Here is a 144179-nt window from a genome sequence, read left to right as displayed (position 1 = left end):
GCATCTATACAAAAAAATATCTCAAGCAATGTGACTTTGTAAAAAGGCTAGAAAGAAAAAAAACAAATAACATCCTGATACTGATAATTACCATTACACTACTTGTACATGCAATACAGATGAAATTGGGGCAGAATTAATTGAAATGATTTTTTTTTTATTCAAACATTATTTGTAATTTTCTCTCTATAAAGATAATTTATGAGGCTAGAGCCATTGAACAGTAGAACATGTAACACTGCAACAAGAGAGATAACTGTGGTTGGACAACCAGCTTAGGTTTTATAAGTTAGTAGTATGTTTTACTGATATTTAATTAATTTGATACATGAATTGTTACATACACATTTTATGCTTTGTGTAAACATGAAATATTTCTGATCCCTAAGTTACCAGGTACCTAAATTCTAATACTGTAAATTCCTTATAGATAAGTACTTAATTCCGTGATCCTGCTGGTTTATATCAAATTGCGAGAATATAAAATCGCAAATGTGGAACTCTTCTCCTTATTTCTTATAGTTTTCAGCTCTCAGAAAGTAATGGCGAGATTTTAAAATCTGCGAAGGATGCTTCTCGCGATTTTACACGGATATTAATTCCTCGCGTTTGATTAGAAATTTACAGTACTCAGAATTTCTCATTCTCTTATGGAGAATATTATAGGTCTAATTGGACACAGAAATCAGTCTCCATTCAAGAATGACAGGGTGTTCTGAAGGTTTGAACACTGTCATATTTTGATGACCTTCATACGAGAAAGCAATACACAAAATCATAAAACCAGTATTACTCGTTGTGCTTGTTGACATGCCCAGCTCATTGAACTCCTTCACAGCACGTAGCACGCCACAGAATAACAATGAACAATAAACATCGTTATTTTGGTGCAGTTTACCTGTGAAAAACAACTGTTTTCTTTATTACAAAGCATTTGTGGCGACCTTGATTTATTTTAATCTCTTTCTTATATGTGGAATTTGTACAAAGGTCGAGTTAGAGTTAGATGGTTTTTTAATGATACTGGTACTTGGAAAATACAGACGACAATATGCAAAGTCTGAATTAGAATGGAGACATGTCTGTAACTGTTTGATTATTGCCCCCAGGGACCCAAGCAAACCAGGGCTGACCCTATAGGATTGACCGCCCAGCGTCCAAATGTTAATCAATTGCAATAATTAATATATGCACGAGCCTGACAGATAACATTACTGCGATTTCAACTTGTCACAAAAATAAGATGTCAACCACATTTTGACAGCCCGAACAGGTGAATTATGAGGTGGCTTCCACACAGTTATATTTCCACGCTGTGACAGTATTTTTATTGGAAAATAATGTACAGCTGACTATGGGGGCCCGTGTCAGATTTTTCAAGACAGTGAATCCTGCATCAGCCATTGATAGGTTCAAATAAGTTTAATATATTATTAATATTAATATGATGCACTTTTCGTGTAGCATTTTTAAAACAAAAATTCTTTTTTAATTCATATTTTTAAAATTTTTTATTGCAATGATTTAATGCACCATCTCAATATTTTCCATAATTGTAAGTTGATTTGCTGAATATTTAACACATAAAGTGAAGTACCAGGTTCACACATACTCGAACAAGTTAAAAACTTAAACAAACTATCATAATAAAGGTTATATTTGTTTTACTGTCCTCATTCCCATGAGAACAATGGCTGACTTCTCTGTATCTCTTTTAAGGGAAATTAAGAAATCTAGTTGCTGGGAATAAATATTCTTTTTCAAACTCTGAAGTTTGTAAAATGTTGTAAAACTGAAGCAGCTAGATTGCACAAGCCACTTTTTGAACACATAGCTTATACGAGCTAGATTTTATTCTCCTTAATTACCTTAGAACCTGTGAATAGAACAACATACTCAGGCCAACTAAAATTAAAATGTGTACCCCATGTAAAATCTGCAACTTTCATCAAACTGAGATGCCACATGTAAACTAAGTCAAGGTCATGGTCACAGAAGGGGCTTCAGGTGCTTAATGTATACCTGTGTATATTGTATGATTGTGAACAAAATCCATGTATCTATTTTTGAAAAATCTCTTTTTAATAAAACGAACCAGGTGTTAAGGACTAATTTTAATTGGAAATACTAAATCAGCAAATGGAATTTGAATTAATAAATTTTCATGAAGGTACATTAAATCAAGTCTCTGTCAATTTTATCTACATATTTTAAAAGATGTGATTTGTATGCTCTTATTATAATCTTGTACATATATTAGTTTAGTGTTCTGGTCATAATATAGAGACATGCATAGATTAAGGTTTTAGAAATTGATGTCAACATTGCCTTACATGTACCTGTCATTAATTTGCTGCAGAAATGTAACATTTAGCTCCTCAGAAATAATAAATAAATTGCAGTTTGACCTGTTTTTTGTTGTTGAGAGCTTCAAACACTGCATGAAGTCATCAAAATTAAGGGATGAAAAAAAAATTCATGGCTTTTCAGATGAGATATTAATTTGTGTTGTTATGGTTTTTGAACAGGACAAGAATGCTGAGAAGTCTGAGGGCCCAGCAGGAGGGGGATGTCCGGAGTCTGGAGGAGTCCCGGAATCGTGTCCGGAACATGGCAGAGAGTCTTGCCACAAAGTACAGCGACTGTCAAGACAAACAGGAGGAGATACTCCAGAGGTATGTAGTCGGGGGAGGGGGTTGTCATCAATATCAGTGTCCACTTGATGATTTTCACAAAGTACTCTAGCTGATAAGCCAACACATTTTTTGGAAAATCTGTTTCCATTCCCTAATTGACTTGTTTGTGGGTGGGGTTTTTTTTCTGTATATGGCAAAAATGAGACTATTATTTTTATAATTATACATACTGCATATAACTTTCATGCAAAACCTTCATTTTTTGCTTCGGAGTGTTTCTAAATTATCTTTGTTCTGCTTAATTTTCTTTTAAATTCCTATTATTACATTCCAGCTTTATAAATATATTTATACGGTAGAAAATAGAATAGAAAAATTCACCTATGTAAAAACAATAACAGCAAGCTTGAGGATTTGCTATATTTAATGTTTTTATTTAATTTATATAAAGAATTGAAGAGGTAATGAGAAGATTACAAGAAAAGATGCCAATGATGTCAGAAGCTGAGAGAGGAATGAAGCGAGAGCTAGAAACTATGGAGGAGCAGCTGGAAATATACAAAAGATCTCTAGATCAGGTAAAATCAGAACACCTGTAGAACAGGTAAAATCAGAACATCTCTAGTAAATTTGAAATCTGAACATCTGTAGAACAGGTAAAATCAGAACACCTATAGAACAGGTAAAATCAGAACATCTCTAGTAAATGTGAAATCTGAACATCTGTAGAACAGGTAAAATCAGTACATCTTTAGAAAAGATAATATCAGAACATCTGTAGAACACCTAAAATCTGAACATCTGTAGAACAGGTAAAATTTAAAGGAACTCTAGAACATGTAAATCTTAAAAGATATTTAGAACAGATAAAAAGATCTCTAAAACAGCTAACACCGAAAGGTCTCTATAAAAGGAAAAAATCAAAAGATATCTTAGAACAGGTAAAAATCAGTCAGTAATCAATGCAAGGGTTAGTATAGAGGTTTACAAGTGTTAAACCCCCCCCCCCACCCCCCGAATACTGCCAACCACAAACTAAACATGCATGTATTATTGGTTAAGTTTACAGTGCTCTTCTACAAATTTTGCAGTATTTGTTTTTGTTCATAATTAATTTGAAATTGAAAACTTAATGATATAGTCATACTTGTAATAAAAGATATTGACTCTTTTTTCTGTAGTTGAAGATCAAACAGGATTATCAGAGGAGGCAGATATCACAGACTCCTAACAGACAACTCTCAAGTCCAAGTCTTAAGTCAGGTCAACTCAAGCAGCTACGGGAGGTTCTCCAACAAGAGTAAGTTGGTTTTATTTCAAGTCATAATTGTTGAACTTGACATCTAATGAAACAAGTCAAATTTTACATTTCTGTTCGTTTTTTAAAAGTTTTAGGCTCAAATTAGAATTTGTAAAGTCTCTTACCGCATTCAGACTGTTTCATATGGAATTTCATTTTCATTTCAGGGGAGATGATTTAGGCAATTTATTGAAAAGAGTCAACTCATTAAAACTGGAGGCTGGAGTTTGATAACTAAACATGTACCATTGCAGCAATAGACATTGTGAAAATTGTTGACTTGGAGTTGCTTCCCATGCACTGCAGTTTGGCAGGACCAGAAAATAAAGACAACTCAGAAATCTAGTGCATATGTATATGTATTTGTTATATGTGATTTTGTTGTTAAATAAATAAACAATACTTAAAAAATATTTATTTTGGTCTAAATTGTAGAGTTCGTACAACAAGTTATTACAACATGCATAGAAATGCATATTATGAAAGGACATGGATTTACAGTAATATTCTAAAATTTGGTCTACTGAGTATTTTTAATTTGAAATGTTAGCCATGATTTCACAGCCTCCTGGATTTCATCCTCAGATAGAAGATTGAAGTGTTGTAAACCAATGAGCAGCTCTTGTCTTGCATTTCCTGCAAAGCCGTTAGAAAGGAATGCTGGGAGTCCTCTGTACCCATCACCCATTGTAAACAGTGGAGGGCGTATCACCCCTAGTGTCTGTTCATGAAAATGAAAAAAATTATTTTGGATCATTTTGCAGGACATCAAATTTGTATTTGTGGACAATTACTTGATCTAGCAAAAATCATGGAATGTTTAAAAGAAATGAAAAATATAAGTTAAAGTTTCTAAAAACGTTCTATTCATTAAATGGTCAAACTTGTTTTTACCTCTGATCCATAATCTGGAGCCTTCAGATTTCCTAGTTCGATTTCTTGAAACTGACTCAAAGTGATTTCTTTCCCATAAAAATGTAAAACAAGATTTTTGTCTTTGTTCACAAATGAAACCACATGGTCACTGTCTGACAATTTCAATATGTTTAAATCCAGACCAATTTCTTCCACCATTTCCCTATTGGCAGATTCTAGAGGGTGTTCACCTGGATCGACCAATCCTCCTGGGAATCCCAGCAAACCATCAAACCGCATCTGCATCTAAGTAAATGTATTAAGGCACTCTGATAGTTTTTTTTATACAATTAGTTTGTATGTCAAAGCACTTAAGATATTTTAAATGTAGACAAACATGGTTTCATGATGTTGTTATATAAGAGCTCAGGCACATGGCAATTTTTATTTATAGTAAGTTAATTTCCTGTTCTAATTATCTTACTATATTTAAATAAGAAATGTTTCAACATCAGAAGCCTTTGGTTAAGAATTACAAATCACAAATTCTGCCAAGCAATGAACACTTAATAGACATGTACATGTATAGATTTTGCAAACCAAACTTAGTATCTTTGAAATTTCTTTTCTTCATATTCATGATAAATAACTGACAATTTTATAATTATTTCATTTATCAACTACAGAAAGATAATAATAACCCATAATGATGGGTAAAAATATTACCAACACTGTCCCCCGTGTGTTGTACAAATCCCATAGAATAGCATCATTTCTGGCAAACAACATGGAATGTGAAGCATGTTTGGATGAAGAATACTTGTCTGATAAAGCTTCTTCATATGATATAATATTGAAATCCTCCTTTTTGTCCCCAGCTCGTCCATATGCCTCGTAGGCTTGCAACTGTCCCCATCCAATGTCAGCCATTTGAAATTATGACAATTTTGATATCTGAAAGAAGATTGATATTTATTTATCAGTGCTAACTAATCTTTTGAATTTTGTTAGATAAATTAGTAGACAGGAGATTGTGAATTTTCCATTATGTTTACAAACTGTTTTAAAAGTTGTAAACACTCTGAGACCACCAAAGAATGTGGCATGTAAATGTGTAAAGTAATTCATGATTAAATAAATATAATCAGCATTCCAATATTTGGGATACCCATTAAAAACCACTGGGGCATTAAACTATTTGGGGTGCTCATGCATGGGGCAATATAATTTTGAGGCAAAGTGACCAGCACCTGATTCTCAATCAGGGACTTCAATCCAGAGCCTCTGGTGCATTGTGCCAGCACTCTATAACCCAATTTAGACTCGATATGTTGAATGACAGTCACACTGCACCTGTCAAACTAGTGGTATCAAATATACCCTTTTAAATGAATCCAAACCGTAATACATAACATTTTTACGACATCATTTACTTTATAAGCCATTAAAATCGCCCTTTATCGTTGTTTTAAAAAATGTGTATCATATCTACTTTTTTTTATATACATACGATACACATTTTTTAAAACGACGATAGAGGGCGATTTTAACGGCTGATTTTATTTCGATACCATAGAACATATATTGAATGACCATTTATGTATAGTTTTTTATTCGGGAAAAAATTGTTATAAATTTCGGTGTCTGACAACCGAGCCCCTGTGCTAGTGATTACAGTTGCAGTGCACATGGGCTCGTGTAGAAAAAAACATCGTTAAAAAAGTGGGTAACTCTGAGTAAAAAGAGTTTTCTTCCGTCGGAGGTAAAAGCTGGTAAACATTCGATGGGGGTTTTTTTAACACAAAGCCCTTGTGGTTTGTAAACATGTATGTACCATAACCAATTTCAAAAGCTGATATCAAGTTGGTTAAGGAAATCCTGAAAATACTGTTCGATAAATAAATGGGAAAACAAACCGTTCAATACTTGTTGTGAAGTGACAGGTTGTCGTTTCAACACAGGAAACAGCTGATATGTATATAACTTTAAAAATCGAAATGGATACTTGTAGCCAAAATAATTCCGAATAGTAATAAACTGAACGATATAAAAAGCAAAAACAAAAAAAAAAAATATTTTTCCGATGGGGGGGGGGGTGTTAAATCATCTGCATGTGTTGACTGTAGAGCGCAGAGACCATAGCGACATTAATATTTTTTGATAGTATTGGACAATTCCCCAGCAACCAATATTGAATTAACAAACGTGCATTGTACCTATAAACACAACTTTATATTTGAGGATGTATGATCGTTTTCTGGAGGGTTTTCAATAGAGTATTGTTTAAATATTTTAATAAAAAAGAAAACGCTCTCTTTGACTCAAACACCAGCTTCTGCAGGCCTATCAATCAAACCGAGCTACGTTGACACAGTATAAAAACTGAATAATTCTAACATTTTTAAACTTATTAATAAAGTGACCGCTTTTGTGGAAACCACTTTAATAAATCAATTATAAAAAATGAATGAAAATTCATCCTTAAATAAAAGAGTCTATATAGACCCATTTATACCAGGGACGTATATACTAAGTGTATACGTCCTTGATTTATACCTAATATTTGCAATTTAGAACAGTAAATATTCGATATTTTGTCATAAAAAAACTGTGCAGCAAAATTTGGAAACCTATATCTGTTGTGTTTACACAATAAAAGCAGAATATTGACTTGCATTCTGAAATATGTACGATAAACGATGTGAACACGCCAAAAAATAATATTTATTTTTTGATACACTTGAAACTATAATAGAACCTTTTTAACAAGAGTTTCGACTTTGGGTAGTTCTGTCAAACAGCAATGTGACGTAGGCCTGTCTATTTCATTGTCAGCCACTCAGCCATGGCTCTCTGAAATCAACAAGATTTGTCTGGCTTTTGAGTCATTTTTAACTTGTTTTGAGGCAAGAATTAGATAGCTACGTCCTACTGAAAGTCCAAGGTCTTGTTAAAATGGTTCTAGTTCGTTTTCATTGCTCCAAGAGCGGGGTATCTAACGCCTTGTGCGCCCCTGTCCAAATTTGAATGAACCAAACTTTAAAAAAATGACCCATTTAATAAATTAATGCACTTAAACATTACATTTATTTTTTTAATACTTTATCATCATTGAAATTGGTTTATAATCACTTGGTAAAAGATTTGCTAAAACGTCAACAGCAAACATAAATAATTTGGTGATTCTATTCACCTTGAAAATATGAACATGGAAAACGCCTTATCATTCTGTTTCTCAAAATCTTAACTGTTAAAATGCTGTTTTCTTAAAGTAATGCAATAGTTGACAAAATCAAAACATTATTTTAAGTCATTTATAATGAATTCATATGAAATCTCTCTCTTACTGTTATCTAGATATCCTCTAGATTAATTATAGGTGCCTGTTACAGCCATTGTTACATATCCATAAAACACCATTATAAAAAAAATTCTTCGGTACATAGGCCTATAGAATTTTTTTTAAGTACCGTAGGCGTATATATAACGTTACATGTGTATACATGTATTGTGAAATGAACACATTCCTAGCTTATGTAAATAAACGCTTTTAACATGCCCGAAATGGTCGTTAGGTAACATTACAATTCTTTCTTTTTTTTCATGGACACTATCGCAATCTCAGAATGAAGAATCGGTTTACAAATAAAAAGTGTTCATAAACTAGACATAACAACATTGTGCATGTGCTGTACCTATTGTTATTTAATGCGTAAAATAAATGTTATTCCGGATAAGCGCTGTGATATTAATTAACAATTTGGAATTTTAATACATAATTAAAGTCATACTTTGACGCATTACATTTCAAAGTAAATGGAATAAAGGATAGTAATCACCAGAAAGTAAAGAATATATCTAAAGTTAGTCTTTTTATGCCACCAACCAATGTGTACATATCTCCGACAAGTTAATGTTGTTAATTTGTTAATGTCCATGGGGTCAACACAGTCTGGTCCAAAGCTACTTAGCTAAACAACCCGAGGATTACAAGTGATAACGGTCAATAATTGCGTTCTCGTGGACTCAGCTAGCCACACAGGGGAGCTGTGTCAGTCAGTTCTGCGCAATGCAGGTACCCGTGTTGCTGCTTTGTGGCTTCGTCCAAGGTTTGTGTCGTCTTTATTTCCCCAAATATTTGACAATCAAGTATACCAAACACTTCCAGTTCAGTGTCGTCAATTTGTTAATACAGCGATGTCCAGTTGTATTGGCAGTATTGTCCCACTGCCTTGAACTTTCTCTGCACGTGGATAACTTTGCGTTTTGTTAATTTCAAGTCTACTTCTTAAAGTGGCATGGTCACGATGTTGGTCAAATTTTATTTTGTTGTTTTTTTTTTATTATTTACAATGCTTTAGGAATGCGTTTTTTAAAGATTGAATGAAATTTGAGAATCAGTCGTAGAAATATAAGCAAGATACAGAGCTTGCAATTCTTTGTCATACAAACAAGGCTCGTGCCCTGTTTTTGTTTACATAGGCTCAATATACCTGTAAAAAAAATTCAAACTGATTTGCCTATCTTTTTATTCATTTTAAGCATAAATAAGTAGTTCCTTACGTTAAACACATTCAGTTAGGTCTAAAATTAGAATTTTCACTTCAACATCCAAAATGTAAAGAAAAGCTATGTTTACATAGCAAAGCTTTTCATATTGTAAGCTCTATATAACTTGCTTATACATCATCGAATGACACTCAAATTTTGGTTGCCTATTAAAATGCCTTACTGAAGCATTGTAAACATTAAAATCGGAAATATAATTTTTGACCAAACCGTGACCATGCCCCTTTAAATGTGCAACCTTTTTCTCAACAAATGGTTGTAGACTGGACATCAATGACCCCTCTTTCATATTTTTTTTTTTAATTTTCTGTTTAAATCTGCATCTGCGCAGTTCTAAGTGATTAAAAAAAAGCATTGTTCTGTACTCTTGTGAGCATTTGCATTCAAACAATATGTAAAACCTCATATTTATTGTTTTGAATCTTTTGACAACAGTTTGGGTCAGTTTTTGGCATAAATAGGTCAGTTCAAGAAATGTTTACATTTTTGGTCCTCATATGTACAAGGTGGTCGGATACCCCTTTAAAGAAATTAAATGAAAAAGTAAGAAAATAACTAATACTGACGACCACAAGGTGTATCCAAACATTGACAAATGATTAGAAGGGATTGCACGTATGTCGTTTGAGGACAAAGGTCGCGAAGATGATGAATACAGGGAGGATTTGATTTATTTTCATTTGGGTGGGGGCTTAAACATCATTTCATGTATAAATGATGAATATCTAACGTTTTTCCTAGCTTTTTTTTTTAACCGATTTTGATATTTTACTTGCCAGGAAAACGTCAGATATATCAGTAGATTATTAGCAGTTATATATTGCAGCTATCCCTATTGTTTATTACTGTTCTATAAAGGTGTTTATTTCTATTCTATAAAGGCGTGTTCAGCGGACTATGGAGTAATACTAACTGTCCGCGGGGTAAGGCGACTATTGTCCATCTGTTTGAGTGGAAGTGGAAGGATGTGGCAATAGAATGTGAGCAGACCCTGGATCCCGCTGGCTTCTGTGGGGTACAGGTTAGTTAATTCACATGGACAATTATTTCATATACATGTACATGTATACTGAAAAAATACCTGTACTGTGGAGAGGGACCCCAGGGTTATACATGTAACTTGAAATCCAGATAGTATACATGAAACTAAGGTTATGTTAATGTTCCCGTGTTCACGTTCCTGACAACGGATTCATGCGAGAGAGAGAGAGAGAGAGAGAGAGAGAGAGAGAGAGAGAGAGAGAGAGAGACTGGTGTAAAAGCAATCAATTGTAATTTGTAAAAAACCTCTTATGAGATGAAATAAATCTTGATCAGTCCTCTTCAATTACAGTGGTACAGTGTAGTAAAGATTTGATAAAACGGGCTTCTTGGATCGAAAGTTATTAACAAAAATGAACCATAACACCATTTTTTTTTTCACAAAGGACGATTGTTGCTCATTGAATGTAGAACTGAATTTAAAATTCTGACGAAATGATCCAATTATTAACTGCATTTCAACGTTTAGCATGCAGTACCGGACCACATGTACTCTTATTGCAACACTAAAGGATTAAGGGATTCATCTTGACAATAACTAGAGTCAGGTAATTTAACAAATTTAATAAGGAGCTATACAAACCTCCCCCTCATTGCATGTTTGTCTTTCAGATTTCCCCACCCCATGAGAACAGAATCGTCAGTCTCCCTCCCCGCCCGTGGTTTGAGCGCTACCAACCCGTCTCTTACAAACTGGTGACTAGAAGCGGTGGCGAGGGAGAGTTCAGAGATATGGTGGAACGCTGCAATAGGGCAGGCGTCAGGTACTTGTAAATGTAGGGCAATACCGCGAGTATTGTGATGAAACAGAAATAATATTATACGTTGTCGATATTCAATTCAAGACATTTTAAAATATATGCAATTTCTGTGCATAGTCAGCTTTAAAAAACCCCTTTTATTCAATGGAAAGCAAAGTTTGTTTTATATGATGAATTCTTTACTTTAGAGTGTACGCTGATGTGACTTTGAACCACATGGCGGAGGTTGGGTCCAGCGGTCTGGGGACGGGCGGTTCGTTCTATGTGGACCCTCAGTACCCGATGGTCCAGTTATCTTACAGTGATTTCAACGACGCTAGAAACTGTTCCACCAAAGACCTGACAGCCCACAACTACAAGAACAAGACAGAAGTACGCAACTGTCGTCTGCAGGCTCTGAACGACTTGAAAATATTTACTGAACGCGTTCGAAAGGTCCAGTTAGACTTCTTGAACAAGCTAATAGACATCGGTGTTGCTGGTTTTCGAATAGACGCCGCTAAACACATGTGGCCATCGGAACTAGAACAATTGTACCTTCAGTTACATCATTTAAACAATAGGTATTTTCCTTTTGATACACGGCCCTTTATTCTTCACGAGGATCTGGTTATTGACACGGTTGGGCTGCCGTCTGATGTAGCAGAGTATACCAAGAACGCCAAGGTCACCAGTTATGAATATGGGTATCTCATTGCAAAAATATTTCAGTAAGTGCAAATTCGGGACATCAATATTATTTAACAACTATGCGTACTGAATTCTATAAATTTCTTCTGTGTCTACCTACTATTGATGACTATACAATGCAAAAACCGGACTGGATAATCTTAACAAAGATGGATGATTTTAAAATAAATTTGTTTTTAAATTCGAGAAGTAAACTTTATTTCCTCACTTTTTAACATTATAGAGGCAACAACGCAAATCTAAGGATATTGAATGGTTTAGAAAGAACACGCGGATGGCCAGCATCAGCGGATACCATGGTTTTCATTGACGATAGCGCTAGTCAGCGGGGGTATGGGCCAGGTACATGTGCATCCCACGCTGTATACGTCATAAAAACTATTTATTATCAGCCAATTACTTCTTTATGAATAAATACCGGACACGTTTTTTTAACTGTAACGGGCCTCGCACTCTCTGATTAATTTTCATACGTCCATCATTTGCCATTTTTTCTGTAGAGAAGGTACTGTCTAGTTTTAACGATCCCCGTCTGTATAAAATGGCTACCGTGTTTATGATGGCGTACCCGTACGGCACTACACGACTGATGAGCAGCTACTACTGGCCGAAGAAGATGGTTAACGGGACCGACGTCAACTCCTGGATGGGACCCCCGACGTCTGTAGACATGTCCACGCTCAGTGTGTTTGAGGGCGACAGTTCAGAATGCAAGAATGGATGGGCAAGTACAGAGCTTATATTGCATGCAATTGTATATGATAATTATGTCAAATTTTTAATTGGTAAATGAGACGTAGGTATTTGTACTTATCAATCTTTAACTACTTTGAATAATTTGTCAAAAGAACAATTTTAACTAGTAGACTGATTGTTCTCGAACAATTAGAGGTCTTTCCACCTTAATATTTTTGATAACTCGCTAGATTGCTAAAAAAAATATACAAAAAATTCTTATACCTATAATATATATTGTACTTTAAAATGGGAAAACCACAAACCCATCAGTGATTTTTAAAGATTTTTTTTTATTTCAAGTCATTTAAGAATTCCATGTTGTTTTTTGTAAACATCTCTGAATTTTTTTGCATTTACTCTGTACAAAACCGAACCTAGTGAATATTCTTTACACAAGCACATAAACAGAAATCCTAATAATAGAAGAGTGTGTTCTAGAGGCTAGCTATCTTTGAATTGAATCCAATATGAATTGGTTTTTACACTCTTCTATTGTTAGGTTTTCTGCTTATATGCATGTGTAAAGAAGTCTCTATGATAAGTAATAAAAAAAAGTTGGAAGTGGTTTTACCAAAGTTTCAATACTTTCAGGGAGAATAACTGCTAGAAGGGGAGCTCAGATCCTTTCGTAGCATAGATTGAAAAACCCTCTAATTGCACTTAAGACATTGGTAAAAGTTCCAAGTCTCTATCTCTTATGGTTTCAGAAGAGTAGCGATAACAAGCATTTCCTTCTCAAAGGGCAATAATTCTGGGAGTTTTTTGACACAGGGTCAATTGGTACCATAACTTTTAATGAGCAATGACATAAAGTTTAAATTGTTAGGATAACCCTAAAAACAAAAAAGTGACTCCGAGGTAAATAGAAAAAGAAGAAGAAGAAAAAAAAACATAAAGAAAACAAGAGGTCTTTCACCTGAAAGGTGGAAAGACCTAAATATTAACAATACATTGTTTTCCTTCATGATTCATGAATGTGGATGATGAAGGTAGCGATCATTGTAGAAAAATATTCTGCAATGGTCGTTACCTTCATAACCTGCAGAAATCATCAAAGAAAGCAGTTTATTGTTTAAGTAAAAATTAATGTGTTCTTTATTTATAGGTCTGCGAGCATCGTTGGAGGCCAATGAAAAACATGGTAGGATTCCGAAATAATGTCGGTGAAGCCAATTTAACGAACTGGTGGAGCAATGACCAAAGACAATTTGCTTTTGCAAGACAAGGAAAAGGTTTTGTCGTGATAAATGCAGGAAAATCACAACTTTCCTTGGTGATATCGACAAGTTTGCCGAAAGGCACATATTGCGACGTTATTTCCGGGGACTATATGAACGGTGTTTGTACTGGAAAGACTGTCTATGTAAATGATATTGGACAAGCTAATTTTAGAATAAATTCTCAACAGCAAGAGCCGATGATTGCGATACACGTGGGTAAGAAAACATTTCAAGAACAAGTATTTAATACTTTCAAAATTTTATGTATTGAAAGATTATTGAAATATGAATATTTTTATTCAATATGGTTTTATCATATTACAGGTGCTATGCTGAAGAGGTCTGATGAACAAATCTCGAAACAACAATTATCAAACGTTTTCCCCGGAATAATAGGAAGAAGATAAAACGAAGTTTTTGTTTCAAATAAATCATCTTAGTTATTGTTGCATTTCATTACTTTCAATTTGAGGAAAGAAAATTATGCGAGTGGCAAAGTTGCAATGTGTGTGTCAGGTAGTCCAAAATATCTAACGTTTTCTTGGTCCTTTTAATGATTTGATATTTTACTTAGGGTGTTACGTAATAAACAGGACAAACATTAAAAAAAAATATTAAATTTATTTCATTATGTATTTGAACTGACGGGGATGAATTTTTTGAGTGGATTGAAGAATATAAACATTAAATATGAATACATGTACTTGTTCATGTTCTTGATTGGGCGAGTAACCATTTCCAGATTATAGATCGATTTGAAAACCCTTATGGAACCACATTAAACATCTCTTATGTCTACATCCACAAATCACTATTTTTTTGGAAGATTTTCTATCTATGCAAATCGGAGGTAATATCTATTACTTTGAACATAAAAGTGGTTAAATAATATCTGGACAATGGTCGGTGATATTGACATTTGACATAATTTAGAAACAGCACCTAAAAATGGGTGCAATACAGCAAAACATGCTTACCATCTTGAAGAAAGAGACAGACAGACAGAGAAGAAAGTAAAAGTATGTTTATTATCAAAAGTTTTATGACTGACCTTTTCAAAGATAATCCGGACAGATCTAGACGCTTGAGAGCTCTCGATTTGTTTTCAAATTTCCAGTCTCTGACATTCACCCACGTCACTTGAATTTTACCGCTGTTCGAAATTTGGCTCACATTTCTCAAAATTATATGTCTTTCGATTTCTTGTCGACACATGGAGGTATCTGATCCGAGAATTTGTTGGTTTCTTGCTGTGATGCTATCTTTAGCAGACGACAGTTGGTTTCTTGTTGTCCTGCATCTTTAGCAGACGAAAGTTGGTTTCTTGCTGTGTTGCCATCTTTAGCAGACGACAAAGGTCCCAAAGAGCGTACACTTCTTTGTTAAGTACCTGCAACAAACACCTTAATAAATTATGTACAATATTTCCTTCCGTAGAAAACATTCAGAAACTTGATAATTTATGTTTCAAATTGTCGTAAGAATTCATGTAAATGATACATAAATGCCAAGAAAGATCACAATTCTTTAAACTGTTTTAACTTCTTTAAATTCTTTAAACTTCTTTAAAATCCTTACTCATAAAGAGTAAGGAATAAGGTCTAACAATATTGAGTTATTCTTGTAATACATGTGTAAACATTTTTGTGTGGACAGTACCTTATTATAAGTAATTTGTAAACCCTGATTTGATAAACGGCTACCTATCCATAGAAATGGGGTATTTCATATGCAATATTTTGCACACCAAAAAAAAAAATGACTAATAAGTTCAACAGCTGGTATTTTTCGTAAAAATTACCAAAAATCAAAATCCAACAATTATGCTCATCTCTGGTATATGTACAATAACAATTGATCTGTAAATCGAAAAACATTTATCTTGAAAAGTGTAGGAGTTTTCCGTAAAATAGGAGTAACTAATATGCAATACTATGCAAAATAATGATCAAGTTCAACAGATAGTATTTTTGCATAAATTATCGAAATTCAAAATGCAAGATTTAGTATTACGCATATCTCTGATCAGACCCAACCTAACTTTAGTAGACCCCAACTAAACCTTTGGTTTACTTTCGGCGTCGCTCGGACTTTACTCTTGGTTTGCTAGAGCAGACTCAGAGTTACAAATGTAGCCCCGAGTAAACCATGCATGTATGTACAATTTCTCTGCAAAAAAACCTCCTATCTTGAAAACTGTAGGAATAGTTATCCGTTCAATAGGAATACTTTTTTGGCAGCCGCCGCCTGTCATTTTTACCATTTCAATAACCAGATTTATTCTTTGGAAAAAATCTGTTTATTGAAATGATAAAAATGGTTAACAATCAAAATATAATATTTTAACATTCCAAATTCGAGGACAGAATTCGACAACTATAACGCCAAGCAGTTTCATTTACATAACTCTCGCACCCCACAAACCCCCAAAAATAAAACAACACACACAAAGAGCTCACATATCTTGATACAACTACCAACCTTCAAAAGAAATATAAAAGTACATGTACCTTAACTGTAACTATTGATAAAAACAAGCCATCCCGTCTCTGTTGCTTTATCAAACTGATTGAGAACGTCCTAGATAGGAATTGAACGTTACAAAAACATGTCGATATCTAATAATACGTTACACATTTTACTTTTATTAGGACGTCCTTATTTTATCTTTGATGGTCAGAGAGTAGCCAATTTCCAGGATTTGTCGACCAGAGTGATGCAATATCTAGATACATATGAGGACGTGTACACTGACTTTTGTTCAGATGGGAACATAATCCTCATAAATTTTAGTAATTTCGTGATTTGCAATAATTCTTAATCATGCACAATGATACAGAAAAAATCTACTATAATTAAACTACTAATTATAATACTGACCTCTACAAACATGTTGATTATTGAGAGTCAAAATGTGTACATGACAATCAGAGAATCTAAATTTTTGTAAAGGACAATGCTTTTTTATTTACATCATACATGTACCTATAAACAAAACATTTTAACATTTGCCTTTGGCTTATAGAATTAAAATGAAATGTACTTTACAATTCCAAAAATGGCATATCTTTACAAAACGGAAAAAGAGAGAATTCGGACAATTTTACTCCAAGCAATCAATATACCTGGTAGAAGTCAATTCTAAATCCAAATATATTTATGCAACCCTTCTTCTAAATTATTTAATATAAATTCAATATCTCAAAATAAAAATAATATTCAGTCACACCAAAAATATCCCAAGATATCCCCTCCTCTATTTTGTCGGATTAGAAACACGACTTACTATAAAAAGACACAAGAGTACTTTGATAATTGTGCTGAAATATTATTATAAATATAAATATATAAAGTTTTCCAAAATTACCAAAAAAGCCGTTAACAATCATCAAAAAGGTGGAATACCCTTGGACAGAGCATGAACCACAATGCATGAAACCACCCCCCCCCCCCCCCAAAAAAAAAGTATTTATCAACTTTCAAAGAAGTGAAGATACCTTTGTTCAAAACAAGCTATCCTGTTTCTGACGATATATCAAACCGAGCGTCCTAGATAGCAATTGAACGTTACAGGGAACATGTCAATATTGTAACGCTCGGAACGCTTGCCTTGTGTTGAGAACAAAACGATGTAAAGTTTATAATTTATTCAACCATAAATAACATGACACAAATACATGTAACAACGCCGTACAAAAAAGAAAATCAGACAAGTCTCAACCCTTGGGACGATGGCAAAATCGGTACATTTACCGACACAATATTATATTTTATACGTAAAATCCCCCGACCAAAATAAAACTTAAAGGCTCTCGATAAAATACGAATAAATATCTCCGCTACTAGTGACAACTACTAGTATACAGCGAAAATATTCCCTAACTCTCTATAAATCGAAATAACTAGTACTGAACTAGTAAATATGAATTAAACTAGCACTATCACTAGTAATAATAATTAATTAAACCCTATTACTATAAATGTACTTCAGTCACTTAGATACTGAAATAGTACGCACCTTATAATATGCTGCAAAATTTGTGTGTCCTTCCTGACACACAACAAAAAGGAGAGAGCACCCGTTTTTCAGTGTTCCGGGTATTTATAGAGTGCTAAAAGCAGACGACAAATTACAACCAATAAGATAAGTTAATCCCATCCCGTTAAAAAGATTATCCAATCATAGTTAATCCCCATCCCGTAAGAGAATCTCGGTCTCGTATCAATTAACGTGAAAATATTACAGTACAGTAAATAAGTAAAACAATTTAAAGTTAATTATTAAACATAAAAATAATAACTTTAAGTATTTTATAAATGATATAAACAAGTAAATTAAATTTATCCGCCAAAAGGTACTTCGTTACAAAAATAGAAAACGGAACTATGGGTAATTCCGAGAAAGATGAATAAGAAAAATGGCGGCAACGTAAACAACCAAGGCATGTGTGAGAAAAACAAAGAACCACAGGACGTGCACTGCCGGTAGTTACCAACTACTTTAAGCTGGAAATGACCCCCGATTGGCAAAGGTACTAATAAGAAAGATTATTTATTTATATGAAAATATTGAGGCCCTAAATAACAAATGCAAAATACACAGGTCAAGTGCTACGTCACACTCGTCACCGGAATCATACCGATACACAAGCAAAACACTAAGACATCGAAAGCATTCACACAGAATTAAAATAAACGGAATCAGGGCACCATAATGTTACATTTTGCCCCTCTCTCAGAGTCCAAGTCCCTTTGGACTCAAAAATACACAAAGAAAAGAATAATAACATTGTAGACTGACAATCAACATGTCTACCATATCAAATATACAAGTACCTTTTTCACACACAGTAAAGAAATATATATACTGTACTTAAAATAATTATTCCAACTCATATACGGCATTGTTATAACAAAATACACTTGTCATTTATCAATCAAACAGAATCAGACAATGAAAAATATCATAGATAACCATCTACAATAATGCCAGCACAAAGAAAAGAAAAAGAAGACTTCCAGCAAAGATCAATTATTAAACTATTCAATACTCTTAATACATATTTCTTAACAATGGTTAATATTAATTATTCATACATCAATTAACAATTCTCAATCAAATATACAAGAATGCCACCAATTACACAATCAATCCCCAGCATTTACTTTTATAATGTATTAATAAGTAAAAGATTACAATATTTATCCAAGCTGTATAGTACATAAAAAAAATTTAAGAATGAAAAATACTGGCTCAAAATTAACATAAACAAATACCTACTTAACTTATCATTATATTCAATTACATATCTAATACCTAATGTCTCTTGTTAGATCTATGGAATGGGCGGTCAGGCTGGAACAAGTCATCCAATGGTGATCTATGTCAGGGACGCTGCTGGGGCTTGGGGCGAATCGTTCTGGGTACCACGCGCACCACCGACTGAAGTTTCCGAGGAGACCTCCTGAGAGGAGCCGATGACCTCTGCGGACGCGGATTGTAGGGTTCACCCTCTCCAGGACCATCATGGAATGTCTTGGGTGCCTCATCCTTACCTCTCTTCAAAGCCGAAATAGTAGCCTTGTGTTCCGCAATAACTCGTCGTTGCCTCTCCATCTCTCTCTCCAGGCTCTCCGTCTTCTGATTCTTCTTCCTGGCCAGAACCAGAGGTGAGGTACACGGGGAGGTAGAATACTGAATAATGCCCCTCTCTCTAAGGTTGAGTATAGCATCTCTTTCTTCATCTGCTAAGGCTATTGGAACTTTGCGTGGTGGCTGTTTTATTGGCTTACTATCCCCAGTGTCTATTTCATGCTCCATTAAATCTGTTTGACCCAAATCCCAATCGTCCTTAGAGAAAGTCTCTTGATATTGTCTTAAAAATTTTGTGAAGGTTTCCTTTTCAGTCTCACTCAGTAACTGTGAGGAAGCCTCATAAAGCGACATCAAATGTTTTGGAACAACATCTGACCTGGAATCCCTATCACCAGATAACTCACTGGAACACCTCCGTGTCTCCGTCAGATTGTCGACCTGCTCAACCCGACGCAACACACCAAAGAACTCATCCACAGTACCCACAACTGTATCTGGATGAAGTACCCTAGTCTCGTCAAATGGATTGAGGATGCGAAGGGGAACAGTCATCTTCTCTCTGACATTCACTATAGACGGTGCCATCAATAACGATGTTCTTTCCATTAAATCTTCACTAGGCTCAAACAGTAGGTCGTCACATATATCCTCCTCATGTGCCCTCTGTATAAAGATAGGTATGATTACTTCCGTGTTGCCTGGTATCTCAGACCTCTCCACACACCTGAGAGTAATACCTGCTTGCATACCTCGCTGTATGCACGGAATTTCATGACCTTGAAAGCGTATCACTCCTTTACTGAGTATTATATCAGCTTTTTCTTCGCCTAGGTTCTGTAAAATGTCAACACCAAGTAACATTTCATCCTGGATGTCAGCTACTACAATTTCTTTCTCCAAAGACAAAGTACCAAGCTGTAGACCAAACATTCCTTTCCCATGGACATGAATTGAGGATCCACCAGCTCCCTGCAAACTTGAGTTTCCTTTAAGTTTAGGCCTGTTAGTCTCAGCCAGGTTTTTATAAACATTATAAGACAGGATAGTGTGAGATGCACCAGTATCAGCTGTTATGTGAACATCCAGCCCATTTATTTTTCCCTCAATATAAACTCCATCAGCATGTGGTAAACGATTTGAAACAAAATAAGAACATTCTTGATGATTTGTTGTTGGGTCTAAACTGTTCGTCTGTCGGTCAGTTTTCTGGATAACCGGCTCTTGACCCTCAGAGACGGCTAATTCCGGTTTAAAGGTTTAGTAGTGGATTTCTGCAGCTCCTGAATCCTAAGGGGACACTCCCTTATAAAGTGGTCTCCACCTGTACAGTAGTAACAACTTCGCTGCATAGGACCATTTGGTACTGTGGTTTGATTGTGGGTCACACCAGTTGAAGGAGTAGAGCTACTAATAACACTTGGCACGGCCGGCTGATTGTTATAGTCCTTGTTTTTGACTAGGGCATCTAGACATTTCTGAATCTCCCCCATTTGTCGCTGTAAGGCCTGTATTGTGTCTTTGGATCTGTGAAAGTTATCTCCCTTGTGAAAAGTGGTATTTCTAGCTTTAGGCTTTGCTTTTGATTTCTGAGTTGCCTGTTGGTCATCCGAGCCTGTATCAGTATCAGCTTTAGATTTTGTCTCTCTAGCACATCTCTTTGGGGATGGGTGTCGACCAGCCTCCTCATAATTTGTAACTTGTAACACAGCTTCGTGAATGTCACGAGGATCCTTGACGTACTCAACATGAAACTGAGCATCTCTATCTGCTAAACCATCTAAAAATTTTCTGAGGAGATCCTCATCTCGAGTCTTGGAGTCCCTCTCTGGATGTGCCTTTGTATACAGTCTTTTCAAGTCTGCAGCAAAATCCTCCACCCGCTCACCAGGCTTTTGAACTCGTTTGTTGAATTTAGCAAGGTAGGTTCGTCGTGTTTCAACAGCACGAAATCGATTGGTCAGTTCTTTAGTTAGTTTCTTGTAGCTGCTTCTTGTATCCTTGGAAAGCTGACCAAATACAAAGTCTGCTGCATCATCATGTAACCGAGGGAGCAGTTGATCGAGCTTCTCATCAGTGGACCATTTGTATCTATCTCCTACTTCTTCAAATCTGCAAAACCAGACAGTCCAGTCCTCTTTTCCAGTGTAAGGGGGTATTTTAACTTGGGTGCGATTGCTAGGACGCCTCCGCAGGAGCTCACGTCTCGACGTGTCGCTGTCGCTACTAACGTTCAGGGGTAAGGGGGCGCTGTCAGAGCTTGCTTGACTCTTTGAACTTTTGTCGTTTTCTGCCAGTCGCTCCACAGAGGTTTGTAATTGCCGTACTATATCTATGAGTGCATTCAGTGCAGGATGATCTGTCACTCCAACGGATCCGGAAGTAGTTTTAATTGGTACTGGTATTTGTCTCGTATAGTCCTGGCTTGCCATTACAGGTTCAGAACCTGCAAGATGGGTTGTAGGAAAACCAACATAGTCGGGACGTTGTGCAAACTCTGTCATTGAAGCACAAGCTAAATTACTCGCATAACCTGCACATGAACTCACAGGCACTGAACCTGTAAATGAGCCCACAGGTAAATGGTTATTTTGACATCTGATATGGGACCACGTTGTTGTAACAGCGCTGCTGGTAACTGTACTCAGGCGAGAAGCAGAATTATAACTTATGGGGGCGAAGCTTTGGTCAGACCACAGGGGTTGGTTTGAGGAGGCAGGCACAAAAACTGAACTCTGAGTTAGACCTGAAGTGTACGTATTGGTAGGTAACCTAAGCATAGGACCAGTTGACTGCATCACGGAAGGAAGTGCAGGTGTCATATATGGAGATGAGTTTATTTCTGGGTATGATCCAGTCTGCATGACTCTCGTGTCTGTTAACATTATCTCAGGACGACCTGTACATGAACTCACTGTAAGTGGAACAGTATATGAGCTCACAGGTAAAACTGTTGTGTGATGAGCTGGTCTACGTACGCTTATGTGATCACGCTCTGACATAATTGTGCAGGCTTCGGTATCTGGCTGATTAACTGTGCTCACAGCCACTGAGACTGTACTTGAGACGGCATTTGTACATGAAATTGACCCATCGCCCGTAGTATAGGCAGATTTACTCAGAAGTACATTACTTGCGTTTGAGTTATCTGGTATACATGTAGGTGCTGACTTTCTTACGTTGAATGATGTTTCCAAATTGTATCCTTGGCTCTCTTGATCGATAGTTTTACATACAGTATCTATTTCTGTTGCAGAATCAACGGGTGAACGAGAAATTCGTGACGCAGATCTGGACTCCTGTAAAGCACGTCTGTTTCGTTTGCTCTTCCGACCAGCCATTTGGATGATTTTAGATTTCTTTGTTTTAACGAATTATTAAATTTATTGTTTCTCAAACACCAAGACAGAGCGTTGTTATGATTCGATCACAGGATCCGTAAACTTTAAACGGATCCCGCCGTGGATGCCAAAATTGTAACGCTCGGAACGCTTGCCTTGTGTTGAGAACAAAACGATGTAAAGTTTATAATTTATTCAACCATAAATAACATGACACAAATACATGTAACAACGCCGTACAAAAAAGAAAATCAGACAAGTCTCAACCCTTGGGACGATGGCAAAATCGGTACATTTACCGACACAATATTATATTTTATACGTAAAATCCCCCGACCAAAATAAAACTTAAAGGCTCTCGATAAAATACGAATAAATATCTCCGCTACTAGTGACAACTACTAGTATACAGCGAAAATATTCCCTAACTCTCTATAAATCGAAATAACTAGTACTGAACTAGTAAATATGAATTAAACTAGCACTATCACTAGTAATAATAATTAATTAAACCCTATTACTATAAATGTACTTCAGTCACTTAGATACTGAAATAGCACGCACCTTATAATATGCTGCAAAATTTGTGTGTCCTTCCTGACACACAACAAAAAGGAGAGAGCACCCGTTTTTCAGTGTTCCGGGTATTTATAGAGTGCTAAAAGCAGACGACAAATTACAACCAATAAGATAAGTTAATCCCATCCCGTTAAAAAGATTATCCAATCATAGTTAATCCCCATCCCGTAAGAGAATCTCGGTCTCGTATCAATTAACGTGAAAATATTACAGTACAGTAAATAAGTAAAACAATTTAAAGTTAATTATTAAACATAAAAATAATAACTTTAAGTATTTTATAAATGATATAAACAAGTAAATTAAATTTATCCGCCAAAAGGTACTTCGTTACAAAAATAGAAAACGGAACTATGGGTAATTCCGAGAAAGATGAATAAGAAAAATGGCGGCAACGTAAACAACCAAGGCATGTGTGAGAAAAACAAAGAACCACAGGACGTGCACTGCCGGTAGTTACCAACTACTTTAAGCTGGAAATGACTCCCGATTGGCAAAGGTACTAATAAGAAAGATTATTTATTTATATGAAAATATTGAGGCCCTAAATAACAAATGCAAAATACACAGGTCAAGTGCTACGTCACACTCGTCACCGGAATCATACCGATACACAAGCAAAACACTAAGACATCGAAAGCATTCACACAGAATTAAAATAAACGGAATCAGGGCACCATAATGTTACATTATCTACATTTATCTTGGTTATTAGGACGTCCTAATTTTATTTTTGGCTATCAAAGAAATGTAGTTCCCTCAGGAACGTTAGCATCGTTTCTGAAAGTGGGATGCCACCTCCATGATACTTCAAATTTAAGAAAAATGTCTGCTACGAAAATAGGAATTGCTACGTGCTTGTTTCTCATATGTCGGTCAAACAACATTTAACTTTGAAAACAATTATAAGAGGACACCCACTCGCAACAGATTGGATCTTAATGAACTATGATTTATCTCTTTGATTTCTTAAAAATCTTAAACTGACAGCGTTAGCGTTTCGTTTGATATAATTGTGCAGGTATTTATTTGTTGTGTATGAACAAGGTACATGTATACGGTGTCTGTCAAAATGAAAGGTAATATTTAATGAGTACAAAATACAAAATGCATGCATTGATTCATTAAAACCTATATTGAAACGTTGGATATGATAATAATTATTATCAGTATGTATTGTTACTTGAATTGGTGTATTATTTCACACTTTTAATTAAAATGTTGCATATCATATTGTGTGATTCAATCAAAATTGAGCTTTGCTAAAGGCAAGGACTTCATGGAGCCAATCTAGCAGGGGAAAAAAATTGTCGGAAAAGCCGGATAAATCTCGATTTCACGAGTTCATCCATACTTATATGAATACCTGAATATAATCAGTTATTTATCTATTCATGCAAGAATTTGCCGTTCCTTCTTTGCAATTAACTTATTACATGGTACATGACAAAAGTACTCGAAGTGTCCAGTGGTATAAAAATTATACATAACCTACGTACATGTAATCCATTTTATATCCACCAAGCATAGCCAGGAAACATTTACCCGACTATGAATTATATATATATATATATTACAATCATATACGATTACCATGGAGAAAGTAAAGTTTTTTTATCTACCAGGTGTAAATCTTAAGCATAACAAATATAAAAATACTTATATTAATTATCTAAGAGCATCGATTACAGCATCATAAAATGTAATTGTTATTCTGGCAAATTTCGTGATTGTTGATCGCTCATCAGGTATATACATGTACGTATACAGATTAAACCCTTTCTTTCTTTCTTTTTTCCTTTTTTGCGTTTTTACAAACACCTGCTTAAGGGGAAACCAATGAACCCCCTTCATATTCAGATTTTTAAATCTTCAAAATAAGTCTGTAGCTGCGCAGTTCGACAGCTGTTCTGAGTGATTAAAAAGGCATTGTCCTGTTCTTGTATGCATACTTTTCAATGACATGTAGAACTTCTTATTTATTGCTTTTATATCTTTTGGTAACATTTTTGGGCAGTTTCGGGCAGAAACAAGCCAGTTCAAGAAATGTTTACATTCTTATTCTAAAATGTAGAAGATGGCCGCACATCCCCCTTAAAGATACATAAGCATGCAAGTGAAATAAAATTAAAATCAAAATCTGGCAAAAAATTAACGAGTTTTTGTTTTGGTCATTCTACGGAATGAATGTAGTTTGGGCACAGAGGTATTTATGATAATCGAAAATAAACGCTGAAACTTTAGACAAAGTATAGCACAAAATTTAAAAATAAATGACTCAGTAAGTTATGATTTGAATTAATTCATATTTTGTTTGTAAAACACGAACATTTACAAAAACTTTAAAGGTTGCTCTGAGTTAGCATTATGTGTGTTCCTTCTTTAAATCATATTTTTCAATTAAAATAAAATCATAATTAACGAAATAAAATATCAAAATCACCAGCATAATTACGTTGTTAACAAACATAATGGGTCAACATCGGACAGATAAGGAGGTGAAAGGGCTATATATTCACTGACCGTTCTGTCGTAGCTTAAACATAACATTAGAACCATGATTCTCCAAGTCGCCACCCTCTTAGGTCTCTTGGTCTCACCGAGCCTCGCTCTGATCGGCAAGTGTTCCCAGCCTGCATCAGACAGAACGTCCATCTATGATTTTACTCTACCCAACATTTTCAAAACTGGCTCCATCAATTTCGCGGATCTTCGCGGCAAGGTGGTTCTGGTGGTGAACGTAGCCACCTACTGTGATCATACCCCACAGTTCCTGGGACTGAACGCCCTCCAGAAGGAGTTTGGTGCTGATCTCCAGATTATTGGGGTTCCCACCGACCAGTTCCACTATGTAAGTACATGTATATTGTATTTGTATCAAGTACACATTCCGAAGAGAGAAATAAGGTACTTGTTTACATACATACGTCTACAAAACGGTCTCCTTTTTCATAAATGCGCTGCCATGTGTTCTTTTTGGATCGCAAATATAAAGCAATTAATTTTTTCTAATTTTTAATGCATAAGATATGCCATTTTAGGAAGAACCAGGCGCAAACGGAACTGAAATTATGAATGGACTAAAATATGTCAGACCTGGAAATGGATTTGTCCCAGCATTCCCACTTTCGGACAAAACGGAAGTAAATGGTCTTCACGAACACAAACTGTTTACCTATTTGAAAGTAAGAACCATTTATGTAGATGTATTGCGATAACTAAACAGTAAATTCAAATAACCGTCAAAACAATATTTAGCTCAGGTATCAATTTGTGCATACTCAGACAGAAGAGCTCTGATATTTAGATTTAACTTGTTAAATGTACAATTTTAATTTTGATAAAATGTAACACCTTTCTTTTATTTACTAAAATATTTGTATTATAACTTGATTGGTGTAACACTGTTGTTTTTATACATCAAGAATCTGACTTCACATATTTATATGTCTGAACTCTATTTGTTTATTCGTTTGGTCTCTAAACAAATTTAAGAGAAGTCGGGTTTTTTTTTAATAGAAATACTGTGAACCAACTGATGAACTCTTTTACCCGGGTCTGACATATCAAGGCAACAAGGTTCACGACATCCGCTGGAACTTCGAGAAAATTCTGGTCGACAAGACCGGAAAAGCTGTTAAGAGGTACAATGTATACGTACTTCCGGCAGATCTCCGAGACGACATCCGGGCAGAAATCCAGAAGAGTGACGTAAAACAAGGATTTCCAGTTCTGGGGTCTTTTTTGGGTTAATTGATATTGTTATTGGTATGATCAATACTTTAATTGTCTGGTGAATATATGTGTTACAATACGAAATAAAATATCTGAATGTGAGATGTATAATATCAATTCAGTTGTCTCTCTATTCTGATGAATTTTAAATTATAATTATTTCACAGTAAAAACGATAATGACACGTGACTTGAAATCGACTTTTTATATAACGTCGTTAGATTGCATTCTACAGAGCAGTGTATATACATGTACTTAGTCTCCACTAGATTAAAAAATTATGTGTCAAATGGCGTACAGTGTTAGGACACAGGTGGGGGTTTCACTTACAGACAATGAAAATAATGTACATGAATCATATCGCTAATGAAAAAGTAATGAAAATATAAACCAAATTATGAATCATTGTTTTTATGGGGATATCAATACGAGTCGGTCTAGTCATCCTATCTTTATGGCATTATGGTATGGGGATTTGATCACGTATATAAGATATCCCCAAAAGCCAAAGGATGATTTCTAATTCCTAGATATCAATGCTTAGACAACTTCAAAGAAGGTAAAACACCATTTGATGATGCAAATAATTTATTAGAAGTCTGAAGAACCTGAACTTAAGTTTTCATTTAATCAATTTTAATTAATTTCACACTGCTCTGAGTAAACGGGTTTTTAGGCTGTTCTAAACTATTGAGACTGGATATATCAGCTTCATCTTGTAAACAACTTTATAAACTCAACTCGATTTCTGAAAAAAAAGTAACATAAAAATTTAATATATATATTTTGAAACTTTATAGTTGATGTTTATGTATGCCTTTGAGTGTACCGTAACAAATGCATTTATTTATCAAGTCTAGTCTTTTTACTTTTGATTTTAATTCACAATATATAACTATTTCTTTATGGCTTCATAAATTACATTTATACTACTATATTAAAATAATTATAGACTCGAATTTTTTGGCTTTAATACCGAGAAATCGGAAGTGTACTGTCTTTTGTTTTATACATTATAAACATCATTGGTACTTGAAGATAACCAATTTGTTTTTATTTTTTTTCAATCAAGCTTCGAAAATTAATAATTAACGAAAATTCTTTTGAAAAATCCGGAAATCATCTGGATTTTTTGGATTTTACATTACATTCACGCTAAATCACGGGAGGCTTTTTAGTTTATGTTTCCACAATATCACATTTGCATGGATAAACTCAGTAACGATATCACAAATATACATGTAATTTGCTTTATATTCTGTTCATCAAAGGAAACACGGGAGATAACTGTAACTCAGTACATTTAATATGAAAAATCTCTAGAGTTTCGAATGTCAATATGGTGTGTAAAAGCAAGTAAAACACATTGGTGAAAAAGTGTTGAATCAGGGACGGAACGATTCTGCAATTTTTTGCTACATTATTGGTATATGGGAGGTATTTTAACTGGGGCGATGGCCTGTCCCGAGACACAGTTAGATTATTCTAACTAAGTAGAGTGTAGTGAAATTAATAGCATTAGCTTGGTTTATATGCAAATGTCAACAATACGGTGTGTTGATGTATCTATTTCGTAAATGCAATGTCAACCCGTGCACGCACGGGTCAAAGTCTAGTTTTTTTTTAAAAGAGTTGTCTGAACTCCTGACAATAACCAGTACGGCCCCTCAGATACAGAAATGTAATATTAAATAAGCATTTGATTCATATCCCCCTGTGTTCTAATTAATCTTGGCTGACATTTTTGTGAACAGATATACAGTATACATGCAGGGATTTAAAGACCACGTGGTGTCAGCATGGTGACCCCATTATCACAATGGACACGATTTTGCTTTCACTGGTTGTTGGATTGTTGATTCTATTTTGCCTATATTTTCGGAAGAATCGAAATCTACCACCAGGCCCATATCCCATTCCTTTTATAGGCAATCTAATTCTGTTCAAGAAAGATCAACGCGGTTACAAAGCTTACACAAAGCTTTCGGAAAAATACGGGAACATCTACACTCTTCATTGCGGATCTACTCTTATTATAATTCTAAATGGATATGATGCAATTAACGAAGCTTTCGTGAAAAAAGCCGATGTTTTTACTGACAGACCTCAGCTGTTTGTACCTCTTATTGGTGTGTCCAAGGGAACAGGTATATTTAATTTATTACAATTTAAGACTGAATGTCAGTGGCCATTTTTTAGATCAAACAAATCTATTTAAAATGAAGAGCTTTGTATAATGATATAGAAAAATAAATTTTCAGATTCTAAAGTTTTGATATTTAGACATTGTTCTATATTAAATTATAATTGATGACTAAATGAGTCGTCTTAATTAAAAAAAAAATAGAAAGATCCGATGGGTAATTCGATTTCCATCCAGCCTTCTTAATAATATTTTTGTTATACTTGAACACTATTAGATCCTTTTAAAACCTACACGCAGGAACTGCTCTTCAATGTATGTTATACTGCATTTAAAAATATGTTTTTTCTACGAATAAAACTCCCTAGTATTTATTTGTTTTATAAGGATTGACATACAATAGTGACAGGCCATGGAAAATTCTCAGACGATTCGCGCTACAGGCTCTCAGAGATTTTGGGGTAGGGAAGAAGTCGCTGGAGGAAAAGGTTCAAGAGGAAGTCAACGTTGTCATGGAAACACTAACCAACAGCAAAGGACAACCAATCCGTGTCAAACCGCTTCTATTATCGGCGGCCACGAACATCATATGCAACGTCATGTTTGGGGCAAGGTTCATAGAATTTTAATTTATCGTATATAACAAACGTTAAAACATTGTGCAGTTCTCAGTTTGTAAATGATTACGTTGTTCCAGGTTTCAGTACACTGACGACCGTTTCAATGAGTTGACCGACGTTCTTGAATCCATTTTCCGGCTGAACGCTCCCTTTGCAAAAGAAAATTTCTTTCCTTTCACAAGGAACCTATCTGGAGGAAAAGAGGTAAATTAAAAAAAAATTCCCACAAAATATTTCTCATGTTGTCGTTCATAGATTTTTTGTAAAACTCTTTCATAATGCTTTTAAAAAAAGACGTTTTTCTTGATAAAACTGATAACTTATTTTACCCCCAGTCTCAGAGTGATCAAATACATCGAAGGTTAAAAGTAACACTGTGTTTTAATTCTGTAGCTTATCAGCAAAAGAAGTGCCGCCATAGAAAAAGTCAAGAAATATTTAGCCGTAACAATAAAAGAACATGAGGAGAGTTTCGATCCCGATAACATAAGAGATTTCATAGACTTGTACATCAAAGCATCACGTGATCAAACGGACCCTGAGATATTTACTGGTACAGTCCGTACAATATTTTCATGAAAAATATTGAAATATTTGTCACGTTCATTGAACACATTTCCAGTTTTCCTTAAGCTTTATTGAAAATGTTGCAGAGGCCAACGTTTACAAGGTTATCGTGGACCTATTTCTGGCAGGAGGAGAGACCACTGGAACTAGTTTAGACTGGTCCCTACTCTACATGATAACGTATCCAGAGATACAATCCAAGTGTCAAGATGAAATTGATCACGTATGTTGCAAACACAAAAAGAACATCATATAATTATTTATTGGTAGATAAGGGTGTCTGATGATATTACTGGAACCTACAATATTTACCTAATGATAGATTTCACTGTTTAATTTTCTTTATCAGGTTGTTGGGAAAAACAGACCTGTTGGTTTAGAGGACAAAGGAAACATGCCATATCTAGAGGCCACACTTTTGGAAATCCAAAGAATGGCAAATACCTGTTAGAAATGTTTTGAATATCCTTTAGTCGCCATAATTTCAACAAGTATAGGTCTATATGTTCTTTTCCCATTCTGTTGTATTGTTCCATTTTCAGTAACGTTTTCCTTACCACATGTTGCGAAAAAAGACACTAAGCTCCAAGGCTTTGACATACCTAAAGACGCTATAATCATCGCCAATCTGTACTCGGCGCACATTGACGAAAAGTATTGGAAAGATCCCGAGAAGTTCATACCCGAGCGATTTCTAAACGAAGATGGTTCTCTCAGACGAAGGGATGCTTTCATTCCATTTTCAGCAGGTATTTTTTCCTTTGACTTCTGAAGATTTGCCTATCCAAACATTTTTACTGAAAGACCCTATCTTTCATTAAATAACAGTTTTTAGCTTATAAAATCATGTTTTGAAATTTTAGGTAGTTCTGATGGCTAATTTGTTGACCATCCAGACTCCTTAACCAACTAAACATCTTATGTTTTACAATAAGGAAATTCAAGCTTGTTTATTCTCTCTTTAGGTCCCCGTTTTTGTATTGGAGAACCTCTCGCAAGGATGGAGTTATTTTTGTTTTTTACCAACCTGCTGCAAAGATTTCGGTTTTCAATGGAAGATAAAGAGAATCCACCGTCATTGGATGGAGTCCAGGCCCTTACATTAACGCCACTTCCATACCGTTTGGTGGCGCTGTCGCGTTAGACATTGCATAATCAAGTATACATCAATGTGAATTATTGTAAATTCAAGCATCTGGACACAAACTTTATCAATTTATTATTTTGCTAGTGTGTTGATATGATTCTACGATGTAAATACCAAAATATAATCACACTGTATCCATTTATTATCTTTTGTCATTTTGAAAAATATTCAGAACATATCTTCCATCCATTTTATGAATGGTTGTTTAAAAGTAATAAACTAAAAAAATGCACGTGTGTTTTTTTTTAATTCTAATCGTTGAATTAAAGTCGTGCATTTCATTGTATAGTTGAACTTTGAAAACTAGTGTACTCTAAAGTTTGGCCCCTTCTTTATAATCTTACTAAAACAAGGGTCCCATGGACTTACCTGGCAACAGTTTTTGTATCTTTCTATAACAAAGTTTTTAAAAGAGAAACTCTTTATAGAAATATTGTAAAACTCTTGCATATTCAAGGATTCGACAATACATTAAACATTGCATAAAGTGAAGCTTTCTCTTTTGGACATCATTTTCTAAGATTTAAACTAAAGTTACATCTACTGACCAATATTACAAATGTACTATCCTAGGCCTCGACGTAATTAAGGTAACACAGTTTTAAAATGAATTATAAAAATTATAAAAAGTGAACAAATCCGTATATAACATAAATATATTTTATTTTTTTCTTCATTTTTCTACAAAGACTTTTGAATGTTTTCCAGCATCACATCAATTTCTCGAGATATCTCATTGTCAATATCTGCCTCATCTGAAAAACAAAGCATGTTTTATTTCACATGCACGATGTGTCAATATTTCATTCAAGGTTTAGTTTTTGTCAAAGTTATGCTGTCAAATTTTATAACCCATTTTAAAACGCATATAAGAGTTATTCTTTATCAGTATATTTACCATTCTTCCTCCACCATTTATAGGTCTCGAATATAACCATCACAAAGATGGTTAAAACGATCATGTTGATATCTATAAAAAAACCAATTTGTACTTTACATGTAAAAATTGTCATGAACAGAAAGGCCAAAACATATAGACGAATAGGTATTTAAGAGCAAATGTCAGTCAAGAAAACATTTGTAATTTTAGCTAAAACTACTCACACAATCTGCTGGGCTATGTGGTAAAATACTGAGCTTGTTGATCTACGAATGCAAAATTCCGGCGATGGAATATACGGTACACAGCGGATTTCTCGTTGGAAGCAAACATACATCTGAGAAGGTATTATGACGGAGTAAATATTGTGACGTCACATCATTAAAGACGAATCTTGATCCTGTAGGATGTGACCTTACGATGTAACATGTTTCACGTCTTAGCTAGTCATGGGTCTAAATATGAATATGGAGAAATGGTGATGTCTCAGTAAAATAAGTAAATGTAGCATTTGTTTTTCTTGATTTTTAAATTTTTCTACATTTTTCATGTTGAATTTTGAATCCATCTTGGGGCCCCAGTGTTGGTCCAGGAAATCAGTTTCAACAAATAATTTAGGAATCAATATTTATTATTTTCGTAATAGGTAACTTCAAATTCTAAATAATATCAACTATAAACAAACTAAAAAGCAACTTTATTAAAGTACGATATTCGTGAAATAAATTGAGGTGGTGGAGTGTTAAAGTTTTAAGGCGTAAAAATGTATTTATATCTAAATAGAACCATTTTAACAAGACCTTGGACTTTCGGTAGGATTTAACTATTTATTTCTTGCGTCAAAACAAGTTAAAAATGACGCTGGTTTCAAGTGAAATATACACAGATTGCGTAGTCTTAGCTCAAAGCCAGACAAATTTTGTTGACTTCAAAGAGCCTTAGCTGAGTGGCCAGCAAAGAAATAGACAGGCATACTTCACACCGTTATTTGACACAACTACCCAAAGTCCAAGCTACTGTTAAAATGGTTCTATTTACATTTTCCAGTGTCTTTGCCTGTGATAACACTACTAATCGATTTTGAATGGTGTTCCGATGGGGCCACTTCGACCTTCGCACTTTCGCCTTCAGGTAGAAGATGCGAGAGTGCGAAGGCGAAAGTGCGAGAGTGCGACGGCGAAGGAGCGAAAGTGCGAAGATGCGACGGCGAAGCGCGAAGATGCGATGGTGAAAGTGCGAAGGCGAAGGAGCGATACTACTATCGCCCCTTCCAATCGCAACTTCGCACTCTCGCCATCGCAATTTCGCACTTTCGCCTTCGCCTTGTTTGAGAGCATTGAGAAAGTCTCGGTCGGTTACCTAGAATTTGATGCAGGCACCGTATTCGCCAAGATTTTCAGATTAATCCATGATATTATTGGTACCCATGCGCTAGGCCATTGTGCTTACTATGAATGTTTATAAATATGTGACATATATGTTTACCAGTGCTGGCCTAATCATTATATACTCCACATAAAATGCAATGTCCGCCATAATGTATACATATGCACTTCCAGACTCCTGTCATTTACCAGCTGTCTGTCTACCGTGGATCAAACACAGTAACATTCTAATTTCATTATGCGACACTCCTTGCTCATGTATGGATCTAGAGGGGGAGAGGGGGTCCGCCCCCCCCCGGAAAATTTAATATTAATAACTTCACACATGCAGTAAAGGGGGAGAGAGGGTCCGGATCCCATCCCCCCCGGAAAATTTAATTATACTAATTATGTATATAATAAAATCTCCAAAATATGTCTCGGAACCCCCCCCCCCCCCCACACACACAAATATATTAATCCATCGACCCCCTCCCCCTAGAAAAAGTTATGAATCTGCGGAGGCTGTTGAAATAAATTCTAAAAACTTCATCGTCTGCCTCATATGTCCTTTTATAAACCCAAATTGTCTGTAAACGATAGAGAGCTCCACAATTATAAAAAGGCGAAGGCGAAAGTGCGAAGATGCGAAGGCGAGAGTGCGAAGTTGCGATGGCGAAAGAGCGATAGTAGTATCGCTTCTTCGCCTTCGCAACTTCTCACTTTCGCCTTCGCATCTTCGCGCTTCGCCGTCGCATCTTCGCACTTTCGCTCCTTCGCCGTCGCACCTTCGCACTTTCGCCTTCGCAACTTCGCACTCTCGCACCTCGACCTAAAGGCGAAAGTGCGAAGGTCGAAGTGGCCCCATCGGAACACCATAATTTTGTACTATATAACCAATAACTTAAAATGACGCCAAAGTGAGGCGCAAGCGGGGTTTGCTTATTTATATTTAAAAATTTAATCGTACGATGGAATGAAATTACATAAATATAAGTAATAAGGAATCATTCTTTGAATATTACGAGGGGATAATTTTGGTCGGGGCGTGATCAAAGCTACCAAGAAGCCATTCGGGCTTTTTTGGATTTGATCACGCCCCGACCGAAATTATCACCTCATAATACTATATCATTATACGGTAGAGCATTTTACAACCGCCCCTGTTATAACATGTACAAACTCAAAAATGATATCGATGCCGCTTGTCAATCGTGTATGAATTAATTGACCAATCCGCCCTTTTCGGGATCAACCTAGATTAAAAGAAAAAAAGAACGACATTCCCCCTTCTTTTTGCTACCGAGTATTTTTGCTTGTATATACGTGTATTATAGATATGATGACACGTGTGTCTATCAAACTCGTCATTCTTTGGTTTCCGGTATAAATATAAATTAACAAAAACACTTTAAAAGATTTTAGGATTTGCCATTGTCTAAGCTCCAACGTTATGCAATTACATTACATTAAATGTTCATATTTACAAAGTCCGAAGTCGTTTTAATGGGTAGGGGTCTTTATATTTTCTTGATTCTTAACACATAGTCAGTGCATGAAACGGATTTTTAATGTCAAATGACAAAGTTACAATCTCTACAAAGGCTACTGAAAAATGTCTGGTTTTCCCCAAAAAATGGTGCCCTAGGCACATAACTTTTGTAAAGTGTTGATTGATCTATAGTGCTCCGGCATTATACATTTGGCTCAAGATGTTCCTCCCAAAATTTTACTTCACCCCCCCCCCCCCCCAAAAAAAAACCCCCACACACAGGTAAGATGCATACCAAAATGTTGGTAGGCCAAAGCCTTGCATTGGGTTATTGGGAATGCTTAATTTATAACGGCAGTGTCAAAGAAAGTGTTTGAATGCACCGGTGATAAACTATGTAATTAAAGGCGACTTATCTTCAAGCTTGTCTCACGGAAAAATATGGAAATAAAACAGGTGTTTATTAAATCTGATAACAAATTTTATAATATTCGCGGACATACTGATAAGTTGATAATAAGATTACTTGTTACTTGTGTTCAATATAATTATAGATTACAAGGTGTAGGTTACAAAACTTTGTTTAAATTGTGTACAATATTATTATAAACGAAAGATAAGAAACGTTGGGTTTATTTTGTTGAAATGTTTAACTCTACATGTTGTACTAAGACGGTATGCATGAAATATTAAACAAAAATGTTTTAATCATAAAGCAGCATTATCTAATATTATAGATTTAAAAACTCTATTATGTTTTTGTTTAACAACCATCACCATCTGTGACAACTTTATCTGTTATCTAGAGATAACCTATCACGTGTTATCGGAATCCGACTTACAAGTTCGTTAATCCATCGCTGTTACGGGGAGGAAAAAGTTCCAAAGACAAGATGGTCAATCTCCATAAAGGTCACAAACGAAAAGACGGTACGGATGTTGGCAAACTGATTCACAACATGAAAGAGGTAAGTTCAAGTTAGAAACTTTTATCGACAGATGGCCGCGATCTATGAATGCACGTGTATACGTATTGATCAGCAGTACTGCACTACTCTTTGTTTCTGTCGTAGTTTTCTAGAATTTGTTTTATTACAAATACCGATAGATCCGTTTTGTTTTTTAGTTATTATTTAAGAGAGCTCGATGCCAGTCATGGCAATTGTTAGACTATTTCAATATCCTTTTAAAAAAGAAGAGATCAGACCATGCCGCCGCCAAATTTCCTCTAGTCAATACTCAGCCTCGAGTACACTTCCTTTCCTACACTGTGAATGTAGTATATTCGTTTTTATAGAAGATTCGTAGAATCAGTGGATCGGTATATAAAATTCCTTCCGTGATCTTGTCTTGAAGTTTTTGACTTAATCTTTATCAGACACTTTAAACATTTAGATAGAGTTTCTTCCGTGATCTTGTCTTGAAATTTTTGAATTCATCTCTAAAAATTTTATATATGTGTGTGCAAACAATATTGTGAAACATGAAGAGATCCAATTTGTTTTTAACATCTTTCAAGTCCAGTCCAATGGAAATTCCCATTTCCATTTCTTTTTCACTCAATGATATTTTTTAATTGAGGTTGCTGACAGTCGAGGATCCCCCTTCTTTTCTTTCCTTACCTTCTTCGAGTTCATTGTTCATGCATTTAAAATCAAAAATTGTGATCAGAAAGGTGAAAGCTTAAGAAATATTTTTTTGCTTCCTGTACTTTAGTGAATAAGCAATGGAAGCTGTAAGGTACTTGTATTTAACTGTCTCACTACACCTTGGAATAGTGTATCAAATTAACAGAAATTTACTTGATTAGAAAAGATGCAATGTAGCTTAATGCATCAGAAGTATATACATTTAAGTCATACAGGCGAAAATATATACAATTTTGTATTCAAACACTTATAATATGAAAAGTTTAATGAAATTGGAATGAAACGCATGCAGATTTAAACTTCTAATCTGCGTTTCACAAGCCCGAAACTCATGCACAGATACCGGTATGTTTTTACAACCCAGGTAGACTTACTTCTCGCGTAAATTTTATTTGCATGGCGTCGCGTTTAAAATTTCGACGTCTTGCTAAAAATGTTTTGCGCTGTGCAGATTTGAAACACGGCATATTTCAGCCAATAACTTCTCTTGTTCTTTATGCACTTTTCTTAATTTTAAGAATTTATGTTGAGAACTGAGTTGAGTGATTTGAAAATTTTGGTGACGGTGGGGCCTGTATAGATGGAAAAATGATAAACATTTTAAAGCTAAAATATTTGGATTTTTCTTAACTAAATGTTAGCTTTGAGCAAAAAAATCCATAAATTAAAATTTAAGACAAATCTGAGGGTTAATTTGTTGACCACATAGCCTCTTCAATTTACAATTCTAGTATTCAGCTTACAGTTCAGTATGTCAACGATCTCTTTCCTTTGGTTTTTGTGTTTCTTTGATCTGAATCTGAATGTATGGCATTAAAACTTCTATCTTAATATGTTTAACTGTTGTTTTACCTGGAACATGGAATTTAACATACTGCAATGTTGCCTTAGATCGGTCTTAAGATTTTGATAAACATATAGATATGATTTGAATATTGAACGTTTATTTTTAAATACCGTCGGTCATATAACACACCACGATGTGTGGACGAATCGAATTACGCGCAGTAGCCCGGTAAGATCATTTGGCAAAACATGAAATCAATACATGTACAATATTGTTTTCTACATGTAATAAGATAAAGCTGTATTCAATATGGCCCTATATAATACTGCAATATTCAATCTTTAGTATAAACCCTAATCCCTGTAAAACAAGAAAAATTCTATGACATTACAAAAGTACAATTGTATATACATGTATTTGAATAGTACAATTTAAATGATTGTATTTATTAAAGTATTAGTACTTTTAATAAAATACTCTATATTTTATTTTTCTTTCTTACAGCACGACCACGTCTCTGTAATAAGGAGCATTATGATGTACTCTTTGACGTCATTAGTAACACTGATAATAGCATTTGCCATATTCAACTACATGGAAACAGGCGTTCCTGAAGGGGTTCCGGAGGTCTGGAACGCTCGAATTTTAGACACGTCTCTTCGAACGATGGGCAAAGTGGTGAGTTGTGACAGATTAGTTGTGTGTGGATCAAAATGAGTCACAGTTTTATTCCTTACAATCTACCTAATTTATTTGAATGCGCTCTCAGTAAATATCAAAGTAATGTTAAAGTGACATACTGTCCCTAAATACCCTCCCCTTTTTTGAAATGGCCTTATGACTTATAACAGGTTACTGTCCTTTAAAAAAGGACTGCAGTACGTGGACCATTTGCATGCGTTTCCAACGAAAACGTGAGAGCCTTGAAATGATCACAGATTCCACCGACTCTAGCCCCTGCTTTTAACCACTAAATTTGTACGTTGTATTACGTATATATATATGTATAGTTTACTTTTAATCTCAGTTTATTCGGCAAATTCTAATTTTGCGCACACATTACGCTTCGCACTACTTTGTTACATGTAACTACGTTATGCAGTGACAGCTACATGTATACTATAAATGTGTAAATCAATTTCATATGTTGATGCATCTTTCTTGAGATTTGAACTTTTATACAGTGACATAATTATTCAATAATCTACTATATGCAGTCACATATTTATTCAATCATACTTAAATGCTTAAATAATCTTAATCGGGAAGTACTCTAGCATCGCCTTCTATAAAAGTAAAGTTAAGCTACAAGTGTATTCGCAAAACAACAAAACATTAAAAATTATGCTATTTGATTCATGCTGTAGTTTCGGCATAACATTACCTTATTTCATAATACTGACAGTTTATCACATGCCGATCATTTCTTTATAAGGAATACTTTGTTCCTGTAATGTTTACCGACAACTTTACAATTACAGCGCCTTTGAACTTATATAAGCATATGGCATGGAATCCCGATCCCGATTCAGATAAACATGTGCTTGCCTGGTTTCCTGAGCTACCCATTACGCACCGGAACCAGGCTAGCTTATGCGCAGGCTGAATTTTCCCCATAGCATCCGGTTTAACCTCGCTTATATATTTTCTGCGTGGACCTCAGGGTCCACGCAATCACATTTAAAAATTATTTTAACTAAGTGACCCCTCCAAGCAGAACATTTTTAGGAAAAGACTATGATATATCAAATGAATGAATAGCTTAGCTATGTTAATAATCGAGGCCTTCAAAGCAAATTTAGTAAATAAAGTATTGAACCTAATTCAGATTTTGACACTGAACAATTTTGGTGTTCACGGAGGAGTCACGTGGTGGACAAGAAAAATGGTAGAGGTCATGTTAACTCTCCTTATAACCGGAAGTCCTCGTGGCCTTGGCGATGACCCGGAACTGAAGGTACACATTTATATTGGGAGTGTTGTTATGCGATGCCTGCACATGGTCATTAAGTGGATTTATATCAACTTTTTGCCAAAAACTCTATTAAAGCGTCTTCGCTAGTGAAAACTCAAAGATATTATAAGAGTTATGATATGAAAAAAATATGTTTAAAAATAATTCTTGAACAATTTTAACTATAATCTAACTTCATTTTAAAGTTTTCTTTATACAATACTATATGAGTTATATCTTAATATTGAACAGATTTACGATACAAAACTGGCAGGGGTGGACGTGAGAATATATGAACCAACTAAGGGAAAGAACTCTGATCGTCCAGCTCTGGTTTACTACCATGGTGGGGGGTGGTCGTGGCTTTCTATAGGTAAGCATAGTTTTTAAACACAAGCTGTCTTTAATTTTCTCTCTCTCTCTCTCTCTCTCTCTCTCTCTCTCTCTCTCTCTCTCTCTCTCTCTCTCTCTCTCTGTATCCACAGTCAGTGTTGTGGTTATCACTGGGTTCAAAAGTTCACATGTATCATTTGAATCCTCTTCACGACATTTTCGACTGATTAAATGATTATATTGTTTAGATGTTTATGACCAAGCCACCAGACAACTTGCAAAAGGAGTTGGAATGGTCGTTGTATCAGTAGGGTATGTTTTTATTATAAACCAATTTTTACTTTTTTTTAATTCCTTAATAAATATTATTGTAAACCTAATTACATGTTCATGAAAAAAATTATTTCTTAATTCATTCAGGTATAGACAATCGCCAGAATATGCTCACCCTATCCCTTTCAAAGATTGTCTTGACGTCACTGAACACGTGCTTAACAATGGAAAAGACCTTGGTATAGATAGTTCCCGCGTAGCAATATCTGGTGACAGTGCTGGTGGCCATTTAACAGCCGCTGTGTCACTCCGCTTGAAAAAGAAGATAAAAATCCAAGTCCCTATTTATCCCTGCCTGCAGCTGTTTGATATGCAGACTCCATCTTACATCGAAAACAAGGACTATATTCCGGGAATGTTGACGGATATATCTATGTTAACATACTGGCTCAACTACGCGAATATCAGTTATGATCACATAGACACTATAATGGCCAACAAACATACATCACCGGCATTAAAGAAATCCAAATACGCTGACTTAATATCGCCAAAGTGGTACATGAAAGAACACATAAGAACAGAGTCTCTACGCGATATGAAGAAACCTACTGACTTCGGAGACGAAAAACTTTCAAAAGAAATAGAGAAAACCCTTCTTGATCCATACTTTTCTCCACTTATGGCAGACGATTCTGATTTGAAAGATATGCCTCTAACTTATGTTTTAACGGCCGGATATGACGTTTTGCGTGAAGATGGCCTAATATATTACCAACGTTTGAAAAAGGTTGGCGTGAAAGTCCATTTAGCACATTACCAAGAGGGGTTCCATGGCATGATATTTTTCTTTAAAGGTCCAATTCCATTCAATGTTGGAATAAGGGCCATGGACGATTTAATACAATTTTTGAAGAAAAACCTCTAGCAAAAATGATGATGTATAGGATTTTTATAAATTTTGTATTTATAGAATATGTCAGTTTAGATATTATTAAAATGTATTGAGAAAAATCTCTTCACTGTTTTATGGAAGTGTTCATAAATGCATTGTTATCTAACACGTCATACATGTACATGCAATGGCCAGGGGATTAACGTAAAATATGCTGGATTTAAAATTAAGTTTTGCTAACATCTCAATGGTGAATATAAAATTAAGAAAGAACACTTCACCAATGGGTGCAGTTGATACTTAAAGTAAAACTTTGGGAAGTCCAAAACAAGCAAAATTTTTAGTGCAACATGAACTGCAATATAGTTTACTCTTTAACACTCATAAGGGTTATTCAAAGCTCCCAGGAAAAGAGACATTTTCTATCCATCCGATTGCGGAATAAATATTAAATTAGCAGAAACGATATCGATTACCTTTATATAACTGCTGAATAAAACTTCAGTTTAAAGACTTCTCATTTGAAACACGATTTCAACATCTTTACTTGATGAGATAATCTAATATAATAGTGTCATTTACAAACTATAATGAAATGCAAAATGATTACTTTAATTTTTACTTTTATTTATCCACACAATATTACCCGGCCAGCTATCGTAGGCTGATTCCAACAGACTATCCTGCATTGATAATGCATGCGGTAAAAAGTCACGGTTCACCATAAACTTGATGATTGAGTCCCTGATGGATGGGTTATTGCTATAAGTCCACTCCATGAACACAGCTTTCACAAACACTTGTTTAAAGATATAGGTCCCTCCTTCCAATACAAAGTGTTCGTAGCCCTCTACATCCATCTTGATGACCACGCGGCTAGGTTTGTCCGGAAGTCCAAGAATATCATCCAACAGGATTGTATTAACAGGGTTGGCGTATTCGCCATTCATGACTATCTGAGCTTTTTTCACGGGGTTCTCTTGATTCACAAACGTGCCTCCCACATTGTTTAAATCCTTGCCCAATGTCACTTGCATATGGCGACTTGATATTGCATTTGCGATTATTGTCACTAAATCTCCGAGTTTACCTTTATGAACTGAACAGCATAGTCTTTTGATATTATCTATGAGCGGTTCTACGGCTATTGTCTTCCGACCTAGTTTTGCCATTTCTAGGGTAAACGCGCCTATGTTGGCCCCGATATCTAGAAACGTCAAAGATGGGTCTTCTTGCAACAATTTCACCATGGGTACGGCTAAATGATTCTCCCATCTCCCAGTTCGTATTATATCATGAGAAACATACTTATCTTGTGTCTCTGAGTAAACAAATATAGGTGTCTGTCCAGACAAAGTGTTTAATGTTGCCTCCTGGAAATCTTTCACTTTCACTTCTTCACACATAGGAGAAATGCTCCAAGAGCCATTCCAGTTATAGATCCGAACATCACTCATCAATGACTTCTGTTCGTTATGTTTTGTTGTAGCTGCTGATTTCCCCTTTATTTTACTTTCTTCTAGTTGTTTTGATAAATTAGCTTTAAGTACTGGCAATGACAAATTCTTGATTTTTTCCAATGTTGTTTCTAACTTCTTAATTTGATCTGTATTCGTCAGTGTAATGTCACTACTTTTCAAATTTTCAGCCTTTTGATTGGCTTGTTTTTCTACCTTGTCCACAGATTTATTGGTTTCCTCTGGCCTTGGTTGAACTGTTGTCTTTTTTGTCGTCGGCTTTGTTGTTGTTGTCTTTCTCGCCATAGTGGGCAAAACTTCTTGTTTTGCTTCACTTAGATCAAATGGGTTACCCTCTTGGATATAACGCCTCTCCTCTGCTTCTACATGACCCTCGGCATTTTCCCGGGAGCGGCCATGGTCTAGATTAAGTGCACTGTATTTTGACACGCTTCTTCCTCTCATGTAAAAATGGACGATTCAGAGCAGCATACAGATAAATGCCACAGCGAGGATGAAATGTTGTTTCTTCATTTCTTTGAAAAAGAATAAGATAAGAAAGTAAACGTTGGTATTTGTAACACAATTTCAAGTTTTCATGAATTTATGATACAGAAATTTTGGTCGAAGGTATTGCAATGTGTAATCTTTACACAGTTCAAACAAACAAAAATGTAAACATTCACTGACTCGACAAGAGCCGAAAGTGATTATGAACAAGGGGGTCAATGTTTGAGGGAGAAAAATAGACAAAAGCATGAATAACCCTACAATATTATTCAAAGACAAAAGCTACATCAAATATTTTCAAGAAATAATCAACACAGTATTCACAATAAAACCAAGAAGAAAATGTATATACCTTATATCCGTTTGATTGATTTATAGAAAATTATAGATAAAAGCATGAACCACCTTAAAGACTTTTTGAACCCTATAAGGCACGTAATTGGAACCTATTTAATTCAGAAATATCATAATCAGCGATTGTCCTAATCTCCTGAAAATAACAAAGAATGAAACTGTTTTGCCTTCATTAGGAGACATATTTCTATCTTACCTGTTTAGGATTCCAAAGTTGTGGGGGACCTCTCTCCCGATCAATAGTGTTATCAATGGCCGATAAAGAACGGACTCTGTCGACACTGCAAACCACTGACAAGTTACACGCCCCTTATTTTTTTTCCCCTTTTAAACAGATTTTAATCATATTTATTTAATCTACCAAATGCGGATAAAAAATATATTTCTTTCCGCCTTGTAATGTGCTAACAAGGACGGTTAGGAATGCTCATTTTAAACAACGTTTCATTTTTTTTTACAATTTGTTTCGAATTCGTCATCATGAGTATGTTGTACGATATTTTTAGAGTTAATGGGTGGCAAAAAGAGTATCATATTAATTGTAACTCGGAAAATTTAAAAGATCAATGAAAGAAAAAAGAACGGAGTTTTTGTACGGCATCAGAAATCTAACGAATTCTTTTAATTTCGGAAAGTAATTCAGCTGGGATATGGAAATTTACATACGAGTAATAACTGAGTTTCCCTACGAGACAGAAGACGATCAAGTAATTATAAATTGTTTGTACACAAAACACAGCGGACCCTGTAACAGATATCGTGACAATTAGTTTCACTCTTCAATCACAGAAACAAACAGGCTTTGGTGGAAAACTGACTTCTCTACTTGCTGATATAGCTTCATCTGTGTTCAACACCTCCTGTCCATTTTTGTCTGTTTATATATACCTTTGTGGTCTCCAGTGCAAGAATTCTAAAAGAGGGACTGAAAGACATAGTTTTGTTGTGGAATATAAATTAAACATAAACCGTCTTTCACTTGTTAGCAAAAGCTGACTTTGTCCTGTTCGACATTTTAGGTACTACTATTATAACTTTTTCTATGATGTTGAATGGATAAGAAAATAAATGTATTAAATAGAATTGAATTGATCTTTTATCACCTGCAGATTAGTATTTCAACTAGCATTCATTATAAAGCACTTAATTCATGGAATTGTTAATATTTAAGATAACTAATTTAAGCTTTAAGCTACCCGAGAACATGGATGGAAGAAAAAGTGTAATTGACCAAATTTTCAATTACATGTAATTGCAATTGAGTTAAGCATTTAAAAAAAACCCACACAAATACCACAATTAGTTCCCGATACTTTTTGTTAACATTTACTTATTTATCCACTTGATTATGAATAGCTGTTCTTACCACAATTGTTTAAAAAAGTTATCATACCTTTTTCTCTCTCAATAATGTAATTATTTCTTTCCTAGCAAATATCTCTTCTAAATCATTGTTTATTTTAATTGAGACAAAAAATATTTCTGTGTGATCTTACCAATATGATAATTTTAATTTAGTTTCATCACAACTTTCATAAAAATAAGAAATACATGTACTAGTAGGTGGTAAAGCTATAAATCCAATGCCTTGATGTTAGCTTTCAACAGGCAGATCATACCTGTAACATACACAGATTTCAATATGAAATTGGTGGACAAATTAAGATTCAAATAAATCTTGTAACTTCGAATTTCTTTATTGAGGATATGTTTCACCACAATCACCAGTGTATGACGTAGAACATCCCCGACCCATTCTGTATGTTAATGGTGTCGAGGTGCAGTCCTCCTACACAATCCTTTTGGTGGATTATCTTGAAACGAGAAAAAAAAAGTCTTACAATAACATGTACATACCTTGTACTTATTTCACAAAATGCAATTGAATAAAAGTGGTTTTAAGTGGTGTTAAATTTTCAAGAAATCTGAAAATCCAACCCAATTTTGAAAAATATGCACTTAATGAATGTAGTAAACTTACCATAAAATCTGTTGCACTGGTGCATTTGATGAATATCCCAGAAATGACCAAATTCTGACCAAATCCAAACATATTGATTGGGGTGTAAGGCGGTATATCGGAGCAATGTTCAATGACCTGTAAATAGTGTATGTTTTCAAACTAACATAAGTCAGAAAAACAATATTGCTTGAATGATAGATAAAAATAAACTTCATGAAATTCTACTTTTTGAATATAATATATGAGAAATGTTGTAATTTTTCATATACATTTTGTAGCCCTAAAATCTAATTTAAGAGTATAAATAAGTTTTGAAGAATATGTGTCAGTAACTATAGTCAGTAAAAAACCATAGCGTTTTGCAACAATTCTTGTGTATATGTTATACTTTTCTCCCTTGAGTCCAGTTTGAAGGTTTTGGTGCAAAGCAGTATTTCATCAAAACAGCTTCGTTCATGGAATCGCCCCCCGAACAAGGTCGCGCATGCTCATGGTAAATCGGTTCATGTTTACCAAGATCAATAACAACTTCGACATTATTGCAAGTATGGTCATCTGAAAACAAAAATAGTTTCAGGTGAGTAGATTTCTCAATAACTTGGTATTGTATACTGCTAACATTTAAACAATAAAATGCTTTCTTTTGTGATTCTTGGGGGATATAAAGGTTGCGACATTGCAGAAGAAATACATAATCCGCGTTAGCGGGTTATGTAAATTTTTTCTACAATGATCGCTACCTTCATAACCCGCATGAATCATCAAAGAAAACATTTTATTGTTTATATTTATATCTTTCTTTAAACTAAATAACAAAGTGATAGTAAAAAGCAAGTTAAATTCAGTAAATTGCTGTGAATGTACATAAGTACGTTAGCTAAAAGAAACAGCCAAATCGTCTCCTGTGAGACTGAGACGGAGTCAGACATCAGCATAATTATTTCGTGCAGTCCGGGATTTAAAGAGGGCGTATGATTTCAGTCCTGTCAATTTCAGCCGCTGTAGATATCGACCAATAGATAAACGGGGTGTGTAGATTTCAGTCTGGCCGTTTCTATAGAGCTACATGTATGAATTAACTATAAGTTTCCGTAAGACATAGAGGGAATCATACTCGGTAGATGTAAATATATTTTAATAAAATGGAAAGAAAATTATACTGTATATGTTTAGATTCATTATAATATTTATTGGGCCCAGATTTCATGAAAATCATTACTTTTTTATTCCTTAATATATACAATCGATTAACGATCGACTTTAACAATTTTTGAAAGAATATTAAACAAGATTTACTATTTCATCGAGTGAATTAACTAAAGCTGAATAATGTTGAATCTCTAAAGATTACAATCAATGCTTTACATGTATTGGAGCTTTGCGGTGTAGTTGGCGGAGCTAAAGTTGTGGGTAGTGGTCTTGGACTAGAAGTGGAGCTGGTACTGGTAGTCGTTGTCCCTTTAGTGGTAGTGGTATTGGTAGTAGAAGTGGTAGTAGTAGGTGGGGGCTGGGTATTTGGTACATGTGTAGCTCTAGGTGAGGTACTTGGTACAGGTGTAGCTCTAGGTGAGGTCGTACTTTGTTTACTTGGAGTAATTCTTGGAGAAGTTGTTTGGGGGACTGGATGAGGTGTCAGAGTGACTGCGGCTTTATAGTGGTAGGCACAAGATGAATTTTGATATATCAATTCGATGTACAGTGTAATCAATTGCAAGAATTTTACAATTAAGGGAGCATATTGATACTGATATTGGGTTATATCCGTCATCACAGAAAGGCGTCACAAACATTAGGCATTGAAATTCATTCACTTATCAATAACTTAACATCTAATGCATTCAATCCAAGTTATGTTGCAGCTAAACAAATAGGGAGTACAGTAAACTTACAGTAAACTAGCACCTCTTGCAAAGCAATTTCATTTTTTTCATCTTTAACCCGCTAAAACAGATTTGATATAGTTACCTGGACTACCTGTAATCAAGAATGTCTGACATGGTTTTGGTTGAATCCCTGCAATAAAAAGAAAATATTTTATTGTACTAAAGGAATTAAACAAACTCGTAGAAAGAATTTTTTTATGAAATTAAGATGTGTACTACCATTCAATGTTTGGTTGGGTCCCGGGCATGATTGTATGTTAACACCTGAATCCCGTCTTATAAAGCCTACCTGGTACAGATACAATTAAAAAAAATTTTAAAAAGCAACAATAGTTATCAATAGTTATCATTTGTTATATACTGAAACAATAAAAACATCTCAAATCAAGACAACTATAGTCTGTCCCAAGTTATTGCTTCCATCACTTTTTGATGATTTTTTAAAACAATACACATATCTGTGTAAGAAATACAGTTGAAATCGATAAAAGGGAATATATCCAAGATATCTTCATTGAACAATTATCATTTTTTCACTCATATAAGAACGGAATTTCTTACGGAGATTTATAATGGGAAATGTTTACATCTTTTCTCCATTCGGAAGTACTCGGGATACCTCGCGTAATTTTTCAACGTTATCATCCGGGCTTATTAATGGCTGATGCAATGCAAAATCCCCGTAGACTTTCTATTTTTGGACGTGTATTGAAACCAGAAGCGGTAGAGGGGGCGTTTCTAAACAGATAATCTGGACATTTTTCATATTCGTGGATGAACGTAGTTTGAGCACAAAGGTATTTATGATTATTGAAATATCAAGCAAAGAGTGGTGAGAGCAAAAACTCGGGACAGAGTATAGATACTCGTTAGATGCTTTCGGACATTTATCACATAAAAACTGACTATGGTGCTTTCGGTTTCGAGTGCACGAAACCTACATCAAATCTGATCATCTTTTTTGATTGGATAACATTTACAGATTATATAGTATATTATATAGTATTTGGCCAGTTCGTTGCAAAAGAAAGTTTCAGAAACAGAATCATCATCTACGAACCTTCCTGTCGTGTATGACTGGGAACCAGCCTTCTGGCGAGATGACGGACGGTGCTATAGCTTTACAGTGGCTGGGACTGAGGTCCACTGAAAAGGACGAATCCTGTAGGTACAGAAATCCGATGATCTGGCTGGTCCGGTCCGGACACTCAAAGATCACCAGCTGGGGGTGGTTTGTATTACAGATACAAGCATGCTGTGTTGTGGACGTTTTTAGAAGGAAGGCGGATGCCTTAAGCTTGTCCAACCCAACACAAACACACAAAGCAATTGACAGCAGGCGAAGCAGCGGCATCTGTCGGTGTAAGGAAGCAACTATACACTAACATCACCGAATGTTCCAAATTTAACAAGAAACTGGGATTTATATTTTGTCTAAACTAAATATTTTCGTTAAATATCAGATGCGACATCAATTAGAAATATTTTACATTTGAATATCAATTACTTACATCAGTTCCTGTGTGTTCTGAACAGATCTAAATAGAGAAACGTTAGGGTAGTTGTTCCGATGTAACTAGTTTCAGATGACATTACTTGTATCTGTTTGTTGTAAACACAAGAACTGGTCCATGTTGGTTTACCAATTTTTGGTTGCCAGAGTTCACTTCTCATTAGCCTGATAACGAAAAGGCGATGTACAGAAGTGTTGATGAAACTTAACCTATATTTGATCATCAAAGTATACAAGTTGTACTGATACAAAACTTCGTACCCATAGACAACTCTAAAAACTTCCGCTGTGCACGGTCTTTATCTGTAACATCAACACAAGACCTCGAATTTGGTTAATGAAAGTACATATGTACCAACAATATTACTTTCGGTGATTTCAAAGTCTGCTCCAAATTATCAACGTTTGCTCAGAGTTGAAATAAGAGTTATTATCTTTTACTTAATTATCTAGCGTCATTTAGTGGTGTCTGTACTAGTTATATGCAATTTGTACCTAAAATATACTTGTTAAACAGGGAAATTACTTTCATCAGATGATGTTGAGATCAATATGTACACTGTGAATTTTATTGTAATTTGCAAATCCAACTACTAGATGAAGAATTTTGAGGAAAATTATTTTTTGCAACATTCAAAATATATTCTGATCGATCAATCTCCAATTTATGCAAAAAGAACTTCAATGTTTTTTTAAGGTGATAGTTTATTAACTGTACTGCAAATTGACGTATAAAAAATTCGAAATATATTGATGCAAAAAATAATTATTGATGCCAAATCAAGATTCATGTAGGAAAACACTTCAAATTAAGTCTAAAATTGTTCATTTGTCTTCACAATCTTGACTTCCGTCAGAAGTTTCAGCACTGGACTTAATGGCCTTGTCATATTTAAAATTGAGGCAGGCTACGTGAGACATGGTTTATAACTGAGGAAAACAAGAATTCCCATGGGGGATTTTTATAGTCTCAAGGTCAAAATTTATCTTTATGTGCCGTAGAGGTGACCAAGATGGGTAGACCCTCCCCGGAATTCCAAGTTAACCAATGTACAAGTAGAATCCCCCGTGGTTCCAACTCTGATGTTTGCTATATATAGTAGTCAAATAGCGGATCAGTTTATCTACTGTCTTTCACTTCCGTAAAATTAGAGGACCAGAATTATTCTGTTTTTCACGTCCCTACCAATGATGAAAATCGTTTTCTTGTTCGTTGCTGTCTTTTTTCAGGAGACCTCGGCAAACTTTCTGTGCTTCTGCAACTTCTTGCATCCCTATGGCTCCTACCTGTACGAGTGTCCATCCAGAAGCAGCCAGCTGATAGGGATCATCTACCCCCCGGAAAACACGGACCACTATGTGGACCTGTCCTCGCCCCACTGTGTGGCCGCATTTAACGCCCAGGCTCCCCAGGGGTGGGTGGCAATCTACTACAACAGCAACAACGTTAATAAGGTATATATATGGCAGAAAATATGGATGACTAATTCGAATGACCATGTAACTCATAAACGTTAATTAATCATTTAAAAGGTTTGAATAAATAAGCAATGATTACATTGCAAAATTAAGTGAAGTTAATTAAATGTGTATTTTAATTATAATACTTTAATGTTCTTAATATTTGTCATTTTTTTTCTCCGTTACCATAGTAACGGATAACACTGTCAACAGATTTATGTCGTCATGTCATTTTACATCAGTTTATATGCAGGCAATGAAATATTAAATAACATTTTATGAAATGAATCACTGCAAAGTATTTTATTTCACAAGAATAGACAGTCCTACAGAAGACAAATATTTACTTGATTTATTTCGTCCATTCATTTGATGTTAATCGCCATTAGGCGTTGGGTCGAAAGTTAAGGTGTCATGGGTCATAATTAGATTTCAACGTGGATAAGAAGTCGTACATCATATTCAAAATATTATAAGTGCTGTTTTAAAACTTTTTCAAAGTTTCAAATGGTACATTTTTTAAAACATGAAATGCATTTTGAAATTTCTTATGGTTTTGTTTTGTTTTAAATCTGTGCAAGAAAAATTTGAAATTAACATTTTTTAATCGGCATATTGTCCTACGTAATGGTTCTCAAACTGTTATCTTATCGCATGTCTGTTACATACACAGTTTGGTTATAACAACACCTAAGTTTTCTCCCAAGGAACAAGTACGATTCATTCCTAAAAACTTGCACATCTGAGATTTCCTTCCTCATATTTGTTAATCATGCTTTAAAACAATTAGCTTAGTGCAGTATCCATAGCACCTAATCAAAACTATAGCAAATACTCTAATTTTCTGAATGTTAAGGAAGATTTTTTTTATATTGTAATATATTGGAATCCACGTCTCAAACTGATGATCGTTTTATCAATTTTTGTTGTTAATAAAATGTAGTCGGCAAACCAAAAGCATGGTACTGTTTGCTATGTACTTATTTAGGTCAGACTACACGTTCCTTAATTTTATAATACTTTTTCCATGAATTTCTTATTGATTCACTACTTCTTTGACAAGCGTTCTTGCAAAAGATTAGGGTACCTTACCGGACATTAGTGCAAGGTACTAGAGTATGCAATGTCCTATATAATCTTACTAAAAATACACTTGAATTGCTGATGTAAATTTTTTTGGCAGAAATATATATTGAACATTTCAATGATATTAAAAATGATAATAAATACATGTAATAAATGATTTTATTTGGTATTTATTTATTTGGCCGTTGAAAATTTGAAAAATTATCATCATTTTTCGAGGAACGTGTCGTCGGACCTTAAATTGTAATCTTAGAAATCTTCAAATATTTCCTGAAATAACTATAAATACAAGTCGATATAATCTACATGTGTTTTAAAAAGAATTCTAGACAAGCAATTTAAAATAGGAAACATGCTTATTTCTCACTTTAATTGTTTTATTAGACTGATTTAATGAGAAATTACACACAGACTTAAACTGTATGCGTTTAATTATTCAACATTTTGGTAATATATTACTAGATTTCGTTTAATAAAACAAAGAATATGAAAGAACATATACTTACTGTTACTATGAATTGAACAGCCGAATATGCGTTTCAATTAATTTTTTCAAAGTAATGTTATCAACTTGCATATAATGAGATAGTAGTTTATTAATTGTAGGTACACTTATTATATATAGATATGATTAAAAAAATTTGTTTCAGCTCGGCTACATGTTCAAAGATTCGGGCTTTCTCGATAGGCAATGCCCGGGTACCCTCAGCTTCAATGTGCGTAAGTATACTAGCAATACATACAAATTCATAGTCATGCCGATTCCATTGTATACATGTAACCACTATGAAATATCCGTTTACATAATAGTATGTAAAACGTTTGTTTTGTTCTTTTTTTTCCAGAGAATGTTGTGAAATCTGATAAATGTACTCACCATATCGGACCGATTCCAGGTGAGATGTGCATGGTTTCTTATATCAAGATTTTTTATTTTATTTCTATTATATCCACGGCATCAGTATTTTATTAGTCTGTCCCAAGATATTTTTGCCGCATATTTTCTTAAATTATTCAATATTTATAAATACCCCTTGATTTAGACGATGTTCATTCAATAGTATAAAAAAACCAATAATCCCCTTTTGAAACGTTCTCTCTAGCTTGTCAGGTTTCAATACACGGCTAAAAATAGAAAGTCTACGGGAATTTTGCATTGCATCAGCCATAATTAAGCCCGGATGATAACGTTGAAAAATTATGCGAGGTATTACGAGTGACTTCCGAATGGTGAAAAGATGTCAACATTCATCATTATAAATCTCCGTAGGAAATCTGTTTTCGTTCCTGTGAATTTTGACGAGGGAAAAATGATAATGTGGAATGAAGTAACATGTATCTTGGAAATATTCCCTTTCATCCATTTCAATTGCACTTCTTTCACAGGTATGTGTATTTTTAATAAAAATCGTCTAAATGTGCGGCATAAATATCTTGGGACATACTTATACCAAAGATTATGACATTTAATTACCGTCCAGATTTAATAATCGGGATGGGAAAAGCATTGCGATGCATAGTTTACAAAGACAGCCAGTTGCTTTATATTCAGTAAACCTAGTCTTCTCGACGTTTCTGAATTCGATAACAACTAAAATTTACACGAGAGCCTGTAAGTTCCATATTTTTATAATTATAATTAATTTGCAAATAACTTGTTTTTCATGTACATGTATTGTCGCATATTGTTTAGGTTTGGTACTTCCGACCGCCACTGTCCCAACCACAGCACCCACACAACGCCCGACTGCGTGGGTCACTCTGCCTACAGCCCACCCACAGGTCAATCAACAGAGTAAGTACTACTCTCATTGATAATAAACATGATTGTCTCTATAATTTTGTACTATGAATTTTAAATGCTCTTTCAGTAATAGAAATTTATATCAGAATCTGATATCGTTTCGGGATATTCAATGTAAAAAAAACCCAGTTGTTTCAACGTCATTGTCCTATAAAGGGTCAATGTCACCATGTAAGAATAAAACTCCCAAACGTGTTGATATATATACAATACTACTGTATACAGAAAAATAATCGCCCCTTTTTATTTTCGCCCCTTTCGCCCTCGTTGTCAGCAGGCGAATTAAAGACAGGGCGAATTCCAATGTTTAAAGTTATTTCTTTAGTACGTAAGCGAATCTGGGCGAATTTGAGACGGGGCGAAACTGTTTGCAAGTGTAGAAGGGCGAAAATAACACAGAGCGAAAATAAGCCAGTATACAGTATTCCAAGTCATTCGAAAGAGTCGGCCAAATTTGAACGCTAGTTATCAAGATTTAAACGGTGTACAGTATTCACAAATCTTTGTTGTGTTAAAATGACGTGTTAGGTTTTTTTGAGGGTTTTTTGCACAAAATACCATTTTATTAAAAAGATCTGTTATAAATATTCGAAACTATCTAACTATGTTCATAATGAACTTACAAATAAAAATATTTCAATAGCAAAATTCTTTTACAAGTATATAATGCAGATAAACAAAAACATAGAACAAGTCTAGATGTCATAGCAAAAAACTGTGAGCTCTGCATCTCGCTTTTTAACTTGTCAGGTGACATTAAAATTTTGACCGATCATTTTTTAGTCATTCGAGATTTTAAACTTGAAAAATAAAATTTAAGATTTTCAGTTAATATTGCGACTATGCTTCTTTAAGAAAACTAAACCAGGGCATTGTTACGTTGTATAGTTCGCCCATGGGCTTGTCCTTTATTTTTTTTTTCTATTTTCATTTATTAGATATTTGTGATGGACGACGTCTAGAGATCGGCATAGTCCAGCATCTAACAGTATTTAATGCGGACTCGCGACATTGTCCGAACTCTGCAGTAGCTGACGAGGAAGGAGTGGTCATGGCGTACTGCAAAGCACCGGAAGTAAAACAGTGGAAACGACATACCAACGTAAGCTGTATATATACAAGAGTTGATTCCAAAGTATAATGTCACCAATGCGATAAAACCGACGCAAAGTATCAAAAACCCGCATTTTTGTAAGGACAAATTCATATTAAATTTAACTTTAATGGTATGATAGAGAATTAAATTTTTATTGGACTTTTTAAAAATTCCATGAGGATTACCTGCATTGTGTGACTATTTACTTTAATTCAAATGTTGAAACACTTATTGAGAAGACTATAAGTAAACCAAGACACTGCTACATATACTCTCTTATATCTGCGATTCTGAATGGAAAGGATAAAAAAGAAAGAAAAGCAAAGTTTCCATTTATATTTCTTTCTTTGAATTAAAGGTGATGAGCGACTGCAAATCAATTCCAAAATATTCCCCAATTTCCTTTTTCTTTGGAGACAGTGTGCTAGCTGGCACAAAGTCTGGAATTTTTATTGAATGCACGTCTTCAAGTTTTGTGGTTAGTATACTCACAGCTCTCTCTATCTCTCTCTCCTTCCTACTGTGGGTGGCTTTAACAATCATCAGAAAATTTTAATAAATTACAATTTTTTAAGAAACTGTTTATGAAATCTTTTGATATTGAAATGCATGATATAAAATAGAATCGTTCAAATGATTGCTAATTATAAAATGAAATTTACCCGATTTGACTTGCAGATGGCCCGCCAACTGTGCTCCAATATGTTTTTGGAAAAGGTGACCATCCCGCCATTCCTTGCCAGCCATTACCACGTCTTACAGTGGTGAAAAGTGGCCCTGAACAACACAACTCTACCATGTGACATACGACTTTAAAATGAGCTGTTTCTTGAAATTATTTGAATAAATATACATGTTATTTGGTACTCCTTATTCCTTTTTTTTTACTACTGAGTCTGAAAAAATAATTACATGCGAAAATAAATTCATTTGTATAAAATCGCTAATTATTGTGGCAAATAGCACACATGTATATGGGAATAAGTACTGTTACACCGCACTTTGGAAAACTACTCACTTTGAAAAAAAAATTCAAAGTGGGTGGATTTGGTCCAAAATTTAACGCATTTTGAAAATTAAGGTGCGTAATTTTCAAATGTTTTGCCACAAGTCACATATCAGTTATCGTACATGCACACAATGATTTTAGCTAGATGTGAATATTATTATACAGCACTCCGGTTAAAATAATAATAATATGACAAAATAAATATTATCTTAAATAACGGGGTTAAAACGGTATAAAAAGAAAAATCGCAACAATACTTATTAATTTTGTGGAAACAATTCGCAAAAATTTACACCCGCAAAAAACAAAACAAAAGTACGCTTTGTATTGTTGATGTGTCAACATTCTCATTCAGTCAATCCAGTAGTCAGGAACTTTGAAATTATGAACAGAGTTATCTCGCTTTGAATGAATGAAGATTTCATTTTGAGGTATTTTGTTTATCATTGTACTACATTAATATGCTATATTATATTTTTAATGTGAATTTCTTTCATTTTATGCCACGTTACATCGTAGTTTATTTTCGATGAACTGATCTTATTGGCTCACAAAAATATTTAATTTTGGCGTGTCTTTTGGCACTTTAAAATGGCAAATAATAATATATATTCATGTATAAAATAGGTCCTTCTTAAACCACATTCTTTTACGGGAATATAAAATAACGGACAAAAAAGTCTGATCTCCCATAAGATAAGCAAATAATTAAATGTAAGGAGACGAACTTTCTGATGACATGCAAAAGCAAACGTTATTTAAATGCAAACAATACATCCGAACAAATTATGTAATTTGCATTTGAAAACATAAGACCGTTGCAATTCTTCCCACGACATCGCTGATACAACATTTTGTAAGAAAGAATTTGTCGACGCATATTAAATGCATACACATGACACTAAACTGTTCACTAAATTAAAAAGTAAGATTGATTTCTTGATTTGTTTTGTATTTTTCAAGGTGTCATTTTCTGCTTCCGAAAATTCTCACGAGAATAAAATTTTGTGGAGACGAAGGTTACATCACAACATTGAAAGTTCGGTGAAAATAATCACACCTAAGACATTGATATACAAAATCAGGTAGTATCAAGTGAATTCTAGATCAGTTTGACACCCAAGGTGTCAATTGCACTTGCAAATAGTTTGCAATGTGTTTTATAAACATCCTGGAGAATTCTCTCTCTCTCTCTCTCTCATTATGTCTCGATGGCCACATAGCATGTTTTAGCTTAATTACATATCTTCTTTCAGAGGCTGACAACAAATAATAACTTACATAATCTACCACAAGAAACGGTGTCACTATCACGAGAGTTCAGCGGGCACCTTTCTTCATACATATCACTTTCTCTTTTTTTTCCTTTTTTTTAACACTAAATTTACACAGCCCACCTCCTTCCAAATGTGAACTTTTAGGATTATCAACCTTGATCACTGACAAAATGTATGAAAAAAAGGTTTGATCTGAAAACAATTTAAGAAGTACACAACAAAAGCAACGTTTAGGAAATTTAAACAATTAAAAAACGATTGATAGAATCTACAAAAATGTAAGAGTGCAGTCTGCTGTGAATGTGGATTGGTAACTGTAACAGATTTGGTTTTAACACTCCGGATATCATAGGTCCATCTTCACAGCTCTGTAGTTTCTCCTGTCTCCGCCACCAATGTGTCTGTTGCGGTATGAACCGCAGTCTGATAAACGGTCTTTCAGCTTTACAACAAGATCGAATCTCTACCTTTACAAATTTAAAGGAGATGTTGAAATTGATAAAGCTCTGGATTTTTCTCCCAATAGATTTTATGTAGTCAAGTGTCACTTCTAATTTCTTACGTAGGGCCAAAAAGAAAACAGTTAACATTGATTCCGGGACAATGATTCATTTGTTTAATTTTGCATATCAAGAATGAATAAGTAAAATAAGTAAACCGATCAAACCACCGTACACTCACCTGATTAATATAAACTAACTACAAAATAATATATTCAAGATGGTGAGAGAAATGAAAATAGTTCTGGTAGAAATCAGAGTAATTATATAACAGAGTCCCACAACTTCCTTCCACCTGCTATGGTTCAACTTTTACGAAGAACAACCGTGTCTTGAAACCAATTAGTACATGTAGCTTACTTTATTCACATGGGTTCATAGCACCAATACATCCGGCTTAAACCTAATTCAAATAATTCCAAACTGTGTTCGGTCTAAAGCGCCGGTGTCCCTCTAATAACTCGTAATTGCAGGTATTCCTGTTTGGTTGGGTTCAATATTTACAAGAATTAGCATTTGTAATGGAGCTTGGTATCCGCATCCGGCAGGTTTTCTTCTGTTTGTTGACCGGCAGATGTAATGCTTAACGAGAAAAACGCAAATACTAATAATCTAAATCTGAATACAAGATTACATCCTTAAATCAAAATTCACATTAGCACGATTTTTAGTTTTGTTACATCGTTGTCCATCCGTTGATAACGAGGGTGTAAGCCCGTTTAGACTGCGAGGTCTTCCTACTTATTCTATGCTCGCGGTCACAATGGGCTTAATCTCTATTGTAGATAAAGATACAAAAATACAAACGTCGCTCTTCTTACAGTAACAAATTATTGTAATATCTACGTGACATTGAAGTTCAGAGACCTCTGTATTTCACTGCCCTATTTAATTTCTTTCCACCAATTAGATCAGAAGTTAATTGGTACATGTAAGCTTATTCGTGCGATACTTCCTATTTTGCAGACATCTTTATAACCGTCGTCTGATCTTCAAAATACGAATTTACTTTTCATGTGTACCAAACTGTCTTCCTTTGTATTCTTGGAACACTGTTATCTCCAACATATTTTTAAAGTTATTCCACAGGGACGTACATTCTGTTTACTTGACCTGCTTTTTAATCAAGGTAGTCTTCTGAGCAGCAGCACATGAACTTGACATCCGTTTGCCACCGTCTGTCGCTTCAAAAAAGTCACGCAATAGAAAACATTTACCGTTTTCAACAGTTTGAATCCATCGGTTTCTAACCAAATCCGTTGGCAGCAACTAGAACTTCTCGATGTCTACCCCAGATTGTGGAAAACATCAGAGGAGTTCCGATTGTGTTTGAAATGCGTGTTCGAATACCCTCTGACGAGTTTTATGACGAAAATGTTTTAGAATATTGGACAGGTCGGTAAAATACCGAACCACTGGAATGGCACTAAGAGTTATATGTACATACACCATGTTAAAGCTTTAGGTCAATATCTAAGTATTAATGAAACCAACCTCCTCGAAATGACGTTAAAACTGATTACGTTATCTCTGTTTTGAAGTCAGAAAACATAATTGATTCTTTAAAAACGAAGACCAAATCTTCAAAACTGACAATAGCGTCAAAAATTTTTGTTTGCGTTTTTATTTGCTTTTTTACACAATAACAAGAAATAAATTAAAAACAAATAAAACCAGAAACAGAAGAATATATTCCTGTCAGCTAGTCTACGTAATTCAACCTTTTTAATTCTATTAAGTCTAATATATTTTAAAAGAATTTTTGTGGTTTTTAAAAAAATTTAAAATGACATAATTCAGTTGGTATAAAAAGGTGAACTGCATGAAAAGTTATAGTTTGTGAATCATTTCGCCTTGTGTAACCATAAGGACACCAGATGTTTCATTTCATATTCTTAAGGTCCTCTATATTTACAAGTGTAACTGGACATTTAACACGGCATATGTCTTTCTGAAAATAAACTTTTCCAATGAGTGAATTTGTAATGAATCATTTCGGTCAATCTGACAAGATGTGACACTGTTTTTTTTTATGAAAAAGATCTAGAATACATGATATCTTGCTGATTTTAAGCATTTGTGAAACCTATCTGCTTTGATGGCTTTATGTCTTTTTACTGTAAATTTTACTTTTTTACAGTCACATTTCGTTCTTACAATTCTCCGAAAAGGTTGGCAAATTAACAACAAATGTTTATTCGGATTAGACACGCACAGTCTGTGATTTGATTTCAATAGCAGTGAAATCTGACCTATATTTCAAATAAGAAGATGAGAATTACAATTTGTTGAAATTTAAGCAGCTGTCTATTTGATGTTTCCCCTTTTCTAGTACATCAATTTCAGTAGGAAAAAATAAAATTTTCCATTTGGAAAGAGCTTTCAGAACAATTTTAGAAAAATTGCATGATTGTTGAATGCAATCAAGAATATTTTTGATTGAATTCTAAATTTGTTATCAGTGTTAGCTGGTATCATAACAAATCAGTGGGCATCTGCAACACAAAAACAATTAGATTGTATGAAGTCCATCAGTAGAACTCGAGAAAAAGATATCCTTTTCTGCGGACAAAAATCGCTCTCTAGGGAACATAAAATAATTTTCTTGTTTTGATTGCGAGGGTGTAAAAGTGATATTATTCGTACTTTTATAGTCCTTTATGAACAATAAATATGCGTCGAACATGCTGTTTGTCAGTATTGATGGATAGCTAGGTTTAGGTATTGTTTCTAGAAATGGAATGATCTTTCTAAATTCATTTAGTTTGTACTATTATATGGTATTTAAAGTTGCCAATCTACACTTTAGACCTAAACAGAGTTATTGCAAAGTGACTGTGCTTTTTCGATTTATCAGTGGCTATCATTCACAGTAGATGGATGTTGTATCAAAATGAATTGAATTCCATTGAAATTTCTAACTTTAATGATCGTACACAATAGTATATTTCAGTCATATCTTTCAATTGATGGAATTTAGAAAATTTAATAACAAATATGCATCGTTGTCTGACAAATTATTTTTAAGTAACGAATTCCAAACTTTTAAACAACTTAATGAATCAGAGTGTTTACATTTTTTACGAAGCGAGAAACCACCACAAGGTACTTGGTATTTTATCGAGTAATCTCGTTCCAAACTGAAAACATTTTTTTAACATGTCGTTTGACTTCCAATGGGAAACCAAATATATACCGATTCAGAGATAAATGTTAAAGTTTGAACTTTTTAAAAAGTTTTAAACAATCTGATGATGCGTGCAACATGAGCGCTGACAGATAAAACAAAGGGGGTTATTTCCTCACAAATCAACACGATTGTTACATTTAATAGAAACCCACAAAACATAGCAAAAATGTTCGTCTCTTTTATTGTATTTGTTTCCTTCAATTTATCATTTTCATCTTTTTGCATGTTCATTGCAGGATGATAAACGTTTTTCATTAAAAACAAAACAAAAACAAGAAAGAAAGAAAGAGACGTGCTTTGATATTTTACACTAAAATTGATTAAAATCTACCACCTTGAAAAAGAATTACAATGTTTCGGATCTATTCTCGTGATTGCAATAAAGCACAAAAGATGGCGACAACCTTTGATCTTGATATGGCTCCTACAACACATTCTGTGTACCTCGGGTGTCACCGAATACTCCTGGTTGTATACAAAAAAACAAAACCAACCCAGCTTTATCCCGAGATAAAACATCTCAAATGTGTTAGAAATACCCACTGTGATACTGATCGGTGGTCTAAAGGGAGTCGGCAACTAATCGGGGGTGTTGTTTATGAGAGGTATGTATTTATGTAGATGACCCCTGGGTTCTCTGTTGACTCCCACCCGCATATGAAATGCACTCGCAGACCTGAAATTGAAATAAAACTCTATATTCATGTATATATAAAGGTATATGCTATCATTTTTATATATTGATGCACCTATTTTTTTGCAATATTTTTTTACCATTTACTGTAGTTTTGATAAATGTAATGATTCATTTAATTTTTTAATGTTTGAAATATAGGCCTTCTTTGATTTGAATATAAACTTTATATAGTTAATTTTACTTTACAAAGATAGAATGGATCTATGCATATTTTTAAGAAAGCAGAATTAACTATAAACTTTTTAAAAAATCCATAAATTTCCCTTATAACATGTTTATATAATAATGCATTTTTATTCCCCCTCTCTCTCTCTCTCTCTCATATTCTCTCTCTGTCTCTCATATTCTCTCTCTCTCTCTCTCTCTCTCTCTCTCTCTCTCTCTCTCTCTCTCTCTCTCTCTCTCTCTCTCTCTCTCTCTATGTAAGTAATCAATATAACAGATCATTTTCACGCCCCTGACATGGCATGTGATTGTATATAACATCTCTATACCGGTCCCCACCTCGAACAGTGTGTGACAAATTAAATAACTGCGTTCAGAGTCGAAGTGAAGGTTTGGTACAAAGACATTAAAACGTTCATATATCTGTTGTCTGATAAAGGTCCAATTAAGGTACTTAGTTCATTGTAGATGAATCATTCTTTTAAAAAAAGGGAAATCTCGTTAAGTTATCTTACATATCATTGAAATGAATTCGTCAGTTTGGGGCAAGAGGAGACGGTGTCCTTACAGAACACCCAGAAAGATAGGTCAATGAGAGAGAAAAGCGGCCAATTTAGGGTCCAAGACCTGCAGAAACAACACATTGAATACTCAAAAACAAACAATAAATGTCATGATGTCTTAGATCACCTTGCACAAACAAACGAAAATGGTTTTTATGAATAGAGTTTTATGAATAAAAAGATATTTTTAAATTACATTGATATGTCTGCATTTGGCCTCAAACGTCACGTGTCATGTTTTCCTTGCACCATTTCTGTACAATTTGAAATGAAACATAAATTTTATTTCCTTATAAATGTCATAGTTTAATGTTTTGTGAAATGTGGTCATGGTTATAAGGGGTTTTAATAAAATGAGTAATAAACGATAATTTTTATGATTTGTAAATTTTAAAACAGAGGATGCCGAACAGCCATGTTTCAATTATAACGAATTTGATAGACGTAGATAGTATTTCCCAAGCCTTGTTTTGGCAAAATTGATCTAATTACATTCCTACTATGTGACATAACCTAACTTTTGGAAATTGCATCTTAAACGGGTGCAATTTTGAATGTCACCTTGCACTTTGACATAAATATCTTGCGTTATGTATTATTACATTTATTCAAATTACTGTAAACCTAATTTTATTTGCGTGCGAGAAATTTTGGCGAGGTTAGCGAGAGACTCGTCGTCGCGAATACATCTCGCCGCGAACCGGGCCTAGTCATATGGTGGTTATAACAACACGGGTCTGAATAAGGCTTGGTCGCTTACATTAGTCGTCGCTAACCAGGATATCGGAAGCATATCGCGAAATAAAGTCACCGCGAATAAAAGTTGGTTTACAGTAATCGGGTCAATATTTTGCCAAATCTAAGTTTAAGCAAAAACTGTTGTTAAAACACCATTTACAATTAGGAATATTAATTTCGACGTGATTTTTAGAAACTCTTATAGTTACATGTAATTGATTTTTCTTTTTAAAATTGTCTATTTCCCATTAGTTTATCATTTTAAAATTAAATATGGTACATATCCAAATTATGTCAGATGGAGCACGTTTGAACAATCAGCGATGTTTACCTGAAATGGGAATATGACCTAACAGTAAAGTTATATTTAAAATCGAACAGTCATTATCCAGCTTTAGTTTCAATTTTCAGAAGAAATAATAAATATACATTCATTTGGTATGAATGTTACTTTTTAAGAAAAAAAAACTCTTTAAAAGACAGAACAATGTTTGGGAATTTGACATCTTGGTGACGCTTTAAAAACCAACGAATATCTACAAATATCGGGTCATATATCAAACGAACTATCTTAAATTGGCAATGATAGTAGCATGATTGCAATCTCAAATCAAGTGTAGTTTCTGTTTTTTCAATAGATTATTCAAAGATACATTTTCATTTTATGTGTTGACATGTTGAACACAGGTCGTCTCTTCGAAGTTTTTAACAGGATTTTGAGTACTTTCTTTTTAACGAAAACCTGTTGCATTTTTACGGTTTTATCGTGATAATGTCAATTAAACAATGTGCATGTCTCCACTCTTTTTTTCCCTTCCCGCACCTGCTATGTGTAAAAATCCAAATTACAATCTGTCGAATAACGTGTCAAATATCAGACGCTGGACTGCATGAATATTCAAATTACCCAAACAAAGACCCATAACTGAGTAAATTGGGGCCCTCTATTAAATATCTGACAACAGAACACCCTCTATTGACTGCGACCTTTGTGTGAGGAGTTCCTCCTCTATTAAGAAGGTCTTGCTTTCGTTCTTAATTTAAGTTTGTCGACTTTTTAATTTTGAATAAACTCTGAATAGAAACGTTTATCTTGTAAACCCAATATTTCCAGCACGTGCCCCTGGCGGTGAGATCTTGCATTCCATTTGATGTCCCACAGGATGTGTTTATGCGTTTTCTTGTTACTGGATGAACAGCTGAAAGGAAGTGGGCGTAGGAAGCAACAGCTTAATGAGGTCAAAGCTGTAGATTTCAACTAGGAATATGTTTTACGGACGACACCCCTTTAAATCTAAGCTGAAATGTATATCAAAGTTAAGGAAAAACAATATCTAAATGCTGTATAATCCCCCTTCCTTTGAGCAATCGTGACCGCAAAACGCTGTCAATCATTTCTGATCTATGTTCACCCTAGACTATTAAAACAACAAACTTTTCGCATAATCTGTGACCAAATTGAACCTCAGACATGAAGAAACTTACAACTAACTAATCTTTGAACAGGTCTTCTTAAAGTTAGAATCCAAAGCAACTGGACTTCACAGTCAAGCTGGACTTTGAAGTGGAAACAACGACAAAGATCGTGGCCAACAGATGGACAGACAGGGATAAAAACAAGGGTGTCAGCTGGTTGATGCATTGATTTTTAATCTTCTGTAAATCGATCGTTTGATTAGGTCTTTAGACCACAGGGATTTCGGGATTAAGGCACCTGTCCTGGTGTGACCGCTACCAGCTGAGGTCAACAGCAAAGAAGTTTTGGGTTGTTCAAATCCTCACAATATCAATTTTCATACCTGTCCATAGATAATATGAATTGTGTAAAAATGAAACGACATTCACTATATGACCAATGTTCTATTTCGTTCCATGGAATGCCTTGCTTTTAATCTTAGCAACTTCAAGCTTTACAAAATGGAACAGAATGATATAGCAAATTAGAGTGCAAAAATTCTCCAACAAATTCTGTTGTTTCCGCTTAATTAAGTTTCTTGTCATATTTAGTTATACTTACAGTCCTTGATTCAAAACGAACTACATGTATATTCCAAGAAAAACGTTATGCTGCGAAATATCACTCATTTTTTGAATTTTTATAGAAGAATGGTACATATAGTTATGTATAACTGATGATCAAATCGACAATATTTTGAGAATTGAATATTTTTACTTTTGATTACGACATGTATCAAAGTTGCCACAAATCGAAAGCTTTGTTAGGTAACTTTTAAATAAAAGACATTCCACTGGGGGTCGCTTTAATCAAGAAAAAATGTCGACCTGATTCAGTGGGTTAAGAGATGACGGCAAGAGGTGATGGTCCTTTGATTCTAAAAGCAAACCAAGATTTTGGGGGTTTTTTTGAACGACGAATCAAGTATTTACCCAAAGCCCTTAACGTTGCGATAACAGGTTCATTCATAATTCAATATGGTGTCAATACTATCGCCAATCACATACGGTCTCTCACTTCAAATCGCTACAGATTTGTTTTCTTTTGTACTGGACAATATATTCTATCCTATCTCTTCTGATAACAATGCGCCTCTTTCATCCAGAAATCAAAAACTTGCCATTAAATTATAAATCAAAACTTAATTGGAGCACCCCGATAATGCTATCTTTGAGAATTTTATGGGACCACCAAAGTCTCTTTCACAATGCTAGGGAATTAACATACCTATACTGTCGTGCTCTGACGCAGTCCTAAGGTCTTTACATGCAGACTGCATCGCCTAGAAACTCTCTATAATGAATTCCTATGTAAAAAGCAATAAATTATTCGATAAGTGAACAAATAAAGTTATTTCACTTTGCTATGTAGAAATGAAGGGTCATGGGGTTTTTTTAAAGCAGAATGTAATGTTTTTATACGTTTTATTCCTTCCCTTCGAATTTTCAGTATATACATGTAACGCAAAGATTTGAATAATTCACAGGTATTCTTTGTTGATGAAACAAAATCGTAAAGAATAACGTGTGAAAAAAGAACATTTATTGCAAATAACATATAAATCAGAGAAAACAAAATGTTTATGGCCATTCCACGATCATTTCGTCGTTCTTCAACCATCCACGAGTTTGTTCTTAAGTTTCAAAGTAGAAAGTAGAATTATTTTGTTACATGAACATGAGCATACAGAAAGGTTTTTAATATTTCTTCATGTATACGTTGCATTGTTAATTTTTTAGTAATCTGGTAGATGTACATGTCGGTGTACATGATGTACATGCATTACTTCTTAATGTACATGTAGCTGGAGAAACGTTGACCGATTTGTTTCCACCAAAAAGCACCACTCTGTAAGCATACGAATTCTGTAATTGTAAACGCTCTAATTTATTTACCATTTAGCGGATAATCGTCACACCATAAAAAAAAAGAATCAATCAAAATTCTTTGATTTTAAAAACTTTTTGCTTTTTATATTTTTTTATGATTTTAAAAAGTAAATAAAAAGTCTCGTCATAAATTTCAAATAAATGCATAACATGTTCTTCAAAGAGAAATTCAAATACTTGTGTCACCGCTAAAATAATTTAAACGCATTAACAACATAAAATGATTTTTACATTTTCAAAACCATCCGATTTTTGGCACACGATGACAAACTTGGTGTCTATATTACTTTATAATTGTTCATGTCTCATTTGACTTAAGCGTTGCTTAGTTTGTAGATGCACAACTGATGACAGCAAAAACTATTTATTAATCATATTCTTTATCTACACGTATTGTGACCTGGGTAGAAAGAATTCGATATTTTAAAGTCGGGTAAGCAATCTATATTGTTGTGTTGGTGGGGTTTTTTTGGTCATAAAATAGACATAATTGATTTAAATGATGTATACATGTGTATATCTTGTTTGATTTTTAACAATGTTTTTTTCTTAGCTACCGTATCTCAACGTGTATGCATTAAATATGGTCCCATTCTTCTTTAATGGTGGTATGAATCGGCGAAGTTTTTTTTTAAAGTCAATCTACATGTATCCGTCAGTAATTGCACAAATTCTCATGAATTTTGATTTTTATTTAAATAGAATTCTGTCGTTATGCAAATTCAAGATTTAGAAGAAAAATATGTAACGTTTCGTCCCTTAACTTGTTTCATATTTTTAATTCGGGATTAGGAGGGGTCTTTTTAATGTAAACTGAGACGTGTTGCTGTTTAGAGTCGAACTCTCGACCTCCCACACACCGACCACTGATCTGACCAAACCCTCTACTTTTACATAGGTACGTGTACAAAACGCGATCCAGTAATCTGCACGATCAACTCTGAAAACCGGCCCCCGATATTTGAAATTCTATAAAAAATCAAGAGTAAACCGACGCATTCAGATTTTTACTTTAAAAATGAATTTTATGATCTGTATTGCAATTTGTAAGCTCTTTTTTCTGGAGATAACCCGCATTAATGAATTATTCATAGACAACCACAGGGAACATGGAGGAATGCACGGTTTCGTTATGTATTTTGGGGTTATTAAGAGGCAATGAAATTTATGACATGGCAAGCACAAAATCTTTTATAATAAAAATTATACAGGTGTCCTATGTTCATGTTAATTCAAATAATATTTACGGGGGCATCGTTATCTATGCATCTTTGGATTTTAATAATTCCTGAATAGAGAATAAATCTGAGAGGACTTTTACTAGATCTTGCCGGTAATGAAAGTCCTTATATTCGTCCTTTTTAAAAGGAAATAAAGCGTTGGTGTGAACAATTGCTGTGAAAATAAAAGGGTCATAAATGAAGGCAAGCGACGTGGTTTAGTATTATATTTAACACCGATTTATTTATCACCTAATAAGAGAAATTAAAAGGTGTCATTTTAGAATTGCAATACTTTTCACATTAAAAAAACCCAGAAAATGATCCATATGTTATATTATATTCTAATATGAGGGCATGGGAAAGTTTTCAATGCTATAGAAATCGCAAAAATCGGTAAATGAATACCTTCAACTTTTTTTTTACTGCTTTTCCAAATGCATTAAAATTTTATATGGTTAATACTAATTGTTTTTTACACCAGAAAAAATGACTTTTTCTGAGAAGTCTCTATCTCATGTTAAAATCATAAAAGTTAAAAAAAATATTATAAGTATAGAATATTAAATTTTCCTGATTGTATTTTTTCTGTAAATGTAAATATTTATTTCTCTCAAACCATATCAATGGTACATGATGTACAAAAAACAAAAATATTTACAAACGTACGAATGCAGGGTCAAGTTAGGAAGAGTACAGGGTTAAAGTTTTTCAGGGCCGCTTTCACCGAGTGACATTTGGTTTGGCCTTCTCACCTCAAGAACAAAGCAGGTCGCGTGATGGCCGTTTAAGTTTCGGCGTGGCAAAGTATAGACGTTAATATGGCGAACAAATAGTCTTTGTTAAGTTGAAAGAGTATATTATACAAGGCCCGTCTTCACCTCATCTTCAATATACATTGTACTTACAACAAATTATACTGTACACAGTCAGTAACCAATCAAATGACTTGTATGGACAATAGTGGCCGTTGTTTCTAAAACTTAAACACAGTGGCTGTATTTTCTATAATAGGGTATATCTTATTAAATAAATAAATTCTTTTTTTAATATATGCTTACTACTAGTTGGAACTAACAAGAGAAAACGCATGACCTTTTTTTCTTTTTAGATGCAAAAAATTTCTAAAATATGCTGCCTTCATATCCATTAAATTACCATACATTTTTTCATAAATCAGCTAATTCAATTAAAAACATATAATTTCACTTATTTTCCACAGTAGACATTGCTAATTAGAGCAAATTATTGATCTGGAATTAATTTCCGGTCTAGCATCACCTACCATACTAGAGCAGTAAACCCCTATCCTGAGCAGTCATATGCAATTGTCTACACAAATACTGCGTATATCTGAATTGTCAGTACTCGGATTAATCATTTCATACAAGGGGGTTAACTCAACAACAAAAGTTTAATGAAAATAACCAGAACTTTATGTCCAATGTATCATTCCATCGTCTGAGGAAACTGGGTAAATACTTAACAAACAGGTCAGATGCAGAGATCTCTTAAAACACGGAGTCTAGTAACACATAAAAGTGTTGATGAAGTGACGAATGGAAAAAATTGTGACGGGCCGAAGCAAAACGTCTAGCGTAGTGACAGTCTGTCATTATTCATGATGTTATAAGACTGATGATATGAAATTGTGGGGCAGGGCAGAAAAAGAGGTTCCAGATGTGTGCAAACAATGCTTCAAGTTGGTACAATACTTGAGTTCATACGCAATGCAGCCTTTACCTTATTCTCTTTATAGAAGTAGAATGGCAAAACCCACTTGTAAGCTATGCCTGTCCACTTCTCAAAAGAGAATACCTTAAAGCTTTACCTCAGCGACATACAGGTAGTATCTTATTAACTGTTTAAACAGATTTTACTTCAATAAAATTTGATAAACTTTGTTACATATTTTCCTTCAAAAGAACAACTTCAGAACCATCATCAATAGTGTTTTTTAAAGAGGGTATCGTTCTTACACTATAAAATTTTCCTTAGTAGCACTAATAAATACTTCATAAGCTTTGCAATCCGTATTAAGCAATAACATTAGTGTAAGCTGTAGGACTCGTATCTGGGTCATCAAACAAGTGCGCACAATCATGATATCCCCTTTTCATCATAGAACAAAAACTTCAATTAAAACAGATATAAGGTAGCAAGTCACTTGCACTCAGTATTGGAGGGGGGGGGTCTCCAAAATAAAAGTACAGAGAGCATCGGAGTGCATATTTTTCATTCTGTAAAAACAATGATTTGTAGCTAATGTTATGAAATGTCAAACTGTTGAGTTACATTTGGCTAAAAAAAAACCCACTAAATATTTTATTTAATTTGGTTTACATTTAAAGAGGTTCGCTCCTTAGGTTTTGGGTACTCATTTGGGGTCACCTCTAGTCTGAAAATTCTGCATCACATATTAATTGTAGTAGTATATTTATATTTTACAATGCCAAATAAACTATATTGAATAAAATTGTTTTTTAAAAATTACATTTTTACAGAGTTTAGTACGGGACTATATTTTGTTGCGGAAGGTTTTTGAAGAAGGAAATGAACAACTTTCATAACTCACTAGGGTTAGATTACTGTTACTTAAGCTTCTTAATTTTCAGCGCAGACCAGACTTCTAGATAGTTTGTCTATTACGGTCATGATGTTCTAAAAAAATATTTAACCAATATTTTGATATTTCTGTTGATATATTTTGGCATATTTAGCTTATATTAATATTTCATAGAAGTTCAGAAAAAATTAACTCCAATTTGGCCTAAAATTAGCTTATTTAATGCTATATCTCAAATTTTTGAGATGTGACACCTACTTGTTTTACCTTTAAATGAGACATTAAATGTATATCTATTTGTCTGCAAAGTTTTGGAAAGATGACATTTCTATTATTTTTTTTTATTTGCGTTATAATTTGATTACTCCAAAATTTGGTCACATCTGTTGTTTTGTTCATATGTAGTGCCCTTTGAAGACACCAGTATAGCAAGAATTTTTAAACTTTGGCTTAGATTTTACTTTTATAGTTACTACATGTGTTCAACTCCATACTGTATTAAAATCATAACTAAATAATAGTTCAAACTATAAATATTTGTTTGATTTGTTCAAATTATCCATTTCTATGTCATAAATTATCATTTCTGTTTGGGGTCCTATATCTCCAAAATATGGCATGTGTCATGGGTCACAAATAAAATAAATGAACATTTAAGGTCCCCATCTTTATATCCAAGTGGTTTTCGGATGATTGACATTACTATTATTTCAGGTGCCAACCTCCATAATACGATTTCAATGAACATTATCACAATGTACAACAATTACAATTGTTTTTCAATATTTGAAGATTTAGATTCAACAGTGTTTTTCAACTTTTTGTTGTTGTTGTTGTTGTTAAAACGCGTGTTAACAAAATTCTGCATGTAGCCTACATGTGTTTAATTCATGATTTATTTTATCATAGGAAATAGGACCTTCTCTGTATAATGGAATTAATAGCAAAGGTTTGTATATTGATAAGGACGGCGATCATGTGATTTTGTTTCGATCTGAGCCTCTATTAGAAGTTTGTACACAATTCATTAACACACAGAATGAAACAGAATGTGATAACCTTATTATAATTTTTAGTAATTTTTGTAGAAATAAACGTGAATGTACTAAAATTTTATGAAGAAATATCATGAAATGTGCAGCTCATACTGATGCAACAAACATGACAACTAATGTTTAATGAAAGGCCTTTTGTCTTTCATTTCATCAATTCAGTTAAGGTGCATGCATATTTATCTATTTTGAAATATTGTTTTGTCACTATCCCTCTTGTTGAATATCATATATGACAAACAACTATACCAGTGTTTGAATCATTAAGAGCATTCAGCACCCGGCAAATCTCCGATCGATGAGTGAAGTTAATATAGCGTCAAACTAATGTACGAAGATAGATGTAATTGCTCGGAAAATGGGCAAATTAAATGGATGATGGTCCAAATACCTTAACAGTTTCTTTCTGCTTGTTTAGTGAGCACAAAGCTCAAAATACAATAATGTTGTTAACGCTATGATTTATAATCACTATTCACATAACTCAGGATAAAACTCGGTACCAGAAATAAACATTTCAAGAGTTTAACGAGTGCTAAACAAAGCCAGACAGTGGAGTTTCAGCGAAGCGTAAGCTCCCGTGCTTTCAGAATTGCTTTTTAAAATCCATGAAATTGTGATTTTGACTAATAATGTCCGGAGCATGTTTACCCGATTTCCCCCGCGAACATAATAACTGGAAGACGCACACTTTAACTTGGCATCTAATCCCCAACGCAGAAGTTGTGCTATTGTCAGCTGCTGTTATAAAGAAATGCACACGTGAGGCAATTATATTATTGTTCTATTCTTTTGTAGCACAACGCTCCATGGTCATTGATATCCTAAACGAGCATATTAAGCTCAGATTCATACTGGTTTTTTTGGTGAGTTTTTTTTTTGCAACGCATTTCACATGTACTATAGTATCTTTATCATACCTTAGTCGTTGCTTTTCAATTTCATTGCAAAAACCCACTTGTTAATGGTACCCAAGTAAACCAGTACACATGTAGATAAATCTTTTTGACAATTAATAATAGAGGATATAATTTCATATTCTATCCGTAAATACTAATAGCTGCAGTGAATTAATACTCCATTGGAGAATCAGATTTCATAAATGGACAGGAAATAGCTTGATGGATATCTAGATATAAGCCGGGGTTAGATAAAGTAATACAAATTAAAATTGTAGTGCGCGACACTCCCTAGGCATGTTAAAGACCATATTTGTCATAAGTATTGTAATTTCAAACGTGTTTTTCAAACCATTGCACCTAAATTTTATGCTTATTTGTCAAATTCTGCACTACCAGGATTTCTTATCCGTTCTGTATAATGGGTATATACAGCTGAGAGACGAACAAATAGTTGTTCCCAACGTAATATAAGCATGTTTTATCAACATTTAAAATGCAGTTGTACGTATATTTTGTATTTGGTCACATCAATAAACATTTTGTCCTATGATCAGTTCACGATAGATATATTTAAAAAATATTTTTAAATCATATTGTTTTTAGATTTTCAAAAAGCGTGTATGTAGTTATATTGTTATAGATTAAAACTGTTCACAAACAAGTTTGTATGTAAAGTAAATCTTTTCTAAGGCTTGGCACGTGGCAGTGTGTTTGGACACGGGATTAGGATGCTCTCTCAGACAGGTATAATGACCCTTTCAATATTTGTTTGAGATCTGGAGACATCTTCAAAAACGTTCGTGCCCAGTAATCAATGTACTAGGGTCCGACACTGATGTAGGTAATATGTACAGAGCTGTAGGTAATTAAATCTACGACGGGGTGAGCTGAAGATGGACTGGGGTTACGCTTTTGTCTGTTTTCCAAGATCATACAGAGAAGGGCACTTGTAAATACACGGTAGGGTTTGGATTGTTAACGTTATTGGTCCTCCATGATGACATAAACTCTTCAAAGTGTTTTCTTTCGCAAATGATCTGGACCCAGAATAAAACACTTTATTATGTTTGTTATAAAGTTTGTTAGCAAATCATTACCAAAGTAATTTGTCATAGAAAAGGCGTATTAGTAGAAAACCCATAAATACATATCATGTTCAAATTATTTCAATTACGAGTGATCGCATTTCGCTTCCAAGTAGGTTCGAGATTTCACAATTTTTGTCACATGGGTTAACTAAACTGGAAAACAGAAGACAGAAATCTTACATACGATCCTCTATGATCGAGAAAGTTATTAGTGATAATAAAGAAAGGGAGCACTTAGCTGAAATACTACACGCTGTGATAGTGATCTTATGTAGGGGTTATTTGAGGCCGCCATCACTACAATGATCTTTGGGAAGAGAACACCGCTGTGTGTCGCCTCGATTCAACATGGACACAGAGATTTTATGGCCCCTGATAGTTATCACCCAACAAATGTGAAAGGTATCAAAAAGCATAAATCATAAGTCATGCCCCACCATTTAAGGATATTTTATATCTTTTTATACCACTCAAGCAAAGTGTAACGCCAATATAGCTAAAAAATCAAAGTGAATTTTCCAGTTCAGTTCACCAACCATAGCACTGCAGTTAAAATCAGCAGAAAATCCCATGGTTTTTGTAAGCATTTCATCTGGATGTTTCAATGATGTTTTTCTAATATTGGTGAAAGTTAAATATACATGCATATATAAAATTTTATTTGGTTGATTTAGCTACGTGACAAAAAAGTTTTATAGTTAATCTAGTACATGCAAACAACATTCAGAAGTACATGGTATTTGATAACTTTTATCGCATTTTTAGAATGAATCTTACATTTAAGGAATGGAATGTTGAATGACACACGGTGGGAGATCTAAAGATCACTAGTGGAAACTTTTTTTCTTTCTTTTCACGTATTTTTTTAGCATGTGGCGACTTGTTCGAAATTTTTTGAAGAAAACTAATGCAAAGATAAGTGTTATCGGTGATTTAATCAGACAAACTCATCTTGTCGCTAAAGAAGAAAATGTAAGAGTAAATTATACAAAATAAGCATCAATTGTGCATATAGAGGGAAAGTGTCATTAGAAATTACCAAAGAATAAATTGGATACCCTCTGTAAAGTTTCGTTTTACAAAAGCTCCAAATTTATTGATTTTTTTCCCCGTACGAATCGGTACATTTGCACAGGATTACAAGTATGCGGTACAAACCACTCAAGGACTGTTGCATATTGGGCCGTTATCGAAACCAATTCTTGGGTTGACAAAAAACTTAATCTGAACTTACATACATACAATTTATTTGTCTATCAATATTTCGAGTGTCGACGACCGCAGAAAGTTTTTTTTGCAGAGTGTATTTTAGTACTGCTTCTAAACAAAGTAAAGGAAATATTTGAACAATATGACAACCGAAAAAACAAGGATAATATCATGTTTAATAGTATCTAAGCATGGATAAAGATCAATCACATAATGTTGCGACTTTTGAGGTGTTAAAATTCAGCATTTTGAGGTTGCCAAGAATGTTGCACAATATAGAAGACGCGAATGTCATGTAAGCAGACCATTGCAGAGCCTTCCAAGATGAATTGCTTCATAAGATATGGTAAGTTTTATTTCCATGGTTTGGTTGCACGAACATTCAAAGCATGATTTGGTCGATTTGGTATTTTATTTACCTTTCCATACCAGGGTGGAGTTTCTAAGAATCGCAGTGCACTGTTTAATGATTAAAATCTTAGCAAAAAATATTCGTCAACATTCCAAACTCAATATGATGATTGAAATGAACTTGAAATGATATTTTTTATAAACACAGTTTAATGTATAAAATATAATGAGATTAAAAAGTATAGGTGCGTTCTATATTACAACGCTGTGAAAATCGTCCCAGGGTATGAAAATGGCAGATGTTGTCTCAATCAGATGGAATTTGCTTCCTGGTTCAAAGAGAATGCATATTGTGCAAAATATATAATTCATTTTGATATAAGAATTTATAAATGAATTCTCATTTTGATTTCTGTAGAATGAACATATATATAGACTCTATTGTCACGGGGTTTCATTGCTGAAAGATGTTAAACCTCTTCACTGATAATGCAACGTATTGAAGATATTGCAGGAATTCAACCAGATTTTGTTTGATAATCTTGCATATTAGGTGCATAGCAGGATTTTCCTCGCAAGCCAAAGTACGCATCGATTTTTGGTGTACTGTAAGCTAAAAACATGGTAGAGGAATTAAAGTGATTGTATAAACGTCAAAGCATCCTTAACTTATGAAGAAGGTGATCAATACACGCTGGATTTAGATTTGATGAAATATTTATCGTTTCGTTTAAGAAATGCCCATTTTGCACGATATACCTGAATTGCGTACCGCAGTTGCACGTGTAAACCTTAATAATAGATTTACAAATCATGTTTTAAGGAAACAGTATGATTTATAAGCGTAATTACGGTAATAACAGCTCATAGTTATTGTATACATTCCTCAAGTCAACGTTTATAAACAGAGACGTAAAAAAGTGTTGCAAAGTTGTGATTTGTTTTTTCATTATTTTTCAGGGTTGTTATAATTGTTGTTTCAATTTACAATACATGTAGCAATATATACATGTAGAGTATTTTTCATTTGTAAATATGTAAAACTGTTTGGTCATTTTTTTTCGATAAATAACGTTGTTTTTTTGTTTTTGTTTTTCTACACTAACTTGAACTAAGATTTGTGGCTTTCCAACACTTCATGATTTGAACATTGACTCTTTTTATGAAATGTGACCATGCTTGCCTGCTATTGTTTTCACGTGGGAGGTACCTTCTAGATGGTGGGTCTTGTTTATTTTTTAATCTTTCAAATTTAAGGATGAATTGCCTCCATATTAGGGCGACGTCCAACCGTTGTGTAATATTATCGCCCTGATGTTTATTAATTTTGCAGGAAGAAAACAGATGATATAGACCGATAAAAGAATGAGTCTGTAACTAAATCCATTTGTTTGTTTGGTTTCGGAAACATAAAAAGAGCAATTGCATGAGTGGGGTGTTTCTTTTGGCTTGTATTTGTTTTATGAATGTTTGACAAATTTTTAATGTTATGGTTATTTACAAAGAAAAATATCACGAATCAAGAGAGTTTTTGGGGCTATTATGTAATAAAATGTAAGGTCGAAAGAAAAGCAATGTTCAATACCAAAACAGTATTAGCTTTTTTGTAAAGAGTGAGAAGAAACGTTAACACTTGATCATGTTCATTGAATGTGTGAATGTTGGTTTTTCAACAAGATTCTAGCTTGTGGTTTAAGAGACGTGTTGCGAACGTAGTAGAAAAAATATTATTGAATTCAATGATGAAACATCGATAAAAAGGATAACTTTCAATTTATGGTCATGATATCAATATAAAATTAAACTCGTAATTGATTCTTAATCTAGGAATTCAATTTTATGCGATACTTTTTTAGTCACGTTTATTAATCTCTCTCTTTTTTCCCTGTAATTAAAATAAGTGTTAAGAATACGCTGTTGAAAGAGGGTCACGTTGCAGCTAAATATGATATGCAAAATAGTGCACGTATCGATTCAAAACGGTGTATTTTCTGTACACAATGGATTCCTCTGTAGCCATATTGAGAAGTTAATGCATTAAAACTGCAACATGATCTTCCAGCTTTTGTCAGGGAAGTATAAGGATACAAAGAAGACCTTCGCTACTCTTCCCGGTAAATGCATTTAGTCAGAACAAAGACACTCAATGTACCCAGATACGGCGGTTCATCTGTCCGCCAAAATGTTGCAACGGGTTATTTTTACTTGTTGCATTGTTGTGAGTTAAAAGAATAAACAACTCGCCTGACCTGTTGACTCGGTGACCTAGGGATTGACATGTCAGGAATGTTTCCGCTGGGTCGCTTCTTGGACAGTCCCGCTTCTGGCGCGTGCTTTATTGTCCGAGCTGACGGTCCAAGCAGAGCAGGGATGGCCCTGACAACATGTGGCTTTGATCTGTTGTCTAGGTCCACGAGCTGTGAGTCAGTCTCCTTGTTTCCTGGACAGGTAGCATCTGACAAAGAGCATCATTACCTGTGATGGGGGATATACCTGGGCTATCACTCTCTACAATTATGTTCTAAAGGTTTTAACTTATGTGTCATTAAATAAACAAGGTGTTTGGGCTCCGTACGGTTGTAAGCTCCTCATAAGTATCATCTTACCTCTTCAATGTGGTCACAAATCACTGAATTCTTATAATGTATCTTTGAAAAGATGTATTCTTCACATTTGGGGGGGGGAAATAAAAGCACATTTTCAGCTTGCTAAAGTAAAAATTTTACGTTGAATGAGATTGACTCACTTCAGCAACGGTTTTAAAGATAATTTATTATTTTTTCCTTATTAAGGCCTTAGAGTTTTCAAATTATTCCACCTTTTTACGTTTCTTGAACAATTCGGTCCTCCTCAAACGGTTGCATGGCAGCGTCTTTCATTAAAAGCTTAAAATATCATATAAAAAGTCTCAATAACCCTATTTTGTGATTTTTGTTTTGTTTTGTTTTAACGTTTGATATCAGGAAAGTAAAGATATATGAGATATAAGGGTTTTAATACGGACCGGGAAAATTATTATATTTGTTGAATTGCTAGATGGGTGGTTATCAAGTAAATTCGGCTTGGCCCTCATTTTCGAGATCAAAAATTCTCTCGTTAAGAAGTTTGTAGTACTTCATAGAAACTTACAAATTCTTTTTTATTTGTCCGTCTCGAGATGCTTACACACCATGTATTGTGACTGAAAGAGGCAATCAAGCAAACAAGCTGTTGCAATGTTATCATCAATTTCAGGATATTTTTCTGATCACAGGTTTGGATATGTATCAAGCATCAGTATTTTTGGAGAGGAGAAATATCATTTTTGTATTCTTTGTACGATGAGGACATTTTAAATTAGCTATTTTTTTTTTGGAAATGGGAGAGGCATTTATTGCAAAAGTTCTTCCTATTTGCTTTTTAAAATACACGTCGTTTTCCCATTAATAGTAAAAAATAAGTAATCACTGTATCATTCTGAATAAAGGCATAGACATTTCTAGTCAATAAACTTTTTTATGTACATTACCACAAGCAAGCGTAAATAATTCAGTGAATGAATTAAATGTCTTGTGTGTGTATATACAACTCAGAGGTAATCAGGAATTGATACAACTGTGGGTCCATTACGTCTTATACCTTCAAAGAATTAAACTATATTCATTACATGATTACTTTATGGAGTGAGTCTCGGGTGTCTTCATTCATGCAGCCCCAGACGCGAGAGCCATCACTCAATGAAGCTCGCCGGCTAGGGTTCTACGCTTGGCCAAGTTCGAAGAGTCGACCTGGAAAGGCTGGCCTTCTTCACACCGAACGTAAATATACACAGAGAGGAAGTTTTGTTGTAACACAGTTTAAACGTGCTAGGCTGAGGGTCGACACACCGCTGTTGTTGTTTTATCGAGGGAAAGGCGTTTTGACAACTTTCCTAATTTTAACATTTAGAGATTGTTAATTAAGAACTGTGTCATGGTGTGATTTTTTTATGTAAAAAAAAAACCCAGAAAGAAGGGAGTGTTGCATTTGTATACGGCTCTCTAAAATCCTGGACAGGTAAGTGACATAATTGTTTAGTTTGAATAGGAAACTATTTGATAAAATAAAGTCCAAATCAAAGAATATAAGAATACATGGCCATCAAATACAGTGTTTTACTTCTATAATATTTTTGTCAGTTGACTAATGTAAAAAGCAACAAAAGCAATACATTGTTATCTAGCATGTGTGTTTGTTGACATTCAATGCATTGCAACATGAAGCAGATCGTCAATTGAAACTATAGAAACTGTCTTTTCTGTTGTTTCTATCAAATAGAAAACATCAAATTAAAATTTTAATTGCATGTCAATTTTTATATATTTTGGAAAAAAAAAGAAGCTTCGTATTTTTGAAAATTTATGCAGCAGGCGGGCAATAGTATATTGTTTTTCCTATATGGTATATGGTTATTTCTTTGGGCAGGTGATCCTTTCTTCATTGTATGAAGACCACCTAAAAGCATGCGACCAATATGGTTGTGAATACAAAATCTTTCTGGTAGCCAAATAGGTGTTAAGGACTTGGGATTAAAAAGACATTAGAGGGAGGCGGGCTCATGGGACCTCAATTGTGATTATCTCTGTTCATCTCGCTTATTTACCTGAACTGAATATGATTTTTAAAAATGAAAAAAAAAATTCTTCGAAGACTGAACTTAAAAAATGGAATGATCGGCAATTATGGTAATCGCTCGAGCTTAGTATATGAGTGAATAAGCTACCCTTACTATACTCATATACACATTTACCTCATTCTTTGTTGTCATTACTAAAAGTTAAATTCATGGGTTTTATCATTTTACTCAAGTGAAATGCTTTTTGAAATCGCAGTTGGTTCTATGTTGAAATCAGTTTGATAAAACGAGTATCTAGTCATCGTTTAAACCATTAAACTATACAAATTTTTGTGTATAATCCTAGCTATATCTATAAATATATGTATATGTTATTTGGGTATTTAAAGGCCGAACATTTTTACCGGGTGGTAAATCTCAGGTGAGGGCGGGGCTTAATTAATAAAGGTGTGAAAGCCTCCGGGGCTTGCAGTCTACCTGTGGTCGTGAACGTTGCTAATCGGTATACACAGGAAGCAAATTAATACACAGGAAATAAAGAATTGGTCAGAATTGGTTTTAGTGTAAATAACTTATTGTTCTAAAGACCATACAAAGCGATTTTATACGGAAATGGTATATGTCTTCCGAATTTTCTCTAAGCACACGTGTGTAAAGCACAATTGAAAAAATGCAGTAAATTAATTATGCTATAAAACTATAACTCAGTACACTGTGTTTAGCACTTGATATTGCTTAAAAAATTAATTTTAACAATTATAATAGTATAAGACAACCATACGATCAGTAAGAATGTGGAATGTAAAAACAGCTATTATACGTCGACAGTTAATGGAGTTCGTTTTCCATGGAGTGACGTTTACATGCACCACCTTCTCACCAGTAAATATAGCTTCAGTAGCATATTGTACGTTTGTTGTAAAAAGAAAATTTTATGTGTTTTGGAGCTGTCCATGCATTTTCGTGGAATTTATTAGGTCACACACATTCAACATAATTCAAATATAAATTGTGCGTTTTTTCAATCACTGAATAATTATTTTTCATAATCATTTTTAATACTGGTAATGTTTAAAAATCAATTTTCAATTCCCCCCTTTAATACATGACGGAAGATATCAAAGATAACGTTGTTAATTGCTTGTCAACAAAAATCCGCGGACCTGGCAAGATCACGCTCGGACGATCACGTCAATCAAACTGGGTGCTATTGTTTCAAACTTGATTGACAAGCGGCATCATTTTGAAGTTTGTACAGGTGAAAAAGGGGGCGTTTGTAAAATGTTCGGCCTTTAAAGATAGAAATGCATTTGTCTCTTCCAAGACAAACTCTTTAAAACTCAACTTTATAACAATTTAATAACCCATCGGCATTATGGGCGTTATAAAACAGATTTGATGCAATTTTAAAAATTGTAATAACTCGGTGCAAGGTAATCACTGTATCTCGAATTGATGGTTGAACAAGTACTGACATTCTCCAAATCACACTTGGTACGAAAGCTATAATTTCAGTCAAGATCAAAGATATTTAAAAGGATATTTTAAATTTCATCTTTAAACTTTTTTCTTGCATATTTTTTTCACATTTTATTGATCACTCCAATCAATATAGAAATGTCTTAACACTACAGATCTAGACTGTATTTATCAAATATATACATGACAAATGTACTTAAAAGTGTGTAAACACAAGGGCTTTGAAGACTATTGTGAATTTTCTTTTTATTTGGAATGCATCTGTACACTTGCCATGAATAGAGGGAATTTCATTAAATAAAGATCGAAGATTAGGACAAGTTTAAGAATAAAAAAGAATTAGATTGTATTTTGAAATGTTATGTATCATGATTAGATCGACTCTTGGGAGGGGATGTCAAAGCTTCACTTATTAGATGTTATGTAATTATGGAACCATTCAATATTCATTTCAGCCATACGATATATCTTTTAGATGTGTCATTTTGTTTGCTTAAATTTGAAATTTATTTATATTTTGGCCATTTTTTTTCCTGATTTTTAAGCAAAATCTAATTTGTTTTAAACAATTAATATTTACTGTATGATAATGTCACATTTTTGTTGAAAATGTAAAGGAGCCAATCAAAATAGGGGATGGATATTTAATGAGAACGAGAAAAGTTAAGCCAGATGGCCAGCGATGCGGTCTGAAGTTTGCGTCATACTGCGACTAAGAGAGTTTTCTCTTTAATGCATCTGAATAACGTAAGACCGTGTAATTGTATCGTCAATGCACAACCCATTCTTTGAATTATTTCATCCACAAAACAAGGAATTTTTTTTTTTTTCAAGAAAGAGAGCTTTCATTCTTCCTTGAGACATGTTCTCAATGTTCGTGTTAAAATGACCTGGGCAAACGTTTTACTTTAACTCATAACAAATCTGTATGACAGAGGCCTATTTTCAGACGAAGAGCTGTCGTATTAAAAGCGCTACAATGAAATCTTCCCTATGATCTGAAGGTAAAATATGACAGATAATTACTTCACTACAAGATGCAATAATTCATCGTCATTTAGCAACTTAATCCAGGGAAGGGAATTAAGAAAAAAAATACAAAATCAGTGAACAATGTATCATGTCTTAACCTCCAAGTTTTGGTTTTAAGATAGGAGTACATATTCAAAATTTCTACGGCTTGTCGTGTTATTATCAACAAGGACAAACCAAACATTTTTGTGGTGTTAATGAATCAAGATTGTTTAGTTATTGTGTATTGGGTCTCTTTAATTGAAATGGAAAGGTCGTCAAATGGAGAGTGTGATTAGACTTATCAATGGGAAAGGGACGTATCATAGTTTTATCACCCAGAGGATCCCAAACTGGTCAGATACAGAGGGTTGTGAGAGGGTCAGAGAGGAATTACCCTTTGATGTTTATCAAGAAGCTTAAGTTGATAAATAAGTTTTTACTAGAAGGCTTAACTTCTGAAAACAAACAGGAAATTTTTGTCTTTGACAACAAGCAAAAGAAAAGTTTTGCAAAACCTTTTTTAACCGTTATTACTAGCGGTAAATAGTCTATACTGTTTAAACCATGGCTACAGAGATTGATATATTTCATTAAATCAATCCCCCTTTTTATTTTTATTTGTTTTCGGCCGATTCAGGCTAAGTAAAGAAATTAGCGAGGCTATGATAAAAGAATGTTTACATGTTTGTGGATTAAAATTCTCCCACGATTCATGTTATGGTGGTGTTATATTTGCCAATCAGGTCGGCCCACCCTTCTCAAAATTCTGAGATCGGTCAGATTCGGGTTTTATTCATATTGTCGTAAAACTTATTCAAGCAATGTCCTCAACGAGCTCTTAATTACTTTTGAGAGAAACAATTGCTCGACGAATGCGGCAGTCTGTGACTGCATGAATTAGATAAAGAAAGAAGTTTTGTTTTTATTTTATCAACATCTTTTATGAAGATGAGTGAACTTGTGTTGTGCCATCCCGTCCCGTCGACTGATTTTGTTAATCCGGTATTTAAGCATGCACATTTCTTTAGAAATCGAAAACGTTGAAAGATAACCGTTTTACATGATCTTATTTTTAAAAAACGCTAAAAAGCATGTTTTTAATCATTATTCTGTCAATCAATATTTTAATTAATAGATCAAAGAAGAAATTGGCCTGTGGGGAATTAAAGACATGCAGAACAGAAAACCCTGAACGAAATTATTTTGATAAATGTTTTGCATGTCTATCACAGTTTAAGGCTTTATTTATTAATGAGATTTTAAAGTTAAGTATACTTAGAAACTAAGAGTCAGTTTGCAAGCACCCTTCAGGGAGACTATTTTCCAAACTATGGCTCAATTTTAAAACCGTATTAATCTTCCTTATAAGTTTTCAAGGGAGAAAAATAGTCAAGTACCATGTTAAAAAATTCGTTTCAAAATACGTCATGTAGGTATAAAATTGTTTGATTCGATTAGATTATCTGCAAATTGGATAATGATGTTACAAATATTTGTCCTCTGCTTGAATGTTATCAAAATTAACAGGTGCAGCTATCCATATCACCTTCTGTATTGTTTATAGAGTTGATAGTATTGTTGTAAGAAGTGTTGGTTATCTGAAATTTATCGTGAAATCTATTGCAATGTACGTGTGTCTGCATGGCCTTTGCAGGCAGATGTTGCTGTTCAAGATGCAAGACACAATTACATTTGTCAGTTTTGTTCTCTTGAGGCAATGCGATGTAAATTTCGTTGCATGTATTTTTCTGCCAGATGGTTCCGCTCACGAGTGCCAAATGTGTGAAATCACCTTCGGAGGGAAAGTGTCAAACTTATTAAAAAAATACAACTTTTTATAAAAAAAAATAAATGCCAGTGTTTATAAACATAAAGAACGTTTGCTTTGAATGGAGAATACTAAAGGAAGATGTGAAAATGAAAAATTAGAAAGATGTATTTAGATTAATAGCAAATACCTGAAATGAATAAACGCATTATTGATTTACGGGTCATTTTTAATTTTTTTTTATGAACGGTTAGATGTTTGCATAAACTTTTCTATGTGTGAAAAATCCGTCTCTCGCATTCTATACGTATACGGAGACAAGACTCGGTGATTATGACCGTTGTTTGTTTAGCATATTTTGATAGAGAAACATCGTCCTGGGCGTCGTTTTGTACTTGGACATACCCGTCGGGAAAATGTCCAGGGTCGGCGGGTCCTATCTTAAAAATGTATGTATATGAGATTGAAGATGCTTAGAAAATCTACAAAGAATGGAACCTTGTTAGAATGTGTTATAATAGGTTGTAAAATTCCTATTTAGATAAGATATATATACTAAGCCCTCTTGGAATGTACTTTAATAGATATACCCCCAACTTCTCCGTGTACATATCATATCATTGAATTGACAGTTTATAGCTAGAAGGTGAAAGTTTGATAATTATCTCGACTCTAAATTAAAAGTCTTGCAGTCTGATTAATTTCGACCGTTTGTTTTTATGTTGTGATATTTTTCTTCGATGTCATTTAATCACAAAGCATATGCATATCTCTCGAATTCAGCGATAAAACATTATTAATCTGTTTAAAAGGATTGATCCAAAGCGGCACGAGATTTCACTCTCTTCGTAAAAAATTAAATAAATAGTACCGGTGAAATTCTTCCATTGAATGAGATTTTATTGGTGGCGGAGTTTTGCCTTTCATGGACGTGCTATAATTATTATAGACCTCGCCACCTTGCTTATTCTTTTATTTATTATGCAAATATTGACTTAGTTTATTCACATGGTTAAAGATATTAGAAGGTAATGAAAAGTAGAACAATAAGTAAAGGAATGTCAAACATTTCGTATGCCCATTTTATCTGTTGTAAATGGCGAAAGGAATCGGCTGTCATATGTTAACTATCGAAGACTTATTACGGAACGCAATCGGTATAAGAGATAAGAAATCGTTGACATGTAGTCTTTTAAACGTTTTGTTGGTAGACATGTTGTGTTGTGTTGAGAGGCGAATTGGGGCCCGTGGGGAGGGGCGAGGGTAATGGGTTAATTCAAAATGATTCTTTGAACACTTTCATAAGTTAGTTGTAAAAACTAAGTACAATGTATACTTCAGTTCGGAACCTATAAAAATTGTTGCTATGTGTTACGGTCAAACTCTTCCAAACCGACCATCGTTAATCTTTGTGTGCATTCACCTACATCAATATTTACTGTGTGGATATCTGATAAAATTGTATGGATGTCATATTGTGCACTTGAGAATTTCTAATTCTCTTGTTTTTTAATCCAAATCGTCTGGCTGATTGTATTATTATGGTACTTGGAAGAAGGATGTACCAAGCGCCAAAATCCTTAACTCGACCCAAAAAATAAAAGGAATTAATTTCTTTTTTTATAAAGAACTGCACTCGATGTTCCTGTCTTTTGGGTCTTTATTTTCTAAAGGGGAACAAAGAAAGCGCTGGGAGTACATGTGTCAATCGGATTTAAATGTTTCTATATGTAACACTGCCTTAACTGATGTATATATCTAAACAAACAAATTATCTGAACTGCCCTCATTTCTCCCGATAAACTGATAGATCATTGAGAGAGACAAAAGCTGACATTGTTGTCCCTGTTGTTAACGCGATAACTGGTAACAACGGATCCTGCGATTTCATTGTTGTTGCATCTTCCACGGAACAAAAACGAGGGATCGGATAGGTACGGAAAATCTGAACGGATAATCTGTAACTTTTGGGGACTTCTTAATTTGCATAAGCTCGCAATGCTTAGTCTTGGGCTGGCAGTAGCCTTTGGGGCTATATAAACGGACAGGGTAACTTAGAGAGGATTACTACACCTCCGGATTAAGGGGGAGATTTAACTGCCATTCAGAAGCGTTTTTACTTTCACACTATTTCTAAGGACATGTGATTCTTGGTAGGATCAGCATATTAGAAGGGTGTCAATGAGTATCTAATTATTTGAGGATTTTTATTCAGGAGTGCTTTTGGAAATATTTTATGCTACATATGTAATCTGAATATAAGATAAAGTTCGTAAGTACAATTTTCTAATTTATATCACATGACTATTTATATAAAATAGTAACTATTTAATTTTTTATTGGTATGTGCAATTAAATTTTTTTTAAAATCTATAAAGATTTAAAATTTGTTTGATTTTTAACGAAATCTTATTAGATTTGTTACTATGACTTTTGATAATTTGAGCGCAATGCGTCAAAATTTTTGTAAGGAATTTATAACATATGTATAAGGTTTAAACTGTAGAAGATATTTAGATAAACGTACTTCTCACTGTTATCTTTGAACGAGTCTTATCTATGTAGAAGTACAAATTTAGCAAGGAAATTGTAAACGATGAAACACGACTAAAACATCCTGGGAGATTGGTCTCTGTCCCCTGTGTATATGTCCCGCCCCCTGTTTGGACGGTTTTTAGGCATTTTTAACGTGACTTTTAAACTTCTTTCTATCAGAGAGAACACGAGACGCGAAACCTTCAAGGTGTGTGTGTTATGGGGATTTTTTTAAAAGGCCTGTTGTTTGACATCAAGTATCGGCAGTGTGCTTTCTCGAGTTTCAATTTATAATGTTCTAATTATCTGGAGCATTTTTATCGATGAATTTAATACTTACGGAGAACTTGATTGCCATTTGTTTAAATAATTTCTTGTTTGTTGTCCAATTTCGGGGAGAAGTCATTCATGAACTTTAAGCTTAGGTTGCTCGCGTGCTGCATCCAAAAAATTGGGCAACAAAAATTATCTCTAATTACATCCAATTTCATGGTTTAAGCTCTCCTGCATTATCTGTGATGTTTATCTTGGGTTAATTTCTTACGCTGGGAATTACTTTAATCATAGCATAAATAGACTTGGTATGCACCATTAGGACTCAAAGTATCAGAGCAAAATTCAACAGAGGTAGGAGGCACATTGCATTGTGCAATTTTACAGGTAGATTAACTTATAATTATTTTGGAATGATAATCTTTGAATTACATTATATATTCAAGGTTTCATTTGTTTGCAGACTTCTGATCCATTTTTTGCATCACGTTTATTCATTTCCTTAAGGTTTTCGTGTCACTGAATGCAGCTATTATCAACAGTATAAAAACATAGAAGGTGAAATTAGTTTTGTCATTGACTATAACGTTCCTTTTACAGATCAGGGTGAGATGAATGATAGAGACCAACTGTCCGCTCATTGCTTCAGGTAGCCGCAGGTGCTCCTCTTTGATGTCGCAAACTTTCAGGTAAATATAGGCCTAATTGTGCTAATGACGAATGACTCCACAATGGACGATAGATAATGTTTACCTACCAGTGTTAGATAACCGTTTATTGTATTACTGAGTTTGGATAGAATGAAGATTACTACTCGGATTATTTTTCGATTTCATCCGCTAAGAGATAGGAAAGAATATGATGTAACATTTGGCATGAAAACGAGATCAAGTTATTTTTCCCAACATTTTTGACTTTGGAAAGTATAATGTTGTTGTCGGCGCGTTCAATTGACATATTGTCGGTAAGCAAAACTATTTGTACATTGAATAATCCTTGGATAATAAGCACTTCGCAGTATCCAAGAAGCATAAACTGAGTTACTACACTCTAAGATTTTTAAAGACTGGCAGTTATTTATGAAGATCTCCAAATTATCTGTGTTCGGTCCTCATCCAGAGATTGTACTTACTTTATTTACCCCCAAGGCTCCAGTTGTCTGTCGTGAGGTGCCGTACTGCACTCCTTATCTCGTACAATGTGTTTGCAAATCTCAGTTTTCATAACATTTGACAAATTTAAAGGCCATAACATATTTATAGCTTTATTATCTCTTGTCGCGGGTTTTTGAGTTGGTGAGAATAATTCTTGATTATAAATAATCTGCATGGACGCGAAAATACATGTAGTTATAAATATTTTTATAAATAGATATTCTTTTAAAATAGAATATCCGTGTATCTTCTTCCTTCTAATTCTTTATTGCACCAAATGAAATGGATCGTTCATATAATGTTATAGATGTACGGTAATTCTTGATATCGTGCCTTTTGTATCATCAACTGTTTTTAAATTTTAGATTTAGACGTACATATGCACCGTGGCAATCTGAAGTTTCTAATCCTGTGTGTTGGCATCTTCCCTCTTCTTCTAACTGTTTATAACATTGGAAAATGTAATCTAACCCAAGATGAGGACCCTGACTATAGGTAAAATTCCTTTTCTTTTTAATGTCACAGAATATACAAATTCGAAACATGTTGATATAATAAACTCATAAATTTTGAGCAACTTTACTTGGATTTTTTTTTTCAAGGAGGGAAGTGTCCTCGCACATCGTCAATGAGTTTGATGCCTCCGTCGGGTTTCAGCCCAGGGTAGCACAGTCTTACAACCACGTGAAAGGCAACCGACCAGTCAATTATGAGGAAATTGAGTGTGTAATCAACGGGGACTATTCCGTGGAAGGAAGAAAAGAAGGAAATGAAGTTTATATGCCATTCTCATTCATTCAGAATTATTTTGAGGTAACTATGTTTGATTTTGCACAGGATAGCTACATCTTTTTTTTTAATGAATATGATATACATGTATATATGTCAAATGTACATTGCACACCTTTTGAAAAAACCTAATGTTGCTCTTTTATTTGCGTCTCTAGGTATACGGCTCTATAGAGACTTCAGATGGGTACGAGAGGTTTTCCTTCCACCACAGTTACCAGGATGATTTCCCCACTGGTCCCCAGCCCAGGTACTCCCCCAGTGGAGTCTTCATGTCCTTTGACCTTTACAGTGTAGAGGACAGGAACAGAGTGAAATGTGTCAGTGGGATAGAAGGTATGCATTTGACAATGTCACTATTTTCTTCAAGTCTTTAACAATATATATCATTCCAATCTTCTTGGCAAAACGAATTGAAAAAGAATCGTCTCATACTGAATTCTGAGTGGATCTACAATTTTAGGTGTACCGATCTCAACACAATGGGAGCGCAAAGGACACTACTATCCCATACAAATAGCCCAATATGGCCTTAGTCATTACAGCAAGCATTTGTCGCAGCCAAGATCCAAAGTCAAAATTCTGGAGGATGGAGAGCAGACAGAGCTCTCTGATTGGCTGCTTCCGGACCGAAAATCCGAAATCCGGAGCAGAATGGACGACAATACGGATAATGGAGTCGTGGAATTCAAAACAGCAAGTAAGAAAACACCTTATCATCTTTAGAAACTATAGAGAATTTCAACAGTACCACTTGCTTAATTCAACATGTCTCTTTACTTTATAGCGTTTGTATGTTTAGGGAATTTCTTTGATTGTTACATAAAAGCTTGTTTTTGTCTTTTCTAGCCAATTTGAAGAATCCCGGAATTACCAAATCCGCAAATGAAAAGATCCTGCTGACTTTATCCATGGATATCATGTTCATTAATAATGGAAGTGTGACTGTTCTGTTACAGACAGGAGATGGAAACTTGTTCCGTATTCATTACATTCTTTCTGATAATATCATTAAATTAGAGGGTAAAGACTTGTATTATGGAATCGGGTCGAACATGAAAAGGAAATGGATTCACCTAACAAGGCAGGTGATGGTCGATTTCCAAAAGGGATTAACATTGCAATATTCTAAAAACCGCAGCATGAAGATGAAAAGTGCAGCCCGCATTGCAGCTATATGTGTTCGTGGTCACGGGATTATGGACAATGTGAGTCTTAGCTTCCATGCTCACAAAGACCTATTTCTAGATGCCGCAAACTATTTTGTGCGTCATCAAGATTCCAAGGGTGGTTGGCCAGTGAAAGTGACACGTAAACTAATTCCAGAGGTCATGGAGCTTGAACCTGGCTGGTACTCGGCTATGGGTCAAGGTCAAGCGATATCACTTCTTGTGCGTGCTTATGTGGCCTCAAAAAACAATACTTACTTAGAGGCGGCTGGAAAAGCGTTGGATATTTTTGATATTCCGAGCTCCAAAGGAGGAGTTTTAGCCAAATTTTTAAATTCTTTTGACTGGTATGAAGAATACCCTACTACGCCGAGTAGTTTCGTTCTCAATGGATTTATATACTCTTTAATAGGTCTATATGACCTTAAACAAATGGCAACTAGTCCAGTGAGTGAAAAAGCAGCAGAACTTTACAATAACGGAATGAGGACGTTAAAAGCAATGCTTCCTATGTTTGATTCTGGAACAGGTACATTCTATGACTTACGACATATCACTGCGGGTCTAGCGCCGAACCGAGCCAGGTGGGACTATCACAAAGTTCACATAAAGCAGCTTTATTTACTTGTTCAATTAGACAGCGATCCTTTGTTTAAAGACACGCTACAGAGATGGAAAGGATACATGAAAGGAAACATCGCACCACACAATTAGGTCAACCGTGCAATATACCTCTTGTTATATTGTTGCTGTTTCGTTACAAATTTTGAAGTTATTGTAATACAACCATTTCAAGGTTCAGCAGACAAACTACATGTTTAAATTACACATATGTTGTATTAAATTGTTTTTTTTTATATTTTTCTATTCAATTTTCCCCTTTATGTATTTTAGTGCTTTGTCGCTAGTTTAAACTTTGAATATGCGACCGGGAATTTTCCAAATAATGTTCAGTACTTTTATTAAAGTATTACACTAAACACACCATTATATAATATACACATTCTTTTCAGATTGGTCTCATTTCAAAGAAACGAAACTTGTTTTATAGAACAATATTTGCAAATTATGATCTCATGTTGCATTTAAACACAGATTACTTCAGTACATTATAAGGCACGGCCAAGACAGAACAACTTTGTACCTTCATATATCCTGTTATTATGTTAATAACTGCATTCTATGGTGCTTTAGTTGCATACATTGTTTTCTTTTTGTTATTATGACATTCCAGGGTTGTTGTATGAGCACTCGTACAATATTTGTAATTCATTTGATTGAAATGGTGTTGACATGTATTTTTTAAGGCAATGTATATGTTTTGAGTATTTTTCATATATATTTTTAATTTGTGAGAATCGTTCCTGTTGTATACAAGGATGCTGCAAGAATGGTCCGAGAAAAATGTATGAAAATTGAAGAATCGTACATGTGTATCATTGAGTGTTCATTTCTTATCCTCATTGTCATAATTGTTTCTCAAAAACTCGAATAAAACAATAAAAACTCTTGATAACTTCATCTTTATTACCAATAATAGGACAGTAACTGTTGTTTTGCGAACTTAAACTTTGCTTGAATATATTATGGTTCTAGTTCTTAACATAATATTAGTGAATTAAAGAACACAAAGCGGGGGTTTTCAAAGAAAAATATGAAATATTCATATATCAACAAAGTTTACTAATTTCATGTTAATTTGGTGTCTTCTAATGTAAGGACTAGCGAATCCAACGGAACAAGCATGTAACACGCGAATCCAACGGAAAATCACATGGGAGGTGATAATTGGGCAACAAGAAACCTTTTTTCAACAATTTTATTTTCAATGCACTGTCCCCTGCCTCGCACTATTAACATTGACTCATCCCGGTATCAAATATCTAGAGGATCAAAGTACATGTATATAGGTAATTCATATTGGGCTGTCCATGGGAGTTTTGAATTTTTTATCACTCTACAGAATGCAGTTCACATTCTATGGGTCAAGGTTAGCATTTACCCACCTAGAAGACAAGTGAATGAAATAGCAATAAACGTATGACAAAGTTTAAATTATACTTTTCTCTTCCAGTTAAAATGAATCAGAGGTGCATAACAAAGCATAAAAAAAGGAAATTTTATATAAAACTTCTAATAGAATTCACGGCAGTCTCTATCCCACCTCTTTAACTACGAAATGATGTTGTGCGGTTTGACAGCAGGACTTGGCTTGATTATTGAATTAATGTTCACTTACAAGGGGGAATTATCGACAAAAAGCATACTTAGCGTCATCTAGCGTACCGAAACCATCACGACATGGAGTGAAGGCATTTACAAACTTATAGGACAGGAATGCGTGCCATATAGTGTGTAGGATTTCACATGCAGGTGCCCTGGTGAAAGATAAGCAAACATGTCATCATTGTTTTTCAACCCTTTCAAACCATCGACATGTTTTGGAAATAAATACATTTCAGAATGTCAGCAAATTCAATTTTGACGGAATGTGCTGTATATTGTTTCTAATATTGTACTTGTACAAATTTGTGGGTCTCCCATTAAGCTATATAACTATATTGGAAGGTTTTGGCATCATGAAATATCGTCGTTGTGTCCGTTTCCCGTAATCTAAAGAATTATCCAATATCATAGAAAAATAAATAATTAAAGGGTATTTTTGAGTAAATGAGAATGTTTGAAGAATTAAAACTCAAGAAATATATTCTTATTAAAATTTAAATGTAATTATGGGTTTATTGCAATTCAAAGATTCAGTGTTTCTTTGTTTGGAATTTGCGACCAGCACGTTACTTTCTTTGGGGATTTAGAGATTTCCAATGAAGTACCACGTAGTTCTCTGAACACAGCCTTATCGAGGATCCTTAAATTAAAGCTTGATTTATACTTTAATGGCCAAACTGTGATTTGGGAATAACAAGAGAACACTTCTGTCGATATTGAGGATTATTGTCCAGCACCACAGTCCCAATCCCGGGGGATAAAAAGTGAGAATATTTTACTTATCATTCCTGGTATTAAAGCAAAATGAAAGTATGAATGAACTTGTTATCTTCGTGAGGAGGAAACGAGTAAACACTTCAACTTGCACTCCACCAAAAATCTAAATCTCTGTTGTTCCACGGATTTATTGTTCCAACGCCCAAAAGCGTTCAACTCAATTTCACTCTAATGCTTTAATCTCCAACAGGATTAGGAAATTCTGTCGGGTAAAAGAGAGATGAAATTCCTCTCAAAGACAATCACATATTGTTGGGAGGTATTCATGGGTAGTATCATTTCTAATATACTTTTTTCGAAATCATAAAAACGGTGTTAATGGAATTTTTCTTTGTTGACACACCTGCAAACTCTGACAAAGAAAACTCAATAAACTTTATTTTATATGAATCAAGGAATATTTACAACCTATATAAAAATCTATCAAGTGCTCTTTTTCATTTACAATTTAATCATGTACCGTTTTGTATAAAAATCAAGTTTATTACAAACAGGTATGCAACTTCTAACTTGGGCTTTGTTAAAAAGGTTATATGACACAGAGACACGCGAAAAGACAATCTCGACAAAAAATTTACAAAATTGAGATATAGTTTCATTTGTCGAAAACTGTAAGAGAGAGAGAGAGAGAGAGAGAGAGAGAGAGAGAGAGAGAGAGAGAGTTCAAATATATAAGAAAGTCACAATGCAGTACAATGTCAAGTAAAGCGGGTTACGTTCTTCTATGTGTCAAAAGTGCCATAAAATGAATTATTGTAGTTAATCTTTTACAATGTCTGTAGAACCTTTTTTTTTTACTTTTATTTGGTAACCTTGTGTCACTAAATTAAATTTTTGCAGAAACAAGATATAAACCTCTGAAATTTATCTTGTCATTAATATACAACAACTTGATAATACTTTATTCATTTTTATAACTGGTGAAATTCTAGAAACCCTTTCCATATCAGATATTCTTTATTCCGACACCTATGTACTATCTCTTTTTCCTCTATCCGAGTATCTATCTATCTATCTATCTATCTATCTATCTATCTATCTATCTATCTATCTATCTATCTATCTATCTATCTATCTTTCTATCTATCTATCTATCTATCATCTCAAAACTGGACAAATTTCTTCATCTATTGAAAATAATTCCGATTGCTATGGTGAAAACACTGAATGAAACTTTTTTTCTGTTCCTGCACCAATAATGTGTTGCACCAATATTCATATTTTCTTACTCATTGCAGGTCTCTGATAATGAGAGCAACTTCGTTCAGTTTAGGAATAATGAGACACACTAATCTGAAGCATTAAACCTTGCGTCTGAACAAGTAGATCGTAATCATAGGGTTTATAAAGACAACAGGAAACAGAGTTTGAGGTGAGTATCTGGCAGTCTTCTTCTGAAGTGCGAATCAAACTTCCGATGTGTGAAAAGAGATGCCACAGAGGCGAAGTGAAACAGCAATTGGATTAGATTTAGTCTTGGTTCAATCAAAGATCTTACGAACTAAGCATTGATTTGGATTATGTTAGAATATCACAAAACACGGTTTCGGAATTGGCATGTAGATAAAAGAATAGCAATTGGTGTCAATATTCAATCAAGGTTAAGAACGTATGAATAATGTATCGAAGACGAAACTCTCTCTCTCTCTCTCTCTCTCTCTCTCTCTCTCTCTTTATTGCGTTAAGTTACCTATCAGGTATGACATCGTGGACAGGAGTTAAATCTCGCCTTACCTACCAGGTGACTGCAGCAATGCAAGTTTTTACTGAACACTATTTCTTCGCTGGTGGCCACAGGTGCAGTGGATTTCTTAACTCCAAGGTGTTGAATAAGTTATTATTAGTTTAATTGTTTGCCGTGTTGATTGATTCAAGTCAGGCAAGGACCTTTGTTGGGAAGGTATCCTGCTGGTTGTGCCCAAATACCAGAACCCCCAACCTATGTCAAGAATTAATTGCAACTTTAAGATACTGTTTCATTTTTTGCAACAACGATAAGCTAAGGGCTACATTGCGAGCCTAATTTCCAAGTTATGCTTTTATCTATATCATTAAACATGATTTTCGTTTTTATTATGAATTGGACTAATAGGGTTACTCGTTACATGACATGTAAGGGAATGATTGGAACGTCGTTTTTTTTTTTAATTTCTTTTGGGGCATCAAATTCTCGTCGTAGAGTACCAATCGAATGTGTGTGGTGTTTAGTACTTGTACATAAAATAAGTGACTATTTTTATTAATCAAAACGCATTATCTAACACTTTTTAGCTTTAACTTTCTCATTTGTAAGATAACAGATGAAAAATTTTCGAATAAAATGTTTACATTTAGGAAATATTTTTTTTTAAATGTACTATCAGCAAAATATATGCATAGGTGAAAAATCAAATCATAACAAACTAAAAAAAAATGTGCTCAGGTCTCGATCTCTCATGTATGGAGCATTTTTAATATGTATTTATTAAATAGTCAATATGGAATACGGTTCTTCTATTTGCAACTGACTACTCTAAAATAACTTTTCAAAACCCTTTCTTTTTTATGTTTATTCTAACGATTGGATCATTACAACTTCATCTTGCGTTCGCGTTTGATCGATATGTTGTTTTTACAAGTCATGACAGCAAACAAAAAAATTAAGAGCCTTTGAGATGTGTTATTTACTCGTTAAGTTTCAATGGTTAAAGCTTTAAGCGTTGACAACAATATATAACTTATCTATACGTAAAGGATCTTCTAATTAGAGTTTGACCTTTGTGTGCCTTGACATTGAAAAGAAGGTAACGCATAGAGAAACAAACAGATGGATGTTTGCTATCAGAGGAACAACCTTTACTCATTGTAGAGCATTCTTGTATTGACTTTATCGATTCTGTTTTGAAAAAAAAAAGATAGGAATGTACAAGATCTGATCTTGGTTCGTAATGAGAATGAAACAGAAATTAGAGGGCTGTTGATCGTTGTACAAAAGCTGTACATGATGATTTTAAAATTCTGTTTGAAATACCCCAAAAAACCGATAATGCGAGAGAAAGTTCCATTCCAAGTTCATTTTATTGGCTTGCTCTCCCCCGCAAACTTTTTGAAACAATTACAAACGTTCGTAATCAAGAAATATTCATAATCGAAGAGTTTTGTCATTACAATAAATCAGAGATGATTACGGCCTTTAACTAACTTGGAGTGATTACATTTTCCTCCACTGCTAATGGGAACTAAACCTCGACTGCTTGGCGGGAGATGTCGAGTTGTGTATCCTCCATTAACCAGCCGCTCTGGTAGAACTTCATTAGCCGTTATTGGTTCCATTGATTCTCAAGTTTTTTTCTTCTTTTGAGATTCAAAGACAATTACACTATGAACTGTTTAGTGAACTGTCTTATCTTTTCTTTTTCGCACGCTTTTTGGGGGTTTAGTTTGATTCATTAACAATTGCGCGTTTCAATAGAATATTAATGCAAATGAAATGCCTGATGATGTTTTACCGTTTCTATTCGAGTTACAAATTGAAATCGCGGTTCGTTGTTGATTGTTTTAGAATAAAAATAAAATAACTACAAATTCAAGTATGTTTGTTTAATTTATGTGCAAATTATATAATGACTTGAGTCTTTTTTATCTAATATAAAGAAAGTAGATAGCATTAAAAGCAGAATTTATAGATTTCCCATCTTAAAAAATGATTATTTAAATTTGAACGAATTTTAGTAAACTACTATAGTGTTGCAATTTCTAGCAGTCCGCATTCCTTTGTTTAATTTTGTTATAGTTAGAATTCTAAATATTTGTGCATACACCAATGCCTGATGGCGATCAAATCCCGTGTTCAGCATTTATTTTTGGAAGATACCTGGTGAGCTTGCAACTACTCCATGGTTTTACGTGCAGAGAATGTTTCAAATTATTCTTTGTAATTAAAAAAGAATGAACATGTTGTATATGACGCACTAAGTTTGTAAAAGTGAAAGTATCAAAAAAGTTGTGAAGACCTTGCATCTCTAGCCAGACAGTTTTGCAAATTATGTTTTATTTTCGTTTATTTGAGATAAAGAAATGTTATCGCTTTTAAATTCTTATTTCACATTTGATCTTTGAGCTCAATAAAAGCAGAACAAGAATTGAAGATAAAAAATACGCCGTGCTCATTACAACTTTGTATATTATGCACAATTATCTATTTCTGCAGGGTTCTAGTCAAATAAATAGTATACCTTTGAAATGAAGATATTTTATTTTAATTTTTATTAACTTGTACGTACATGTATATGATTTGTAGAAATATTTTTCAAGGTTTTATCATAAAAAGAGAATGTATAAAAACACGACCATATTAAAGTAACTTACGCCCTCCATTTACCAACTTTTGATGAGAGAGGTCGTCTCAACCATCGGCGGATAGTAGCAAACAAAGATTAACAAAGGCACATTAGAAGAAGATTCTTTTGATTCCCAAAACAAATATACATTAAATATTTGTATAAACGCAGATATATTTGCCTAAAAAACTCAAAGTGATTGATATTTAAACGTGACAAAGCACGTTCAACAAAGATAGATAGCCAAAGTATATTTTTTGCTTTCTTTCAGCGATAAACCGACAATACATAAAAACAGATTCCAGCCAAGATTAATAAATCCTATATTGTAGTCGCGTTAATATTGATAATAGTAATTTTACTGGTGCGGTCCTTGCCCCAATAGTTCCGCACACAACTCCAAATTAGCTTATCAATAGGTACAACTTGCAGATCTGTACGTATATTGTGAAGCGTCATTGTGAACTTTGTATTTATTTCAAAATGTCAGTATTTTATTTTGAATGTTATTTCCATTGTTTGCCTGTTGGTTGTTATCATGTTGTCCTTGTAGTATTCAAATACAACGGGCGTGTAAAGATGTCTAATGCACAAAAGGTCTGATTAACAAAGAAGACCAAACTCAAAACACTTTTTTGTAATCCTGTACTTAGTAAAGAGGCTGAGTCAATGCCCATCAGATAAACCCGAAAAAAAAATCAATATAGTCTTTCTAGCATTAGTGAAGAAAACTTCAAAAAGTTGTACATTTAAAATTCGATTCAATCTTAATATATAGAGTGTTTTCTTTCTCAATCGGTTTCAGTGGTCTTATAAATGGCCATGAGCTATCAGTTCTTTAAAAGAGGTTAATTGGTCAAAAAAAGATTCATAAGCTCTACCATAAACTTCTTATAATAGTGTGGTTTTGATAGCGATAAGCTATCATTTGATAAAGAGAAAACGAGAATGATTTAGTTTTTCCTATACCTGCTGTATATAAAAAATGAAAATGGACTTGACAATCTACATGCAGCTACTTTAAGAAATATTTTCTTTCAAATGAATTTGTGATTTTGGGATACATATATCACTTATAACCGAAGGGCGTTCTTTTCCTTTTTTTTTAATTTTACTTAGCCAATTGACAGTGCACGTGCAAATGCTCTACACAGAAAGATGTCAAAATAAATGTACCTGTCAGTGAAAAACATTTTACTTAATAGAACGGTGGAATGCAATTAAAGTTAAAGTACAAAGACAAACTTAAGTTATCTCCTCTGTTTACCTAATAGAAGTATGAAAATGCGTGGTATAACTGTAAAAAGGTGCACGTGTACATAGCTGCAGAAAATTAAGATATATCGATAAAACAAAACATTGCAATAGATGGGTAAGCCTAAGGATGATCCTAGATATTACATAAAACACTGTGTTTTGTCTTTTTTTTCTCAAATAGAAAATGTAAGAAAATTTTTTTTTGAAAAAAATTAGCATAAATAATTGTTCCAGTTAATCTTCACTCAGCAAATGAATTTTCTTTTATTTTCACCTCTGACATATGTTTTTGGAATTATTCAACACATTTATAGATGTCCGAATTCAATGCTGTACAAACAAGGTTTTTAGACATAGACTGTCATATCTACATAAATCTATTTTCTTTAAATCTTACTCGTGGTCACTCTCCTCGTTCAGATAATACGATGAATAGATTACAAGTGCTATGTGCTGTTCCAATTAAAGTAAGTCTGTCCCCCAACAAAGACAGTCTACATACAAGTGTCTTGCACGTGGGGTATGTTTGTGAAATGGCTCAGCAGGAGTGTGAGACAAGTGTCATGTTCACTAAATATTTCAGACAATGTTAGTTTATAAAGGATATTGACAATTTAAACTGAAGACCAAGAAATATGCTATCCCCTCTTCTACCCCCCCCCCCCCCAATAAAAAAAAAGGTATTCTTTTTAAATTTTCACATTGTACTTGTATTTTCACTTTGACAGACGGACGACCAAAATAAAAAACATATATACAATTTTGCATATCAAATCAAGGTATTCTTTTCTATTAAAAAACCCAAATACCTTTGCTTCAGAATTTGGACTTATATTGAGTTTTTAATCTCCGGTAGATTAGAGTATCCAAATATCTTGACCATCCAGCCATTTTAAGACATTTCTTACAGATTGCTTTAGACAAACAGCTAACACGAATACATGTTCATATGAGATGCGACGTTACCATACAGAGACAGCAACAGCGCTTTTTGAATTTCAAATGCCATCATGGGTGTCATTTTGTTACCTTTCGTGAGCATTGCTCCTTGTTGTATGGGCTTAGAAACCGACCCTACCGTAGAATTGAATTATAAGTAAAGTTTTGATAACATCTGATATCGTCACAGATACGAAGAGCCTGTTCCTTATTGTATATTGAGATCAAAGGTTGTTCTTGGGTTAAATGTTTATTGCCATACCTTGCTTTACCCTGCTCAGTCTACCCGCAATGTCATAACCCTTTGTAAGAGGCGACAGATTTTAATCGTTTTATCAAGTTTTCGTTATTATTGCTCTTAGATATATACGAGCTGTCGGGGAAAAAGATACAATGATATAATGGAATGCACGACATGGCCCATCATTACTTACTCGCATTGAAAACGAAGATTGCAGAACCATTCATAAACAGGAGAGTCACTCAAGGGAGAAAATTGATATAAAAAATCTCCACAACGTTAAACGACACATGTATAAAATACAGACTTAGTTGGAATCATACAATTCCTTCCTTGTAATGTCGAATTTGTTTGCACGTTATGGTGCAAGAACTGGCCCATTTATCTGATTCAAGATGAACCCTAGTATTTTTTTCTCATAATAGCGTTATTAACAGTGACTTTATTTGCTGATTTTAACAACAGTCTGTTAATTTAGGGGTTTGCAACTCTGACATCCTGAAGAAAAAATACGCTAAATACGAGTAAACAATGAATAGGCAGTGGGCAAAAAAACATAATATGTATCATTTACATGTCATCCATTTTATCCTTTAATTAAATGAATGTTTGAAGATAATTAACTGTGTCATTTTGACAACGACTTCAAAGGCAAAATATCTATCATGGAACGCAAATTCGAATTCAGAAGGTAAACAAATGTAAAGAAATTTCAATACTATTATATAATTTTGCCAAAGGAAGATATGATTACAGAAAATTGATGTAAATTTGAAATATAAACTGCATTTCACATAAAAGTAGATGTATTAGCTTAATTTGTGAAAAGATGCAAGGCAAAATCTATTAGTTTTTGGTATGGAAAAAAGTTTGTATGCTGATAAAAGTACCGTAGTAAAACAATTCTGCCAATATATAGACCTTCTTTGATAAAGAATGGTTCACAGGGGTATAACCGGCACTTGTATCTACTCTCACCGCAAATTAAACTCCTGGAATCTCCCTCGTTGGTACAGTTGATGCTCATCGAACACCACACATACCACCACTTACTGAAGCGTTTGTGTGAGTCTGTTGTCAAGCTTGAAGAAACTTTCACAAATAGTACCAATTTGATATTGTATATTTCAATAGAAGAAAAATAATTGATATTTATTAGATATGAAGTGTAAACATTTTTGTTACTTACAGTGTATATGTACTTTGTAAAAATGATATGATTGATATTGCATATTTTTTTCACGTTAATGATCCACATGTAGCCATTTTATACAATGCTGGCCAAATAATATTTCTTCCTTTCGCTTCCTTTACGAAAACCTGTTAATAAACTGAAAACTTTAATTGGTGATTTAATTGCTGTAAGAAGAAAAGCATATCCAAGTCAATGGTTGTCGGGCTTACGAGGCCAGTTAAAATCAAGTCGTTGTTGAAAATATCAAGGACTCTTCAATCCAATCAAGTTTCTAACCCAAACTTGAACGAAATTTTGGAGTATTGCTCATCAATATCAAAACTGCATTAACTAGAAAAGTTCCTTAAACAACAATAGGTGTGAAATTTTAACCAAACTAATCCGATAACTATGACATACGTCACGCACGTAAATCAAACAGTTTTAGAATGTGGCGTTAAGATACCGAGCAATGGTTTGTGTCACTGGGAGGTATAGTGACACAGGTGAAAGTATGGTACTTGCTAGTTTACAGATAAACACCTTTTATCTAGAAGTTTGTCATTTCACAAATTTCGAGAATGTAACAAAATCAAAATAATTTAGCAATTATTTTATTGTCAACTAAGTCATTACATATTTCAAAATGGGTTGGGGGCTCTAGAAAGCAACTTATGATATTTAAGATAACTTCAATTTATCCGATAGAAAATTCACATATCTAAAATAAAATCTTAAATTTTGATGAATACTAGTATATACTGAATGTCTCTTTTTCCTTCCTAAAAACCTGTGGTACCATCCCTTTTTGAAAATCGTCTATTCCTACTTCAAATATTTTATGTAGTTTTTACCAGCGTCAAATTTTTGATAAGTTGACAAAATACTATTTACTTACATTAAACCAACATTTGTTCAAATAGGATTAGCAAAGTAACAGTTGTCATGTTGACACGACCAACTTTCCGTTTCTTTGTGCGATTTTTTGGTCCCTAATTCTGGGCAAATAAAACAGGTTTGAACTGATTGTGAAATGGAACGCGACAATGGGAACATAACGCTGAAATAACAATCTAATTGAAAGCGTATGTTGTATCAAAATAATGCAAACAAGATTATTTCATTTGATTACAGTAAGTAAGCAATATTATGTGTGCAATGAACGAGTACGTTTGGTTAAATTTAGAAATAAAAATCAATTATTTTATATATTTGATTACCCAGTTAGATATAAACAGGAAAATTGAACATTATGCGCGGTGAACAGCTAAATTCAAAGGGGGGGGGGGGGTCCAAGGGAGGGTTATGTTTACCGGGGGGGGGGGGGGGGGGGTCGGCGATTTTCGGTATTTTTACAACGTTAATTTGTTTTTGTGAATTTCCATTACTCCCATGACCACCCCCCCCCCCCCCCACACACACACACACAAAAAGATGTCGGTGGTGTGTCTATATGGGCACGATATCTAAACATGGATATTAATAGATGCATTAATAGATGTATTATATAGATTCCATATCTTAGCAAAGTTAATTCAATAAAATATATAAAGGCTGTTAAAGAAAATATTTCTTGTCACATAAATTTTCATTTTAACTTACAAACTAAGACATGTGTAGTATACTTGATTAAATCATTTTAGATGACATTGAAAAGTCGTGTCTGGAATTGGTGCTATATATTTGGCATCTTACTCTGTCTAGGGTGTCAATAGCCCAAATATTGATGTATCTAAACTATTTAACTTTTCGGTATAGATAGCTTGTAATGTGTTCCGTGAATAATGGTATCGTTTATAAAGAGAAAAAATTGATAACAAATTGTGTCTTTATTACAGCAAAACGTGTGACTCAATCAATCCATCGGCGCTACCCCCACAATAACTTCTTATTTGATATCTTCACAATTTGTATTAGAAGTAATATCCAAACGCTGTTTGCACTAAGTTAAAGTCAACGCGTACAACAACGGAGAGCTGTTTGAATTTGATAAAGTTATATAAAGATCGTGCAGAATTGATATAAACAGTTTTTGTATATTATCTTCATTACTTTCAACTATGTCAAAAAATTGATTGCATGAATATTCACTAAACCATGAAGCTACGATTTCTGTTTTAGATTTGTTCTGATACGGTTACGGACATTGTAGCAGTGATGCTTTTTACACCTCAGTCAATAAAATACTTGCACAGAGACTGTCATACAGATTGTAAAATAGGAAACCGTGCCGGATATTGATTACCCGGTGACAGGTTAAGAGTCGGCTCTTAATATAGCCTTTATGTTTGTAATTCAACGAACAAACTATTTGATGACTTTTAGATGGCTCTTGATAAAAGAGACAGTCGTTACTTGTATAGAACTTTCTGCAATGTTGCACGATTCGCAAAAAACATTCAAAGGAATAGAAATATGCGTACCACGGTATTGGTATCTTTAAGCCTATAAAACTTCTACATTTCATTATCTCCAAGTCTTTAATTTTTTTTTATTGTTTTATAGGTTTTATTGATTGTTTAAAAGCAGTGATAAAATTCATTCTTCGTTGCATAAGAGAATAATGAAAACGGATTCTTGTGAGGTGAATGTTTGAAAACGGAAGAATTTTGGGAATTTCATGATGGAGACGATGATACTTATGAGGAATGACAAGTGAAGTAATACTGCAATGTTTGGAACATTCACGTGGCTTCCAAATTAACTTTATCGGATAGAAACATGCATTATTTGATAACAACTGCTCATATGCCTTATTCTAGGTGGAAAAAATGCCACAGCTCTACATATATTCAACACCTAAGATAACGCGCATGTTCAATGGAATGTTCTGATCTTTTAAAACTAACGTAAAAACTTTCTAAATGCATGATTCTGTATACATCTGAAATAATATTGAGTGGATAAAAGCGCTTCAAATGAATTGTTCCGCACTTTTTAGTCAAGTAATAGAAATGTTGGGGTCAATATACCTTTATTCAAGTGTCGTTTAGCTCGGTTTGATAAATCTATTGGGGATTCTCGATTTAATGCTTGATTTATTATTTAATGGCAAACTGCGATTTTCTGAATGAAAGGCCGAGACCCCTTGACCTATATCAGCAATCATTTGTCCACACGAAAAGACAGCCAATTTACAGAAAGAAGTGTTTTACTTACACCAAAATACCCTGGATGAGAGACATCAATGAAAGGAAAATAGCGTAAGATTAAAAGTTGACAGATTCCGATAGATGCATTTCCTTTTCATGATAGTTGCTACTTCGAAATCAATAGTTCAACAAATGAGAGTGAAATGGGGTCTTTCGAGATATATTTTTTATATTTTTGATAACCTTCTATTTAATAGATTTCTGAAGCTCTGCGTGGTCTGGATAATTTAATAAAAGGTGGCGTTTAGAGAATTATATTAAAGATATTGTGATGAGAGAAAGATGTGCAGTTTGGAGCTTGAAGTGTCAGTTATTGTGAAGAGTCGGTCTCAAAGGATCGGTAAATTGAATTCAGGCTCGATCTTTCATGTATAATTATCGAAACATATGTTGCGAGAAGCACTTCATCAGTTTTTTTGTAATTGGTTACTTTTGGGCAGTGAAACATGGTCAAGGCAATAAACCCATAGATCTTAATTGGACAAAGACCTATTGGTTTCAGCTGATAGAAATCAACCTTAGACCAAAATCAACACGCGTGTCGCGGGGCTTCCAAAATATTTTATTAGAAACAGTTATTGTTCTTTATTTGAATATTGCATGTTATGTAATGCTACATTGTATGTAAGCGAACGAATCGATAACCCTGTTTCTATTCTTCTTTTTCAAAAATGGCACGGTTTTGGTATCTGCAATTCTTTTTATTTCCCTTAGATCGTTTTTTAAGATTTTATGAAGAGTTTTGATAATGATACTTGAGATTAAATTTTGTCGTTGCAATGAATCTCCCTTCTCTTTAGTGTGTGGTCCCTCGAGTCTATTGTCGTTGATAGCAGAGGAACATCATTACAGACAATTAACACATGTATCTGCCAGGGTTAGCTCTTGCACTTGTTTATTTGTTCAGTCTGATAAGCTAGCGTTTTATTTCTGCATTCGAAAGGCAGCAAGATTCTTCCTTCTATATGCACATAGAGCATGCTCGTGGAGCAATACTACATGTTTAAATTGTTATGTAATTTCAGCGATCGGGAGAGAGGGATGCTTGGTAAAGTTAATCATGTGTAATGGAAATGGTAATACAACTGTTCGGATAAAAATTATGCAACTTAATAAAAGTAGGTTCAATCTCTAAACTATTCAGTTAAATAATTTGTTCTCTGGCATTTATATTCTTATATAATACCAACATTTTATATATTAAGTGATTTACATGTATGCAACAAAGGGCTAGTATACTGTACCAAAGACACAAAGTTAATAGGTATATTCGAATATATGATAGGAGTTTCTTACTTACGGTGTATTGCATCGACGATAATTTCGAGCTCTGTCATCGGTTGTTTTTAAAAACGTGTATAATAAAGACGTTTATGTATAAGTATCGGTTTGAACCAACAATTAAAACATAACCATGCAATTGCATCAAATTAAACAAGAAGAAGAATAACAACAACAACAACAACACAGTGATCCACATGTAAAACAATTTTGTTAACACGGATCTCGGACAACCGCCATGAATTTGGTGCACGTACATCATGTGTTGGACATGACGTTAACGCCACCACAGCTGGTGGCTGGCTGCGGTGATCTGGTTTGACTTTAATTACTAATTTGTCGGTAATCAAGCATGAATCCTACTGAACATATGCAAAATATTTTACAAGCTGGCCCTTCTTCCTTTTTTACAATATATCAGCAGGATTTAGTTAATATTTACAGACGCCGGTCTAATTCAAGAAAGTTTAGTAGGAGTGAAGTGCCGATATACAAAATATAATAGATTCTGGTACGTTTTAAATCTTTGATACATGCTGGCTGTATCAACCGTATTATTTGAATGGATTGTGAAAGGTCTGTCAGGTCATAAAGAATTCAGCGTGTGCATGTCAGTTCTAACTTTAACCTTTCAATTGAAAACCATTAAGACTTATTTCTCCTGTAATTTGTTTTAACATCTTCAGAACATTTAGATTTTCATCTTATCGTATAAATATTCAAATGACCATGAACATGGATAACGGGATTCTGTCATACCATTGTATTGTGTCGTGAGGTTTTAACCAAAATTAACTGTATTGATTTCCAGGGAACGGAGATTGTGGCCTGCAGGAAATGGCAGTTTAAGAAGAATTAAGTGATATGTTTGGCATCATTAGCGTCCGACAGCAACTGGCAGAAAAAGATGTAATGATAATGGGAGAAGTCGATAATGAGAATGGAAAGTGTGAATCCGTGAATTACCAAGCTCGGGTTTCTAGCGAAATCCTTTCAGGAAAGCACACCTGGGCAGTGGTATTTCCTGATTTGTTGATTTCTGAAAAACATGTACTTTAATTTTAGAATCATAAGGAGATACCTAAAAAATTCAGAGAGTTATGCAATTTGTGTAGGTTATGTCTCTTATATAGTCAAATTCCGTAAGTTCATTTTTAAATTCTTTGACTTACTACGTAAATTAAGATTAAACATTGTAATATAACCACACGATTCTACGCGTACATTGTGAGAGTAATGTTCTCTGGACGAACTTTGCAAAATACTATATGAAGTGTATTTTCCTTAAATATTTATTGCAATAACAAAAACATATTTGTAGCTTCCTTAAAGCTCCCTTGACGAAAATTGTTAAAATTGATATCTAAAAATTTGCCAAAATGATATAATACTCTATTAATGGTCTCTGAAAGTCAATAACAGTATTTATTTTGCTGGATGGGTGTACTGCCCTCTATTTTATAAAGTGAAAGTGTAAACCACGCAAATCCATTAAAAAAAACCCTGGATAGATCATCCCAAAAAATAAATGCAAGCCAGTTGATATCGATTTTATCTTCAAGACAAAATTAATGTATCAACTAATACTTTTTCTTGTGTTGTTTTTCGTCTATGATAGCGGAAATTGTTCAAAGAGTGAAAACCGAGTCAGCAGTTACATGAAACTAATCCGGCTTTATAAGCAGAAAGATGATAAATCAACAGAAGAGATATGCGTCTATTTCAAGTTTTATAATAACATCTATAAACCACGAAAAAAGAAGTCATTATGCAAAGATTGAAATGTCGAAAGCCTAGAAATATTGCTTCTTGCTGCAATGTCTCCGTCTAGATATAATATTTCCATATTTATATGATTAATGCGTAATTCGGTTGATAAAATTTGCCCCTAGAAAAATCACAAATCCCCACATCATTGCACCCACGATAGTTTATTTCCTATTGGTATTTTGAACTGAGCTCTCGACGTTACAAATACTCTTGTCAGTTAGCTTTTGACGAGTAAAGGCGGAAATATTAAGTTTGTTGACAACATTATCCACAGATATATCAGAATGTAGCCTTATGATCCCCTAGACCTATATACTTCATCCTAGATCTAAATGGGCAACCTCTATAACTGTGGAATATTCTGAGTATTCTGTACCATAGTAAAACTCGTCTAGCACACAAACACAGATATAGCAAAATCTCGGATATTCGTAGTTTAACAAACCTTTGTCAAATGTCACGGTTACAACGTAATGGTCTAAAGGAATTCGCCATAACCGAGTTTTATTGTAACAACATTTAGGAGGTATATTACAATTTACGGCTAATTGACACAATGCAGTAGAGAAATTAACATGCCTTAATGTTGATATTCTACACGCAATGAAAAATGTTTTCGATTAGGGTTTCTTTGGACTTCTATACTATAATGATGATCATCAAGTCCATATAGAAATTGACTTTCAGATCAAGGCAGAACTCAGAGATGTATAAGTGACATTTATCAGTCTGAATTATCTGTTGACTATATAGCGGAATCGATCTTTCAATCTGAGCATGAACAATACAGCTCAAGGATTTTCCGATCGGGACATTTATCCGCTGTGTTCCGACCTCAATTTCAGCAGTCGTCTGTTCACTATATAAATCATGACTTAAATATGGTTGGTAGAGCCCAGTCCATCAATGTTTTTAACAGTTTTATTAACTGAAAATTATTTATGATGCGCAAACATTGGTAATGGGGAAAGTCGATTGTCTAATTCATTATTCACGAACGATAAATATAGCTTGTCTGGTAATGGAGGAGAAAAAAAACCCCGAACAATACAATTAATGATATGGATTACATTAATGGTTTGTTTAGATGTGTATTAGCAACATGAAGAAGGATGTTTTCTTATCAATGTTGTATAGCATTGTCATTTATTCATCGAAATAAAATGTGCTTACTTGTTTCTTTTTTTTTTTAATTTAAGCTTTATTTAAAATAAAACCAAAGTTGGGAAAAAAAATTCAAATTTGTTTGTCTTTCTCTTATGTTTTAACTTTCTACAAATAAATCAAATCTTAATTTGTAGAGTAACATTGCCAACACAACCAATTTTATTTTTTGAATTCCGACCCCCCCCCCCCAAAAAAAAATCTGATTTATAATATCCTCCAATCGCTTCTTTAATAACGTGACTTTGGAAATGATAGACAAACTTGTACCATTTATTAGTCAATAAGAGCATAGTTAATGTTTTTAGAATAAAGTAACGTGCAAAAGATGGTGATTTTAAAGGTCAAAGCATGTTTATTGAGCCTAAACTGCAACGTACTGTCTTGCGTTAAAACTCTTCTCGAAGCCAACTGAATTATGTTATATTAAAGCTCAGACCCCATCTCATCCTCGAGTCCACCCCACCCCCTTCGAAGCCTACCAATGAGTTGTTAAGGGTCAGGGGGCAAAAAAGGGTCAGCAAAGATCTCCCGGTACTTCCAGAAACCAAGTGGTATTGATCGGGAAACATCACAAGGTTGTGTGTCGAGTCCTCGTTTATTTCCTCCGTCTTGTGAAGATTCTTTGAGATGGAAGCATAAAAGTTGGAGAGTTCTTTTTATACTTCTTTATTTCATTGTTTATTATCCTTAGAGCATTCCACTGACTTTGAAATTACAGATAACAAACAAAATGGATCCAATTGAAGCTATAATGAAAATTCGATCAATGACTTTCATTAATGGAGTTGTAAGGTTTCCTTGATGGCTCTTAATACTTCTTATGACTGGGTAATTGCATAGAAAATAAACCATTGAACTTGGGTTCTTATTGGGTAACGAATTTTGCATTTAATACATGCATTAAACACACATGCACCTGTTTTTTGTGCAATGTTTAAATATTTTATCCCGGCAAAATTTTTGATACGCTTCTTAAACAAGAAATTGAATATATCTCTTGTAAATGCATGTACTTTTTATTTGGTTCATGATGATTTCTTTTAATGAAGTCGTAATCAGGAGTACATGTAGTAGAATGCGATCTGATTGGTCACCGTCGGTCCATTCCCATTAGTCATACTGTGAATATACATGGAGACTTGTCTTTTGGTAAATAGCATTGTGTATTGAGGATGTCATTACTTATCTTGGCTTACGTAAACAAATTTATGAATATTAATATGACATGTATAGACTTCTGGCTTCCACTTTAGCCAGCGAGTAAATAGTTGTCAGACAGTATAAATGGTCATGTCAACAACATTACCATTTTGTATAAGGTCTTTCGATAATTACATGTGTATTTATAAAAAAAAATACAAAAAGATAACACTGATTAAATGACGTCTATTCATAATTTATCCGTGACTGACCGTTATAAAGCGCGGCGCTATCATTCATATCTCGAATAAAATGCCAAGCAAAAAAAAATTTTAAGTCAAAAAAATATGTGCAAACTGATCAATATTCCGTCACTTTTATTAGGTCTCTAATACCATTCCCAAGCCCGTTCAAAGTGCGCCTCCATTACAGACCTAAGGAAGGAAATTGTCATTCCTCCCAGCTATTTGTCTTCGTTTGGACATAAACAAATAAAGACTTTCACCAAATCCCAGCATCTATAATTTGATAAGAGTCTTAGGATGATAAAATGACACCGATTCCTTTATAGAATGTGACAAGCAAAATTAATTTCCAAATAACTGAAAATGAATCGAGTAGACATTAACATAACCAGATGATAATGTATTTTAAAGGACAAATAAATGTTTGGCCTTACTATAGATCTAAATTCTGCATTTTATATCGAATAGCATTCATCTTTATCATTTTGTTGAGAGGTTTCATTAATCATTACGAAAGCACTAACATGTTCGTTAACTAATTATAGAAATAGGGCATTCTTCCATTCATTGAAATGTACAGAAAATGTTCGTGCTGTGTGTCAAACCTAATAACTTTGGATAACAAGGTTACTAATTCTGGTAGTAAACGTGCATTATTTTATCAATCAAAAATTAAAGGTTCCTTACTCAGTTCATTTAATCCACGATTCCGACTGCTAATCTGATACGTGCTTTTGTCTTGACAATGAATTATTTATCTGGAAGAGTGGGTGTTTCGAAGGATCTTTTTTTCATCTATGTCTAGGAGTTTCTCTTTCAACCCATAGCATGGTCTATCTCCAAAACAGCTGCTGTAGTATGCCAATTGATCACTATTGTTCCTCGGCATGTAAGCGAAATGTTTTTTTGTCACGGAAATCAAACGAAGTTGGCTGACATCATGAAATGTGTTGTACTCACTTCTTTCACACTTCAACATTTGCCAACTCAATCTTTTATATCCTTTCATCCATTTACTTGTATTATAATACGTATGGCAAATAGCTCCCAATTAAACCAAATTTTTCCCCAAGGAGAAATACATGCAAGAGTACATGTTCACAATGGTGTGAACTAGATGTCGAACAAGTTTCAACATAAATTTACTCATGGGAACATCTTGATTCAAATTTTTGCATGATATCACCAAAGATTTACACTAGAAATATGTATTTTTTAAATACTTCATGAAACATAATAAAAACGTTATCAAATCGTATCATGTAATAATTTAATGTTATTATGTTAACAATTATTTCGGTGTTGAATAATCTTTAAATGATTCGGTGGCTGTTAATATAAATGCATGCCAACTGCACGTGTTGTTTTTAACACGTTATACCGGTAACTCTCGTGGCGATTCCTTAAGCTTTTATCTCCGTTTTCACAGATTTCACATCTGTCACGATGAAGCTTTGAACAAGAGGCAATGATTGGAATACCAACCCTTGACTCTGGAGTATTCATGCTACAGGAGAACCCATTGAAGCCCGGGGAACTTTTGTCCTGTAAGAAAAGAGCTAGGAAATTGTTTTGACTTTTCTTAGGCCGCTGTAGAGACGGAGGGGTATAAGTGTCAGATGATGTTTTGCTGAAAAGTGATGGTTGTTTGCATGATGGCATAATGTAGGTATTTGAGTGTCAAGGAGATTATGAAGGAGTAAAACTTAATAGAAATAACCAATGTCACCTTTATAGCTTCCAGTAGTTCTCAAAGTAAAGCAAGACTGGTCCTTTATCCGATGTTAAAATTGGTGTCGTTATACAATGTACACAACATCCATTTCCAGGAAACGTATATACTCGAACCATTACGTATACATATTGGTTTACAAAAGTTTTAAGTTTTAAATTTGATGCATAACCAGGACCGTTGAAAATTGGTGTGTTTTCCTCGCAATCTCGCTATTTACCCCCACCCACCCAAGTTTTTAACAGTCGACCCTATGAAATGATACAATACACAATACACCCTTCTTATCTGAATCCGAATAAAATATTGACTGTCCCACCCTTCATTCACACATACGCTGCATTCTTGTAACTCAAACAAAAAATGCATAATTATGTTAGATGAAGTTGTACCTATGTCATCGTCTTTTCCTGTAATAAATGACAATCACGGGATATTGAATGATCTCATATGGGAATTTGTTCAACAATAACTGACTGTGACAGCTCACTAAATCTATCACATTGATCTCACATGGTTCATTTCTGATCACAGATTCAAACAATCGTCTAGAAATAAAAGACCTGGCCCGTCTCGTCTCTCCGCTGACTTGTGAACACCTGGCAATGATCTCTCACCTATACCGAGGTAGGTACTGTATTTATAAATCATAGTTAATAAATCCCCCTTCAAATAAATCTGATATCTGAATGCAAATAGCTTCTTGTCAAAGCTGGAGATAGATTAAAGGTAGTTTTATAGTTCGGAGTTTCATGCAGTGTATTGTCTAGTCACAAAAGGTCTTAAACTTGTAACAAGAAGAGGTTGATATTTTATCTCTAAATCGTCATTCTTTGTTTTGATTCAGACGAGCAATCTGAAAAACTATTATTTTTCTTTAAATGCAAATATGATGACTGTTTAAAATGATTATGAAGTAGTTATGACAATTATACATGTTTTATGAAAAGAAAATAGAATAATTCTATACAGAATAGGGTATTTTACAAATGACTTCTAACTGCAGACAGTTTAGATATGTATACGAATCACATTCCTGGACAGGTCATTTTCCTTTAATTTTTCACGACACTCCTTCACTCAACAAATGTTCTGTCCTCAAACCGTTTAAACTGCACATGTTTTGAGTAAGCGATCTTATACTGCTCTTGGAATTTTTCAGATAACAGAAATCGCTTTTATCAATCTTGGCATTGGTGTTTAAGACTGTCTTGTATTGCAAAACAAAAGACATAATACATGGGAAAATATGTTCATTGTATGGCGCAGAAATGTTCCTAAAGAACTCCCAAAGATCATATCTGTAGGACACACTACTCACAATGAAAAAAGAAATACCCGCAATGTATCATGGTACATATATAAAATATTTACTGACGATTCTTTGCGGCGATTGAATTGTGAAGTGCATGCCACTTCAACAAGTTTGAGCATTTTGCACTCTTTGCCAAGTTTAGTCGAATTCCAATTGATTGTTAACTTATAATTATGGATTGAGAAGTTGGTTGATTGTACATCCATTGTGGGTGAAGGAAAAGTAGGAGGGCTATTATCGAAACTTTTGAAATCGTCAGGTATGGATTTCTAATACCAGGTAATTAATACGTAAAAAAAGAATTCAATAACTCAAATTTTTAAATGTGTATTCAATGAAAACAGGAATAAATTGGAATTGACAATGACATTACTGGTGGTTTGTTATCAACATAGTGATGTTTCTAGGTGCACAATAACGTTTTCTTCCCTAACATCAGACCCATTGGGCGATATAAACTAATACATATGGTGGTTACCACAGACTTAAGAGAGATAAAGTCGTTTAAAGCGTGATAATCCCACACAATGATTTACCTTTCTCAACATTTTATCTTTATCTGTATACGTGCTTTGCCGAAAACCTACCACTGCAATGCAATCATTTTTTTTTTACCGATAACAACACCTTGACCCATTTCTTGTATTTTGGTTTACCTGTTCTTTCATCCGTGTGCAGAACTTTTTATGCATTTAATTCGTCTGTTTCTAAATATCTTTCAGCATAGATACATTTATTGCAATTGCTGTGCATTCGTCTGGCGGTGCAAGGTTGTGACACGGCCTGTAACAGCGGATGAATATTCAAGAGTGTAATAAGGCCTCTTCGTTCAACTCTTGCAACAGCTTCAACCACTTTTATAAGACCTCTTCACTCTCCCTTTATAGAAACACAAATAAACCCGGTCTATCTTTATAAAGATGAGGATCGTAAACTTTATAGTTGAGGTAATAATCTACATTCGACTGTGCCATTTAACAAATAGGTTTTACATCTGCCGTTAGGGGTTGTAGGTTTGGTGTTGCAATAAATGAAAGAACTTCAAACACTTGGACGTCTTTAGTGTAGTTATACACAGGTTTATGCGTAAATAAACAGGAAAATCGTTTGTTTAGCATAAATGTTTCGAAGCAGAACATCAAATGTTGGTCAAGGGGTTAAATTTAATTGGTTTCGTTTTATATAGATTGTATTTACATATACCCTACTGGCCTAGGCTTGTAACGATAAAAAAAAAAGATGCAGTTTTTCTGAATCCGTAAACTCAGTCCATTCAACAACTGGACGTGTGCGCCGAAAACCATTCAATCTTGTATCTTGAATTCCAGGTGTTTTTTCCTTGTAAAATTTATCACCATTTATGTCTGAGACGCATATTTTGTTTCTCAAACTGATTGAACACTTATACTTGAATGACGTAAGCACCATGCCAAGGCGCGCATTGTTTTTTACAAGAACCTTGTAGTAAAGTTTGGTTAAAAGTTGATGGAATACGTCATGTTATTATTTTAATTAAAAATATTTAACCTGCCAATGGGATGTTATCTGGAAATATTGAATAGGAAAAGGCTAAGCTACGCCTCTGTCACCGTTTGCGAAATCGAGAGGGTTTGAACCCAACAACACTCTTGAAGAAGCTACTATAAAGGTACTAGTATTTAGGGGGCGAATTTCTGATTGCCTGTCGTCATACAATGATGTCTTTCAAATAGACGTAATATCTACTTTGGTACATATGATATTGATTAATTTTTTGATCATGGATGTGAATATTTTCAAAGTTGAAATATTTTCCATGATCCTGAAAAATGAAAATCTCTCTCTCTCTCTCTCTCTCTCTCTCTCTCTCTCTCTCTCTCTCTCCTTCTTCTTCTTCTTCTTCTTCTTCTTCTTCTTCTTCTTATCTTGTTTGTTAATAATATCAGATATCAGTACGCTGCCCTTTTCAAAACAATGAAATATTACTATTAAAAAACCAAATACTTTGTAGAAGACAATTCGCATGTTTTGCGTCATTTTGTAATCAACAGTATTGGTTACGTGGCTTCATTGTACCTCGATCTCTTTTGCAAATGTATCGTAGTTTTCATATTGGATGACGGTTTATAAGGTTAATCTGGTAGAATTTCGGTTAGTCAATGTCATAGTAGAATACGGTGCATATGAAACTGCAACAGAGGGCTGATTCAAATTTGTGATAACACAGTCCCAGCAGAAACCCAGTAACCTTGTACCTTATGGCGGACTCATTGTTCTAGATGGGGATTCGGTCGTACTTTAATAAGAATGATTGGTATTTTTTGTAAGCTTCAAGAGTTTCGTGTTACCGATGACAATTGAGCCTGTCTCTGAATTAGGTATGTTTAGACGAAACGATGTCATAACAGCGACGATAAGAGGGGCTTCAAAGTGGTTCAACTGAGGTGTTCTGGGCATTGGAAACTGTATAAGGTATGGTAACAGTTATTTTATACACATGGTTCGAAATAATCCCTTTCTAGGGAGAGAAAACTGGTGGAAAATGATACAGGTCGTGAAAATGTATGGTGTATCTGAATAATTTATCAGTCTCAATATCCTAGCAAATGAGTCTGACAAACTGTCCTTTCTTTATTGTAAATTTGATATACCCCCTGTCATCTGTGTATTGAATATAGGACAAAACGGTCAATTCATCATCTTCAATGAAACAAGACATGGGGTTCAATCTATCGTGTTTTCTGGGTTGATAGACTGAAGATTTATTGTATTTTTTTATACTTATTACTATAAATACATTACCACACACTTTATGACCGGGATCAAGAAAAAAATGCGCATGCATTTTACTGGACCCTAATGCCAAACTGTTGCGGTGGGGAATGGGGTATTATTTAATGAATAAGGAATCGTTCTTTTAGCATTATGAGGTGATCATCAAATCGGTCGGGGTGATCAAAAGGGCTTAATGGTAGATTTGATCACACATTACCCCCCCCCCTCCCCCTCTCGACCTTATTTGATCACCTCACTAAAACAGTGATTTCTTATCACTTTTATTCATAAAACTTTTACAAATGTTCAAATAAATATTAGATTATTGAGATGTTTACGTTATTTTCATTTCGTTATAATTTCGTTAAAATTATGCAAACCCCGCTCGCGCCTCACAATACGTCATTTGCGTCACTGATGAAATGTATTGGGTAATATATTACATATTAGATTCGCAGTGTTATCACTGATAAAGATACTGGAACATGCGCGGATCCAGAAAATTTTTCCAGGGGGGGTCCGAAGGATAATTGTGTTTGCCAGGGGGGGTCCGAGGCATATTTTCGCGATAATTTTACTATGTAAATTTGATAAATTTTCATTTTCCAGGGGGGGGGGGGGGGGGGGTCGGGACCCCCCCGACCCCCCCTCTAGATCCGCGCATGTGGAAAATGTAATAATACATAAACAAAAATGTTAGAATATACTAATATTCAAAAGCGTAACAAAAGCTGCCTTTCTACGTCCCATTGAACTTATTTCACTGATAAAGATAATTGCTCTACACGGAATAGTTTGTGCCTACTCTCTAAATGTAAGTTGTTGATTTAGTAGCAGGCACGTAGCATCGTTTTTGAAAGTGGGGGGGGGGGGGGGGGGGGCCAGACTCATCCAAAATTTTGACAAGCAAAAAAAAAAAAAAAAGGGGAAATTTTTACTTTTCCAAAATCTTCAAAATCCTAATCCGGAAGGGGGGGGGGGGGGGGCTTAGGGTAGTATATATCTTCAATTTCACTCTTCATTTTCTTGCCCCCCCCCCCCTGGCCCCCCTGATGCTACGTGCCTGAGTAGTCCGGCCTTTTGCAACGGTTCAAAAGGAATATGAAATAATTATAATTTTTCTCTTCCTTAAATTATCTTATACGGAAAACGTGTTAGATTCCCTCTCCAAAAATGTGGAATTGGCAAAAAAATTACTCACAGGAGATGACATGCACAGCACAAATTTCTCTCTTCTTCAAATATGTTTCTTAATTGTTCTACTTTTAATCATCAGAATTTAAAAAAAGTAACATTTGCTAATAATTTGTTTGTAACTTTTTTCAAAAAAAATATTCCGTGTGTTATAATAATATAATTATCAATATAGTACAAGGAAATTTTTATACAAAGTTTGAAATAGTAGATGCCTGTGTTTGACCTAGTATATTCCGGTTAATGTTAATGAAATCCGGAAAGAGAATGGGAGAATGTTTATACTAGGACAGTTTTTGGGGCGCTTTTTCCGGCTTAGCAAGAAAATACAAATTGGACCATCTTTAATGTGTGATACCAAATAAAGAGAAGGTAAACGATATAACCAATGCAATTTTCTTTTTGATATAACATTACCAGTCTATGAAAAGTGGCTGCTGGGTTAGTATTGTCAATCACTTCAACTCAAGTCCTTGTCGGAAGTTCAGAAATTATAGAGATATGAGAATTTCTTGAATGGTTCTTCGAGAGTGCAATATACTACAGTGTAGCTGTTTCATAATCGGTGCTATTCTTAACATTGGAAATAATTAAGTTGATATAAATAAAATTTACCTTTATACCCGCCCATTAGAGTCATACTGTATTTTGTCACACAGGCACCTGGCGTTACATATATTTCTCAAAATAAAAACCCTATATTATTAGATATAGGGTATTTATTTTTATGGGTAAATATGATTTTCGTTATCTCCATATTTATCTAAATATATTAAACGCACTGACTCCCTTTATTCGGGAGTTAGATGAATAAATCTTCAAATGATTCTCTTCTGGTATATTGCACTTTTCACTGTATCTGAATACCACCTGCAGGGGCTATAGAAAACAGAGAAGACTCCACCGGTCTATACAAAATGATAGATGGCCTTGGAAGGTATAATGCGGGGATTCCCGAAGATTAGACCTGTTCATAACCAGGTCGAGAATTGAAACGAGACGAACTCTTTTTAAGTTCATCAGCGATATTACCCCACGGCTCAACTGCAGACGCGAGACAAAATATTTTTTTTTCATGGAAGCTAGCCGGAAAAAGCTGCACGCTATAGTGGAGAGGATTTCATAGGCTGTCCATTCACAACTCGGCAACTGCTCGGCGTTAGAGCGCTGTGTAGAAACCGCGTGTGTATTGACGTTTTGACAGGAGACCACAAACTTTACATTTTTTATCATCTGATATTGTATGTATTTATAAAACGCGTGTGCGATGGTTGATTTGAGGTCTACGATTTTAGCTCTCGGTTTTTGATGTTTTGTGTGGTTAGAGGAATTCCAAATATTCTGACCTGCAGACAGGTAAGCTTTGTTGTGATTTTGTCAATACACGTGTACCTATTATCAAAGTAGAAGTATGTGTATTGCTTGACAAAGAAGTGTGTATTGTCTGAGTAAATACACAGGTTTGTGCAGCGGGGGCTAAATGTGAACTTTAAATGCCCTTTTAATTCACCGCGAATGGAAAAGTATGTTTATCAATATCATTGGGTCCAAATAAAAGATAAAAGATGCAGCTGTTTTTGCCTGTGTATATTTAACCATCCTTTTTCTGTAGACCATGTATTTAAACTGTACATGATGTTAATTCTAAAAGAATGGTCTTTCTTGTATGCTTATAAAAATACAGCACTAAGCTAGTGCAGGGAATATTTCATATCTTGGCATAGTATATACGTACATGAACTTTTCAACTTGCTAGCAGAATGATTTCATCAGCTGGATCAACACATCATCACACTGGGGGCAATATATTCTCTTTTGAGAAGTGGACAGGCATAGCCTGCATGTAGGCTATGCCTGGATGTAGGCTATGCCTGTCCACTTCTCAAAAGAGAATAGGGGCAATATACTCCATTTAATGTTGCTTAAATAATCTTGAGAAAATCTACTATTCTTTTGGGGTGGATTGGGGGGGGGGGGGCACATATACCTTGAAGCTCATTATAACTTTATACAATTTTCTAATTTGACATTGAATATCCTATGTGAAAAAGATTAGGGTAGAGGGTGTTACATCTTTGCTAAGCAAGGGTTTTTATGCTACTCTCCTCATGAAGGAAGTAGCAGATCACAAACCCTTGGCTATCGAAGATGGGGCTCTTAATGCCATATTGTGTATCCAATTTTTTGTGAACAAGATTTCAATTGTTAATTTTTTTGGGTTACATCGTCATTGTACATGAAGCTCACTGCATGTGTAAAACACACTTCTTTAAAAGTAATTCTTTGAAACTGTAAGGGGAGTACTTAGGAAAATACATTTGTAGATTACCCTAAGACCGAACATCAAAACGGCCTCCCTGTTGATGTCTTTGTGGGTTCTGGGGAACAAGAGTTCTTGTGAATGATTTTGCAATAAGCAAATTGCCATAGCAACAGTCCATCAGTTTGTTAATTTGGCAGCTTCATTTGTATTTTAGTAGCCAGAAGATATGTACAGCATATAGACAAATTAAACAATTTTCAAAATCCCCCATGGAGTCTAAAAATCTCATTAATATTTACGCACAGTTCTCTAAATATACACTGGTTTGCAATAAAAGATTTTTAAGATACATGTATAAGTCATTTTTTAAAGGCTACAGTGTTTCACATTTTTCAGTAAACTGCACAGGGGCTGAGAAAGCCTGATGAAGTAACAATATATATGTAATGCATTCATGCTGTGTAAGTTTTTGCTTCACCGTGCATGTATGATGACTTTTCATGCACAATTAACTAAAGCTGTTAATGTGCTGTAGACAATTGTATGGAAATAATGGGTTGAAATGCATCTAAAGAACATTCAAGTTGTGAAATAACGGACCAGACATGTTCATATACTTATTTTTTTATATAGGGTAGAGAGAATAAAAATCTCAGAGAGATAACAATGTAATTTTGTGAAAAATCATTTTCTGCATTGCACTGCCTATATAGGCCATGTGCATCATGTACTTTCGTAGGCATCAAGATATTTCATTGCGAAATTCTGCTTATAACTGTTATCATGGGTTTTTATGTTATTTTATTACTTTTAAAGATTGCTTTTTTTATAGAGAAAATCTCAAGTATTAATTGCGTGACACCATCAAATAAACATAAAAACCCATTTGTTAAATTGAGCACTAGGTTTTGTAATTTTTTACACTGTGAGTAACACACGACACATATGGAATATGTTTAATAACGTGCTTGAAACATTGCAGCCTCAATTGAAACACTGCAACATCATTTAGATAATTGCTGTAACTTTCAAGAAATCTCATCAGATATTAGATATTATATTCAAGATAGCAGACATATGGTTTTTTTTTAAATTTTCCTGAATTGCTCTATCAAAATTGTGGGAATGGTATTCATCTTATAAGATAACCTCATGATTGGAAAATAAAGAGTATTTCCTCCCTTCAAGTATGAAGTTCATGCATACATTTTATGTGGATTATAACAATTTGAGTGATATTGAGTCTTCCGCCATACAAATGAAGCATTAGAAGCTGAATATCAATAAATGTGTCTCAAATAAAACTAAATGCTGTGCAAGATGTCAGCTACCAATAATTTTCTGGTATTTTGTTGTGAATTTTATGGGCGGTGTGACACATGAAGAACACAGCCTTTGTCTCGAGGTACATGGTGACACCCATTCACAAATCCAGCTCTTTCTAATTCTGGCCATGTTTTACCCTGCCCGATATGATGTTAATGAAATATTCAAAAGGAAATAGCCAAATAATACCAGAATTTTAAAGTACAACGTTGGTGATTCATTCAGAAAAATGTGATCATTTGGAAAAATTTACTGGAAAACTTAGTTTTTTATTCAACTTGATGATTTATATAGGAGAAGGGACGATTTGAGACCATGCAGTGATTTAAAGATTTCAAACATTTTAAGATATAAAAAAAAAACCCAATTTAACAGGGTTTGAGGAAAAGTGGTTTTTTTTTTTTTTATTTATGAGTAAGTAATGATTGAAATTGATGGCTGTCAAATTTAATTGGCTGCTAGTTAAACTTAGATAATTTAACAAAAAACCAACAGCATATATCCTATCAGTGGCTCATCCACCAAAATTATGTAATATTGTTAGATTTTTGTTTCCAGACTTTAGTATGTACTTGTCTACTTACAGTGACCCTATGCTTATCAATGAGGGGGTAAGAGAGCTATAGCTTTATAGTCCTTCTTTTTCATTTGATAATCAAGATCTTTTTGTTGTTGATGACACAAGGGGCCTGCCATTTCGAACATCCCGTGATTGGTACACTTATCACTTTAAATTAGACTTTCATGTTGGACTGGGCTCATCCAGAATTTTCTATTGATTTCAAGTAGTCTTCTCATATTTCCTATAGGCTAGCTGTACCTGATCCTTAACAAAAAATCTGTCTGGTACAGACACAATGTGATTGTCGGCTTGATAAGATTGAAAACTGCTAAAGGGCATTGAATGAGATAAAATTTAACAATTATAAAAGTTTTAAAAGTTGTGTCAAACTCTGATTTGTTTTCTAAAGTACATGTACAAGGTTGGATTTCAGAGTAATGTGGATTAAAAAATCCAATATCAGTTAATCCATGAGTGCACAGAAAACTTTTTTGTTTTTTGATTATATATAGATAAATGAATACTAATAATGATCCTTATATTGTATAATCCATGTGAATGTTCAATATATGCCATGAACATTCAATATTTTTCTATAAAGTTAATAACTATAAGTAACATGTAATATAAAAGTAATAATTGTGTATATTGTATGTATTATCATTAGGAGAGGAACACATAAGTTGTAAGAACTTGTTTCCAATCCTCTTGCATAATTACACATTAGAATATTTTCAAATCAATATTTTCCTATGAAGGGGAATAACTCTAATCAAATGGGATTTTCCCTCAACAGCATTCCTTAAAATCAATGAAACATCCTTATTTTTATTCCAAAGATAAATTCAAAGTTGAAAATGCATGTATAACATCAAGCTAGGAATTGGCAGTATACCAAAGTATCTACCAATACAGGATATGTCCATTTCCTGAAGGTTAGGCATGTTGGGGTCATGGAAAAACATGTCTTTGAAGTTTATCAAGGAGCTTAAATGAACTTTGATGAAAAGCCTTAATTTCCCAAAATAACCAAATATTTCATGTTCTTTTTCAATATGGTTTAGATTTAATTGAAATGCATGGAAATTTTATCAAAGTTTCTTGATTGTATAATGACAGATAATGACTTTGTTTGCTAGCAGAATTTCTTTGATGTGTTTCTTTATATGCCAAAAATTATTTTTGTAAATTTAAGGATTAAAAAACTGAAGGAAGTCGCCTCTCTTCTGAAATTTTAATTCAATTAGCATCAGTGTGATAAAAGGATACTGCCGTGTTGGTCAATAAATACCTGGAAAATTAAGCGCTAATTGTTATTCAGGTATACCCACTCACACAGCCTGACCTGGTCACAATGTTTTTACAGGACCATTGTGAACTTGAATTTGAAAACTTTAATTGACAATAATTGGTTGCTTTATTTTCTGGTTACAGCTCATTAGGGTCACAAACTGACAGAGATCAACAGAGAATATTTGTCCGTGTAAACAGTTCCAGGCCTGATTGACAGAGGAGAGATATAAGGACATAAAAGGGGTACCACCTTTGATAAAGATCAAATCAATTTGTAAGTATTCCACAGGACTTTCACTTTTTTATTTAATTGAACATGCAAGTATTTTAGTGGAAAATCTAATGCTGTATCAGAATTGGAAATTCAATTTTACCAGTATATGGACTTTAGAGCTGAATGCAGCTAATTAATCTAAGCATTCTCCTAAATTACCTAAATTGATACATAATAGAGTAAGATGGAAGTTTCATAATGAATAGATTGTAGAATAAGTGTTTACATTATATATTTGATAAAACATTTCATTTAATGAATAAATAATTAATTTAATCTTCATTAAGTCAGTAATTAATGGAGTACTTAGTGTAAACATAATATTGTACGTCTTCATCCGAGATGTCTGCTATGAACATCACAGATATATATGCACAAAGCTGTATAGCCTCGCTGTATCAGCAATCAAAATGCCAGCGACTTGCAGACATGGGCTAGGACAAATTAACTTCCAATAATACTCATCTGCAGCAAATCAATAATGGACTAGGGAAAAGTAATAACAGGCAATTATTTGGTCAAACTTGTACCACTTCCCTGCCAGTGGGAGGATGTACATGGCAGGTGCTTTCGTTGTCCATGTATATAAAATGCCAAAATGCTGTTTAACAAGAAAAGTGTTGGGCAGACATACTGGAATATGCATCATGTAATGTATTTGTGATATGAGAGAGATAATGTGGAGAAATTCTATTGATAATTGACATGAGGATGTTGAACATGCCCTTTCTGGTATGCGCACATGCTGCTCTCTCTCTCTCCTCTCTCTCTCTTGCTCTCTCTCTCTCTCTCTCCATGATTTTTAGACAATTGTTAAATTTAAGAAAATTAAATTGGTCCTTGAATTTTTTTATATACCATAAATTTGTAATGTCTTAATTCAAATACATTAATGTATAATAATTAAGAAAAACAGTTGCACACTGGCCATTACAAATTTCAAGCCATTTATTTACTTCCTTGGGATCTTTGTTATGTCAATATTTTTTATGGATATGAAAAAGTTCTCTGTGGGTGTTAAAATCACTGTTTGTTGACATGCCAAATATTGTTTTGAGATCTTCAACTGTTAGATATGGGGGTCTTGCTCAATAAATTGTGAAACAGGTGCCTCTCAAATTGAACCGTTATGCAAGGATTTTGAAAACATTTTCTGAAGCATTTCTTCAGTACATTGGATTAGTCCAAAGTGTTTTCATAGTCCAAACACTTTTGGCCCCCTATAATGGCCACAATAGAGAAATATTTTGACAAGTGTTGTGTAAGACTGTTTTCGTAGTTGAACTGATATTTATTAATGAGATTTCGCTATAAGTAGTCCTTGGCCAAATAAGTACCATGAAAAATGACCATTGTTCCCAGATTTCATGTCACTCTTGAATTAAATTTGATGAAGTGATTAATTGTGAGAGAAAACAAGACTGCTTTTGATGAAAAGCGACATAATGTAACTTGTTAATTCTATTGGTGTTTAACATATAGGAGAAAAAAAAAAAAAGTTAACAAAACATTCACTGAAAATTCATTACATCATCATATCCCTCCTCAAAAGTTAAATAATTGCATGCACTGCCATGTAATATGGGTCCGCTGATGATCAAGCAGTCCCATCATCACTCTTGTAATTCTGTACTGCGAAGTGGTGACACATTCCATGCACTAGCCACAAGTGAAAATATATTGGTTTAAGGGGCTGGTTTCAAGATTTTTCCTGCATTACATCTACTTTAATTCTTAAAATACTTCTGTTAAGAACTTTCCATTTCATTCTTTAACCAGCATCTTAATAATAACATTGTTCTGAAGTATACGTTCTTCAAGTGACTTGTTGAGTTTGACTCCTTAAGTTTATAATCAGTGTCCCTCTGCCATCATCATAAACAGTCAACCAAAATCATGATTGTCATATATTGCAACCACAGGCCTTTAAAATCTACGTAGCGTTTGTAAAATCTCGACTGTGAATTGAGCTGATTTAAAAATAATGATTAGTTTTTCCTAATAATAACCAAAACCTGCATGCATGCATAATTGTTTAAAATAATAACTGCATTATTTAATGTAAATTTTTTTTGCACTTATGATATATATATACTAGCTAGTATAAAATTTCATCACTAATATTTGGATGCATAAAAGTTACTGATCATTTCATTTGTAAGAAAAAAAATTATTTACATGGTACGTAAGGTAGCCAATAGTTGCTTTTTTATAGACTCCTCAGAGTTGTTTCCCTTTCACTGCAGTTTTCATAAAGGTGTCAAACTCAGGTGAAGGAATTCACCTGTCTTTCTTTAGAAGCTTCTTACAGCTCTGGTATTATTTGTTGTTTTAGCATGTGTCAAGGCTGTCTGAAGATGCCAGGTGAATTAGAATCAGTGTAACTGAAAAGATTTACAAGAATTGTTTTGTTAAGACTATCAAATAGTTGATTGCAGTCAGGTGTTGACATTTTTAGATAAGAAGTGTTTTATGTTTTAATTCTGTGCATATTTAGTTTTCAAATACAAAATAAGTTTAATAGAATCATGCATCTTGGATTGTCTAAGTATTCCAAGAACAGACGACAAAATTAATAAGTGTAACCCCACCCCAACTATAAGGGCATGTAATAAATATTATTGGATTTTTTGTTCTAATTCTGTCATTTATGCAAATAAGAATGGTCATCACATAAATATGCTAGCTAGGCTGAAATGTGATTATTGTTTTGTGTAAAAGTTTAAAGTGGTGGTGTCTGTCATGTGAGTATCACTGTGTTTATACACTTATAAACTTCCTTTTGATCTTCAATTTGAGTGTGCTTAAATAGGTCATGTATCTGTCCTGGTTGCATGAGTTGTTCACTGCAATTTAATATTTAATCTTTTCTTTCAATATTAATGTATTTTTAAATCAAGTTCCTTTTGAAAATTAAAAAAACTAAACATGTGCGATAATAACTTTTAAAAAATTATCAAAATAGGAAAATTAATATACAGCGTGCACATTAAAATTTAATATCTTCTGTAAATTTATGTTATTATATATTAATTATAGTATATCATTAATAACATAAGTTGTAGGGAAATGATCATTGAACTATCCTAAAGTCTTAGTTTAAAATGAAAGGGTCAATGTGCAAAAATAAATGATAGCGAAACTGATAAACTACAGGTACCATAAATCAAACTTGTTTTGTCCTCATGGCCATGAAAGCTGTCTGTCGGCTAGCTAACTTCTGGGAAAAAAGGAAGGTTAGATATGAAACGGCTGTCTGAACTAAATACAGCTTATTACCTTTTGTGTGTGTTTGTTTTGCATATTAATACAGTAGTCAGAAGAAGAGCCTTGTTTTTTGTACTTAACAAGTTCAGCATGGAATGTATTGATTCAAATACAGGTATGTTGTTCCGCTGATAATGTTTGGAGGTTTGATAATGGAATGTAAAAGGTTTGTAGTGATGAGAGGTAGAGAATGTGGTGAACATAGATATTTTTCATATATATAAGCTAGTGTACCTTAGGTTTGTTTTTGTCTCTTAAGGAGAGTTTAAATATGCATGCGTGGATGTGATATATTGTATTATATGTATTGTCAACTTGCATAATACTGAGCAAGTAACACTTGTGGCATGCAATCATCCAGGAATTTCTCTTTTAAAAATCTGAATACCTGCATAGAATTTGATCAGTTCATTGACTATGAGCTTGGTTCACAATCCCTTTATAATGTCAGGCTGTTATCTTACTATTAGAGACAGTGTTGAATGGTTACTATATGCATATGCATGCATGTGTATAATAAACTTATGTACACTGATGTTTCATGATGGATCTAAAATCATCCAACTCACATACCAATGTACTACACATGCATATATACATGTATATATAATTATATATGTCCCATAAACTACCAACAAATTTGTCTCCCCCCCCCACCCCCATCACATACACACACACACGATAAATACCTTATTTTACTCTCCCAGCCCCTAATATTTAACAACATGTATAAAATGATTTTAAAAAAATTGTTAAATAGCAGTGTGATCATTGTTATTTACTTAGATAATTATTATTTTCAAACTGACAAACTTGGAATTTTGCCCTAGGCTTTCTTTAATTGTGTGTGTTATGATAAGCATATCATAATTACTAATGACAGCAATTAATTGGTGTCCCCTTAGAAAAATAACAGTGTTTTATTGTGGTGGAGGTGATGATATCTCAAAGTTTATGCCACATTTATTGTTGTCCATCTTTTTATATTTATAATGTCAGTATTCACTCTATACTGGTGAAATACATAGAGGGGACACTTACAAAAGAAAAAAATTGTGGCATGTTTTTAATTCAATGATTCAAATTTTCTCCCCTGCCAAATACACATGTGTGTTTTGACATGTTTAAAATTTGGATATATAGACTAGGATTTTAAATAGACCTTGAAGATTAGTAGATGTAGTTGCATGCAGTTTTCAAGACTTTAGGAAACTGAAGTTTGACAAAGGAAAACAGGGATCCATCCCCCACCCCTCCAAAAAAAAAATTTGCTTGACCATCTTTTGATTGAGTGAAAAGGTTAAGATATATATTTTTGAAGTGATGGCATTTTCAATTTTAAAAAGGTATGATTATGGACATAAATCTCTTACATAGATGATGACAGGTTATTTGATTGAGATAAGTGGAGTTTACTCCCTGTTGCTTAAATGCTCTTGTTATATTTATATACGTCCCTGATTTGTGATCTGTATAAAAAATGTTATGCTTGCTCTTCAGTTAAAAAGCTAGAATTTTAAAATGTACATAATAATATCAGAATGATCAAGTTTCTTTTTTGTGATGATGTAATCTGAATACTTCTTCCTGTACATGTTTTTCTGCTTGATAGGAACATAACATGATTATTTCTTTTCAAGTGCGTACTTAGTGGTACGTGACAAATTTTTATCTATACATGAAGTTGAGAAGACGCTTCCGAATGTTTGCCTTATCTGTGATGATTGAGTGAAAATAATTTTTTTTTAAATGCATACTTATTAAGATAGAGGAATTTCCAATTAAGTAGCTGTGATTAGTTGCAACCTTAAATTTGTAGAAGTGTTAAATGGTAATATAAGACAGTCAATTAGTAACTTTCCATGCATGTTATACTGCAAGGTGGAACCTCTGATATAACTGTAAAACATATGCTTTTACAAGTGCAATTAGATTCATTTTAATTGATTAATTCAAGCAGATAATTTCTCTTTTTCGATTATTGCATTACACAATTTTAATTATTCAATGCGCTTGAAATTTTTTCCCACCTAGAATATAACTTGAATGATTTGGGGATTCCAAGTAAATTCAAGGGCATATCAATGAAAGCATGCACTGAATGAATTGTAAGTTGTTAACTTACCGGTAATTATTTTCTTTTTTTTTCAGATTGAGATGAGATGATCAGCACAGACTGCAGTGCTTCAAGGTCGCCACAGGTGTCTATCTTTGATGTCCCAGCCCCCACAGGTAACTATGCTCTTATTGAATTACCTGTACACACTCAAACATATCTGCAAAATGGGAGGAAAATGCCTTCTTTGAATGACTCTGTAGCTCTTGGACACATCATCCCTTTTTCTGTATGGTATATTAATTGTATGAGTGGTAAATGGGACACCTTGAGATATTAATATGGATAAAAGTACATTATATTCAAAATATAATCGCCTTTTGAAAAATTTTAAAATATTTGATCAAACATTGCATTTCAATTTTTATTAGAAAAGTTAAAATTGAATAAGTCTATCCGGTGGCTGGGTTATCATATAGATGAGTAGCTCATGTTGTTTTTGCAATGATCAGACTGGTTCGAATACCGACGCTTACTGTGCCAAATAGCTTTGACTAGAGATTCAAGGGGACTGAGTTTAAATGCAGGTTTGATCCATCATTATTTCTCCTATCCCATTACCGTACATTTGGTGCTATGACAACCCCCTGGAACTGACAGGTTATAAAAGAGCCTGCATGAGAATGGTGATCTTCATTTGAGGGCAAAAATCATTTAAGGGGGAGGAATTTGACTTTCAGACCAGTCTGAATATCAGTGCCAGATAGTTCATGCAGTTAGTAGAGCACCTGACTAGAGATTCAGGGGGCCAAGACTAAATCCTGATCTGACCCATCATTATTTCTCCCATGGCCATGCACCCATCCCATTACACCCCTAAATTTATTTGAACTTATTGCTTTTTGCTGTAAGACATCATTGTTGTGAAACCAAAAAAAGTATCAAATAATATTAAGAGATTGGTCAATTCTTAAAAATATTGAGGTATCCAATATACAATATTTTAGTCATGATACACCCCCCTTACAATGATGTTCTGCTGTGCAATATAACGTTATCATCATGCATCTATAATGATAATTACCATGCAGGGATGTACACCTGTTGTTGATCTAATGAAGGTATTTTGGTCTGTTCTAGTCGTATTGTGGTTCTACTTATTTAACCAGGTGTTCTTTAGAATGAAGTTGCAACTTGTATGAGACTATCTACTACATTTTTGTCTTGGCTTAGTTGTCCCCCTTGCTGGAACTCTTTTGTGTTGAAAGGTTAGCATGTATCTGACGAATGTTTATCTCTGAAGTAATTTTTGGTGAACCAAAAAATACACATTCTGGGTGAAAAAAATGTAGGACATCTCGGAATTAAACTTATGGATTAATGCTCTGGTGGCAGGTAAAACTAAATGAATTCATTTTTAATCAAAATCAGAAGGTAATGACCCAGTTTTTCGATGGACTCTGGAACTATGTCTCACCTGTGTTAGCATGGTTAGTCATATCTGTCAATGAAACCTGTTATACATGTATTTTGTCATTGGTTTTTTGCTACAATTCTTATTCATATAATGTTTTGAATTGTTTTTATTCAACACCAGTTGATTTATTAATAAAAGGAAATGTGTATGCATGATACTATTACTATATATTTTTGAATGACGTTAGAAATGTTTTTATTTTGTAGAATTTTATCTCAAAAATGCCCCGAGCAAGCTTAAAACATTTGCTCGTATTTTTGGGCATCACCACACTTCTGGTAACTGTGTACAATATTGGAAAATGTGATATTGCCAGAAACGACAGTAACTTCTATCGGTAAGTTTTCATATGAACTGTTCTTTGTTAATTTATTTAATTATTTAAAATGACATCTAAGTTATAATATTTTTTGAGATACAGACAATTGAGTTTATTATTGGGTGTACAAATTTTTGAAAGTTTTATCAACACCTTCTGATCATTGCTTTCACAAGTTTGCCAATTAGTGAAAGAGGGGTAACTCTACTTTTATTCTTCTTGCAGGGAAGAAAAATTGCCACATCTTGATGGTAATTTTGGTGGCACTAAAGGTTTTCAGCCACGAGTAGCTCATTCATATGACATTGCTAAAGAGAAGCAACCCATAGAATATGAGGAAATAGATTGTATTATAAATGAGGATTATACAGTTAAAGGGAGAAAAGAGGGCAGTGAAGTGTACATGCCATTTTCATTCATACAGAAATATTTTGAGGTATATACCAGACTACCAGTAGAGATAAAATACATGTATTAAAATTGGTTAAAAAAAAAATTGTGTAAAACCTTGACTTTGTTATTTACATATTGATTAAAATACTGTAGCAGTTTTTTTTCGAATACTTCAATGACTTTTCAAAAGTTCTCAATAAATAATGGACATTATAGATTTAAAAACTGCTTAAACTGGTAGCTTTGATTAATACATGTAACTAACGTAGCAAATAATAATTAACTTTCGAAAATATTATATCACACAACAATTACAGCATACATATGAAGAAAATAATTAAATTTATTGTTACATGTGCATATGTACTGTAGGTTTATGGAGATATAGATAAGTCGGACGGGTACGAGAGGTTTTCCTTCCACCACAGTTACCAGGATGATTTCCCCACTGGTCCCCAGCCCAGGTACTCCCCCAGTGGAGTCTTCATGTCCTTTGACCTTTACAGTGTAGAGGACAGGAACAGAGTGAAATGTGTCAGTGGGATAGAAGGTATGACTGGATTGAATTCTCATACTTAACTGTTATATATGGGCTGACCTGTCTTATTTAAAGTTGGAGCCAATCATTCTGTCTTGGCAAAAACCTCACTGGGTGTAATGTTTATGGGCTATGCCATGTAAAATTATGGCTAAACAGTTTTGTTCATTAGTGTTATATTTGAAAAAACCACTTCATGTAGGTTTCCCTTTAAAGGGGCATGGTCACGATTTTGGTCAAATTCTATTTTTATGTTTTTATTATTTACAATGCTTTAGAAATGCATGCCTAATGATCAAATAAAATTTGAGATTCATTCGTAGAGTTAAAAGTGAGATGCAGAGCTCACAATTCTTTGTCATGTAAACAAGGCTCGTGCCCTGTTTTTGTTTACATAGGTTCAATATACCAGTAAAAAATCTTTTTCCGGCTTATTTGTCTATCTTTTAATTTATTTTAAGCATAGATGAACAGTTCCTAACGTTTAACACATTCGGTTTAGGTTTAAAACTTTACTTTTTTACTTCAACGTTCAAAATGTAAACAAACGCTTTGTTTACATAGCGAAGAATTTTAAGCTCTGTAAAATTGCTTATAACTCAACAAATGACACTCAAATTTCGGTTGCCTATTAAAAATGCCTTTCTGAGGCATTGTAAATATTATAGTCGGAAAAATAATTTTGACCAAAATCGTGACCATGCCCCTTTAAGTTAATTGAATATTTTTCATAATCAATGGATATTATCTTACAAAAAATTTTACACTTAGATAAACTTACCTTAGGGTTACATTTGTAGTTGAATGGGAATAACTCTTTCATGATATTATTTTAGGTGTCCCAATATCCACACAATGGGATCACAAAGGTCACTATTATCCAATACAGATTGCACAGTTTGGATTAAGTCACTACAGTAAACACTTAATCCAGCCCAAAAACAAGGTCAAAATACTGGAGGATGGAGAGCGGACAGACTTATCAGACTGGCTACTCCCAGATCAAAAGTCGGAAATCCGCAGCAAACTGGATGACCGTACTTACCTGGATAATGGAGTGGTGGAATTCCAAACATCTCGTAAGACATTTTATATAAAACGGATATAGCATTAATTTGCTTAGATTTAATGGATTGTAATAGTAAAATGAGACTTCTGAAACATTCCATGCTGTGGAAAAATTTTCCACTTAAAATATTATTGAAATATGAATTGAAGGGATTAAGGATATGTTTGACAAACATCTCTAAACTATTTTGTTTTCTTTTTTTCCAGCAAGCATGAAAAATCCAGGAATCAGCATATCAACGAGAGAGAAAAAGTTGTCTACTCTTTCTATGGATCTCAACTTCATCAACAATGGCAGTATAACTGTAGTTATTCAGATGGGGGATGGGAATTTGTATCGTATTCACTATGTTCTCAGTGACACAGTCATGAGGCAAGACGGCAACAGAGACCTTTACTATGGGCTTGGATCTTCCAAGAAAGGAAAGTGGTTTCATTTAACAAGACTTCTTCTGGTTGATTTTCAAAAGGGAATGAACTTGATGTATTCCAAAACTCGTGGTGCTAGAATGAAGAATAGTGCTCGTATTACAGCCATTTGTGTTCGCGGCCGTGGTGTTATGGACAATGTCACGCTTTCTGCACATGCTCATATGGACCTGTTTTTCGATGCTGCAAATTACTTAGTGCGGCATCAGAATTCCATTGGCGGTTGGCCTGTCATGGTTCCTCGCAAACTCATTCCAGAGGTCATGGAGCTTGACTCTGGCTGGTACTCGGCCATGGGTCAAGGTCAAGCAATATCTCTTCTTGTGCGTGCCTATGTTGTCTCAAAAGACGTAAAGTACATTGACGCAGCAGGCAAAGCCCTCAGTGTTTTTGACATTCCAAGTTACCAAGGGGGAATAACTTCCAAATACCTCAACACTTATGAGTGGTATGAAGAGTACCCCACGTCGCCTAGTAGTTTTGTGCTCAATGGATTCATGTACTCTTTGATAGGGCTTTATGACTTAAGAGAAACAGCAACAGGAAAAATCAGAGAGAAAGCATCAGAGTTATTCAACAGAGGGATGAGGACTTTAAAGGCCATGCTTCTATTGTTTGATTCTGGAACAGGTACATTTTATGACCTACGGCATATCACTGCGGGTCTAGCGCCGAACCGAGCCAGGTGGGACTATCACAAAGTTCATATCAACCAGGTACAGTTGCTGAGTGAAGTGGACAGTGATCCACTGTTTACCAGTACAGCAGAGAGATGGAAAGGGTACATGAAAGGGAAGCTGTCGCCCCACAATTAGAATACAACTTCTTTTTATTTGTTTTCATTTTAAAGGAAATGTGATATTCTTTCTCTTTTTTTTTCTAATAGTATGTGGTATCATACACAGATGAGGCATAAAGCTGTGTTTTATTTAGTCATTCCAATTCTTTTCTATTTTACCTAAAGTCTTTAACTTATTTTATGATTTTTCTGTTGGTGCTTATTTGTTCAGTGAACTGTAGATTTAGAAAAACTATACGATTATAATTTTATTACACGGTTAAGACATGTAGGGCATCAAATTAAACTGAATAATTGTAGTATAAAGGAAAAATGAATTTCGTTTGATCATTTAAAAAAAAATTTAATTTGTTGTTGATTTTTTTAAAGATGTAAGTAAACTACCGGGTATTATTTAGTAAAAAAAAATTCCATATAATTTAGCTTTAAAATATGAATATTTTCCTCTATCTTTATTCAGCGCTCTCCTTATAGAGATTATATTCTAAAATGACTATCATTGTTTAGGCCTTTAAGTGAACATGACCTTGAGATATTAAGTTTTATTTGTTTCCTATTCTTTCAAAGACAAATGCACTTTGTGCAATGCAATACATATTTCAAGTTTTGAGGTGATCAATATATTCTAATATACTGGGCATGATTTGCAGTGCTTTTGATTCATAAATAAGCATTTACTGTAACTGCATTTTATAAGCAAAGTCAAGTTTTGATGGTATCAATGTGTTTCAGATATCTGATGCTTTGAGACCAATGTTCATCATTTTATTTCACTGATATTTTGATATATCTGTTACATATCTATTATTTATGTAGTAACATAGGATAGAAATACACATGTACTGTAAACCAAGTTTAATTTGCTATTACTTCATTATGGTATTAACCAGTGATAATGAAACTCGTTTCCTGACAATGTAAGGTATTTGCTATTATATATTCCTGAACAGATAGGAAAAACATTCATATGAAATAGGAAGTGACTCAAGTGAGATATATTTGTGATTGTGTAATTCTTCTGAATTTTGAAATAATTTCTTGAACATTTACAGTAGGGAATTTTTCATATACAACAAGGAAACAAATACAGAACAGACATATTTTTGTCAGTTTTGATTTTCTGATTTAATACAAATACAGGTATCTGTGATCTTTATTAGCTATATACATGTATACACTATAAGTATGTAGACTTTAACAGGTATACTCATGTTATGGACACTGTAGCTTTATGAATTAGTTACTTAGATATCAGTTTTCATTATGGTTGTGCCATGTAGCACCATCTCATGCGTACTTGTGCATTGGTTCTGCAGTCAGTAATGACTTTTGCTCAGGTTTAATTTGTTGATCATTTTTATCTGTCATTGTTAGATTTGTTATTTTGGTTTTTTTTTTTCTTTTTTTTAGTAATCAGTGGGGTTGCCTCTGTTTATGCATTAACATGTTACTTTCTTTATTGCTGTCAATATAATGAACAAAACTACTGTAAACACGGTCATTTTTGTTGGAGTGTAATTTACAGGACTGTATATATGTAATGGGAAAATTTTTTTTTTTTTTTAGAAAAGAACTTCTACTTTCATATTGTATATATTATTCCAACAATGTAAACAAATTTGTTGCATGAATGCTCATATATTTTTAATTCATGGACAAACACATAATATTCACTGAAAAACATCCAAATAGATATTCAGTTGATTCTAGCATGCTACGGTTTAATGCTTGCTTCTTGACAGATGCAGATATTAGCACACAAAAATTATACAAAACCTATTGTTTGTAGCAATATTTCATATGTCTTCCAATTAATAGATACAGGCTGGCATATGAAGGAATACAATTAGAAAGGTATTTGGTACTGGATTCTATTGAGTGAGAGGGTATTTTAATTATGGTGCTTTAAACTGTTCTTGTACATCAGATGAAACACGATCATATTGTGTTTTATATATAATCCATGTGTATACATTGTATGATACAAAGTTTTATATGTTCACATTCCAATGTGGTATCATGTTCTTATATATCAAAAGATTTTCATATATTTTTATAGTCTGAGAGGAGGATGTTTATTGATTATGGGCGTGTTGTAGGTGAATGCGTAGAATTTCATGTATGACAGACTTAAGTGTAGAAGGGAGAGAACTCTTGGCATTTGTTACATTGTCACAATACTCCATTTTCATTATCAGCTGGCCACTTGGTTTCATACAAAGGCAGGCTAAATAAACCATAAAAACCTTGATTAACATTATTATTTTTTTGGTGATTACCTGCAGACTGAAAAGGGTTTGTTTTGGTACACAAGTTTGTTCAGTAACATATTATAGCCAACAGACCTCACAATATGTTAGTGAAAGTGATTTTGTCTGGCTTGATCATAAGGAAAGATTTTAGCTCACCTGAGCTGAAATTTCAAGAGAGCTTTTCTGATTATCTTTAGTCCACTGTCTGTCTGTCCATCTGTAAACGTGTCACTCTTTCGACTTATTCTTCAGAGTCATGTGGTCAATTTTAACCAAACTTAGCTCAAAGCATCCTTAGATAAAGGGGATTTTATTTTGTCTAAATGAAGGGCTTTGCCCTGTTTCAAGGAGAGATATTTGCAAAAGTGTTTTCGTTTTTCAAAATCTTTCTCCAAAACCATTGGCCAGAAAAGCTGAAACTTGCGTGGAAGCATCCTATGGTATTAGTGTTGATTCAAATTTTTTCAATTTTTTTGAGATCATTATCCCGGGAGTAAGGAGGGGTCATTATAAGGGCTGAATTTTTACATGGGAATAAATAAAAGAAAATCTTAAAAATCTTCTCAAACATGTTAAAAACCATTTCTCCATGTAAGGAAACAACCTCAGGTTGTGTAGATTCTATGTTGTTCAAATTGTGATCCCCAAGGGTAAGGTGGGGCTACAAAGAGGGGTTGTATTTTTACATAAAAATTTATGAAGAAAAATCTTTGAAAATCTTCTCAAAAAATGAAAAAAAGAAGCTTGATGGTTAACACAAGAATAAAAACAGGTCTACTCTACTAGATTAGTTTAAGCAACTGAACGTGTACGTTTACTTTTACGTGTAGAACTACAAGTACATGTACATGTATGTACCAAAATAAACTGTACGTGTACGCGTATATGTTAGACATGTTCAGCTTATTCTCATTGTTTATGAATGATTCTATAACTTCGATGAAACCAAAACCACAATCCTCCTTCTTTACTTAAAACAACGTTTAATATACACTAAGTCTATATTTTTATTTTTTTTAAGTTCTCATCTCTGTATAGTTACTATAGATTCTATACGTTTTGTACAACATGTAGAATTTCACATTCAGAAGTAATATGCATAAGATTTAGTGATTCTCCTAGTTAATTGTACACGTTTAAGGCTGACTTCTGGTCAAAAACGATATTTCGTTTCATTAAAAGATTTTTTATGGCAAAATGTAACTTACTCCATAGCCGAGTCAGAGTGGATAAGGTCTCGGTCTTGTGACCCGTACATCCCGAGTTCGAATCCTGGGACAAAATATTGCATATAGGGTAACCCTCATTGTACGGATAACTCCTCCAACAGTTTTCAAGGTAGGAAGTTGTTCTTTTGCAGATCAATTGTACATATATAAGAGGTGTGCATATCACTAGGATTTTGATTTCTGATAATTTATGAAAAAATTACCAGCTTTTGAACTTAGTCATTTTTTGACAAAATGTTGCATACCCTCATTGTACAGATAACTCCTCCTACAGTTTTCAAGATAGGAAGTTGTTCTTTTGCAGATCAATTGCACATATATCAGAGGTATGCATATTGCTAGGATTTTGATTTCTGATCATTTATGAAAAAAATACCAGCTTTTCAACTTTGTCATTTTTTGGCAAAATATTGCATATAGGGTACTCCATTTCACTGGATACGGTTGGTAGTGTTTATCAATTCAGGTTTGACATGGATTATGGATGCAGTTCAAATAAAAGAAAACCCGGTTTGTTGTCACATTGACAGCTTTTTTATCCCTAAACTGCAAATTTTTCGCTTATTTGACATATGTATAGTTTATTTATTATGATATCTTTCATGATAAAAAATATTACTGTAAATATGAATGATTTTTCTATGTGTGTTATTCCACCTTAAATTCTTTACTTAGATATTTTTATATATTCCCATAAAGCTTATTTGATCAGTTTTGGGTATTGCTGCTCAGGTAAGTTATGCGACCTTTAGGCATCTTGTTTATGCTAAAAAATCACGTGTCTGCTTTTTTACACGTGGGGATGTAACGGTATTTGGAGAATAATCTTGAAGTATAGTTTTGCTCACTGATATTTTGCGGGGGGGGGGGGGGGGGGTTCGGAAAAATCGATTTAATATTATATATATTATATTATTAGGAAGGAAAAAATGATCCCCTTAAAAGATTAAGTTAATACAATTAAATTGCACATTTTAAGTGTAGTCAATTTTGTATTGACTAAAGGAAAGATTTAAACCACCTTTTAACGGATATACGTTCATTAACCTACCGAAATCAAATTTTTATTTAAAGCAATTAAAGGTTATATTAAATTTAATTTAGGCTGACACACTTCGATATCCTCAATATATTAAATGTATAAATGACAATACATTGTAGTTATTGTAATCTTTCATTTGGTTGTCATTTTATACTACCAGCAACCCCCCCCCCCCCCCCCCCCCCCACTTTCCTGTTCCTTTCAAAGAAACAGTTGCTTGTCCTTTAAAATATAAAAGGTTAAATAAAGGTTGATTGGTTGGGGAGAAAGAAAAATGCCTCTCTAACTATAAAACTGTAGTGTAGATTGAACAATTTTTTTTTTTTTACCTGTGCAACATTTGCATTAATTTCGAGTGCTGTCCCACAAACCCGTGTGTGTGTGTGTGTGTGTGTGTGTGTGTGTGTGTGTGTGTGTGTGTGTGTGTGTATATATATATATATATATATATATATATATATATATATATATATATATATATATATATATATATATATATATATATATATATATATATATATCATTGGAATGTTGACAATGTTGGTTACTACTTAGCAAATATTGGTTTTGCAGGTGTCCATTTAGTTTACGACATTAGTGGAATGACCATTTAGTAGTGAAAATTAGATATAATCATCTTTATAGCAAATGATAATTGGAGGAATTTTTTTTATCATGGATAATTTCTTTTCGATCAGAAAAAATGATTTTAAACGAGGGAATAAAAAAGTGGGGAAAAAGAAAAGTCTGTGGACATGTTTGATAGACCGCGAACAATAATAACTGTTGAATGCTTCTAAAAACAGCCAAGCTCTCTTATCGGGGTAGCCATCACGTTCACCATAGGACTTTCTTATCAAGTAATTTTTCTCTTTCAATTCCCTGACCCACTACGTTTTAAGTCAAGAACGTGTCGTCCAAAATACATATATGTATATATACTACGTCCAGAGTGACGCCAGAACCAAAGAAGATGGCTGTCCTATCAAATGGATATTAACGTCTGCTGTTCCCGGGGATGGGAACGAAGCGAGATGCTCTAATTAATGGCCCGGATTACGACCCATATAAAGATGTCATATTTCCTGGTATGGACCCACATATTATGATTGTTATGCGTTACTTCTAACACTAGAAAAATATACGGGACCCTCCCTTTGATTTTGGCCGACGTTGTTCAATAAAGGAACGCACAGAAGCTTGCAGGGAAAAAAATATCCCCCCGTCTGGATCACTTCAGTAGTTTGTTTATATTTGTTTAAAGGTGTTTATATTTTCAGGGGGATTTGTGTCCCCCTGACCGACTCTGGGGACTGGAACCGGGTTGTCCTCGTCTGAGAACTTGTGAAGATTCTCGCCTTGTTGTATTGGGATTAAATCGAGACAGTCGGGGTTGTATTCAGTTGACGTAATCGAACGCAACCCTCGGTCATTTCATTCTATTAGAGGCTCACGGTTAAATAGACTTTACATAACGTGTATTGAATTCTTAACTAAAACGTCTGAAGGTGTGTGCTATTTCTGGACCATGGAAAGACCGTACGCTTCAATAATTATATAAACCGTTAGTAAATGATTACTTCGGAGTCGTCAATGTGTGTAGCATAAATTTCTCAAAGTAGGACTTAATTGACGATCAACATACCAATGTGAAGTTTATTAACATACACATGAGGAACACATTACCGAGGGTTTCAGTATTTTATCAGTACTACCAGATATGAAGTCGATTCTAGCAGGAATTGCCCAGCCCACCCCTCTCGTCCGAGCAGGGGCTCTGGGGGACAGGGTAGTACTCAAGAGGGTACATCGATCGCACCCCAACTTCAGAACCATCAACCAGATAGGTAAGTCTATATTTTTTTTATTTATTAGCCGATGTGTTACTTTAGTTTATGGTTCACGTGATCCCTAAATATTTAACTCATAATATAATTATTATACGCACATATTCCTCTGCATTCATCCTGTCACAATTAATTAATATACATTAAAATTCACCACTAATGTCCTATCTAATTATTGTAGTTTAGTGGAGCAGTTCTATTGGTACATGTACATGTATAATAAATTTGTGAATTATAGCAATGCGTTATGTAGATACATGTATATCTTAAAAAATAAATGAATGAAACTCTCTCATCTCTCTCTCTCTGACGTTGTGATGAGATGTGATGAGATAAGGTATAATTAATCTTTGCGAAGAAATTTGTCTTCGTCCCATGAACTGCTGAGAAAGAAATTAATTTCGTGTTTTCTGGGTTGATATTCGTGCCGGTGAATGAATGGAGAATGCAGATCTATGTAAACGACGTAGGCTAGCTCGCAGTTGTCCGTATTTATGACTGGCAATTTAATGGACATCGCTCAAGGTGCGCAATAAACATTTGTATCTAGTACCTATGTGTCAAATACACACATAAACTTATCCTCCAAAACAAGGAAAACTTGCTGAATGTTCCATAAATAATATGTTTTACGGTGCGACCGTTGGGGCGAGCACAGCATGTGATCAAACAATGAATTATAATAAATTAATAAAATAAAATAAATAACGTGAAATTTGAATGCCAAAAAATAAAACATACCTATTTTTCAGTAAATTTTCATTATTCATAGTTTATAAGATTTGTTATAATTTATTTATTTATATGTAGAACAATAGTTTAATCTCAGATACAATGTTGTTAAATAATAAAGATTTTAATATATAAATATTCATTGCACTGCATCTCCTCTTTTAAAGTGATTGTGATTATGATTGATTGATTGATTTCCCCCTTTTTTTTGCAGTAGACATTTTTTCTTAAACTTACATATAAAACTTGACTCATCAAAGAGCTCCCCCCATGCTAAAATTTTTTTCATTTTTGTCAATTTATACATAGAAAATCGACTTACCATGGATTTGCCCCTCCACTTAAAAAAAAATAATTAATGTTTAATTTTATTTTTAATTTACGCTTAAAAATATTTGCTTATCATGTTAAAAGAACATGGTGTTGTCCCCCCCCCCCCCCCTCCCCCCTCCCCCCCTGCATGTAATAAATGGAAGTGAAAATAAAGAAACCATTGAACTGCTAAAGAGCTGAAGGATTAGAATTTTCATGATTTATTTTTCTTTTTGCTTGCAAAGATTTTTTGGATGAGGCTGCCATCCACCCACCCACCCCCTTTAAAAAAAGGCGCTGCTACGTATAACGTTACGTTTCAGGAAATTACCGTAATTATAGCGAGCGCAGCTCGCCGGCGCGCAGCGCCGGCTAGCGAAGCGAGCTCTAAGAACCAGTGTGCGCGGGAAAAAGAACGAGCTAAACCTACAGTTCATCAAACAAATTTTTTGTCTACGTCCCATAATGCTCTCTAATGTTTACACCCGTGGTACTATGCCAAAAATGGCCGACTTTTAACTCGTAATTTACAGTGATTTAAAGTTTGAAGACACGTTTTGAGTACCGCATATGCTTTGGCGAGACTCGAAAGATTTGTTACATGCTTCCATACCTCCGTATTGAGTCGAGAAACGTAAACAAAGACGAACAAAGTCATGGCTGACGTCACAGTGCACTCGCGCTATATTTCCCGCGATAAATTTAGAGGTGGATCAAACATCTGTGATAAGTATAGTCTGCGATACCTGCCTCATTTTGACACATGATTTGTTTTTAGTCTTTTTTTAATATAGAGATTATATATATATATATATATATATATATATATATATATATATATATATATATATATATATATATATATATATATATACACTAGCAAGAGCCATACTTTACTGTCATATCGATCCATTTTTAAACTAATTGTGCATGCATGTACAGTAGGCAGGTAAGTATATGAGTAGGGAGGAAATAAACAATATGACATTTCGAACTAAATAAAAAGGAATAAAATGAAAAATTAACAGGTAAAAAAAATTATGTAGAATTAAAAAGTGGGAAATTACACACCTTCAAATAGGTACCGGGCTCTCTCTCTCTCTCTCTCTTTCTCTCTCTCTCTCTGGGTAGGGGGTTGCGCTGTATATATCATAACCATTAAAATTAGTACCATTGCATACTTATTGTAGAGCAATACTCTCTCAAAAATTCTTTGTCGTTCTTTGATACCTCAATAAAAGTTGACAATGATGCAAGGTACAGTATGTGTAATTCTTGCTGCGCTCGCCAGAACGGTAGCACCGTAAAACATATTAGTGAATAAAATATTTGTGTTAGTGCAATTTACAACTGTTTCCTGTATCTGAAGAAATGTCCTTATTCGTCAGCTGTTCTTTATCTTAGCCTTTGCAAGATTTTAAGAGGATTTTGGTCATTTCAGCAGATTTACAATAACTTCAATTAGAGTAATTTCCCCTTATCAGTGCTTATTGTGACGTCAAAGCTGACGTTGGTTAAGTGTCGTCTTACTCTTTAAAACTCCCCTGAGAAATAAAAGTATGCGAAGTATACTGTTTTATTTACTTAAAAAGCATGATGTTCTTAAAATTACACATCTTATAAGCTTTTCAAAGGTTTTACTTTGATTCTCGGGAGAACGTGATGTTGGAACGTGAGGTTGGAAACCATTGGTACTATGAATTGTGGGTCAAAATTTACTGACTCCGAAAAAATATAGGATCAATGTGTAAACGTTTGTGACGTCACACGATTATTTTTGATTGAAAGTGTACTGAGGTGAACTTTAGAGGTAACATTGACTGTATATGTCGCTTACATCGTTATTGTTTTTACTGTCTAAATTTGTCTTGCTGATTCTCGTGAGAGTGTGAAGTTATAAAAATTGCCATGATTACAGGGAACTTCTGGGACGATTAAAACGATGCATTACTGGTCCGATTTACTGACGCCAAAAAAATCCGTTGAATGAATGTGCAACTAGTCCGAATTTTCTATTCACACACGCCTTGCCGGTAGAGCTCGCTTCGCGCCGGCGCTGCGCGCCGGCGAGCTGCGCTCGCTATTATTAGCAAAATTAACATGTATGCCAAAAAGAGTGGAAACACACGGGGAACGGTTGATATCAGAGTAGATTTTGTACTATTTGTGTTCGAAGAAAGAAATATTGAAATTGATTTTATTGATAGGATGAGGCCTATGTGTCTATAAATAAGAGTCCACTAAATATCGCTCTTTCGCAGTGTTTTAAAGGCATGATATATGTACATTGAATTGGAACTCTTTATTAATAGAAATTTTCTCATGCCTTTTCAATTTAAAAAAAAAAGGTTAAAAAAAAATTTTAAGCGATCGATTTGATTGCAAAAAAAAAAAACAACAACCCCAGAGCATATCTTATATATATAAGCTACATGTATGATACCGCAGTTATCGTGAAAACATATAATTAAAAAAAAATAATGCATTGCATGCGCGGATCCGGAATTTTTTTTTGGGGGGGGGGGCCGAGACAGATATGTAAAAATTTTACTAGTTAGCCAATGGATTTTTTTTAGGGGGCACCCCTTTCTAGATCCACGCATGCATAATTAGGGCTTTTCGACTTTCGGTCGAAAAGACCTATTGTTATTCTGATGTTTTATTATTAGGGTCTTCCGTTTTCAACGGAAGACCCTCTTGTTATTCTTCGGTTTCTTTTTATTATTATTATTATTATTCTTTTTCTTTTCTTCTGACTCCTTTTTTGCTTCATAACTCAAAAGGTTTTTTACCGATTTTGATGAAATTTTCACAGATTTTTGCGAGTTGGCGTCCCTTAAGAATGTTAAAATTTTTAAGAGAACGTCACCTCCGTGTTGACGTGACGTCATTTTTAAAAATTTCAAAAAGTCATTTTGTCCCGGATTTTTCTCAAAAACGCTTTAAGATAGAGGCTTGAAATTTTCAATGGTTATGATTTGGTCGATTTACCTCTGTAATAAGGCTGGAAATGAAAATATGTCACTTCCGGTCGAAACCGGAAGTGAAACAAATTTTTCGAAAAAATGAATTTTCTGATCAAATCAAAAATGAATATGTTTTTTGTAGAGCTTATTAAACTGAATCTAACACTGAAAGCCGTTTTAAAATCGGACGATGCATTACAGAGATATCGGGGTTTAAAAATTGATTTTTCCGGGAATTTTGATTCCGCGTCCTTGGTTTAAAAAATAGCGTAATGTTCAAAGTAAAATTAACTCGTACCAAAAATAATTGTTAAGTCGTACTTGAACACATTCGGATTTTTTTTGTTAAGTCGTTCGTGAAATCGAAAAGATTTTTGTTAATTCGAACTCAGAATCATTCGGATTTTGTTAAGTCGTACCAGGAATAATTCGATTTTTTTTATTTTTTTTGTAGTTACTCTTGTTATTGGTTTAAGCGCTCTGCTTCTTACAGGAACTGCCAGCTTTACTTCGGACATTAACGGAAGACCCACTCGTTGCTTTGCAACGAGCTTTGCTCTAGTTATTATTATTATTATTATTCTTTTTCTCGACAGAATTTCCGTCAGCGATTTTTTGAAAACAGAAAGGATTTCAGAAATAACTATGCAATAGTCTTATAGCATTTTTAAATGTCACCAGTATGTAAGGTTTTGGATTTCCGGTTCTGGTACTTCCGGTTTACACAAGCAAAATAGTAGAAATTAAATGAATCAATATATTGTTTTTATTTTTAAAGGAAATTCGTTGTAATTTTAGAGTTAGATCAACCATGTCGAGTTGTTTAAAAAGTAAAGTGGCGGCGAGTTTCTATCTCTTATCAGTTTTGAGATTTTAGGCCTCAAACTTGAGAAAAGGGGGGATGAAAAAATAAAAAATTCAGAAAAGCTCACGAATGTTCTAAGACGGATATATATTGTTTAAATAGATGTAATTAAGATATATTCCAAGTTTCATTGAATAGTATTGAGTACTTCCGGTTTTATAAGCCGATGAAAATTGTCTATGGGAGTTTCTATGTTAAATTGAATTCAGGCATGTAACGTTTTCTCAAACAGTTTTCAAGCAAATATTTTTATATTTTGGATTTGCAATTTGGGACCTAATGCGCAGACCGGAAAAGGTCTTGGGAAAAAAATTCCGAAAAATAAGGGACCTGAAGGGGTCAATATTGAAAACGGCTCTTTAGCTGTAACTTTTTTATTTTTTATCCGATTTTCAAAATCTTTTCGGTTTATAGTTCAGAATAAAGAGAACAATATAAAAAATATGGTCCGAGGGGGCACTTTTTGACTCCTTATAGGGGTTTTAAGGGTCTGAAAATGATACCTTGATCACAATTCAATTTCAAGAGTTATCTCGCTTTGCTCAATAAATGATTAGGATAGATATTGTGTTAATAGACGTAATAAAGATACATTCAATGTTTCGTTGAATAGTGTCTAGTACTTCCGGTTTTATGAGCCGATGAAAATTGTCTATGGGAATTTTTATGTTAAATTGAATTCACGCATGTAACGTTTTCTCAAACAGTTTTTAAGCGAATATTTTTATATTTTGTACTTGTAATGAGGGCTTAAATGCGCAGACTGGAAAAGGTATAAGGAAAAAAAATCCGAAAAATAAGGGACCTGAAGGGGTCAGTATTAAAAACAGCCCTTTAGTTATAACTTTTTTATTACTCGTCCGATTTTCAAACTCTTTTCAGGTATTAGTTTAGAATAAAGAGTACAATTTAAAAATCATGGTCCAAAGGGCCACCTTTTGACTCCTTATAGGGGTTTTAAGGGCCTGAAAATGATAACTTTATCACATTTTAAAAAATTAAAATTCAAGAGTTATCTCGCTTTGCTCAATGAATGATTAGCAATAGAGCTTTTGGCATACCAAAACTCTTGAATCTTAAATGAGTACTTTCTTATATAAGAATTTTTAGAACTTTTATTTCCGGGAATAAACGATACAGTTGGATAAAAATTCTGAAGTTGTCTTCCTTTGGGCATTTAATTTCTTAAATGTTAACGTGTGGGTATATGCTCATGATATTTTCCTAATTTTTAATATACAGATTCTGAGA

At 34.0% G+C, this 144179-nt stretch overlaps 11 protein-coding genes and 2 long non-coding RNA genes across 24 annotated transcripts in view; 9 read left to right on the top strand and 4 right to left on the bottom strand.

Moving 5' to 3' along the window:
• LOC128188659 (nucleoporin 88-like) overlaps positions 1–4349 on the top strand; it is a 23456-nt gene extending 19107 nt beyond the window's left edge. The window contains exons 12-15 of the mRNA XM_052859855.1: positions 2529–2675; positions 3088–3214; positions 3818–3936; positions 4104–4349. Coding sequence (XP_052715815.1) covers positions 2529–2675; positions 3088–3214; positions 3818–3936; positions 4104–4167 — 457 coding nt within the window. The 3' untranslated portion in view covers positions 4168–4349. The remainder of the gene's footprint in view (positions 1–2528; positions 2676–3087; positions 3215–3817; positions 3937–4103) is intronic.
• On the bottom strand, positions 4337–6760 carry LOC128188661 (U8 snoRNA-decapping enzyme-like). Its single transcript, XM_052859857.1, has 4 exons — positions 6708–6760; positions 5518–5745; positions 4831–5097; positions 4337–4657 (listed from the first exon to the last, which is right to left on the bottom strand). The coding sequence occupies exons 2-4, from the start codon at positions 5719–5721 to the stop codon at positions 4457–4459; spliced, it is 672 nt and encodes a 223-aa protein (XP_052715817.1). The 5' UTR covers positions 5722–5745; positions 6708–6760; the 3' UTR covers positions 4337–4456.
• A 1979-nt stretch (positions 6761–8739) lies between these two features.
• Positions 8740–14254, top strand: LOC128188660 (alpha-amylase-like). The gene is made up of 8 exons (XM_052859856.1): positions 8740–8900; positions 10242–10381; positions 11014–11165; positions 11351–11872; positions 12076–12194; positions 12353–12576; positions 13696–14026; positions 14135–14254. Exons 1-8 carry the CDS (start codon positions 8861–8863, stop codon positions 14215–14217), a joined length of 1611 nt encoding a protein of 536 aa, XP_052715816.1. The 5' UTR covers positions 8740–8860; the 3' UTR covers positions 14218–14254.
• Positions 14255–25856: 11602 nt separating this feature from the next.
• On the top strand, positions 25857–27247 carry LOC128189471 (glutathione peroxidase-like). Its single transcript, XM_052861096.1, has 3 exons — positions 25857–26174; positions 26365–26508; positions 26843–27247. Exons 1-3 carry the CDS (start codon positions 25881–25883, stop codon positions 27074–27076), a joined length of 672 nt encoding a protein of 223 aa, XP_052717056.1. The 5' UTR covers positions 25857–25880; the 3' UTR covers positions 27077–27247.
• A 1583-nt stretch (positions 27248–28830) lies between these two features.
• Positions 28831–31767, top strand: LOC128188859 (cytochrome P450 2J6-like). The gene is made up of 8 exons (XM_052860154.1): positions 28831–29205; positions 29589–29814; positions 29899–30025; positions 30215–30374; positions 30475–30611; positions 30738–30834; positions 30931–31137; positions 31354–31767. The coding sequence occupies exons 1-8, from the start codon at positions 28878–28880 to the stop codon at positions 31530–31532; spliced, it is 1461 nt and encodes a 486-aa protein (XP_052716114.1). The 5' UTR covers positions 28831–28877; the 3' UTR covers positions 31533–31767.
• A 430-nt stretch (positions 31768–32197) lies between these two features.
• Positions 32198–36250, bottom strand: LOC128188636 (uncharacterized). Its single transcript, XR_008244173.1, has 4 exons — positions 36114–36250; positions 32640–32870; positions 32434–32505; positions 32198–32290 (listed from the first exon to the last, which is right to left on the bottom strand). It is a non-coding gene; the product is annotated as an uncharacterized LOC128188636 (long non-coding RNA).
• Positions 36079–41281, top strand: LOC128188635 (neutral cholesterol ester hydrolase 1-like). The gene is made up of 6 exons (XM_052859801.1): positions 36079–36239; positions 38212–38385; positions 39536–39664; positions 39914–40034; positions 40243–40306; positions 40415–41281. Exons 1-6 carry the CDS (start codon positions 36165–36167, stop codon positions 41193–41195), a joined length of 1344 nt encoding a protein of 447 aa, XP_052715761.1. The 5' UTR covers positions 36079–36164; the 3' UTR covers positions 41196–41281.
• A 487-nt stretch (positions 41282–41768) lies between these two features.
• Positions 41769–43808, bottom strand: LOC128188821 (uncharacterized). Of its 2 annotated transcripts, none has more exons than XM_052860098.1 (2): positions 43680–43808; positions 41769–43155 (listed from the first exon to the last, which is right to left on the bottom strand). In XM_052860098.1, the coding sequence occupies exon 2, from the start codon at positions 43082–43084 to the stop codon at positions 41774–41776; it is 1311 nt and encodes a 436-aa protein (XP_052716058.1). In that variant the 5' UTR covers positions 43085–43155; positions 43680–43808; the 3' UTR covers positions 41769–41773. The 2 variants fall into 2 exon arrangements, with proteins under 2 accessions (XP_052716058.1, XP_052716059.1); XM_052860099.1 differs by lacking the exon at positions 43680–43808 and adding an exon at positions 43482–43627.
• Positions 43809–45161: 1353 nt separating this feature from the next.
• Positions 45162–48993, bottom strand: LOC128189111 (mucin-2-like). Of its 2 annotated transcripts, none has more exons than XM_052860577.1 (8): positions 48841–48993; positions 48390–48683; positions 47549–47618; positions 47412–47459; positions 46812–47087; positions 45835–46001; positions 45465–45581; positions 45162–45297 (listed from the first exon to the last, which is right to left on the bottom strand). In XM_052860577.1, the coding sequence occupies exons 2-8, from the start codon at positions 48681–48683 to the stop codon at positions 45205–45207; spliced, it is 1065 nt and encodes a 354-aa protein (XP_052716537.1). In that variant the 5' UTR covers positions 48841–48993; the 3' UTR covers positions 45162–45204. The 2 variants fall into 2 exon arrangements, with proteins under 2 accessions (XP_052716537.1, XP_052716535.1); XM_052860575.1 differs by having other exon boundaries at positions 46812–47093; positions 48841–48992.
• A 951-nt stretch (positions 48994–49944) lies between these two features.
• Positions 49945–55155, top strand: LOC128189044 (uncharacterized). Its single transcript, XM_052860454.1, has 7 exons — positions 49945–50297; positions 52040–52109; positions 52235–52285; positions 53083–53184; positions 54132–54295; positions 54648–54767; positions 54968–55155. The coding sequence occupies exons 1-7, from the start codon at positions 50031–50033 to the stop codon at positions 55055–55057; spliced, it is 864 nt and encodes a 287-aa protein (XP_052716414.1). The 5' UTR covers positions 49945–50030; the 3' UTR covers positions 55058–55155.
• Positions 55156–74004: 18849 nt separating this feature from the next.
• Positions 74005–90452, top strand: LOC128188865 (D-glucuronyl C5-epimerase B-like). Of its 8 annotated transcripts, none has more exons than XM_052860170.1 (7): positions 74005–74156; positions 86425–86513; positions 87344–87473; positions 87581–87791; positions 87926–88103; positions 88231–88467; positions 88617–90452. In XM_052860170.1, exons 3-7 carry the CDS (start codon positions 87358–87360, stop codon positions 89648–89650), a joined length of 1776 nt encoding a protein of 591 aa, XP_052716130.1. In that variant the 5' UTR covers positions 74005–74156; positions 86425–86513; positions 87344–87357; the 3' UTR covers positions 89651–90452. The 8 variants fall into 8 exon arrangements, with proteins under 8 accessions (XP_052716130.1, XP_052716131.1, XP_052716124.1 ...); XM_052860171.1 differs by lacking the exon at positions 74005–74156 and adding an exon at positions 77937–77958; XM_052860164.1 differs by lacking the exon at positions 74005–74156 and adding an exon at positions 77974–78196.
• Positions 90453–116414: 25962 nt separating this feature from the next.
• On the top strand, positions 116415–126790 carry LOC128188556 (uncharacterized). The gene is made up of 3 exons (XR_008244164.1): positions 116415–116975; positions 121205–121337; positions 126756–126790. It is a non-coding gene; the product is annotated as an uncharacterized LOC128188556 (long non-coding RNA).
• Positions 126787–133934, top strand: LOC128188555 (D-glucuronyl C5-epimerase B-like). Of its 3 annotated transcripts, none has more exons than XM_052859669.1 (6): positions 126787–126836; positions 128344–128474; positions 128682–128892; positions 129222–129399; positions 130224–130466; positions 130663–133934. In XM_052859669.1, the coding sequence occupies exons 1-6, from the start codon at positions 126819–126821 to the stop codon at positions 131697–131699; spliced, it is 1818 nt and encodes a 605-aa protein (XP_052715629.1). In that variant the 5' UTR covers positions 126787–126818; the 3' UTR covers positions 131700–133934. The 3 variants fall into 3 exon arrangements, with proteins under 3 accessions (XP_052715629.1, XP_052715630.1, XP_052715631.1); XM_052859670.1 differs by lacking the exon at positions 126787–126836 and adding an exon at positions 127908–128055; XM_052859671.1 differs by lacking the exon at positions 126787–126836 and adding an exon at positions 128055–128150.
• The last annotated feature ends 10245 nt before the right edge of the window (positions 133935–144179 follow it).

Source organism: Crassostrea angulata, chromosome 6 (genome assembly GCF_025612915.1).
Source record: "Crassostrea angulata isolate pt1a10 chromosome 6, ASM2561291v2, whole genome shotgun sequence".
NCBI lineage: Eukaryota > Metazoa > Mollusca > Bivalvia > Ostreida > Ostreidae > Magallana > Magallana angulata.
This window is presented reverse-complemented; position numbering and strand designations above follow the sequence as displayed.

Coding starts and splice junctions, on each gene's coding strand:
- LOC128188661 (XM_052859857.1), bottom strand. CDS start 5,721: ATGGCTGACATTGGATGGGGACAGTTGCAAGCCTACGAGGCATATGGA. Junction 5,098..5,517: donor ACACACGGGGGACAGTGTTG/GTAATATTTTTA, acceptor ACATTTACTTAG/ATGCAGATGCGGTTTGATGG. Junction 4,658..4,830: donor CTCCAGATTATGGATCAGAG/GTAAAAACAAGT, acceptor TTTCATGAACAG/ACACTAGGGGTGATACGCCC.
- LOC128188660 (XM_052859856.1), top strand. CDS start 8,861: ATGCAGGTACCCGTGTTGCTGCTTTGTGGCTTCGTCCAAG. Junction 12,195..12,352: donor TCAGCGGGGGTATGGGCCAG/GTACATGTGCAT, acceptor TTTTTTCTGTAG/AGAAGGTACTGTCTAGTTTT. Junction 14,027..14,134: donor GATGATTGCGATACACGTGG/GTAAGAAAACAT, acceptor ATCATATTACAG/GTGCTATGCTGAAGAGGTCT.
- LOC128189471 (XM_052861096.1), top strand. CDS start 25,881: ATGATTCTCCAAGTCGCCACCCTCTTAGGTCTCTTGGTCTCACCGAGC. Junction 26,175..26,364: donor CCACCGACCAGTTCCACTAT/GTAAGTACATGT, acceptor ATGCCATTTTAG/GAAGAACCAGGCGCAAACGG. Junction 26,509..26,842: donor AACTGTTTACCTATTTGAAA/GTAAGAACCATT, acceptor TTTTTTTAATAG/AAATACTGTGAACCAACTGA.
- LOC128188859 (XM_052860154.1), top strand. CDS start 28,878: ATGGACACGATTTTGCTTTCACTGGTTGTTGGATTGTTGATTCTATTT. Junction 29,206..29,588: donor TGGTGTGTCCAAGGGAACAG/GTATATTTAATT, acceptor TTGTTTTATAAG/GATTGACATACAATAGTGAC. Junction 30,612..30,737: donor GTCAAGATGAAATTGATCAC/GTATGTTGCAAA, acceptor TTTCTTTATCAG/GTTGTTGGGAAAAACAGACC.
- LOC128188635 (XM_052859801.1), top strand. CDS start 36,165: ATGGTCAATCTCCATAAAGGTCACAAACGAAAAGACGGTACGGATGTT. Junction 36,240..38,211: donor TGATTCACAACATGAAAGAG/GTAAGTTCAAGT, acceptor TCTTTCTTACAG/CACGACCACGTCTCTGTAAT. Junction 40,035..40,242: donor GTGGTCGTGGCTTTCTATAG/GTAAGCATAGTT, acceptor TATATTGTTTAG/ATGTTTATGACCAAGCCACC.
- LOC128188821 (XM_052860098.1), bottom strand. CDS start 43,084: ATGAGAGGAAGAAGCGTGTCAAAATACAGTGCACTTAATCTAGACCAT.
- LOC128189111 (XM_052860575.1), bottom strand. CDS start 48,683: ATGCCGCTGCTTCGCCTGCTGTCAATTGCTTTGTGTGTTTGTGTTGGG. Junction 47,460..47,548: donor ACCCAACCAAACATTGAATG/GTAGTACACATC, acceptor TTTTTATTGCAG/GGATTCAACCAAAACCATGT. Junction 46,002..46,811: donor ACCGCAAAGCTCCAATACAT/GTAAAGCATTGA, acceptor TTTTGTTTTCAG/ATGACCATACTTGCAATAAT.
- LOC128189044 (XM_052860454.1), top strand. CDS start 50,031: ATGATGAAAATCGTTTTCTTGTTCGTTGCTGTCTTTTTTCAGGAGACC. Junction 50,298..52,039: donor ACAGCAACAACGTTAATAAG/GTATATATATGG, acceptor AATTTGTTTCAG/CTCGGCTACATGTTCAAAGA. Junction 54,296..54,647: donor AGTGGAAACGACATACCAAC/GTAAGCTGTATA, acceptor TTTGAATTAAAG/GTGATGAGCGACTGCAAATC.
- LOC128188865 (XM_052860170.1), top strand. CDS start 87,358: ATGCACCGTGGCAATCTGAAGTTTCTAATCCTGTGTGTTGGCATCTTC. Junction 87,792..87,925: donor TCATTCAGAATTATTTTGAG/GTAACTATGTTT, acceptor TTGCGTCTCTAG/GTATACGGCTCTATAGAGAC. Junction 88,468..88,616: donor CGTGGAATTCAAAACAGCAA/GTAAGAAAACAC, acceptor TGTCTTTTCTAG/CCAATTTGAAGAATCCCGGA.
- LOC128188555 (XM_052859669.1), top strand. Junction 128,893..129,221: donor TCATACAGAAATATTTTGAG/GTATATACCAGA, acceptor TATGTACTGTAG/GTTTATGGAGATATAGATAA. Junction 130,467..130,662: donor GGTGGAATTCCAAACATCTC/GTAAGACATTTT, acceptor CTTTTTTTCCAG/CAAGCATGAAAAATCCAGGA.